The following is a 115428-nucleotide window of genomic DNA, read 5'->3' on the forward strand; positions in this document are numbered from 1 at the left end:
CGAGCCCAATATCGTCAAGCTTAATTGGCTGGTGAAATTATTCTAAGGCTCGAGCTCGATCCAAATCTCGTTTTTTGAGTTGAGTTTGGCTCGACACACAACGATGGACTCTGTTCGAGTTCGGCTCGTCATAACATGCTCGTGTACATATCATATAAAAATGACTATTGTGTTTCTGTGAAAGAAACTAACTAAAAAAACTAATCTGTAATTTTAGTAATTTCTATATTTCATTTTTATTTATTGTTACACACAGTGCATTATTTTAATACATTTTTTTTATTAAAATAAGAAAAGTCTTGAGTTTGGATGACACTATAAATTAGGATGAATAGGAGAATATAATTTGCTAACGTACTCAACACGGTGACGTCAGATGATAATGGCCCCGGAAAATTCTCAGCCGACGGAACTGATTAACGGCAACGGAGATTTCAATGAGTTGGGTTTCAAGGACTTTATCCGAGGCGCTGCTGCATCTATTCCGGTCATTGCCATCATAGGCCCGCAGTCCAGTGGTACTGTATTATTTTTGCCTTAATTACGAGATTATATAACTAACTAAGGGCATCAACACTAGCGTTCTTTTGTACTCTCTCGCACACATTAAAAGCTAGTACTAAGTACTAACTAATTTTGGTGCAGGAAAAAGTACTTTGTTGAATCATCTATTCCGTACAAACTTTAGGGAAATGAATGCAATATATGGAAGGTTAGTTTGCTCGTTTACTTCTTATTCTTAAATTGATAGTAATAAATACAAATATATTTATTTGTTCATAGTAGTAAAAAAGGTTTTTTCGTAGGAGCAAGACAACGAATGGGATATGGATAGCAAAAGCTCCTCATATTGAGCCCTTAACTGTGGTGCTTGATTTGGGGGGTACAGATGGTAAAGAGAAGGGAGAGGTAGTTAATTTATTGTTAATCTTTCTACACTATATATCTTAATTTAATAATCAAGCTATTTATTATGGTTATTTCAGGATGATACAGCATTTGAGAAGCAAAGCGCCTTGTTTGCTATAGCAATTGCTCACACTGTCATCATAAACATGTATTTTAATTTCGACCAGATTAATTAATTTCGCAAATAAACTCATGCTCAATCAACTATATTTAATTTAGTATTGATATATTTATAAATATATATAGGTGGTGCAGTGATGTCGGCCGCGAGCACGCTGCGAATAGGCCTCTTTTGAAGATCGTTTTTGAGGTACACTTGTTCTATAATCTATATAAATATTGGATATGTAGGGTCCTCTTATAGCATCATAATCCAAAACTAATCTAAAACTAAGATTAAATCTACACTTTAACATTTTGAAATCAGTGAAGTAGATTAAAACTCAGAAATTTCAATAAATAGTACACAAAATATCAACAAAATGGTAATATCATCATTATGTTATCATATGATAAATTTTGTAGTTTTTTTTTGTATGAACATAGTATATTACAAATATCAACACAATGACATGAGTGTTTCAACATATGTACACGAAAATATAAGCACAGTCTTATTGATATTTTACATACACTATATTGAGAATTTTTTTGTAGTTGATAAAAAATCTGTTCATCAACATGTATGAAAACTGGAAAAAAAATTATTGAATTTCATCATCTGAACGTCGTTGGAACATATGCAATTGAGATCTCTTTAAAATCCTTATAAAGTTTCCTTTAATTTAATATATATTTTGTGAAAAATAATTTAAATCAAGAGAGTTACATAAATTTAAAGTTTTTAAGATGAATTTAATGAGAGAAAATTGACATCGATACCCTTTAAATTTATTTAGTAGTTATTTAAATTTAAAATATAATTTACTGCACATTATTTTAACCATTAGATCTTTTAATCTAGTGGCTAAAAATTTGTTTTAATTTGAAATTGCTAATAGTTAGTAATTATTTAATCATAACCTTGGATATGATACTTAGTTTCCACTTATTATAATATTAGTAGTAAATAATAATCTTCTTCTAAACTTTGATATAGGCATTGCTATCCTTGCTAGCTCCTCAGAAAACAACTCTTCATTTTGTGGTACGCGACGGCAACAATATAGGGGTATGCTTAATTGGAACTAATTCATAAATGTATGTATTCGTTTTTTTTTAATTATGATTTTTTGCATTTATTATTTATGTAGATACCCTCGGAATTATTGAAGTGTAATTTGAAGGAAGATATCGAGAAGGTAAATTATATTAGGATTTAGATTTATGTAGATTGCATTTTTTTCACTTTAAAATAAATCTTACAAATCTGTCCCATGATGTAATATACTAGTATAGGGGAGTGATCAATTGCTAACTCATCATTTAATTGCTAATTACAACTAATTTAAGGCCATAGGATTTTAGAAAACGTATGGTCTACAATTTGCCACGTGTAATTTTCGTTTTTATTAATTAAATCGAAAAAGATAAAAAAAAAACTCCAAATTAGGGTTTTGGATGAAAATGTCAATATAGTGTTCCGAAAATATCAACACAATGCTTTGAGAATGTCAACACAATGCATTAAGAATGTTAACCCATTGCTTATATTGACATTTTACATGTATTATATTGACATATTTTATATTACATGTTGACATTTTCTGCTATACGAAAAAATTAAAAAATTTTGAAATTTTTTTCAAATTTTGACGTCGGAACATATGCATGTATGATATTGTTGGAATCCTTATGAAATTATCTTTAATTTGATATATGTTATATGAATTTAAAGTTTTGAGATTTCTTTTAAAAGTTAATTATAATTAAACATATAGTTAATTGACATTAATACCCCTAGTGATATTTTTTGGAATTAATACTAAGGTTTTATTGACGTTTTTCGGTAATCGTATTGACATTTAGGAATTAATGATCTAAGCCCTTAATTTGAATATCTAATGGCTATTATTTAGTTGTAGTTAGCAATTAAGTTATGAGTTAGCAATATAACACTCCCTACTAATATATATATATATATATATAAGCGGTTGATCACCCTAATTTAATACTCAAGTTTGACATTAGCTTTAACGTTAGCTTTAACATAAATGAGTTTTGATTGATTAATTTTCTCTTTCTATATAGCGATGTGTATTGGAGTAAATACAAATTTTGCACTTTGAATACATAGATGTGCGTACCCTTTTAGCAAAAACACATTTGTGTTTAGCATAATTGTAATTGAAATTGTTTTCTTTCATTTGTCTAATAGCGTCTCCCTTTTTTTGGTCTTCTTCGCAGATTTGGGAAGCGGTTCCCAAGCCCCCAGGCAACGAGGGCACTCTACTCACTGAGATCTTCAACGTAACAAAAACTAAAGAAAGCACACACCCACACACACATATTTCTAGTGCATAGTAAAAAATAGTTGGATTTAACCCGATAAATTAGAATCATGCATAAATTATAAATATAAATCACACATGAAGAAACACGCAAGTTTCATTAATAAGCGACCGAAAGATTAATTCTCTCTAATAAGATTTGAACCCAGTTGCGTTATTCGTTCATCTCTTATTCACGGAATTATGAGTTTGCTCATGTGCAATTCGTGTTTAATTTATCATATAGGAACTATAGTAGTAGTACTAATTACTTTTCTTTCTTGTTTGTTAATTTAAGGTGGAGGTTACCGTGTTGTCACATTATATCTATATGAGACATGAGTTTGATGAAGAGGTTTTATTACGACTAATTATCTTTATTCCTTCAATTATTCATTTACATACACATTAATTAGGAGTATTAAATGTAGTCGATCGATCCATTGCAGGTGGTCCAACTCCAAAAGCAATTAATCTCCCATAATCTTGATCTCTCTACATCAAAAATTTCTCTCAGCAGTGCCAAGAAAACATGGGATATTATCAAAGAAATTAAAGGCTTCAAAGCTCCACGTAATTACAGGGTTCGTCAAATAATTATTTAGGATTAGCTAATTTGAAGTACTATTAATTAATTGGTACATGTCTTTTTCTAAATGGTATAATGCATAATACAACTGCTTTTTCAGCTCATGGTTGCCACAATGCGATGTGAAGAGATTGCCATGGACAAGTTGAGGCTCTTTCAGTCTGACCAGGTTTTACTTTAATTTGCTTCTTAATTAATTTATGCATCTCTTCTTGCGATTATATAAACTATTTAATTTGGTATACGTTTATATAATCGTAATATATGTAAAGATAAAAAAAAAGTCAATTATGCCTTTTTAATGCATACAATATCAAAATGGATATTTTCATCACTTACTAATCCCTTTATATTTGCGCAGGAATGGTTAGAAATAGAAAAAAGTGCAAAAACTAAACTTGTGATTGACTTCGGTGCGAAAACAAAGTCTATCTTGGCTAAGTATCTCTCCGAGTAAGCTAAATTATAAGAATTAAGCTAAATTATTAAGAATTTTTATTTGAATTCTTCTCAATTCTCATTATATATGTGTTAAAATGACAACATTCTTAAAATGACACTGTGACACCACGCTAGACTGCAATATTTAGTATATGCTAGACTGCAATAGTATAAACGCTAGACAACAATATACAACAATCTATAGATTGCGGTCTAGTGTATTGGATATTGCAGGCCGCGTCACCTTCAGTCTAGAGTATTGGACATTGCAGTCCAGAGTATTGGATGTTGCAGTCTGCGTAAATTTACCCTTGCGAATTTTTTATGATTGCCACATGGCAGCTGATTATTCGTCCACGTGTACAAATAATTGACTAGGAATGATGGTATAGTGTTATTTTAAGAAGGGTAGTCATAGCGTTTATACTATTGCAGTCTAGCATATATAATATTGCAGTCTAGCGTGTTGTCACAGTGTCATTTTAAGAGTGTTGTCATTTTAACGCACCCCTATATATATATAGGGTTGTAATCAAATGCTAACTAATTCCCAATCCAGAACCCAGAACTTCAATATTATGTTGGAAATTTCTCAACATATAAGTATAACTTTCTCAACATAACATGTAAATTTAAATCTCAACACAAAGACATAATTTTATCAACACAAATCTATTGAGAAAGTTTTGTCTTTGTGTTGATAATATTAATACATAATATTGAGATAGTTCTGGGTTCTGGATTAGAAGGTTGGTTTTATTTTAACGTGATATATATATATATATATATGATATATATATATATAGGGATGTATTCAGGTCAGAACGCTAAGTATAAGTAAAACTCAAAACACTTGCAGTCCATTGGATCTTATGATCTAACGGTTAGATTAATGCCACGTGTCATCTAATGATGTAGAACTTTAGACTAATAATGTAGCTCGGATAATAATGTAGCATTTTAGTTTAATAATGTACAGTTTTAGTCTTACAATGTACATTTCTAGTCTAATAATGTACCTCGGCTAATAATGTAGATTTTTAGTATGATAATGTAACTAATCACAACCATCCAATCTAATGATCCAAGGGCTGTGATTAGTGCTGTGTTTTACACTAAGATGCTGTAAGGACCCTAACACACCCCTATATATATATATATATGATATATATATATATATATATATATATATATTTGTTAAAAATAGCAATTCATAGCAATATTAACATTTTCGCTTATGATAGATACGATAAGGAAACTATGAATTTTGAAAGTAGTACTATAGGAGGGTACGATCAACAAGTACACAAAGTCAGAAGCTCTAAACGTCAAGATCTGACAGTAAAGGCACTAAAGGTAAGTACTTATTTAGAAAATTATGCTTAGCGACTTTTGTTTGGTATAAATAGCAGTATGAATTCTAATCATGCATACTAAATTAGATGGTCTATCCTGCTTACATGAATACGTTGGGTCATCTCCGATCTGAGACATTGCAAAGCTTCACGACTCAACTCAAAGCACGCATACAAAATTTTTCTCTGTCTGCATTTGAGTCATATCGGACATGCTATGACTCTTGTGTGCTGCAGTTTGATCTGCAATGTTCAGGTGCACCATAATTAAATGCCACATATATTATTCGTTTTTAATATTTGCACTTTATATATATGTTATTTAATTTTCAGAATATGCTACCATAGAGGAGGCAAATTGGAAGGAGGAAGCTTCAACTGTGCGCGAACAACTTCTCCATGAAATAAGAAACTGTACACTGAATCAGCTACGGGTATAAATTATTAAAAGTAGTGAAACAAATGTTGTGTGCAAATCAGAATTTGTCCAAATCATCTTATCAAATGGAGAGTTCATCCTGCATATACATCATCATAACCATCATCCTCGTCAGATATATCTGTTTTACTATATAGTTCAATCATCTTATCTCTAATTTCTTTATACTATATGAATTTTATATTAAAGTTTGTGACACTCACGACCAATAATATTAGTAATGAATTATCTACCTTTCCATCACATGATCTATCATCGCTTCCTCCACTAAATAAATTGATTAGGGATTAGTAATCATACCCCTAATCGACTCAAAGTATATAGTTTAGATTGAGGTAGGTAAGTGGGGTCTTTCACTATTATACTCTCGGCCAAATTTGGATACCCATTTTTCAACTATTTGAATGTATAATAGTCAAACATATCCGACTTAAATTTTAAGCCATTATTATAAATATGATGAACATTGGTTTATATTATTCTAACTCAACATGGAAACTTGGCCTTATTCTCTACATAAAAATTCTCAGCCGATGGAATTGATTAATGGCGACGGAGATTTCAATGAGTCGGGTTTCGAGGACTTCATCCGAGGCGCTGCCGCCTCAATTCCGGTCATTGCCATCGTCGGCCCGCAGTCCAGTGGTATGATTTCTGGCCTGAGTATGAGATTAGATTGATAGATTAATTAAGTAAGCTAGCATTTGGAGGCTAAGGCCATCTAAACCTGCGTGCTTTCATACCTCCTCGCGTAAATTAAAGAATAGAACTATAGATGCCCGCAGGGAGGTGGGTTTCTGACAGGACAGTGGGTTTGACCCTCTTCTTAGCGGGCCACTGCGTACCCTAGTTGAATACCCCTCATAATAATGTTAGGCCGGGATGTGTGGGGCCTTTGAGATTGGGGTTTCAACCTTTTTTGCAAGAAGAATAGAACTATAGACTATAGTTATTTTGGTGCAGGAAAAAGTACTTTGTTGAATCATCTATTCCGTACAAACTTTAGGGAAATGAATGCACAAACTGGAAGGTTAGTTTGCTCGTCTACTTCTTATTCTTAAAATAATAGTAATAAATGCTAATATATTTATTTATTCATAGTAGTAGTATTTAAAAAAAAGGTTTTTTTGTAGGAGCAAGACAACGAATGGGATATGGATAGCAAAAGCTCCTCATACTGAGCCCTTAACTGTGGTGCTAGATTTGGAGGGTACAGATGGTAAAGAGAAGGGAGAGGTTAGTATTTAAATTTAATTAATCATTAATCTTTCTACACTATATATCTTAATTTACTAAATAAAGCTTTCCATCGATTATGATTATTTCAGGATGATACAGCATTTGAGAAGCAAAGCGCCTTGTTTGCTATAGCAATTGCTCACACTGTCATCATAAACATGTATTTTAATTTCTTCGACCAGATTAATTAATTTCGCAAATAAACTCATACTCAATCAACTATATTTAATTTAGTATTGATATATTTATAAATATATATAGGTGGTGGAGTGATGTCGGCCGCGAGCACGCTGCGAATAGGCCTCTTTTGAAGACCGTTTTTGAGGTACTAAAAATGTTTTTATATTTAGTACACTACTACGTACTATGCGATAGTCGAAATGCAAGATTAATTACTTAGTTTGCTAATAATACTCCATAATAAATGATAGTAATTAATATTCTTGGTATATAGGCTATGCTATCATTATCCTTGTATAGTCTTGAGAAAACAACCCTTCATTTTGTGGTACGCGACGGCAACAACAAGACTGGGGTATGTGATGTCTAATTGCAGGATTAAATTTAATTCATACTATATGTGTTTTTAGTTTTCTTTAATTATGATTTTATGCATTAATTTATTTATTTATGTAGACCCCCTCGGAATTATTAAAGCGTAATTTGAAGGAGGATATCGAGAAGGTAAATATATATATTAGTAGGATTTCGGACTTTGTAGATTCTAGTTTTTTTTGTAGCAATGTAAAAAAATTCTTAGAAATTTTTCACATGGTACAGTTTCAATTTATGCAATTTGTGTTTAACATATAATTGTAATTCAAATTATTTTCTTTCATTTGTCTAATGACCTCTCCTTTTTCTTGGCCGTCTCTGCAGATTTGGGAAGCGGTTCCCAAGCCCCCAGGCAACGAGGGCACTCTACTCACTGACATCTTCAATGTAACAAAGACTAAAGAAAGCATACACACATACTAGTATAGTATAGTGCAGAGTAAAAAATAGTTAGATTTAACACGATAAATTAGAATCATGCATAAATATAAATCACTCATGCATAAACTAGTAGCTTACACTAATAAGAGATGAAAGATTAATTCCCTCTAATAGGATTTCAACCCAGGTGTGCTATTCGTTCATCTCGTATCCTCGGAAATTATGAGTTTGTGCACGTGTAATTCATATTTAATTTGATTCTACTAATTAATTTTTCTTTCTCGTTTGTTTTTCATATTTGGACTTGAAGGTGGATGTTACCGTGTTGTCAAATTATCTCTTTATGAGACAGGATTTTGATGATCAGGTTTTATTACGACTAATTATCTTTATTCCTTCCAGCAATTCACTAATATACACATTAATTAGGAGTATTAAATGTAGTCGATCGATCCATTGCAGGTGGTCCAACTCCAAAAGCAATTAATCTCCCATAACCTTGATCCCTCTACATCAAAACTTTCTTTGAGCAGTGCCAAGAAAACATGGGATACCATCAAAGAATTTAAAGGCTTCAAAGCTCCACCTTACAGGGTTCGTCAAATAATTAATTAGGATTAATTAATTTGAAGTACTATTAATTAATTCGGTACATGTCTTTTTCTAAATGGTAATGCATAATACAACTGCTTTTTCAGCTCATGTTTGCCACAACAAGATGTGATGAGATTGCCGTGGAAAAGTTGAAGCTCTTTCAAGCTAACCAGGTTTTAGTTTAAAATTAACTACTACTAATTAATTTGTACAGTATAAAAATGGATATTTCATTACCTAATTCCCTTAAATTTGTAATTCATTAACTTTTAATACGTGCAGGCTTGGTTAGAATTAGAAGAAAATGCAAAAACTCAACTTGTGAAGGACTTCGGTGCACGAACAAACTCTATCTTGACTACGTATCTCTTCGAGTAAGCTAAAATTATTAAGAATTTTTGTTTAAATTCTTCTCAATTCTCATTATATATAGGAATGTATAGATATTTATTAAAAATAGCAATTCATGATGCAGCAATATTAACATTTTCGCTTTTGATAGATACGATAATGAAACTATAAATTTTGAAAGTGGTACTAAAGGAGGTTACGATCAACAAGTACACGAAGTCAGAAGCAATAAACGTCAAGATCTGACGGTAAAAGCACTAAAGGTAAGTACTTATTTAGAAAATTATGGTTAGTGACTTTTGTTTGGTATAAATAGCAGTATGAATTCTAATCATGCATGCTAAATTAGGTGGTCTATCCTGCTTACATGAATACGTTGGGTCATCTTCGATCCGAGACATTGCGAAGCTTCACGACTCAACTCAAAGCACGCATACAAAATTTTTCTCTGTCTGCATTTGAGTCATATCAGTCATGCTATGACTCTTGTATGCTGCAGTTTGATCAGCAATGTGCAGGTGCACCATAATTAAATTCCACATTATATTTGTTTTTTAAGATCAATCATGCTTAATTGCATAATACTACTACTCCTATTAGTTTTCATATTTACATTATTTAATTTTCAGATTATGCTACCGTAGAGCATGCACAATGGAAGGGTGATGCTTTAAGTGTGCGCAAACAACTACTCCGTGAAATTAGAGAACATGCACTAAATCAGATACGGGTATTAATTATTAATACTGGTGAAACAGATGTTGTGTGCAAATCAGAATATGTCCAAACTTTATAATTTATCTGTATGATAGTAAAACAGGACGATGATGATGATGATGTATATGCAGGATGACCTCTCCATTAGTGTTACTATGGAAGTGTTTAGAGTTGTAAGAGATGTGAGTGTGACGGACAAATGGGAAAGTATTAGAAGATTCATGGAGACAGCTAAATTGGCGGGTGCTGGTATATTTGGAGGGGAGAATGAAGAAATCGTAGCTGATTTGGAGAAACACGTTAGAGACAGAGTGGTGAACATTTTCAAAGATGAATCTCTTAATGTCGAGGAACTCATAAAACACAGGTTAATTAATAGTATGCACAAACTATGGGGGTAAGTAATTTATCTATGTTTTAACCCAGATTTCTTATGATTTTAGGTTCATTCTTGCTTTAACACCAATGGATGACAACACAATGCCAACTAAGGAGGAGGCCTACCGTCAGGTAATTTTGTATATACTTGAGACCATTTACCCTTGTCTCACATCCATTTTGTATTATATCATCATCTCTTTTGTAAGTTTAGATAATTTTCTCCTTTTATAGGATGGGATCTCTCTTAAGTTTTTGTGTTTATTTTTTTTTTTAACTTTTGAGATTTCATATATTTTGTGTATGTATATGTGCAGTGTTTGGATATGTTGTCCACAATGGCTGTAATTCGTTTAGATGATACATACGACGTCGTACAAAGAGTGCTACGTTCTGAGCTGCTGATGAATGCAAATAGCGGCGATGGGATTTCTCTTTCTTCCGTTACATGGGAAAATGTTAGTAATTTTACAAACCCTGACCTCCATCACTAATTTTTACTAGAATTAGTTTGATAGGAGTATAATTCAATACTTTTAATTTGTTGTTTAATATAGGTCCCTCTTCAAATGACTTTGATCACCCCATTGAGATGCAAACAAATATGGACCAACTTTAAACAAAAGACTGAGGATTGTTATTCCATTGCTGAGAAATATGAAGAGGTATTGTATTATATCCAAAATTATATATTGTAGATCAAACATTTTGTGTGTGTGGTTGGATAAACCCATATTCTTATACAATGATAAATTTAGGAACTGAAACCCGTTGGGTTAGATATAATATGTGGAGTAGCACCAATCTATCGAAAAATAGAGGGGAAGAAGATAAACCCTAGTTGAAGTTTTAGGGGTCGATTTCCACCAAAACTGTGAATGAGTATAATTTGTTTGTTACTATGATCTAAAAGATCTCTTTTAATAAGAAATAAGAACCCTAAAAATTCTAAAAATCTAAACAGTGAATGAGAAATAATTATGTTATATTTTGTCAAAAAAGAAAATGACTCACTAATATTTGCGGCTAACTTTTACTATCGTTACTCTCTTTATAATTTGTGGCTAATTTAGGTGGTCCATCCTGATTGTACGAATACGTTGGGTCATATACGCTCGGAGGTATTCCGGAGCTTCATGACTAAACTCAAAGCACGTGGACAAAAATTTTCTCTATCTGCATTTCAGACATGCCGTGACTCTTGTTTGCTGAAGTTTGACAAAAAATGTTCAGGTGCACTATAATTAAAATATCACATGTTTTTAAGAAAAATCTCTTTCATATGACTGGTTGCGATTTTAATTTGTTGTTATGTTCTTTGTTTATAGTTTCTTATGTTTTGTTGTATCGAAGTTTTCTTTTTTACTTTACTAATTGTGATCTCACTTTTACTTTTAAATTGAAGCATTTTGTGCTCATCTAGAAAACATTGTTTAATTTTCAGTTGATGCTACCATAGAGCAGGATGATGCTGCCTCTGTGCGCAAACAACTTCTCCGTCAGATGAATGAACATGCACTATGTCAGCTGCGGGTATTATTTATAATTAGATTATCCATAATTGCCTTGAGTCTTGCATTTGATGAAATCATCTTTCCTACAGAATGACCTTTCCTGTAGTATTATTACAAAAGTGTCGAAAGTTATACTCCGAGATTGCAGTGTGGAGGACATATGGGATTGTATTAGACTTTTCTTAAAGAGTGAGAATGAGAGAGCTAAATCGGCGGCTGTTGGTATATTTGGAACAGAGCATAAGCAAATTGTGTCTGATTTAGAGCAATATGCTAGAATCAGCGTGGTGACCAGTGTCAAACTTTTATTTCGCAATGTCGAGAAGCACTTAAAGGAAAGGTTGATTCAGTTGATGCAATTCCATCTTTGCAGAAGCTCTATACATTATTTCATCTTCGTTTTAACCAGGATGCGTCTAATTTTAGGTTCATTGATGCCATATCGACGAGCAGCAAGACGATGGATAAGAAAGAGGGCCACCGTCAGGTAATTTTACATATTATGGATTCATGCATGTTGAGTACAAATCTATCCCACGTCAAAAATCTGAGGGAAGTTGGAAAGTGTATATAATTCTTGTCCAACTTCCCTTATGCTCCCGACGTGGGATGGATTTGTATATAATATAATTAGATAAAGTGGACAAGTTATTCATATTAGCTTTTTTTAATCAATATTTTTTTTAGAGGGTAAAATGTAAATGAGACTTTTCCTTATGATTTACTAGTGCTATATGTGCAGTGTTTGGCTCTCTTATCCACGATGGCTGTAATACGTTTAGATGACACGTACGACGTCGTACACAGAGTGCTAAATTCTGAATTCTTGGGTTCAAATAGAGGCGCAGGGACTTCATCATATCCTCACTCTTCACATACATGGGAAAATGTATATTTTACAAACCCTAGCTACGTCATCAATTATTAATCCATCCGTCCCGTCCCATCGCAAATGATCAATTTTTTTTTTATCTTTGGCTACCTCACTGCAAGTGACAGATTTACTTTTTTGGCAAAATACAACACTTTCTTTTTCTTACTACTTTTATCTTTTTATCTCTCGTACTTTTTACTCTCTTATACATTATTTTCTCCACTTAACTCAATAAATAATACTCCACTCTGTATTTTTTTAAATCCCGTGTCCGAAAGAAATCAATCACTTGCGATAGAACGGATAGAGTATTAACATCTTTAATTGATTAGTCGTTTTGTGGTACATGTGATGTATATATAGGTCCCTCAAGAAATGACTTTGATCACCCCATTGCAATGCGAAGATATATGGACCAAGTTTACACAAGATATGGAGCATTGTCTGGCTATTGCTGATGCTGTTGTTAACCAACATCAAAAGGTGCTGCTTTGATTTCCTAGTTTGTTAAATAAAATCTTTATAACCTCAAAATATAGTTACTCCTTATATATGTGATTAACTGAGTTGTATTTCATTTTGAGTTGTCGAAGTGACTTAAGTTATTTGTCTTTCAAATATTTAATCTCTTTTCTTTTTCCCTATGTTCTATATTATTTTAGTACTATTATTTAACTCACTAAGCATAATTTTTTCAAACTTTGTGCCAAAAAAATGGTCTCAAATAACATGAAACATGACAAAGGGAGTAATATTTTAAATTGTCATATGAATTCTAGCAAACCAAACCACACTACCCTTATAATTTGTTGTTTTATGTTTTGTGCAGAAGCAAGATGAGAAGCAAGATGAGAAGCGGCCACTTCGTAAATGGGTGGTCTTTGGAATAGCAATTCTCGGATTTTATGAGTTCATGGCTATACTGATTTGGTACTATTTTCTAAAGCAATTAATCGAATTAGTAGTTAATTAGTTACTAATAGAACTCTATGGTGGTGTTCGGTTTGCAAGATAAAATAATACAAGATACAATCTAGGATTGAGTTGTGAGATTATTTTAGTCATAGGAGGGTTAACTATGACTAATTATCCCATGATTATCCATCTAGGATTGAATCTAGGATTAAGTTGAGGGACTAAACTCATTAACCAAACACACTACTAATTTAATTCGGGATACAATCTTGCAAACCGAACACCCCCTACGTTGTTAGTTAGTCTTCCTCTACTTCTACCTATTTAAGCCAATGTATATATCTTGTTATTGCAACAGCAACCCGCCGGCCGCCGTTCTGTTCTTTGTAGAAGTAGCACTGCAGCAAGGGGTACTTAGAAAACTCAAAAATAAATTAATATATTCTGACACCAAGGAGGAATTTGAAAAGGTAGTATTCATTTATTTATTCCCGCAAGCACTATTTAATTTATAATCTTTCAAATTTTGAAAATTCTTTTCTTTCTAATAAGGTGGGATACATTTTCAACTATTAATACTTTAATTATTTTTTCTTTCTATCTCTCTTACTTTATCAATATTGCATTAAAATTAGTGACAAATCCAAAGTGCATATTCTTTTGAGATGAAGAGAGCATTTAATTTAACGCTAACGAGGTGATTGTATGTGAATATAAAAAAATTTTGAACTTTTTGCAGGATGATATCTCTAAACAGTCTAGGTTCATTAAATTTCTATGGAGCTATATGGAGAAAATATATCGGATCTTTCGTGATAAGGTATTAGGAAATACTTTCCGTCAGATTTACATAAACTAAGAAATCGTGAAATTGTGTCTTTCTGATTTCCACAGACTAAAATATTTATTTAGTTTTCATTTTTGTGTACGACATTATTATAAAGTGTGACTGCTTTTGTATATACAATTTTTATGTATGACTAAATATTTATATATCCCACTAAACAGTGGACTCTGCGACGTTTAAGTACTTACCGAATGTTCGAACTTTTCTTAGTGACAAGTTTTCGGACTGCAGACTTACACTTGTAGCAAAACGGATACTTTTAGCTTAAAATAGAAATCAAATATTCAAATAAAACAATAAAATTTCTCTAACTTCGATGATCATGTTCAAGCTGCCGTAATATATCTAATCTTCATAGTATTATTTTAGTTGGCCTTTAATAATTGGGCCTATATTTAGATTTAGTTGATACTTTTAAAAATTGAAATGGTGGCCCTTACATGAATAGCCATTTGCTCAATTTGATTTTAAAGCCCATTCATATATTTCATAGTGGCCCATTTCAATAGATCTAAATCTATATTCCCCGTACAAATTGTTCAAGTAGTAGAATCTGTGTATAGAGATATATAAGTACATCATTGATTAAAAAATTTGAAATCCATATTATAAATAAGGTTAGTTAATTTTTAAATTCTCATATTAGCTTCATTTTAGTTTTTACTTTCATGATTGATTATTTTACCTTTTGGGGATTTAAAAATAGCGGACTAGACCATATCATATCTGTCCTACCCACGATATATTTGCAATTTATTAACTGCACATTATATAAAACTAAATTCGCTGAAAATTTGAAACCATGTGATGTATCTAACCACCCAACAATGAACCAAATCAGTGTGCATCACTTCATTTCACATTATGTCACGAGTGAAATTCGATTGCCAACAACACCTGAATGAATGTTTGTTATATATACTGCAATACATTAAAAAATGGCGTAAAAGAAACCGGGATTTCACTATGCCAATGATTAAGACTAACATAGAGTTCGCTAATGAAAAAATATAGCAAATTAAGCATGCTAAAAGATTTCAAGTTATTTCATATGATGTCACTAGTGCAATTAGATTGACACCACCTCCTAAATGAATGTTTGTTATATATACTGTAGTACATTAAAAAATGGCATAAAAAGAAAACTGAGATTTCACAATACCAATGATTAAGACTAACATAGAGTTTGCTAATGAAAAAATATCAAATTAAGCATGCTAAAAGAATTCAAGTTACACTAAGGAATGTCAAACATTGGATAATTTCTCTAAGTATAGCATAGATACGAATATGGAGTACTAATATGTAATACTATCAATTTATCATGCCTAAAAATTATCAAATATAAAAAATTATAAAAGTTAGCCCAAAAATATGAAAAATATAAACAAAACATGTAAATTAATGGATGTGCACCTAATCTTTGAAATTTGAATTAAAATACACAAAGATTTATTAATTTTTTTCTATTTTTTCTCGTGATTTAAAAATTGTTAAACTCGATCGATCCATTAGTTGGCAAGCGGCAAAGAAGATAAGAGCATCTCCAATGGTCGGCTAGCGACCGGCTAGCCGATTCGTCGCGTTGGCCGATCGGCTAGCCGAACCATTAGAGTCGGCCAGCGGAAAATCGGCCAAAATTTCGGCGTGGGCTAGCCGATTCAGTGGCGCTGGCCGGCATTGTGGCATGCCGATCGGCCAGCGCCGATTTTCGATTTTTTCTTTTTTTTTGAAAAACTATATAAACGCGATTTTCTCTCTCTCTAAATTTCTGTACAAGAGCAACATCTAACGATGGACAACAACAACTAGGCCCAATACAAAATTAAGACATAAAACAGAAACATGTCACGTTCGGCTAGCGGCAAACTATAACATAAATTTTATATATGAAAAATTTATGACAAATTTTCTTATGATTTTAAGTACTATTTTTTACAAAATAATTAGTAAAATCCCATTGGTACATGAGAAATCTGACTATGTATATAATTTTGATTCTCAATTTATTTATTTTACCTTTATAATAGCAAAAAAATGAATCATAAATTACTAAAATATGAACCTACAATATCCTCGGAATGAAACCAAAATTAACATAAAATGAAACAAAACAAGTTTTCTCGGACGATACGTGGATGGTTGTGGGGTGGTGCTGGGGCTATTCGAGGCAAAGAAGGGAAGAGGCCGTAGCGCCGCTTTTCCGGCTGAATCTTGGGTGATAAGATAGTTCGATTCTTGGCTATGGAAAAAAATGTTTATTTTGATGCTTAGATGGGGGAAATCAGTCGGCTCGTATTAGTTTGATTATAACTATTACAGAGTATTTATCTATACATTAAAATACTCTTGTTTTGTAATTTAGTTTAATTGAAATAAGTTAAAAACTAGTTTTGTTAGCATTAGTTGTATTGTTTTACAAAAATAAAAAGAAATCATATGAAAATTTATGACAATTTTTCACATGATTTCGTACTTCATTTAAAATAATTGTAGGATGGGTGGAATATATAGAAAATAGTTCAGGAGGTGTTGATGATGTGGGGAAACTAAGACACTCTTTATTTTTCAAACTTCTCAACATATACAAAATGGTACATTTCTCCCATATTTATAGTATATCTAAATATTCTACGAAAATATCTACATATTCTACTTTTTAATTCTAGAGAATTTTATATAATATCTTGATATTTATCATATCTAGATAATTCTACTACATAAATCAAGTTTAATTACTGTATTTTTTTTATTCCAACAAAGTGATCGGGGTTCAGTGGCATATTCAGAATTTAAGATTTGGGGGTACGAATTGTACAACAAATAATTATGAGATACTATAATATAATAAGAATTTTTATTTGATGTACGAGTTGTATTAAAAATAATATTGTATAAAATAATAAAAATAATAGAGTATAATATAGAAAAACAAAGCTATAAAAAAAAAGTAAGAATATTGTATTTGAATTATGAGTCTTACTGCAAGTAATATTTACATAAATGATCAAATATAGTAATAGGGTATTATATAGAAAACCAAAGCAATTAAAAATAGGCATAATATGAAAAATAATATATAATTAAAACAAACTATTGTAATCTGATATCTAAAAAAGAAAATAGAAATGCACATAATTACATCACTACAAGAACTAATTACATGAAGAAAAAAAGAAAAAAAGAAAACGTAGGTTCAGAGATATAACAAATAGAAGCACATAGTAGTACTCATAACTTAAAAGTACAATTAAAAAACTTTAAAAGGTGAATAAGTATTAAAAACAACCATCAATCTTTATTACTTTATCATCTCTCATAATTTTTCTTTCTACTTTTTTCTCATTCCTCATTTATTCTTTTTTCATGTAATCACTGCATAAAAACTTTTGCTCAAAAAAATGTGTCATATGGGAAGGAGTATTGTATATTGTTGGGTTGGATGAACTCGACCTTATTTTGTTTCGGAATAATGACATCACTTGTGAAGAGCTTTGATAATCTCCTACAATAAGATTATATTGACGGATAGTTTTGAGCTAATTCCGTATTGATTATTCTTAAGCTAATTTAATTTTACCCCCATAGTGCATTGACACATAGGAGGTAAAATAATTACTGTCTAATTAACTCATTGTGATCGAAAGTAATTTTTTGTTTTGTCTAATGAAGAATTAATATGTATAAGATCAAAGTGACAGCTAGAATGTTGTTACTAATGAGAGAAGTTAGTAAAGGGCTTGATCAGCCCGCTTTAAACCAATGATGGTTGGGCTTGGGCTCAAGTAGATATGTGAAGGCCTACTTTTTAGTAGTAGTAGATGTCAACTTTCTCGTGATGATTCATTGTAAACGAAATTATTTTTGAGCCAACGGAGATACATGATGAAAAATAAACCTCCACACTTTATTTTTTTGTGTTTGTAAATTTATAAAGGTTGGTCTAATGTAGTTGAGATAATATTGCAATTATAATTTCATGAAATTATATTTAAAGTTATACATATTCTAGTTTAATTTCAAATGATGTACTATTTGATAAAATTGTACTCCGTAATTGATATGGTTCCGATTCCACATATTTTGTTTGGAACATGTAGAAATCAAAAATGAAAATTGGATGGTGCTCCTGAATTCGGTGGATAGTTAATAAAAAATTTGTTCTTTAATCTGTATTCTAATATTTTAATCTGTTCTAGCTTTGCATCTTGCTAGCTAGGACAGCAGAGTGGGCCAACCCCTCCTTTGACTGGCTCTGACCCTTTGACCGGACCAAGGACGTCTCCTGGGACCCACTTAACCCCTTAACACGGGGATAATTCTTCTTTTGTTCTAGGAAGATAATTGCATTCCATCTTAATAAAGAAGAATAGATTCATTCCTACTCAGGGAGTGATGCATAACCATTATGCGTCTTTCTTAATGGAGTGACGCATAACCATTATGCGTCTTTCTTAATGGAATGACGCATAATGATTATGCGTCTTCAGGGAGTGACGCATAACAGTTATGCGTCTTTGCCTAATGACGCATAATCGTTATGCGTCTTTCAGTTGGTTTAAATCGGGCAGAAGCAGCGCAGAACCCAGAACAGATTTCACTTCCAATTCCTCAGGGTGTATGTGATTTCCGGTGATGTCTGGCGATTTCGGTCGATTTCTAACATTTTCTCTATAAGTTCCGGTAATTGTTCTTCAATTTAGCTGGAAAAAGCTCGAATTCACCGGAAAAAGCTCGATGAAAGCCGCTGGAAGTCGCCGCTGCTGCATCTGCCTCTGCTCTGCGATGAAAGCTCAATTTCTGTTCTGCTTCTGCCCGATTTAAACTCAGGGAGTGACGCATAATGATTATGCGTCATTAGGCAAAGACGCATAATCGTTATGCGTCTTTATCTAATGACGCATAATCATTATGCGTCACTCCCTGAGTAGGAATAAATCTATTCTTCTTCATTAAGATGGAATGCAATTAGCACCCTAGAACAAAAGAAGAATTCTCCCCTTAACACGTCACTGTTGTTCTTAGTTCTTGGACTCTAGCCTGCCTCCCCTACCCAACCAATGCCTGTCACGACCACAACTTCCTATGTGGGAGTGACTGCCTCTATACATACTTTAAATAACAAATCTGAACAAAAGGACAGAGAAATCATAATTTATAAGATGGAACTGGGATAATAGTCTCACGGGCAGAGGTGCAAAGGGTCAACATAACATCAGAGTACTTCCTGGGTTCATAAATTCTTATTACAAAGTTTTACTACAGCGGAAATGTCCAAGACAGAGTAGTATGTATGAGGACACACTACCTTGGGCTACCTAAAGACTTATTTAAAATCTTACTCCCAACACCGTCGTCTGCCCGTCCACGTTCAACCTGCACATTAGAAAAGAAACATGCAGGGCTGAGTATTTGATATACTCAGTGAGCACATTGCCGAAACAAAATTTTCGTAAAGAGTTTTGTCAGCCAGTTGAGTGAACACGGGGTTTTGACTTGAAAGGCCCGAGTCACTAAAATTCTTTTCATTTCATAAAGTTGATTGCGCAATCACATAACATAGATACCATATCTGTAACGTATGTGAACCGGGAATGTGGCCACATTCCACGACGGTCACTGGATCGGCCAACTTAAAAGCTAGCTCACGATCCCCATATGTGTACACTAGTCCGAGTAGGCTTTACTTCCCCACTTGGACCCGAATTCGATTAAACATAATTGGCATAGCCAAGCAGATAGGTAATCCATAAAACATAAAATGGCATGACAAAAACATAAATAGCATCATTTTCATATATTCATGCTAGAAAGCAAGTTCACATTTTGAAAGAAAAGCCCACCTCAAAGCAAAAGCTCCTTCCGAAATTTCCTTAACTTGGCCTTAGATGACGTTCGTAGACGCCCCTTTAGTAAAATAAAGTTAACATAAGAATACTTTATTAGACTTTGAGGTAAAATTAATTAAGCTTAAACGTGGATGCATCCTACGTGCGTGGCTCTTTCATTCTTTTTTTTTTTTTTTTATAATTTCTAGAAAAAGTTCTAGAATTCCTTGAGTATTAATTAAATCAGTGGATTTAATTAAGCTAGAGGAATTATTCACTTAATTAGAGGGTGCTACCTCCCATGCTATTTATTTAAGCATACTAACTAAGCTCGAGGTCTATTCACCGTTAGCGCATCGTACTTTTCTTAAATTTTAATCATTAGAGCACCTATACTATTTTCCGAAAAAATTAGACTTATCCTTGTGGAATTAATCTATGGACTATAAATTTCTAAATCCACAACTTAATAAGGCCCGTGATTTAAATTAGTTCCTACCTTAACTTAATTAGTGGCCCAAACAATTAAAAGAAAGAGGCCCAAACAAAATAAAAGAAAGAGGCCCAAAATCTTGCACCATAACCCATCGACATCTCTCTCTCACTCCCACACTCTCGACCGAAACCCTAAGTGGGAGGAGGGTGGCGGCGTCTCCTCATCGCCAGTCGCTCGGAGCTCCGATCGGCGCCTCCCCGTGCGTCGCCGGTTTGCTCAATCGCTTCCCATCCTCTCTCCCGACCTCAATTTCCCCCAAATCCAAACCCTAATTGGAAAAAGGAAACATTGGCGGCTCCGCCCCTTTCTTCCTCACGCTGCCTCGCCGGAGTTCGCCGGCGTGTACTCCCTCCTCTCAGCCACTCCGATCGTCTCCGGTGAGTCAACGCCCGACGAAGTCTTCGACAGAGAAGGCATCGCCTTCTTCCACCGTCGCTTCTCCGTGAGCAGCCGTCACCCCTGGCCGCATGTACTTTCCCCGGCGGATTCTCGCCCGCCGTCCGCATTCGCCCCTGGTCGCTCGGCTTCCAGTGCTCGCAGCACCGCTGCCGGAGTCCGGCAGTGGCTGTCGAGGCTCCTGCTGTTGTCACTATTCGACGAGACCCAAACACGCCACCGCCGTTCGTGCTATTTTCCCAGCGGCGTCGCCGCCTCCTCACAAAAAGCTAAGTCCCAGTTTCCCCCTTTTCTTGTTCTGTTAAGAAATCAATTTCTCTGGGGCAGTAGCTATGTTGAAGAATTTTCTAGAGTTTAGACCTTGAACTCCTTTCTAAGGCAGTAGCTCGATTGAGAAGTTTCAAAGGTGGAGTCTTGGTGTGTTGCTTACTGAAATTGACCTCTGTTATCTCTACTTTGAAGCTTAAACATTGTTATGATTGAACAACTATTTGTGGGCATATTCTACTTGTCACTTCTCTCTCGGCAGTGGCTATACTAACAGATGTTGGCCCTATTTCTATGTTCTCTATGTTCTTGCTATCATGATGCAAAGGTGTGGTTGTGGTGTTACCTCTTATGTTAGTGAAGAAAATGGGGCTGCCCTTGTTGTTGCTCTCGGTTATGCCACTCTTTACTCCCTATCTTGCTGAGAATTTGATGGTATGCAGGAGGGTGTTGAAAGTCGTGTGTGGGGGGGGGGGGGGATTTTTATAGGCTGATTGGTATACTTGTGAGCCTTAAATGAGGCTGCTGAGGCTGCTGAAACTCTTGTTTCTATCCAGCAGCATATCCCTCTTTTCTTTGATCTTTTGCAGCAACTTTAACTGAAGTTTTGGTGGTATACTAAGGGTATAAGGACTGGGCATTCATGATATTTGTCGCTGTGCAGGGGAGGGGAGCAGGTGGCTGTTTGGTCTTGGGCTGACTTGGTGTAGTTGGAGGGCGGCTATTTGGGCTAGCTGATCAGCAAGGAATCGGTCAAGGCTAAGTTGCCACTCCAAATGAGGCAGTCTCAGATTTCTGGCAGCAATGAGAGGTAACTCCCAAATCCTTTATCTAAGTTGTCCCTTCTTTCACTTATTATTTAGTACACAGGTTCGCAGCCTTATACTCCTAAGTTTTAAGGATTTTTGTTTTTCACATATCAGCTCTCGGTTGGGTACATGGCTGTGTAGTAGTGTATATCCCATTTGGAAACCATTTAGACCCCCCTTTGGTAAAGTATGGATGCCTCCCTTCTTGTTTTGTTTGAAGCTGGAAAAAAAAAGTCTACATATTTATTTGTCTTATTAGCTTTTGCAGATCTAAAGGTAGATAAAAGATAAAGGTTTCAAAAACTTGAAGAGGTGGCCTTGTATCGAGACCAGGCAGTCGGCTGGCTGTACAGCCTTCGGCTGTCCTCTAAGTCCTTGGGCCGAAAGAAGTCTCGAGTTCGAGGGTCGGGGCCCAAATCTTTGTATATTTGTATTCTTAAATTCTTCTCTCTTTTTTTTTCTAAACTCATAACTCACATGTGTTTAATTATGTAAGCTAGAGTGAAATTTTGATAGTAGTTACACTTCTTAGTTAGAAAATGAACCCCCTATATTCTTTCTCGTTAGCTATGGCTCGTGAATAAAAAGGAATAGCTTTGGTGGATTCCAATACTCCTTATATTATTATTATTATTTTTTTTTTCTTGCAACTAAACGGCACTTAAGTAACACAAGGCAACGAGTCCTTATTTATTTCATCACAACAAAAGAGTGACACAATTCCATGTTGGTGAGCCCTTACAACTTAAGTCGAAACGAAAAAAAAACAAACGAGCGGGTATTACATTCTACCCTCCTTAACGAAAATTTCGTCCCGAAATTTTGTTTATTTACTCAAACAGTTCTGGGTACTTTTCTTTCATCTTGTCTTCCAATTCCCACGTAGCTTCCTCGTGACCATGGTGCTTCCATAGAACTTTCACCGTTACAATAGATTTGTTCCTCAATTCCTTGACCTTCATGTCTAAGATTGCTTCTGGCTTCTCTTCATAGCTTAAGTCTGGTTCCAAAACCATTTCTTCTTGGTGGACTATGTGTTTCGGGTCGAACACGTATTTCCTCAATTGTGACACGTGAAAGACATTGTGCACATTCCCGAAACTCGGTGGGAGTGCCAATCTGTACGCCACAGGACCTACTTCTTCTAGAATCTCGTAGGGTCCGATGAAACGTGGTCTTAGCTTGCCCTTGACGCCGAATCTTGTAATCCCTTTAGACGGAGATACCTTTAGAAAAACTTTATCTCCCGCCTTGAACTGCAGGTCGGTTCGACGAGCATCCGCGTATGACTTCTGCCTGTCTTGAGCTTCTTTGATTCTCTCACGGATCTGGCGGACGATCTCTATCATCTCCTCTACAGAATCCGGTCCAAGCGTCTTTCTCTCACCGACCTCATCCCAGTAAAGCGGCGATCTACATTTCTTCCCATACAGTGCCTCATATGAGGCCATGTTTATAGTTGCCTGATAACTGTTATTGTAAGCAAACTCTATAAGTGGTAGTACTGGCTCCCATTTTCCTCCGCGGTCGAGCACCACGGCCCTTAGCATATCTTCCAAGGTCTGAATTGTCCTCTCAGACTGCCCATCAGTCTGTGGATGGAATGCCGTGCTGAAATTCAACCTGGTGCCTAGCTCTTGCTGCAAGCTTATCCAAAACCTAGAAGTAAATTTCGGATCACGGTCTGATGTGATTGTCACCGGTATTCCATGTAATCGTATGATCTCTTGCACATAGATCTGAGCTAACTTGTCCGATCCGTAAGTGATACGAACCGGTACAAAATGGGCGCTTTTGGTGAGGCGATCTATAATCACCCAAATAGCAGTATTCCCTCGTTGTGACTTTGGCAATCCTGTCACGAAATCCATCGCAATGTGCTCCCATTTCCACTCAGGAATTTCCAGGGGTTGCAATTTTCCATAGGGTCGTTGATGTAGAGCCTTCACTTGTTGGCATGCTAAGCACTTTTCTACAAACGACGCTATGCTCCTCTTCATGCCATCCCACCAAAACTGTTTCTTCATATCTTGGTACATTTTCGTACTTCCTGGGTGGGCAGTATAGGGTGTTTCGTGCGCTTCGCTCATGATCTCATTTCTGAGAGTCTCGTCATTGGGCACACATAATCTCCCTTCAAATGTGAGGGCGTTATCCGCTTCTTCGCGGTAACTCACCTCTTTTCCCGTCCTCACTTTAAGTCGAATTTTCTCTAATGCTTCATCACTCCTTTGAGCCTCAACAATCCTGGTTCTTAAGTTTGGTTCAATCACTAAAGTGGCGATTTTTCTTTCCATCATCTCTGGTGCTCTTACTACCTCCAATCGCATCTTAGCGAATTCCCGTATAAGTTCCTCATTTTGTGTGAGGAAGGTGGCCACTTGGGGTACAGTTTTTCTGCTCAAGGCATCTGCCACTACATTCGCCTTGCCTGGGTGGTAATTTATACCACAGTCATAATCCTTGACTAATTCGAGCCACCTGCGTTGTCGCATATTCAAATCCTTCTGCTCGAAAAAGTACTTAAGGCTCTTGTGGTCCGTGAAGATTTCACATCGAACCCCGTAGAGGTGATGTTTCCAAATCTTCAAGGCATGTACCACTGCTGCTAATTCCAGATCATGTGTGGGGTAATTTAGCTCGTGTGGCCTGAGTTGGCGTGACGCGTACGCGATCACCTTGCCATTCTGCATCAATACGCATCCAAGTCCGATCTTCGAAGCATCGGTGTACACACATAGCCTGCTTCTGGTGCTGGCACGGCTAGGACTGGTGCGGTGGTCAACTTTTCTTTTAATAATTGGAAACTTGCTTCATACTCCGGCGTCCAGTTGACCTTAACTCCTTTCTTGAGCTGCTGAGTCAGTGGTCTGGCTATTTTAGAAAATCCTTCAATGAACCTCCGATAATATCCAGCCAAACCTAAGAAACTTCGAATTTCACTAGGTGTTGTCGGTGGCTGCCAACGTTGCACTACTTCCACTTTTGCAGGGTCCACTCGGATCCCTTCTGCCGTCACTATGTGCCCTAGGAAGTTCACCTCGTTGAGCCAGAACTCACATTTGCTAAACTTAGCATAGAGCTTCTCGGCTCTCAACGTCTCTAAGGTGGTCCTCAGATGTTCCTCGTGTTCCTTCTCGCTCTTCGAGTAGATAAGTACGTCATCTATAAAGACTAGGACAAACTTGTCCAAGTACGGGTGGAACACGCGGTTCATTAAGTCCATGAACACTGCCGGGGCATTTGTGAGCCCGAAAGGCATCACAATGAACTCATAATGGCCATATCTGGTGTGGAATGCCGTCTTGGGCACGTCGTCATGTCGGACTTTCAGTTGGTGATACCCTGATCTCAAGTCCATTTTCGAGAATACGCCAGCCCCTCGAAGTTGGTCAAACAGGTCATCAATTCTCGGTAGAGGGTACTTGTTCTTGAGCGTCAGCTTGTTCAACTCCCGGTAGTCGATACACATTCTGAGCGTTCCGTCCTTCTTCTTCACGAAGAGCACTGGTGCGCCCCATGGTGACACACTGGGTCGAATGAAACCCAGGTCTAGTAACTCTTGTAGCTGTATTTTGAGTTCTTCTAGCTCTTTGGGCGCCATTCTGTATGGTGCCTTCGATACTGGAGCCGATCCCGGTTCGAGATCGATTGTGAATTCTAGTTGTCTGTCTGGCGGCAACCCTGGTAGTGCGTCCGGAAAGACGTCTGGAAATTCTCGTACCACCGCTACATCTTCAATCTTACGGTCCTCTTTCTCTTCTCCATTCAGATACACGAGGTATGCAGGGTATCATTTCCTTATCATAGTGGCCGCTTGTAGTGCAGAAATAATGGACTTTCGTCGCCTCATGGAAATTCCGTGAAAAAATTGTGGGTTCCTTCCCTGGGTATTGCAGAGAAATCTGTCTTTCCTTACAACGAATGGTAGCGTAGTTTGCTGCTAACCAATCCATTCCCAAAATGATGTCAACGTTCCACATCAACATCACATGTAAGTTGTGAGCCACTAACTTAAGGTTTCCCATAGTAAATTCTACATTTGAGCAAGTCCGTGAGATGTTTATAAGGCCTCCTACGGGTGAGGACACCCTCATCTTATGTTCTATTTCATCAGTAGGCAGTTCTAAAGTATCCACGCAAGGTGTTGATATGAATGAGTGGGATGCACCAGTATCAAACAAAATGGCAATAGGTATGTTGAGGAGAGTTCCCATACCTGCCAGATTGCCCTGCTCCTGGTTCCCTGGCTCCGTCTTTGGCTGCTTCTGTCTCAGTGCAAAAGCTCTGGCCTGGGTAGGAAGTCTCTGTTGCAGTTGCCGCTTGGGTTGCGGGGCTGAAGGTAGGACTGCTTTTCCTCTTGGCTCAGCTTGAAGTGCCCGTAGTTGCGGACGCTGCCCTTGATAGTTCTGTCTCCCTCTGACTCCAGCATTTCTATCCGGGCATTCTCTGGAGAAGTGTCCTCCCTTTCCACAGTTGAAGCACTTATTAGTCCCAACCTTACACTTCCCGTGATGATTCTTCGAGCACTTAGCACAGGGAGGGGCCCTAGGTCGGTACTCCACCATCTGATTCGGAGCAGTTTGCCTTCCACCGTTCTGCGGTGGCTTCAAAGCAAATTGTGGTCTCTTGTTCTCACTCGGGGCACGATCCCCTTCCCACCTCCTTTTCTCTCGAAAGTTCTGTTGTTGTTGAGGTGGTGCTGCAGCAACAAGTACAGTCGACTTTTCCTTGGGCATGGCCACCTCGATATCTAAGGCTCGACTCAGTGATTCGGGGTATGATAACCCTCCAAGGCTTAGCAATCAATATCATATATTCTAATTACTTAACTACTTTGGGAAATTGAGCTTGCAATCAATATCAATGTCTTTTTGTTGAAATAACATTATATATACGCGTTGTTGTATTTTGACTTTTATATCTCATTTCTTATTTATGGAAATACTTTTCTTAAAAAGACGTGTGACATTGTGATAGGGTAATGTGACGCTTGTGAACGAAATTTCTCGGAAAAAAAGTAGTTTTAGTATTGTTTCGACGAAACATCCTCAAAGGTGCTCTTATATTTTGCCCCGAAATTGCGAGGCTCATCAAAAAATTTTATCTGTTACATTTACAAAAATTAATCCCTTCATTTATTGCCATTATATTTGTACTCCATATCAAATTAATTACTATAGTCGGTTCTTCTGTAATCAATAATCTAATTTGATTTGGGTGTATTAAAATCCAAACACCGAATATCCCATCCGAAAATTTAAAATTCGATTTGAATTCAAACATATAAAATTTTCAGTTATTCTGTTAGGCATGGTTAGGAGAAAAAAGCTGAAAAATGGAACTGTTTTTTTTTTTTTAAATAAAAAAATCAATGTATAATATCATTTATATATTATTAATTTAATAATACTATCAGAATTAGCTCCTTGACACGTGTCAAAACTGTCTGATTTAGCTTCTCGATACAAGTAAAAACTATCATTCAGAAAAAATGAGATGACACCTGGATACGAGCAAAAACTATCTAAGATGACTCTTGGATATGAGCTAAAACTAACTATCTAAGATGGCTTTTGGATACGAGCTAAAACTATCTAAGGTGACTCCCGGACATGAGTAAAAACTATCTAGATTGGCTCCTTGACACGACTTAAAACTGTCAACAAAAAATTGAAGAGTTCCTTGACACGAGTTAAAACTGTCAACAAAAAGTTGAAGAGCTCGTTGGAACGAGTCTAAACTTTCACTGATGATGAATGAAGAGCTCCTTTACAAGGGCCTAAACTTTCAATGAATAAAAATGAAGAAGCTCCTTTAAATGAGAATAACTAACAATGAGGAATTGTAGATGCTCTATGATACGATCATAAGCTATCAATGAAAATTGAATTAAGGACTTCTGAATACGAGTATAAACTATTTTTTCAAAGTAAAGACTGTGCAAGTTAAGTGTCGAAAAAACTCAATACTCAGCTTGAAGGGAAATATTCGAATGGAGAAATCAATTAATTGGAGCACAAGAAAGCAAAAGACGAAATTATGGCAAGAATAATGAAAAAAATCAATTAAAGATTATGGAAAATCAAATTAAGAAAATATTAGTATAATTAGAGAATATTTTCCATACATAGCTAGAACGGGAGCTTATAAAATGGTGTGTAACCATTGAGAGATATCATTCAAGCATATTACAATAGTGCATTTATAATTCTTCCCGTCTGTACTTTGTGCAATAACCGTATATTTTCTGCATTATATTTCCTAACAACCTTAATTTTGATTCATCCACAAAAAAAAAATTGTTTTTAACTTTCTATTGAGGTTTTCAACTAACGTACTTTTAACACTTTTTTCTCTATCTTATCCAATGTGTATCAATTTTACAGCAAAATGTGTGACACCCACTACCAGTGCCGTACCTTTCTATCACGATCTATCGAACGTGTCATATTGGATTTACACGCTTTTATTATATTCGTCACATATCTTATTGCTCGACTCATAATATTGGGTTCAAATTGATGGATTGAGGTGGACTATTCTACGAAGTTACTCAGAAAGTCTTAGTCTTAGTCCACTCCACACGCTTTGGAGTACTATTCAAAAATATCCCCAATTGACAGATTATTACTAGTATGTTTGCCCTAAAATTTACTGTAGCAAAAAAAATAAAAATAAAAATTAAGGGTAGCAATTAGCAAACGAGCCCAATGTCGTCAAGCTAGGCTAGTGAAATTATTCTAAGGCTCGAGAGTTTTTTGAGTTGAGCTTGGCTCGACACACAACTAAAGAGCTCTGTTCGAATTCAGCTTGTCATAACATGCTTGTGTTATGTACATATCATATAAAAATGACTATTGTTTCTGTGAAAGAAACTAACTAAAAAAACTAATCTGTAATTTATTAATTTCTATATTTCATTTTTATTTATTGTTACATAGTAGTAGTAAATTGTTTTAACTGTCACAACATTTTTTTTAATAAGAAAAGTCTTGAGTTTGGGTGACACTATAAATTAGGATGAATAGAAGAATATAATTTGCTAACGTACTCAACAGAGCGACTTCTCCTACGTCATTTCAGATGATAATTGAGCCGGAAAATTCTGAGCCGATGGAATTGATTAATGGCGACGGAGATTTCAATGAGTCGGGTTTCGAGGACTTCATCCGAGGCGCTGCTGCCTCAATTCCGGTCATTGCCATCGTCGGCCCGCAGTCCAGTGGTATGATTTCTGGCCTGAGTATGTGATTAGATTGATAGATTAAATAAGTAAGCTAACATTTGGAGGCTAAGGGCATCAAGCATACATTAAAAGCTACTCCACTTATTTTTGTGCAGGAAAAAGTACTTTGTTGAATCATCTATTCGGTACAAACTTTAGGGAAATGAATGCAGGAACTGGAAGGTTAGTTTGGTCGTCTACATCTTATTCTTAAATTGATACTAATAAATACAAATATATTTATTTATTCATAGTAGTAGTATTTAAAAAAGGGTTTTTTGTGTAGGAGCAAGACAACGAATGGGATATGGATAGCAAAAGCTCCTGATATTGAACCGTTAACTGTGGTGCTAGATTTGGAGGGTACAGATGGTAAAGAGAAGGGAGAGGTTAGTATTTAATTAATCATTAATCTTTCTACAGTACTATCTAATTACTTAAATAAATCAAGCTATTGAACTCATGATTATTTCAGGATGATACAGCATTTGAGAAGCAAAGCGCCTTGTTTGCTATAGCAATTGCTCACACTGTCATCATAAACATGTATTTTCTTCGACCAGATTAATTAATTTCGCAAATAAACTCATACTTAATAAACTATATTTCATTTAGTATTGATATATTTATAAATACATATAGGTGGTTCTGTGAAATCGGCCGCGAGCAAGCTGCGAATAGGCCTCTTCTGAAAACCGTTTTTGAGGTACACTTGTTCTATATAGATATTGGATATGTAGGGTCCTCTTATAATGCTTACAACATCATAATCCAAAACTAAGACTAAATTTACATCTTTAGATTTTGAAATCAGTGAATTAGATTAAAACTCACAAATTTCAATAAATAGTACACAAAATATTTACAAAATGGTAATATCATCATTATATTATCATATGATAATTTTCTTTAGTTTTTTTTTTGTATCACCATAGTGTATAACAAATATCAACACAATGACATGGGTGTTTTAACATATGTACATGAAAATATCAACACAATTTTGTTTATATTTTACATACACTATATTGAGATTTTTTTTTTAGGTATTTGTTGATAAAAAAATCTGTTCATCAACATGTACGAAAATTGGAAATTTTTTTTATCGAATTTCATCATCTGAACGTCGTCGGAACATATGCAATTGAGATCTCGTTAGTATCCTTATAAAATTTCCTATAATTTGATATATTTTTAGTGAAAAATAATTTAAATCGAGAGATTTACGTAAATTTAAAGTTTTGAGATGATTTTAATGAGAGAAGATTGACATTAATACCCTTTAATTTTATTTAGTACTAGTTATTTAAATTTAATTTATAATTTACTGCACATTATTTTAACCATTAAATCTTTTAATCTAGTGGCTAAAAATTGGTTTTAATTTGATCAAATTGCTAATAGTTAGCAATTAATCGTAATGCTGGATATGATACTTAGTTTCCACTTATTAATATAATATTAGTAGTAAATAATTATCTTCTTGTAAACTTTGATATATAGGCAATGCTACCCTTGCTTAGTCCTCAGAAAACAAATCTTCATTTTGTGGTACGCGACGGCAACAATACGGGGGTATGCTTAAATATTGGAACTAATTCATATATGAATGTAGTTATTAGTTTTCTTTAATTATGATTTTTTTTGCATTTATTATTTATGTAGACACCCTCGGAATTATTGAAGTGTAATTTGAAGGATGACATCGAGAAGGTAAATTATATAAGGATTTGGAATTATGTAGATTGCATTTTTTTTTACTTTAGAATTATGTAGATTGCATTTGTCTAATGGCTTCTCCGTTTTTTTAAAGCAATGTAAAAATTATCTTAGAAAATTTTCACATGGTGCAGTTTCAACTTTTGCAATTTGTGTTTAACATATAATTGAAATTGAAATTATTTTCTTTCATTTGTCTAATGGCCTCTCCTTTTTCTTGGCCTGTCTCTGCAGATTTGGGAAGCGGTTCCCAAGCCCCCAGACAACGAGGGCACTCTACTCACTGACATCTTCAATGTAACAAAAACTAAAGAAAGCACACACCCACACACACATATAATATAGTGCATAGTAAGCAATAGTTGTATTTTGACCCGATAAATTAGAATCATGCATAAATTATAAATATAAATAACACATGAAGAAACACGCAAGTTTCATTAATAAGAGACCGAAAGATTAATTCTCTCTAATAGGATTTGAACCCAGTTGCGTTATTCGCTCATCTCTTATTCACGGAAATTATGAGTTTGTGCATGTGTAATTCGTGTTTAATTTGATATAGGAACTAAAACTATAGTAGTAGTACTAATAATTTATCTTTCTTGTTTGTTAATTTAAGGTGGAGGTTACCGTGTTGTCACATTATAACTATATGAGACGCGAGTTTGATGAAGAGGTTTTATTACTACTTTAATTATCTTTATTCCTTCAATTATTCATTAATATACACATTAATAAGGAGTATTAAATGTAGTCGATCGATCCATTGCAGGTGGTCCAACTCCAAAAGCAATTAATCTCCCATAATCTTGATCCCTCTACATCAAAACTTTCTCTGAGCAGTGCCAAGAAATATTGGGATGACATCGAAAAATATAAAGGCTTCAAAGTTCCACCTTATAGGGTTCGCCAAACAACTAATCTTAATTAAGTTCAAGTATTATTTAATTCTGTGTGTTTTTTTTCAAAATGGTCATGATTAATATTACTGCTTTTTCTATGGAGATCAGCTCATGTTTGCCACAACAAGATGTGATGAGATTGCCGTGGAAAAGTTGAATCTCTTTCAAGCTAACCAGGTTTTAGTTTAAAATTAACTACTACTATTATTTTGTACAATATCAAAATGGATATTTCATTACCTAATTCCCTTAAATTTGTAATTCATTAACTTTTAATACGTGCAGGCTTGGTTAGAATTAGAAGAAAATGCAAAAACTCAACTTGTGAAGTACTTCGGTGCACAAACAAACTCTATCTTGACTACGTATCTCTCCGAGTAAGCTAAAATTATTAAGAATTTTTATTTGAATTCTTCTCAATTCTCATTATATATATGTGTATAGATATTTAGTAAAAATAGCAGCAATTCATGATGCAGCAATATTAACATTTTCGCTTTTGATAGCTACGATAAGGAAACTATAAATTTTGAAAGTGGTACTAAAGGAGGTTACGACCAACAAGTACACAAAGTCAGAAGCAATAAACGTCAAGATCTGACGGTAAAAGCACTAAAGGTAAGAATACTTATTTAGAAAATTATGGTTAGTGACTTTTGTTTGGTATAAATAGCAGTATGAATTCTAATCATGCATGCTAAATTAGGTGGTCTATCCTGCTTACATGAATACGTTGGGTCATCTTCGATCTGTGACATTGCGAAGCTTCACGACTCAACTCGAAACGCGCAGAAAAGAATTTTCCCTGCCTGCATTTCAGTCATTTCAGACATGCTATGACTCTTGCGTGATGCAGTTTGATCAGCATTGTTCAGGTGCACCATCATTAATTAAATGCCACATTATATTTGTTTTTAAGAACAATCATGATTAATTGCATTATACTACTATTTAATTTTCAGAATCTGCTACGATAGAGCATGCACAATGGGGGGATGATGCTTCAAGTGTGCGCAAACAACTACTCCGTGAAATTAAAGAACATGCACTAAATCAGCTACGGGTAATAATAGTGAAACGTCGTCAGAATTCGTACAAACTTTATGCAATTTATTATCTTTATAAAAGTAAAGCCGACTTAAAATGGCTATGGTAATGGTGATGATGGTTGACATATATGTATATGCAGGAGGAACTCTCCATTAGTGTTACTACAAAAGTATTGAATGTTGTAAAAGATTGTAGTGTGATGGACATATGGAGTTGTATTAGGAGTTACATGGAGAGTGAGAATGAGACAGCTAAATTGGCGGCTGCTGGCATATCTGCAGCGGAGAATGAACAAATCGTAAAGAGTGAGAATGAGGCAGCTAAATTGGCGGTTGTTAGTAAATTTGCAGCGGAGAATGAACAAAACGTAAGGAGTGAGAATGAGACAGCTAAATTGGCGGTTGTTAGTAAATTTGCAGCGGAGAATGAACAAATCGTAAAGAGTGAGAATTTTGCAACAGAGAATGAACAAATCGTAACAGATTTAGAGAAACACGCTAGAGACAGAGTGGTCTCCTGTTTCAAAGATGAAGCTCCTTATGTCGATAAACTCTTGAGTCAAAGGTTAATTAATTTGCACAAACTATGCACGGAAGTATTTAATAATTAATTCATCTATGTTTTAACCCAGATTACTTATGATTTTAGGTACGTTCATGCTTTAGCACCAAGGGACGACAACACAATGCCAACTAAGGAGGAGGCCTACCGTCAGGTAATTTTGTATATACTTGAGACCATTTACCCTTGTCTCACATCCATTTTGTATTATATCATCATCTCTTTTGTAAGTTTAGATAATTATCTATCCTTTCATTTTACCTTTTGAGATGTTATTACTAGTATATATTTTGTGTATGCATATGTGCAGTGTATAGATATATTGTCGGAAATGGCTGTAATACGTTTAGATGATACATACGACGTCGTACAAAGAGTGCTACGTTCTGAGCTGCCTATTGATGCAAACAGCGGCGATGGGATTTCTCTCTCTTCACGCACATGGGAAAATGTTAACTCTATAACCCTGACCTCCATCACTAATTTTTTAGAGTTAATTTGATAGGAGTATAATTCAATCCTTTTAATTTGTGGTTTAATATAGGTCCCTCCTCAAATGACTGTGATCACCCCATTGAGATGCAAAGAAATATGGACCAAGTTTAAACAAGAGATGGATGATCGTTATTCCATTGCTGAGAAATTTGAAGAGGAGGATCGTTTTTCCATTGCTGAGAAATTTGAAGAGGTATTGCATTATATCCAAAATTATTGTGAATCAAATATGTTGTGTGGGGGGGGGGGGGGTGTTATCCAGTGACATATTTAAGAACTGAAACTTGTGGGGTTGGATATAATATTCGGAATAGTAAAAAAATACGGAATATAACATTGAAATATTAGTAGTATATTTTTAAAATATTACAAATCAGGGAGTCATATCATCTGTTGTACGTTACAGATAATTCTTAAGGATATCTATATCTAGATAGTACTAACTAGAACTTACTTACATTACCAAAAGAGTACACTCAAATTTCTTTAATTTGTAATAGGAGTAGTAATGAACGTTTTACTCTCATTGTGTATGAAGATGGAGTATCTTTCAACCATCCATCGCCCATCATATTTTTGCAGCTCATTTGAGAAATCTTTAGAAAATACTTTTTCAATCGAAATTGTTGCTACTATAAAATTAGAAAAATATAATCTCTCTTCTTGCATCATACAAAAGTTTAAAGTTAGTGAAGTAATTATATGCTCTTTATATTTAAGATTTAAATGGGCAGGTAAGCCCATTTCATCCAACTTAATCAATAAACAATTGAAAGTAGGATCAAGTCAAGACTTGTTCTTTCTCCTCTACCACCCCTGTCTCTCTCCTCTAAGCCAATTGTTATTATTATTTTCCGGCAAAGGCCGTAGAAATTGGTGGGGGAAGTCCGCTGAGTGGAGTCGGAGGCAGAGCTGCTCGGGGGCGATGGTGCTGTTGCGTGGGGTCGGAGGTCGAGGAGTGAAGTGAAGAATCTTATGCAATAAATAAGCATGCAAAAACTAAATACGTTCTCCATTATTTAGTGATTACTATAAATGTAGAGATGAAACAGACGTGTAGCGATGAAGATGCTTGATTTAATTAGAGAGTATGAAAAATATGCCAAAATTGGGTAAGAGTTAGATAAATAACATCCGCTTTGTACAGTCACAGCAGCTAAGTGGGACTGTGACTCGGAAGCGGTCTCTTCCTAAATGGGTGATTTCAGTTCGTAAATGGGCAATTTATGGATTGAGTATCGTTGGAGTTGCTCCGTTCAAAATTCTTCTTTACAGGTACTCCACTTTTAGAAAGCAATTAAATTAATTACTACTTGTAGTTTATTATAAACCATATACATTTCTGTCTTGTTATTGCAACAGGTTCCCTAAACTCGTCTACAAGTTAGCTAAAGCAATTGGGATCGCACGTGGGATGGTTGCCGTGCTTGGAAATGGTAGATATATGTATTCTGCCACAGAGGAGGAACTTAAAGAGGTACTACACTAGTATTATTTTATTTATTACTATTTGATCTGATTGCCTGATCACCCTTTAAGTATACAAGCATAAAAACTTTCAGATACCAACCAATTATTATCTCAATTCTATGTCTTAATATGATTAATCATGTAGAGTATTATACACCATTAATTAGCGTGGTTTAGTTAATTATGTGATGAATTTTTTTTGCAGGATGATATCCCAAGCAGACATCCTAGGTTAATGGAAGCTCTGCAAGAACATTTGAATACAACATATAAGTGCCTGACTACCGGCCAGGGAATATTAAGCTTAACCGCTCCGGTGGCTGCTTAAGTCTACAAATCATGAAGCTGTGGTGTTTACATAATGATACTCTTTTTCCTACCGGAGGGTTTACCCCAATGGAGGTTTTGACGAGGCCCAGCCTTGTGATTCCCATGGGCTTAGGATGTTTCTATCTTTTCTTTTTTGTATTCGATTTTATTAAAAAGATTTTAATGTGATAGAACATTTTGTTTTTTTATCATGGCCCTTTCTCGAGAAATGAAAGGTTGTCGACTCTGCCTAGATACGAGGTTTTATATATACTAATGAATCAAATCATTAAAAGCCCAAATTCGAATTATCTACGCAGTACTACTATAAATTTAGACCATCAAATTCTATGCAGTTAGGATTACAAATTGATTGAATGATATACTCCCCTCTATTCGATTAGTGTTAGCACATTTCTTTTTTCCACACTCATTTAAAAAAAGATAGTAATAAGTAATAAAAATAGAGAGAGTATAATAAGAGAGAAAATAATGTAATGACCGACTATTCTCTACATTATTATCTTTTACTTTACTTTCTCTCCACTTTAACATTTTTTATATAGTAATTTTTTTTAAAACAAGTGCGAAAAAGAAATATGTCAACACTAATGGAACGAAGGGAGTACCAAAAACTGAATATAGAGAATCCAATTCGAAGCCTAGATAGCTCCCCGTCTCCTAGAAGAAGAGGAAGAAGAGGATGTGGAAATTACAAGAAACAGCCACCTAGATAGCTCCCCATCTCCTAGAAGAAGAGGAAGATGGAATTCCAACAACTATTGAAAGGAAGAGAAGCTATTGGAGAAGAAAAAGTTCGTAGATGTAAAACTTGGGAATTTGTGTGAATGCTTTGGCATTTGATGTTGACATGTTGTATTTTTGTGAAATTGTGAATAAAATGATGGTTTAAGTTGTTAAGAAGCCGATCGATTATGTTTTCTTTCATTTTTTAATAATAACTCATAATGCAATATTAAGAGAAACAAACCATCATAATTGAGGAAGGGAGCAAGCAAAAAATGAATTAATGCAAGAGTGCTTATACAACAGACTAAAAACAAAACAAATAGATAAAAGTAGGATGAAGATCATCAAAGATATCTTTGTGCATGTACTACAAATAACAGCCATCAAGTCCTCAACAAAAGACAAGAGGCTGCAGTTTTCCAGCCTTGCAATTTTTGATCATATTCGCAACAGATTCCAATATATATGTACACATATGTTTCCTTTCAGTTTCACACTTTCCCTTTCACCACTTCCAATCAATTCTAAAGAGGAACCAAGTGAGAGGGTGAAGCTTTGAGGAGAAGTTGCTATGATTTTCTTTTAACTACAGAAGAAGCGTCAAGGTAAACCCCTTCACCACAACTTCTTATCAAGCATGTTAGGAAATCAACACTTACTAAAAATAAATTGATAGAACAATAGCACCTTTAATTCTAATACTTTTCTTTCCAAACCATAAGTACTTGAGGAACGGGATTGGAACAGAAGACTTTAATCCCTCTCAAGCTTTAGATTACATAACACCAACATCTCTCAAATGCTAAAATGATGGTGCGTAGAATAACAAAACTCCAAACCTTAGAGAGTTAGAGAGAGGAGTCAGGGACTTAGCAACTGTCCGTGTGCGTAGGCAGAGAGGCGATGTCTCCTCACCTTCCCGACGGCGGTGGTGCGAGGAAGACGCCGACCGGAGAGCGGTGATCGGCGGATGGCGAAGGTTGGGCGCCGCTGTGTCTTCCTCTAATCTAGGGATATTTCCTTTTCAATTTGGGGACAAATTGTGAGTTGGGAATTAGTGAAGAGAAAGAGGTAGATGACCGATGGAATTGGGGTGTAGAGGGAGAAAGAGCAACGATTAAATATGTTTGAAATTGTATTCAATAATAGTCCCGTTTAATATGTTTGAAGTTGTATTTTAATCCCTCCGTCTCCCATTTATTGACACGGTTTGACCCGACACAAATTTTAAAAAATGTAACGGAAAGTGTGTTGAAAAAGTTGGTCTGTGAGTCCTACTTTTAAAGTATTAGTTTTATAATAAATGTAAGTAAGAATGAGTTAGTGAATTATGAGGTCCACTACCAAAAATGGAAAAAGTGAAGTGTGTAAAGTATTCAGGGACTGAGAGTAGTATTCAATAATAGTCCTGTTTAATTGGTCTATTAAATGCTAGGCCTGTTTAACAAATTTTACTCCTCAACCGTGTCATTGGAAAACATTCTCTTTTCATCATTTTAGGATATGGATATTGACATCTATATCATGAAATTTTCAAAAAATTTGATTTTTCCCACGAACTTTAAAATTGGCTAATAATATCACGAACTTTACCACGTGTTTATTTTTTCCCACGAATGAAAAAATTCCCACAAATAATTTTTTTCGTAATTTCTCGACTACAATTTAGAAAGTTTCGAGTTTTTCAATATTTGAAAATAGTTTTTCTTGAAGCACACCCTCAAAAATTGTTCTTCAATCTATTGAAATAACATTAATTTTTTCATTCCTGGGAAAAAACAAACCCAAGATAAAGTTCATGATATTATTTGCCAATTTTAAAATTCATGGGAAAATCTCAATTTTTTTAAAGTTTCGTGATAATAGATGCCAATATCCCTTTAGGATACATCCAAATATAGTCTCATTGCAAAAGATGAAAAGTTTCATTTTCATATTTTATCCACTTTTTCTCTCCTTTCTTACTTTACATACTTTTTCTCTATATCTTTCTTCAATGATTTCATCCAATGATTTAAGCATTTTTATCTCATTATCATAAGAAAAGTTCGAGTAGATATATGAATTGAAGGCCTATTTAGTAGTACATGATAATTCATTGTAAACCAAAGTAATTTTGGGCCAATGAATACAGTTCAAGAACAATAAACCTCCGCACTTTATTCAATTTTGTCTGATTTTAAATTTATAATGATTGGTATAATGTAACTAAAATTATATTGTAATTGCGATTTCATGAAATTAAATTTAAAGTTATGTGTATTGATAAATTTGTACTTATTGATATAGAATTATATTCCAATTCCAAATATTTTTTATGTGTATTGATAAATTTGTACTTATTGATATAGAATTATATTCCAATTCCAAATATTTTTTGGAACATATAGAAATAGAATGATGAAAATTGGATGGTGCTCATGAATTTGGTGGACAGTTACGAGAACTTAATTAATCAAGATGATTAAAATAATAGATTTTTTAACCTATATTTTAATATATACTTGTATCTTTTACTACTACTACTTTATTACTTTGGCAAATCTAGGTTTCAATCAATCTGAATGTCATGATTTGTTGACGTAATGCGTGTTATGTGTTTCTAATTTTTATGTATAAATTATAATAAATGGAAAATTCTAGAAAAAAGAAGAATTAAAGTTAGTTACGTTTACGTGTAGGGATGTCAATGTAGCCCGCAACCCGTGGGCTGGCCTGAATAGCCCGCTAAATTTGTAGGGTTAGGGTCGGAAATTTCTAGCCCGATAAAAATAAAACCCGATAAGCCCGCACCCGATTAACCCGCAACCCGTTAGGGCCAGACCCGAAAACCCGATGGGCTAGCCCGATACCCCGATAAACTTTATATTTTTCAATTTTTCACTCCTAATTCGACCCTTCGTTGACTAATTTTATGACATGGTCTAAAAAAAGATAACTTTCAATTTTATGGTAAATATATAAATTATATATTGAATTTTTATTAATATAATAATTGTTAAATAAATTAATCTCACTAAAAGAATATTAAAATTTTTAACATGCATTAAAATTTCACGAAATATCACAAATATTAGTATTTTATGATTGAATTTAAGCATATATGTCAAATTTATCATAATTAAATATTTTATATTTTATAAATATAACTAATTTTCATCATTATTTATTGAATTGTTCGAGCCTTAACCTTATCGGTAGCAACCCGATTAACCCGTCGGGCTAGCCCGAAACCCGAGCTTTTAGGGTTAGGGCCGAACTTTTACAACCCGAAAGAAATCACAACCCGGCAAGCCCGCACCCGATTGACCCGCAACCCGAGTATGGTTGGCCCGAAACCCGATGGGCCGGCCCGATTGACATCCCTATTTACGTGTGACATTATTACGTGGTATTGTGTACGCTTGGAAAATTAATCTATAATTTAATTTTAATATAAAATGTTGAAAAAAAATTCGATTATGCATTTGTATTTATCACTACCCATTTATAATTTATGAACAAACATTTCTAGGAAAAGAAGAAAGTTCATAGACGCGTAACATTATGTGAAAATTCTTGAAAAATAAGTATTCGCAATATTGTGTTGACTGAACCTCCTCCAACCATTTGCTTTCATATAGAATTTGTACCATTTACAAAAATTAAATCTTCATTTATAGCCATAAGCTTCGTATTGTAACCCATATCAAATTAGTTACTCCATACTAGTCAGTTCGTCCGCAATCAATACTAACGTATTCTATGATACGTCCATAAAAAAAATTGCACTCCGTGAACTTTATTTTCCACTAAGATAGTTCAATCATCTATATACTAGTATTAATTTTATATTAAAATTTGTGACACTCACGACTAGTAATGAATTATCTACCTTTCTATCACATGATCTATCATAGCTTCCTCCACTTAATAAATTGAGTAGGGATTAATAATCATACCCCTAAACGAGTCAAAGTATATAGTTTAGATTGAGGTAGGTAAACAGAGTCTTAACACTATTATATTCCGTGTCAAATTTGGCCCCATTTTTCAACTATTTGAATGTACAAGTCAAACATATCCCCACCACTTGCATCGACCTCGATTTAAAACTTTATAAATTTATGAACAGTGTGTTATATTTTTCTAACTCAACATGGCTACTTGGCCTAATTCTCTACAAAAAAATTCTCATCCGACGGAATTGATTAATGGCGACGGAGATTTCAATGAGTCGGGTTTCGAGGACTTCATCCGAGGCGCTGCCGCCTCAATTCCGGTCATTGCCATCGTCGGCCCGCAGTCCAGTGGTATGATTTCTGGCCTGAGTATGTGATTAGATTGATAGATTAAATAAGTAAGCTAACATTTGGAGGCTAAGGCCATCTACACCAGCGTAGGTGCGCATACATTAAAAGCTACTCCACTTATTTTGGTGCAGGAAAAAGTACTTTGTTGAATCATCTATTCCGTACAAACTTTAGGGAAATGAATGCACAAACTGGAAGGTTAGTTTGGTCGTCTACTTCTTATTCTTAAATTGATAGTAATAAATACAAATATATTTATTTATTCATAGTAGTAGTATTTAAAAAAAGGTTTTTTTGTAGGAGCAAGACAACGAATGGGATATGGATAGCAAAAGCTCCTCATACTGAACCCTTAACTGTGGTGCTAGATTTGGAGGGTACAGATGGTAAAGAGAAGGGAGAGGTTAGTATTTAAATTTAATTAATCATTAATCTTTCTACACTATATATCTTAATTTACTAAATAAAGCTTTCCATCGATTATGATTATTTCAGGATGATACAGCATTTGAGAAGCAAAGCGCCTTGTTTGCTATAGCAATTGCTCACACTGTCATCATAAACATGTATTTTAATTTCTTCGACCAGATTAATTAATTTCGCAAATAAACTCATACTCAATCAACTATATTTAATTTAGTATTGATATATTTATAAATATATATAGGTGGTGGAGTGATGTCGGCCGCGAGCACGCTGCGAATAGGCCTCTTTTGAAGACCGTTTTTGAGGTACTAAAAATGTTTTTATATTTAGTACACTACTACGTACTATGCGATAGTCGAAATGCAAGATTAATTACTTAGTTTGCTAATAATACTCCATAATAAATGATAGTAATTAATATTCTTGGTATATAGGCTATGCTATCATTATCCTTGTATAGTCTTGAGAAAACAACCCTTCATTTTGTGGTACGCGACGGCAACAACAAGACTGGGGTATGTGATGTCTAATTGCAGGATTAAATTTAATTCATACTATATGTGTTTTTAGTTTTCTTTAATTATGATTTTATGCATTAATTTATTTATTTATGTAGACCCCCTCGGAATTATTAAAGCGTAATTTGAAGGAGGATATCGAGAAGGTAAATATATTAGTAGGATTTAGGACTTTGTAGATTCTAGTTTTTTTTGTAGCAATGTAAAAAAATTCTTAGAAATTTTTCACATGGTACAGTTTCAATTTATGCAATTTGTGTTTAACATATAATTGTAATTGAAATGATTTTCTTTCATTTGTCTAATGACCTCTCCTTTTTTTCTTGGCCGTCACTGCAGATTTGGGAAGCGGTTCCCAAGCCCCCAGGCAACGAGGGCACTCTACTCACTGACATCTTCAATGTAACAAAAACTAAAGAAAGCACACATATAATATAGTGCATAGTAAACAATAGTTGGATTTAACCCGATAAATTAGAATCATGCATAAATTATAAATATAAATCACTCATGCATACACACGTAACTTTAAGTAATAAGAGATGAAAGATTAATTCCCTCTAATAGGATTTTAACCCAGTTGCTTTATTCGTTCATCTCTCATTCACAGAAGAAATTATGAATTTGTATACGTGTATAGTTCGTGTTTAATTAGATATAAGAACTATAGTAGTAGTACTAAATTTTTCTTTCTTGTTTGTTAATTTAAGGTGGAGGTTACCGTGTTGTCCAATTATGAGCATATAAGACATGAGTTTGACGAAGAGGTTTTATTACGACTAATTATATTTATTCCTTCAATTATTCACTAATATACACATCAATAATGAGTATTAAATGTATTCGATCGATCCATTGCAGGTGGTCCAACTCCAAAAGCAATTAATCTCCCATAATCTTGATCTCTCTACATCAAAAATTTCTCTCAGCAGTGCCAAGAAAACATGGGATATTATCAAAGAAATTAAAGGCTTCAAAGCTCCACCTTACAGGGTTAGTCAAATAATTATTTAGGATTAGTTAATTTGAAGTACTATTAATTAATTCTGTACATGTCTTTTTCTAAATGGTATAATGCATAATACAACTGCTTTTTCAGCTCATGGTTGCCACAATGCGATGTGAAGAGATTGCCATGGACAAGTTGAGGCTCTTTCAGTCTGACCAGGTTTTACTTTAATTTGCTTCTTAATTAATTTATGCATCTCTTCTTGCGATTATATAAACTATTTAATTTGGTATTATAGGAAAATGATCAATACAAAAATGCATCTCAACACAAAATCCAGACCATGAGATTTTTCAATCTAATGGTCAATAATTAAAGAAAAACACAGTGGGTCATTATAAAGCAGTTTTAGGTCATATTATAAAATTTGGGTTTGAGGTCATGTTAAGATCCTTATATGTCATTCTAATTATAATGACATAAAAATAAGCTTACGATGACCTAAAAATGACCTATGTATGCTTGGTTCTGTATTTTTGTATTAAGAATGAGTTTTACATAGATCAAAACTCTACGTTTATATAATCGTAATATATGTAAAGATAAAAAAAGTCAATTATGCCTTTTTAATGTATACAATATCAAAATGGATATTTTCATCACTTACTAATCCCTTTAAATTTGTGCAGGAATGGTTAGAAATAGAAAAAAGTGCAAAAATTAAACTTGTGATTGACTTCGGTGCGAAAACAAACTCTATCTTGGCTAAGTATCTCTCCGAGTAAGCTAAATTAATTAATTTTTTTTTATTCGAACTCTTTTCATTATATAATGAAAAAAGCAATTCATGATGCAGTAATATTAATATTTTTTGCTTTTGATAGATACGATAAGGAAACTATGAATTTTGAAAGTAGTACTAAAGGAGGGTATGATCAACAAGTACACGAAGCCAGAAGCTCTAAACGCCAAGATCTGAAGTTAAAAGCATTACAGGTATGCTTTTCATCAGATATGGACTATGTTTGGTATGCATAATATGAACTCTAAACACTCACTCTAATATTATTCTCTTTATTTAATCGTGGTAAATAAATTAGGTGGTCTATCCTGCTTACAACTATACGTTAGATCATCTTCGATCCGAGACACTGCTAAGCTTCACGACTCAACTCAAAGCACGCAGACAGAATTTTCCACTGTCTGCATTTGAGTCATATCAGACATGCTATGACTCTTGTGTGCTGCAGTTTGATCTGCAATGTTCAGGTGCACCATAATTAAATGCCACATATATTATTCATTTTTAATGTTTGCACTTTATATATATGTTATTTAATTTTCAGAATATGCTACCATAGAGGAGGCAAATTGGAAGGAGGAAGCTTCAACTGTGCGCGAACAACTTCTCCATGAAATAAGAAACTGTACACTGAATCAGCTATGGGTATAAATTATTAATAGTAGTGAAACAGATGTTGTGTGCAAATCAGAATTTGTCCAAATTTTATGTAATTTATCTGTATAATAGTAAAACATATATATCTGACGAGGATGATGGTGATGATGATGTATATGCAGGATGAACTCTCCACTGGCTTTACTAAAAAAGTGATTGCAGTTTTAAAAGATAAGGGTGGGCCGGAGACGGACAAATGGAATAGTATTAGAAGTTTGGTAAAGAGTGAGAATGAGAAAGTCAAATTGGCGGCTGTTGGTGTATTTGGAACGAAGAATGAACAAATTGTAACTGATTTAGAGACACACGCTAGAGACATAGTGGTGAACATTGTGAAAGATGAATCTGATAAAGTCGAGGAACTCATGAAAGAAAGGTTAATTAATAGTATGCACAAACTATAGGGGTAATTAATTTATCTACGTTTGAACCCAAATTACTTATAATTTCAGGTTCATTACTGCTATAGCACCAAAGGACGATGGCAGGACGCTGACTATGGAGGAGGCCTACGTTGAGGTAATTTATTTATATACTCCGTATTAATATCATCATCTCTTTTATAAATTTGTTTTAAGTTTTTATGTTTACTTTTTTACTTTGAGATTTTATTAGTAGTATATATTTTGTGTACGTATATGTGCATGCAGTGTTTGGATACGTTGTCGACAATGGCTGTGATACGTTTAGATGATACATACGACGTCGTACAGACAGCGCTACGTTCTGAGCTGCCTAAGGATGCAAAAAGCGGCTGTGGGATTTTTTCTTCACTAAAATGGAAAAATGTTAGTAATTTTACAAACCCTGACCTCCATCACTAATTTTTACTAGAATTAATTTGATATTCTATAATTCAATCCTTTTGTGATACTAATATAGGTCCCTCTTCGAATGACTTTGATCACCCCATTGAAATGCAAAGAAATATGGACCAAGTTTAAAAAAATTTTGGAGGGTCGTTTGCGAATGGTTGAGAAACTACAAGAGGTATTGCATTATTTCATAAATTGTTGGGATCGAATATTACTCCCTCCGTCCCAGATTTGTAGTAATATTTTGCCATAGAAGTCCGTCCCACATTTGGAGTAACATTTAGAATTTACCATATTTGCACATAAAATTTTACCCCATTATTCACTAAAATTACACCCAAATGCTATTATCTATATTGAAATAAATCTAAACAAAAATAAAAAACCAAAAAGTCAAAGAGGGACCCACCTTCAAGTAACTCACTTCATTTATTACATACTTCATCATCTCACTTCATTTATTACACACTTCATCATCTCACTCCACCATCTCATTTCATTTATTACACACTCCATCTCTCACTTCATTAATTACACATCTCATTTCGTTTATCAAGGACTTGATTAAATACCACTACACTCCACTATTTAGGGATTACTTATAAATGTAGAGATGAAATAGACGTGTGGCTATGAATATGCCTGATTTAATAGAGATTATAATGAATATGCCAAAATTCGATTAGAATATAACATTCGCTTTCTACAGCCTCGTCAGCAATCATGGAGGTTTTTTACTATGGAGTGGTGCTCTCTTCCTAAGTGGGTTATTGAAATTTGTAAATGGGCAATGATAGCATTGAGTGTTATTGGAGTTTCTCCGCTCAAACTTCTTCTTACCTGGTACTCCACTTTTTTTAAGCAATTAAAATTAATTAGTAATTTAATATAGTTATTAAACCACATAGTATATAGTTAGCCTTCTTGCATGGCATTACTTATGTGTTGTTATTGCAACAGGTTCCCGAGACTCGCCAACAAATTAGCTTTAGCATTCGGGATCTCAAGTGGGAAAGTTAAGATTAAACGAAATGGGAAATATACGTACTTCGACTCAAATAAGGAATTTAAACAGGTACTACACTATTATTTCATTTATTAGTATATTATTTGATGCATCATCTAAACCATATGATTTCCTGATCCTCCTTTGAAATTTTGCTTCTACCTATTTATCTTTTAAGATGCAAAATTAGTGAATTTAAATATACAATTTTAAAGAATTTCAGATGCCAAACCATTCTTATCTCATTTCTATATCTTTATATACACTATGATTAAATACACAATTTATTACTTATGTTAATTATGTCATGATTTTTTTGCAGGGTGATGCCCTGAGCAAATATCCTATGCTGATGACATCTCTGCACGGCGACTTGGATGCTGCTGCACACAAAATGCTTAACTTAGCCGCACCGGGGGCTTAAGTTTACAAATCATGAAACTTGTGTCTTCAATATAGGTTTGAGTCTTTTATTTGGAGTCTACTATTTCACTTTAAGTGTTTAAATAAAGGTACTCTTTTCCCTACCCAATGGAGGTTTTAACGAGGCCCAGCCCATATGTTTTTATTTTCGTGATTTCCATGGGCTTAGGATGTTTTTTTTTTTTTTTATTCGATATTGTTAAAGTGTGTCTACCTTTCTATACAATTTTTATGTCCTATATAATAGAACCCTTTGTTTTTCTCATCAAGGCCCTTTTTCTCAAGAGTTAAAGACTCTGCCTGGATACGGGCGTCGTTTGTTATACTATATAGTATTAAAAAATCATTAAAAAGCCCAAATTTGAATGATCTACGCAATATAAATTAAGAGCATCAATTCTGTCGGAACTAAGATCGCAATTTGAAGAATTATTACAAATTAATTGAATAATATACCTAAAAACTGAATAAAGCTATTATTCAACAAAGTGTTCATCGTATCTTTAAAAAAAAAATCAAGGCCACCCTATATTGTATTCCCTCTATCCTCTATCCTGTTAAATATGAAACATTTGATTTTTGATGCATGATTTTATGTAGTGTTGTTTTGCGAGTTATCGAAGAGATATTAGAATAAGAAAAAGAAAAAAAGTAGAGATGATATATTTTACTTTTAATACAGTATAATAGTTTTAAGAAGAAAATATTTTATTTTTTATGGAACTGATGAATAATTGTTGCAATTGCATTTGTGATTTCCCGTGCTTGGGATCGCCGCCTACCATCAGCGGTACCCCAACAACCACCCTACCGGTAGCAACTCCAACTACCATTGATAGAGTTCTACTAGTAGTAGTGTAGTACTCCTAGTTTTCAGATTTATTTAATTGATGCTAAACAAAATCAAACTTTTCGCTTCAAGCAATATTATATAAACAGCGAATATATACGTACTTGTAATTCTTGTTCACTACTGAGGGATATGATTTGCTCCTCCACAATTCACTCCTTAAATTAAGACTAAGATCACATACAGGTCACCCCAGGTCTTGGTCGAGTTCACACAAAGACATCGAAGAACTTGCAAGCGCAACCGAACCCCAAGCCACAAATTAAAGGCGTAGCCTTTGAACCAGGGCTCTGATAAGTGCACATCTAAAATCCACATTAGTATGATATTATCTAATTTTGGCAAAGCCCTCACGATTTTACTCTTGGATATTCTCCGAAAGGTCTCATACTAATGGAATTGGAATAGCCAATATATATATTGTAGCAACTCTTGTTTACTCTCTGACAAGGGAGGGATGTAGTTTGCTCCCCCCACACTTATGATCCTAGAATAGCCTATTTTTTCGTTTTTGTTTTTTTATTTTTTCTATAGTAAGAGCATTGATGGTAGGGCTCTTCTATAGGGCCCTTCGTTTATTTTTATTATTTTTACATTAGCATTTTACTTATGAGTCTATCTTCCTACAATAAAAGGGCTCTTCCAAAGGGCTTATCCCACTTTTATTTCATTTCCACATCATCATTATCTATTTTATTTTAATTTTTTTATATATTTTTATATTTAATATGTTATCAAATTAAATAAATTTAAATACAAAAATATTAATATGTAAATCTTCGTTGCATTATAATATTAAAAAAAAGATTACAACGAGATACAAATTTAAATAATACTAGAATTTAGCATAAGTGCCTCTACACCTGTGTGCCCAAATTTCTTCGATCATATCATGCTGGAGTCGATTATGGGCTTCTTTTTGGAGCATGTCAACAAATGCCCGAAGATGGCCAACGTAGCCGTGAGGGACACCCTTATAGTGGGACTCGCTAGTGACACCATGGCTTGGTCCAGCAGTGGGGTGTTTATAGTTGATAAAATGGAATTAAAAAAATAAATAAAAAGGATAGGGCCGATCGGTGTTGTGTTTTTTAAGGTGGAATTTTAAGTACACAAAACAAGGTGTCGAACCCACAGGAAGGAGATTAATTGCTAAAACTAGTAAATCTAACTAAAAAGCAGTAAAATAGTTTGATTTTGTATTTTTGATATATAGTCGAGTGAAAGACGAAACGAGAAGGAAAAATACAAGGGAATCACGATAAAGAGGGAAGACTACTCCTAGCTTGTTTCGTGTTGCTTATTCACATGAATCCTAAAGCCTAATTAGTTTCCAATATTTATCGGAATCGTGTTGATTTTACGCTCTCACGCAGCTGATCATTGATCGTGGAATTTTACACCTAAGATAAGTTGATCACGTCTCCTAGGCTCTACCTATAGTCGCATAATAAGCCCGGGATTGGTTTCTACATACGTTCAACACATAAGATCCACACGGACTATCCCCCGATCAGTTTTAGTCTAGTTTCTTATCTATGTTAGCTCCCTACTTCAAGTTTAAGAGACATTGAAGTTAAAGCCATTACCGGATTAAGTTTGTTAGCAAAATCCAACACGGATTAAAGTAAACACATAGACAAGAACCAAAATATGAAAATCAATCAAAACACAATCATGGATTCATATTTACAAGCTTCTCTAACTAACTAGGAGTAATCCCTAAAATTTAGCCACTCATAGTGGGCAACAATATAAGAAAACAAGTAAATGCTACCATATGGGCAAGATTAGTGAAGAATTAGCCTCAAACTTCTTCTTCTTCCTCCCAAAAATGGACTCCAAGCCTCTTTCTCTCTAAAAATCACCTCCAACCGTTAAAAGATGCATTGGAAGTCATGCCCTAGCTATTTAAATAGTTAGGGCTTAAATAGTTATAATTTTTTGCCTATAATCTATTTTTAGCATTGGTTACTACTCCCTCCGTTTCGCCATAGTTGGGTCATTTTACCATTTCGGAAGTTTCTTCATAGTTGAGTAATTTCCATATTTGGTAACTTTTTTCTCTTTCTTACTTTATTCTCTCTTACTTTATTCTCTCTACTTAATTCACTTTATACTTTATTCTCTCTACCTTTTCCTCTTTCTTACTTTTTTTATCTATTTATTTAACACACCCAATATTCATTTCTAAAACTTTGTGCCCAAAAGTTCCGCCTCAACTATAGCGAAACGGAGGGAGTAATATTTTAAATATTTCCCGTAAAGAGGAGTGTTATATTGCTAACTCAATGCTTAATTGCTAACTACAACTCAATAATAGCCATTAGATATTCAAATTAAAGGCCTAGATCATCAACTACGAAATGTCAGTACGATCAACAAAAAACGTCAATAAGGCTATAAGATTAATTCCAATAAAAATAAATAGGGGTATTAATGTCAAGTTAGTTATAACTAACTTTTAAAAGAAATCCCAAAACTTTAAATTCATATAACATATATTAAATTAAAGATAATTTTATAAGGATTCCAATGATATACTACATGCATATGTTTCGACGTTAAAATTTGAAAAAAATTTGAATTTTTTTTTTTGAATTTTCGTATTTTTTACGAACACCTTACATAATATGTCAATATTATGCTTGTAAAATGTCAATATGAAATTGTGTTGACATTATTATATCTTGGTGTTGATGTATTTCATACACTGTATTGACATTGTATTTGTAAACCCTAAATTTGATCATTGCTATTATCTTTTTAATATTAAAAAATAAAAAACGAAATTACACATGACAAATTGTAGACCACAAGATTTTTAAAATCTTATGGTCTTAAATTGGTTGTAGTTAGCAACTAAGAGCATCCTCATCCGTGCTCTTAGATAAGAGCACGGAAGTGGGCCCGGACCCACTTTTACTCCTTGTCCTTAGCTAAGAGCACAACACCCACATCCGTGCTCTTAGCTAAGGACAAGCTCAAAGGTCCCACCATTCCATTATTCAATTTAAATACTCCAATTATTAAAACATTTCTACATTATAAAAATACATTCAAAAATAAAAATTACATAATTAAAATCCTAAAAAATAAAAATTACATAATTAAAATCTTTAAAAATAAAAATACATAATTAAAATCCTAGAAAATAAAAAAATAATTAAAATCGTACAAAGATGAGAATATGAGAAAAAAGATGAGAGAATGCAGATGATAAAAAAAAGATGAGAGAATGTGATTTTTTTTGTGTTGAAGTGGAAGTATTTATAGATGAAAATGTGAATTTTGGGGAAAAAAATTGAAAAATAAATTAAAAGTGGGTAGAAAACGAATATAATTTTTTGGGAAGTGGAAAAATAATTTTTTTTATTTAAAAACATTTTTTTAAATGAATTTCGAATTTTAAAAAAATAAATATAAAAAATCGAATTAGCCGTTGGCCAATCAGACGTTGCCACGTATGGGTGCTCAGCGGCACAGACGTGCTCTTAGCTAAGAGCATGTCCGTGCCGCTGGCACGAACGGACGAGCTACAGCAGCGGACGGACGACGGGTGCTCAGCGGCACGGACGGACGGACAGTACTAAGAGCACCGCTGCGGATGCTCTAAGGGATGAGTTAACAATTGATCACTCCCCTTCCCGTAAATGTCTAGAAAGCATGTCCGTGCCGCTGGCACGAACGGACGAGCTACAGCAGTGGACGGACGACGGGTGCTCAGCGGCACGGACGGACGGACAGTACTAAGAGCACCGCTGCGGATGCTCTAAGGGATGAGTTAACAATTGATCACTCCCCTTCCCGTAAATGTCTAGAAAATACTATATTTTTATGTTATTTTAACATGAAAGTCTTGCCTAACATTATGGCATTTACCATATCCGAGTACCAATTTAAATAATTACGGAAATGATGGGATTGGTGTAATTGACTTGGAGGGAGAGAAATCCACGGGAAAAATTGTGGGTACCCGTAACGGGTAACTGCGGGTACCCAAACCCGATTTTGCAGGTACCCATACCCAAAAACTGCAATATTATACTACTCAATCCCGACCCGTATAGTTAAACGGGTAACCCATACCGTATCGGGTATCCCAAACCCACAGTTGCGGGTACCCAAACCCGTAGGCATAATTTGAATTGTGTATTATGTATTATGGAGTATTATTCAGTGGTATTATGCTTTTTAATTTTTCCTTATCGTTAATCCTAGTCATCTAATACAATAACTTTATGTACATGTTTGAAATTCTAGAATGAATTTTGGGATTGTTGCTAGTTGCTACACTATGATTTTAGATTTGTTTTTTTTTTACTTTGTTGTATTTGCATAATTTTTAGCTATGCACAAATATGGTAATTTCTCATCTCTTAAATATAATATGATTACGTATGAAATATAATGCAAATCCAAATTTCAAATAAGCAAATATGATAGAAACATAAGCATGTCCAAAATTAAATCACCACTCATAAGTTTAATATAAAATAAAAAATAATTCACTTTCATAAAATGTCCAATATAAATAACTTCAACTAAAAGTGTAAATATTTTAAATCTCTAATCTTAAGACACTAAATTAATAAAAATTTTACTTTCACCAAATAATTGGAAATAAAGTGTATCATTGGGGAGTGTATATAAACTTGAAACTAATTAACTAAAATAAAATATTTGAAAACCTTAATCCTAAAAATAACAGGTATTATCGGGTCTAGCAGGTATACCCGCGTGGGTAGCGGGTATACCCATACCCGCAATAATTTAAAACAAACTACCCGATCCCGCCCCGTTTCCCATTATCGTCGGGTAGTGGATACCCGCTACCCAGCAGGTAGCGGGTCTGGTTGAGGGTTTCCTGATACCCGCTACCCGTTTGACACCCCTATGTAGGAGTATGTCGTAGGAAAGGAGGAATGATTCTTTTTGAAATACTGGTCTATATACGCGAGTTAAAAAAAATGGAGACTTATGGAAATTGATGCAAACAAATCGGCCACACAATCATATGCATTAAATGCACAAAATGATAACCATGTTGAGGTTGATTAAAAAATTTTTAGCTGTAAATTATCGTTATAATATTAAACTGCCTTATTGAATTTTAATATTGTATTTGTAATTATTAAATGAAAATAATATACAATGACATTCATGTAAATATAAAATGTTATTATCTTTGCTTACCTTATTTTTTTATAATATATATGTAATTATTAGTTGCATTAGCACATCAATACACTTTGTATAGTAAAATTTAAATTCTATAAATTTTTACTATTCGTAAAACAAACATAAGTATATTAATTTAGACTAACATAATATTAATAGCAATACGTATATATATATATATATATACATATATATATATATATATTATTTTTTTTCCTAAATTCACCGATTAATATATTGGTGAACATTTTTTTATTTTGAAAATTGTTTGATTTTATATTTTTTATACTTTTTTCGTCTCAAAAAAATAGGCTAATAAATTTTTTATTTTATATATTTATAATTTTAGATTTCATACTATCATATTTTTTTTATCATTTCATAAAATTATTTCATAGTATAAAATAAATATGAAGAAAATAAAATTGATCGGCATCACCTACGATAATCCTTGGAAAGACACTTCGTAATAGTATTGTATTGGACGGTAGACAGTATCAAATTTGGACCCACACGCTACAATCTACATCATATGTTACTGATTGGAGTATGAAATATTCTAACATATCAGTTTCAAACAATTAAAACATTGACTTTGGCGTCCACCCCAAGTTGACCGTTTAATGTACGTTTACCCCCAAAACTACTTTATTAAATTAATTACTACTCCATAAAATTAAAAGTAGCTAACGAGTCCAATATTGTCAAGCTTGGCTAGTAAAATTATTCGAGGGCTCAAGCTCAATCTATATCTTAGTTTTTGTAGGTGAACTGGGTTCGACACACAACTAACGAGCTCAGTTCAAAGCTCGGTTCGTCACTCAACTCATAATATGTTCGGTTACTTATCATACATATAATGTTTGAATGAGTATAGTTATTTCCATGAGAAATTTATTAAAAATAAAAGAAATATTAGTAGTTGAAAAAATGAGTAATTTACATCAATTTCATCCTTACTTACATTATCATAAAAATGTCACGTAGCTTTGTTTTAGCTAAATAAAAATAAAAAATCATTGAGGGTTTAAGCCCCTCCTTCAATGCACTTTTGGGTGTGCCCATGGGAAAAAGTTTAGGGGAAAGACCTAAATTTTTTTTTTAAAAAAAGTAAGAGTGAAAAAATATGTTAATTTTTATTATAAAAGAAAATGACTTCACTACTATAGAAAGCCAGAAAGCCCGAAATGAAAAAAAATGTCTCTATTACATTTTTAGTTAGTTTCATTTGTTAACATAGTACTCGGTGAACTTTATTTTCCATTAAGATATATAGTTCAACCATCTTATCTCTAATTTTTTTTTATACTATATGAATTTTATATTAAAGTTTGTGACACTCACGACCACTAACATTAGTAATGAATTATCTACCTTTCCATCACATGATCTATCATCGGTTCCTCCACTTAATAAACTGATTAGGGATTAATAATCATACCCCTAAGATAGGGTGTAACTCCCCAATCGATGTAGAGCACACGAAAAAGTAACACTATGAATGAAATTATGGAGGCACAAATCCTAGCAGGAAACTAGGATTCTGGACGAGAGATTTTGAGAGAAAATATCTTTTTATTAATCAATTCTCAATGTCTCGATCTATTGGGAATTTTATGATTTATAGAATTCCCCCTACTTATTCAACTTACGGTTCAGAAAAGAATCAAGAAGAAAACCAGTAAAGATTGACTAAAAAAAATAATAAAATAAGGAAACAAAATATATGGAAAAGATCTCCCAATGAGATATGAAATCTTTATACTTTGTTGGCTTCTTCGAGACTCGTTTTTGGAGTACCAATTGGGCTGGACTTTCTGCATGATTCTTCCCTCTGTCACTTTGTCTCTTTCCCTTCTTTGTTGTGGCCTCAGTTTCTCTTCCATCTTGTTCTTTGTCCTTGATGTCCGAAGACTTGCGTTGTATCCCTATCATAAATCTAATCGACTCAAACTATATACTCCCTCCGTTCTATAGTAGTGAAGTCATTTTGCTATTTTAGTACGTTCCACAGTAGTATAGTGATTTCTCATTTTAGTATAAGTCAACATATTTCTTTTCACTTACTTTATAATTTTTTACTTTATTCTCTTTTCATCTCTCTATCTTTTTCATTTCCTATTTTATTCTTCTTTTACTTTAATCTCTATGGAATAGAGGGAGTACTCCTTTAGATTGAGATAGGGAGACGGAGTCTTACACTATTATATTCCAGCTCAAAAGTGGCATCATTTTTCTATTATTTGAATGTAAAATAGTCAAACATATTTCCACCACTTTCACCGATCTCAAATTAAAACCATTATAAATAAAATACAGTGGTTTTATATTTTTCTAACTCAAAATGGCGACTGGGCCTAATTCTCTACAAAAAAATTCTCATTCGACGGAACTGATTAACGGCAACGGAGATTTCAATGAGTCGGGTTTCGAGGACTTCATCCGAGGCGCTGCCGCCTCAATTCCGGTCATTGCCATCGTCGGCCCGCAGTCCAGTGGTATGATTTCTGGCCTGAGTATAAGGGCATCAACACCAGCGTACGTGCTTTTGTACCCTCTCGCATACATTAAAAGCTACTCTACTTATTTTGGTGCAGGAAAAAGTACTTTGTTGAATCATCTATTCGGTACAAACTTTAGGGAAATGAATGCAGGAACTGGAAGGTTAAGTTTGGTCGTCTACATCTTATTCTTAAATTGATACTAATAAATACAAATATATTTATTTATTCATAGTAGTAGTATTTAAAAAAAGGTTTTTTTTGTAGGAGCAAGACAACGAATGGGATATGGATAGCAAAAGCTCCTCATATTGAGCCCTTCACTGTGGTGCTTGATTTGGAGGGTACAGATGGTAGAGAGAAGGGAGAGGTTAGTATTTAAATTTAATTAATCATTAATCTTTCTACACAATATATCTTAATTTACTAAATAAAGCTTTCCATCGATTATGATTATTTCAGGATGATACATCATTTGAGAAGCAAAGCGCCTTGTTTGCTATAGCAATTGCTCACACTGTCATCATAAACATGTATTTTAATTTCTTCGACCAGATTAATTAATTTCGCAAATAAACTCATGCTCAATCAACTATATTTAATTTAGTATTGATATATTTATAAATATATATAGGTGGTGCAGTGATGTCGGCCGCGAGCACGCTGCGAATAGGCCTCTTTTGAAGACTGTTTTTGAGGTACTAAAAATGTTTTTATATTTAGTACACTACTACTATGCGATAGTCAAAATGCAAGATTAATTACTTAGTTTGCTAATAATACTCCATAATGAATGATAGTAATATTCTTGGTATATAGGCTATGCTATCACTATCCTTGTTTAGTCCTGAGAAAACAACTCTTCATTTTGTGGTACGCGACGGCAACGACAAGACTGGGGTATGCGATGTCTAATTGCAGGATTAAAATTAATTCATATATGTGTTTTTAGTTTTCTTTAATTATGATTTTATGCATTATTTTATTTATTTATGTAGACCCCCTCGGAAATATTGGAGCGTAATTTGAAGGAGGATATCGAGAAGGTAAATATATTAGTAGGATTAGGATTTTGTAGGTTCTAGTTTTTATGTAGCAATGTAAAAAAAATCTTAGAAAATTTTCACATGCGCAGTTTCAATTTTTGCAATTTGTGTTTAGCATATAATTGTAATTGAAATGATCTTTCATTTTTCTAATGGCCTCTCCTTTTTCTTGGCCGTCTCTGCAGATTTGGGATGCGGTTCCCAAGGCCCCGGACAACGAGGGCACTCTACTCACTGAGATCTTCATTGTAACAAAAACTAAAGAAAGCACACACCCACACACACATATAATATATTGCAAAGTAAAAAATTGTTGGATTTAACTGGATAAATAAGAATCGTGCATAAATTATAAATATAAATCACTCATGCATAACACGTAACTTTAAGTAATAAGAGATGAGAGAGTAATTCCCTCTAATAGGATTTCAACACAGTTGCGTTATTCGTCCATCTCTCATTCACAGAAATTATGAATTTGTATACGTACGTGTAGTTCGTGTTTAATTTGATATTGGAGCTATAGTAGTAGTACTAATTAATTTTTCTTTCTTGTTTTAATTTAAGGTGGAGGTTACCGTGTTGTCAAATTATATCTATATGAGATCTGAGTTTGATGAAGAGGTTTTATTACGACTAATTATATTTATTCCTTCAATTATTCACTAATATACACATCAATAAGGAGTATTAAATGTATTCGATCGATCCATTGCAGGTGGTCCAACTCCAAAAGCAATTAATCTCCCATAATCTTAATCTCTCTACATCAAAAATTTCTCTGAGCAGTGCCAAGAAAACGTGGGATATTATCAAAGAAATTAAAGGCTTCAAAGCTCCACCTTACAGGGTACGTCAAATAATTATTTAGGATTAGTTAATTTGAAGTACTATTAATTAATTCTGTACATGTCTTTTTCTAAATGGTATAATGCATAATACAACTGCTTTTTCAGCTCATGGTTGCCACAATGCGATGTGAAGAGATTGCCATGGACAAGTTGAGGCTCTTTCAGTCTGACCAGGTTTTACTTTAATTTGCTTCTTAATTAATTTATGCATCTCTTCTTGCGATTATATAAACTAGTATACGTGGCTTAAAGTTCTCTAATAGTAGAATCAGTAATTCATAGTTAAGAAGTAAGCCTTTTGATTATGGCCAAATTAAATAAGTACTATCACCACGAAAAAGCTTAGTTGTTATTAATAGTGGAGAAATAAGGTCAAGTCAGAGACGACTAAGCTTTCTGATTATATGAATCATTACAATAATAAAAAAATCTTCTTTATCTTAATGGCTTTATTTATGTATACAATATCAAAATGGAAATTTCATTACAATTCCCTTTTAATTTGCAGGCTTGGTTAGAAATAGAAGAAAAAGCAAAAACTCAACTTGTGGAGGACTTCGGTGCGAAAACAAAATCTATTTTGGACAAGTATATCGACAAGTAAGCTATAATTAAATTTGAATTTTGTATTTGAACTCTTCTCGTTATATATAGATATCCATCAAGAGTAGTGATATAGGACCACCACTATTTAAATGCATAACTAGAGGACACAAATTCAGTCCAATATTAGATCGATTTAGTTAACTATAAAAGCGTTTTAGTTTACTACACGAATGTGAAAACATGGAGTGAACCAAAACGCCAATATAGTGAACTAAATATTTAATGGATTAAATACTTATTATAAATTATAGTGAACCAAATCGCTCTAATAGTAAACTAAAATCGCTGTTACAGTGAACTACATACGTGTTCTCTGTTTATGCATTTAAGATTAGTTATACTTAGGACCATCTCTTTAGTTATTAATTATAACAATTCGTGCAGTAATTAACATTTTCGACCTTAATTTAATAGATATGATTCGGAATCTAAGAATTTTGAAAGTCGTACGACTAATAGAAGGTTCGATGAAGTACAAAATGTCAGAACCTCTAAACGCCAAGATATGACGTTAAAAGCACTAAAGGTATGTTTTTCAGAGATGGTACATGTTTGGTATATAAGCATAGTATGAATTCTAATCATGCGTACTATTATTTAGGGATGTCAATTCAACCCGAAACCCGTGGGTCGGCCCGAATAGCCCGGTAAAATGGGCGGGTTAGGGCTGTAATTTTATAACCCGAATACAAAACGGGCTAAACGGGTTGGCCCGAATGGATTGGCGGGTTAAACGGGTTGGCCCGAACGGGTTGTGGGTTGGCCCGACGGGTTGCGGCTTTTAATTAAAAAATACCGAGTTTTATGGATTTTTTGTATTTTTTTAATTTTATGTGACACACTCATTAGTCTTTTTCAATCTACATTCTACACGTTTATACTCAATCCCATATTATCAATTTTCAAGTTCCACCTCAACTCATTATTCCATCATCCCATCACTTCCCATTATTGTTTTACTACTACAACGCCAAAATTAAGAATTAACCTATCAAAATCTTAATATATTTTATCATTTTAATAATTATTCATGTAAGATATGATTTTTAATTTTAAAATAATTAATGATGACCAATGCTAAAATAATGACACAAATACAAGTTTTAATTGAAATTAATCGATTTAACATTAATTTATCTTTGTTTAGATTATAGTTGATTGAGATGAAAGACTTCTCTCCCAACTATTGAGGAAAACTATGAAAAATTTAAAGATTTTATATGATTCTATCACTAAGAAGAAAAAAATAATTAAAAATTAAAATCATTTTATTGAGAAAATTTTGATTACAAGAGATTATGTTTTAAAGTTCTTAGGCCCGAATAGCCCGATGGGTTAGCCCGAAACCCGACGGGTTAGGGTCAGGGTTGAAAATTTTATGACCCGAAAATTTCATAACCCGAATAGCCCGGACCCAAATAGCCCGACAACCCGAGTGGGTTGGCCCGAACCCGAACGGGTTGGCCCGATTGACATCCCTACTATTATTATTCTCCTTATATAATTTTGGTTAATAAATTAGATGGTCTATCCTGCTTATATGAATACGTTGGATCATATTCGATCCGAGACATTGCGAAGCTTCAAGACTCAATTCAATGAACAAAAACCTTCGATGTCTGAATTTGAGACATATGAGATATGCCGTGGCTCTTCTATTGTGGAGCAGTTTGATCAGCAATGTTCAGGTGCACCATAAAATGCCACATATATTTGTTTTTAAGATCAATCATGTTTGCATATTTTTTTATATATACATTATTTTATTTTCAGCTTATGCTACCATAGAGCATGCAAAATGGGAGGATGAAGCTTCAACTGTGCGCGAACAACTTCTCCGTGAAATAAAAGAACATGGGCTAAATCATCTACGGGTATTAATTTTTAATAATAGCGAAACAGATGTTGTGTCCAAATCAGAATTTGTCCAAACTTCGTGTATTTTATCTTTTTTTTTTTTTTTATAGTAAAGGCTTAGAATGATGTTTGATTGCAGAATGAACTCTCCAAAAGTCTTACTACAAAAGTGTTGGAAGTTATAAGATCTAGCAGTGTGAGGGACATATGGAAAAGTATTAAAAGATTCATGGAGACTGAGAATAAGGCAGCTGAATTGGCGGCTGTTGGTATCTTTGGAATGGAGAATAAACAAATCATAACTGATTTAAAGCAACATGTTAGAGAAACAGTGGTCTCTAGTTTCACAGGTCAATCTCGTAATGTCGAGGATCTCATACGTAAAAGGTTATAAATTAATTAACATTATGCATAAACAATGGGAGCATTTATTAATTAATTTATCTATGTTTTAACCCAAATTACTTATAATTTTAGGTACTTTTCTGCTTTATGGCCGAGGGATGACAACACGATGTCGACTGAGGAGGCCTACCGTCAGGTAATTTTGTACTATTTCTTAGTAGATGGTAGTAGTACGTATTACCTTGTCTCAATAATTTCATCATCTCTTTTGTAACTTGTAAGTTTAGATAATTCTCTCCTTTTATAAGATGAGAGATCTCTCTTTAAGTTTTTATGTTTACTCATTGTACTCTTGAGATTTCATAAGTATATTATTTTGTGTATGTATATGTGCAGTGTTTGGATTGGTTATCGGCAATGGCTGTAATACGTTTAGATGATACATACGGCGTCGTACAGAGAAAGCTACGTAAGAAGCTGATGGATGCAACTAGCAGCGATGGGATTTCTCTTTATTCAGATACATGGGAAAATGTTAGTGATTTTACAAACCCTGACCTCGATCACTAAATTTTCAGAATTAATTTGATAGGAGTATAACTCAATCCTTTTAAATTTTGGTGTATGAATAGGTCCCTCCTCAAATGACTTTGATCACCCCATTCAGATGCAATGAAATATGGACCAAGTTTAAAAAAGATACGAAGGATGTTTGGGTCATTGCTGACGAACATCTTGAGGTATTGCATTATTTCGTAAATTGTTGGGGATCGAACATTGTGTGTGTGTGTATGGTGTGTGTGTGGGTGGTGGTGGATAAACTCATATTCTTATGCAAAACTAATCTAGGAACTGAAACTTATGTGATATAATATGTAATAAAATATACTTCCTCCGTTCCATAGTAATAGAGTCATTTTACCATTTTGATACGTTTCATAGTAATAGAGTCATTTCACTTTTTTTAGTAAAAGTCAACACATTCTTCCACACCTACTTTGCTCTCTCTTACTTTTTTCTCTCTTCATCTGTCTACCTTTTTCATTTTCCACTCTATTTTCCTTTTATTTAACTCATCTAACACAATTTTTTTTAATCTTTGTGCCGAAAAGAAACGTCTCAATTACTATGGAACGGAGGGAATACTACTACTCCCTCCGTCCCAGAAAAGTTGGCATACTTTGAAAATGGCACGAGATTTTAGGAAGGTTTGTTTTGTGTGTTAAATGGAAAGAGAAAATATAATTTTTATATTCATGTGAGAGAGAACTTTTTCCAAAAAGGGAAATGTGACATCTTTTGTGGGACAAACTAAAAAGGAAAGTGTGTCATCTTCTGTGGGATGGAGGGAGTACTATTTAAACCAAACTAAAAACAAAGTATAACACGCTTGAATTTCTTACTAAAGTATTTGACGATTACTTACAAAAGTCACATTGCTCAAAACTAATTCGCTTGATTAAATGCGTACTCCACTATTTAGTGATTACTACTCAATAAATGTAGAGATGAAATAGAAGATGCTTGATTTAATTATAGATTATAAAAAGAATAACATCCGCTTTGTACAGATTCAGCAGAAAAGTAAGACTTGGAGGGAGATTATGGGTAATCTTCCTAAATGGGCAATTCCAAGTCGTAAATGGGCAATTGCGGGATTGTGCGTTCTCGGAGTTGCTGCGTTCAGTGTTCTTCTTATGTGGTAATCCCTCTATCTCTCTCTCTCTCCACTTTAACTAGTACTACGACATCGTTTTAAAAAAAAGTGAACTACAAAAATAGTCCCTGGACTATGCGTTTATCTCGCCAATGAACCCTGGACTTTAAAAATATCCCCAGACAACCCTGGACTAAGCGTTTATCTCGAAAATGGTCCTTTTTCACTGTTTCGTGACGAAAATACCCTTTTAGGGGGTTTTGGAGGGTTTGGGCAATTTGGTCTTTTTACATTTTAAATCTGATATTATTTCAGTTATGTACTAAATCTGATATTATTTCAAAATTATCATTGTTCTTCCCTTTTGCCATCCTTCACTTTGTTTCTTTATTTCAATACTAGATTTAATTTTATAAAATTAAATTTTAAATTTCAATTTTTAAATATCAATAATTTTTTTTAATTATTAAAATTATTGTTAAATAACAAATTAATAGTTTTAATCAATATTTGGTAGTGTCTAATATTTAATCAATAAGGTACGAAGACACCTTAGATTTAATCAATATTTAATAGTTTTAATTATAAATAGATCATATAACACGATTTATTCCGAAATAAATATGCATCTAATGTATAGGAGAATTTGACTAAATATATTATGAAGTTGACTAAATCGTGTTATATGATCTATTTATTATTAAAACTATTAAATATTGATTAAAACTAAGGCGTCGTCGTACCTTATTGATTATATATTAGACACTATCAAATCGAAATTTGTTATTTAATAGTAATTTTAATAATTAAAAAATTTATTGATATTTAAAAATCAAAATTTAAAATTTAATTTTATAAAATTAAATCTAATATTGAAATAAAGAAACAAAGTGAAGGATGCCAAAAGGGAAGAAGAATGATAATTTTGAAATAATATCAGATTTAGTACATAACTGAAATAATATAATATTTAAAATGTAAAAAGACCAAATTGCCCAAACCCTCCAAAACCCCCAAAAAGGGTATTTTTGTCACGAAACAGTGAAAAATGACCATTTTCGAGATAAACGCTTAGTCCAGGGTTGTCTGGGGATATTTTTAAAGTCCAGGGTTCATTGGCGAGATAAACGCATAGTCCAAGGACTATTTTTGTAGTTCACTCTTTTTAAAAACAAGTGCCAAAAATAAAATGCATTTACTGTATAAGGACGAGGAGAGTACTTTTTTAAAGCAATTAGTTACTCTCTCCGTCCCAGAGTATGAACTATTTTCTTTTTTCGTCCGTCCCTAAAGGGTATGAACTTTCCAATTTTGAAAAATTCAAACAACATACTATCCATACACATCATTTTATTTACAACTTATACTATTACCATTAACACTTACCATTATAATAATATGGACCTCACTCTCCACTAACATTATTTCCACTACCCTTTCTCTCTCTCTCTTGCCTTTCCCCTTATTTATTAAAACTTGTGCTAAACCCAAAGTTCATACTCTTTGGGGATGGAGGGAGTATTAAATATGAGATGTAATCAAATGCAAACTCTATATATTGTACAAACTCTAAACTATGTCAACAGATAACAAAATAATATCAACGGAAATATTGTCAACAGTTTATGTGGTGTTAACATTTTTGTTGATTTTATTTTATCATTTGTTGATATTTTTTAATCTTCTAAATAATAGTTTAGAGTTTGTACAATATATAGAGTCTGCATTTTATCAGTATCCTTAAAGCATAAACCATGAGTATATAGTTCGTCTTCTTGCATTTCATTTTTTTTTATGTCTTGTTATTGCAACAGGAACCCGATAATCGCCTCCCAGTTAGCTATTATAGTAGCGATCGCAAGCGGGATAGTTACGGTGCTTCGAAATGGGGAGTTTATGTATTCTGCCACAAAGAAGAAGATTAACATGGTACTGCAACATTATTATTTATTTATTTATGATTCCTGCTCATCCTTTCAATTTTTGCTTACTACTACTGTATATATCTTGTGAGATGCAAAATTAGTGAATTCAAGTCATATGTGGAATATTATATGCAATTAATTACTGGTTATGTTAATAATGTAATAAATTTTTAATTTTATTATAATCTATTTTTTTTTTTTTTTTGCAGAGTGATATCCCAAGCAAACATCCTTTGTTATTGAAATCTCTGAAAGAAGATTTGAATGCAACTTTCGATTGCCTGACGACCGGACGGAAAAAATTAAGCTTTGCCACTCCGGTGGTTGCTTAAGTTTAGAAATCATGAAACTGTGTTCAAATAAGGGCACTCTTTTTCCTACCAAGGTTTTTTAACGAGGCCCACCTAGGCCTTTGGTTGTCATTTTTATGATTACCATGGGCTTAGGATGTTTGTTTTCTTTTCATTTTGTTGTATTCGATTTTATTAAAGACTTGTGTATTTTTGTATACTTATTTGTACTTTTATATTTTATCTTGTCCCAAATTATTTATATTATTTTATAAAAATTAGAGTATTTAACTAATATATTAATTTGAACTTATACCAAATTTTGATTAATATTCCTCTCATCCCACAAGAATATGCACTCTTTCCTTTTTAGTTCGTCCCATAAAAATATGCACGTTTTAGTTTTGGAAACTATTTTTTCTCTAACGAGGTGAGACTCATTATCCACTAATATTACTTTAATTACTTTTTTTCTCTCTACCTCTCTCTTACTTTACCAATTTGGAATTAAAATCCGTGTTAAACCCGAAGTGCATATGATTTACTTCCTCCGTTCTATAGTAATGGAGGCAAAACTTTTTCCCACGGAGATTAAGAAAAATTGTGTTAGGTGAGTTAAGTAAAGGGAGAGTAAAGTGAAAAATGAAAAAAAAAAGTAGAGAGATGAAGAGAGAAAAAAGTAAGAGAGAGTAAAGTAGATGTTGAAAAATGTGTTGACTTTTACTAAAAAAGGAAATGACTCTATTACTATGGAACGTACCAAAATGGCTAAATGACTCTATTACTATGGAATAGAGAGAGTGCAAAATTTAGTTTTATTAGCATTAGTTATATTAATTTACAAAAATAAAAAGAAATGATATGAAATATTTATGATAAATTTTCATATGATTTCAAGTTTGATTCAAAATAATTATGGTACTATAGTATCTGGAGAGAGAAAAGTTTAAATCGCTAGCAATTATTGCTTGGTGTTAAGGTGCCTCGTTTTTCAGGAATCGACCCCACTGGATGGATCTATGGTATTCAGAGGTAATTTGATTGCTCCTTAATTGAAGAATCGGACCGCATATACATGGTGTCTTTGTTAATAGATTCTCCGGTGCTCGTATGGTTTGGTTACTTTTAGACAACCCGGATGAATCTTGGCAAGAGTTTGTGGTAGCCTTTCGTCACCATTTTTCTCCATAATTCACTACAGAGATGTTACAAGTAGATGAGGTTAAGCAACCGGAGGCAGCTAGCTACCCAAGACGTGTGATATGATAACGGGTTTAGGGCTCTTCTCGTATTTATGTTCGATATATATAAATCAAGTCTTGAACATGTATCTGCATATGAATCTTATAAGCATTTTGATCAACAGATTTCAGATCAACATCAACTTGATTAGAAGTAGCAACAACAGTACCAAACGGGTTAAGATATTGGCCTTGTAGTAAAATTGTCGTTGGTAAAGAGGCAACATAGCTATGCATCTTTATTTGACACAACTATTCTGACTTAATTTATAGTAGTATTAACTTACTCTATTCCAATGAAATATTTTTTCATCATTTTTGAAAGGGAGCAAACCATATCCCACGTCGGAGAATGAACAAGACTTGCAAGTGTATAAATGGGCTACCCCTACTCCATTAGTATGAGGCCTTTTGGGGAGTACCCCAAGAGCAAAACCGTGAGAACTTTGCCCAAAGCGGACAATATCATACTAATGTGGAGTTCGGGTGTGCGCCACCGGGACCCAACAGTGGTATCAGAGCCCTGGTTCAGGGCTGGGCCTGTGTGGCTCGGGGTTCAGTGGTTGCGCTTGCAAGTTCTCCGATGTGACGGTCTCGACCAAGACCTGTGGTGACCGGTGGACCTGTAACATGAGGCACACAGGTGGTCTTGGTCTGGTGGTCTTGGTTTGAGGGGAGGATTGAAAGGGAGCAAACCGAATGGGCTACCCCTACTCCATTAGTATGAGGCCTTTTGGGGAATCCCCAAGAGCAAAACCGTGAGGGCAAAGCGGACAGTATCATACTAATGTGGAGTTTAGGTGTGCGCCACCGGGACCCAACAATTTTAGTTGTTACTCTTTTTCCTAGTTGAGCCCAGGAGTTTTGACGAGGCCCAGCCCGTGAGTTTTCATTTTTTTCTATTTCCACGGGCTTAGTATGTTTGTTTTCATTTTATTTTTATTTATATTAGATTTATTAAAGAGTGTTTACTTTTGTATAGGAGTACAATTTTAATGTATGATCAAATACTCTGTTTTTCAGCATCAAGACCCTTTTTTCGAGGATTTAAGGTTGTCGACCCTGCCTAGAGTCGGGATTTCTTATCTATACTTATGAATCAAATCATCAAAAATACCAAATTTACATTATATACGCAATGCATTCACCATTCGAAGTTTGTGTGTTGGATTGTATCAATTGCATAGAGATAGGGGAACATTCAACTCCAAACAATGTCGCTCCTCCTCCTCCTCCTCCTCCTCCTCCTCCTCCTCCTCCTTCTTCTTCTTCTTCTTCTTCTTCTTCTTCTTCTTCTTCTTCTTCTTCTTCTTCTTCTTCTTCTTCTTCTTCACCCTAAGATGTCTGACAAGCCACGCCAATTAAAATTGGCTGAAAAATTAATTTTATGGGAAATCGACACATTATTAGGCATTAGGCAAATTAAAGAGGACAAGAGTAACTAGCAGTATATGATAGGTTTTAGATCAGCTATCGGGACTCAAATCAAAGCAGTAAACGAAAGCACAACTTTAGTCGAGGTACTAGGGTTTCATTAATTAGGAATGACAAAAAGAGTTTATTCTTTATTGAATCAAGAAGAAAACCTAATGAAAACTAAAACAAGTAATTACCAAAATTATGCATGAAAAAAAGAAAACAAAAGATTAGGATGACTTGATCCGGCGGCGTGTCCCCGGATGCTTGCACCACCGGTTCGATACGGACTTCAACCAACGGGCGAAGCACTCAGCATGAAACAAATGACTACACGCCGTTGTCCACGTGGCGGCCCCACCAATCTCCGCCAAACAGATGGTGCAACACTTCGTATCCGGCACCACCACCAACCTCGGGGTAGTATGGCGGTCTTCGCTAACGACATACATGTAAGTATATACTATCCGTATATGCAAATCGATCTTTAATTCGATGTGCTTGGCTAAGGCCTTTGGCACCTTTTTCCATACAAGCTCGATCGCGGGTTTGGAGACAAACTCGTTGCCTCCTTTTATATAATTGTAATTTCTTGGATGCCTCTGGATATGATCGCGGATGGGTTTTCCGACTGCTTCTTGTATGTCATCATAGGACAAGCTTTCTCGGGCGATAACATGGACGGCTGTAGGGGTGGTGCTGGTCCTGTCCGAGGCAAAGGAGGGGAGAGGCCTTAGCGCAACCGTTTCGGAATCTTGCCTTAGAAGATGGTTCGACTCTTGACTACGGAAAAAAATGTTTATTTTGATGCTGGCATGAGGAAAATCAATCGGCTCGTATCGATATTTTCTAGCCTTTAATCCTAAGCATTGGTTGTGTAACCAATACATGGTGATCTGGATTATTGCCAAGGCCAATGGCTAGTCTTATTTTGCGAGTGAATTGGAGTATTATTTTGTGCGAAGGTTTAGGCGAATATATATAAGCATGCTCGAAAATCGAATTCCAATTAGGAAAAGTTTGTTTGTAATCAAATAAATTAACTTATATTGAATATATTGTTTTCGACCTTTATTTAACTTTTTAAAGGCGTATCTATCTTTTGTGCATAGCAAATTGATTATAACTATCCATACATGACTCTTGTTTTGTAATTTAATTCAATTAAATTAAGTTACAAATTAGTTTTGTTAGCATTATACTTATTATTTTACAAAAAAGAAAAATAAAATAAAACGAAATTTTATATATGAAAAATTTATGACAAATTTTCTTATGATTTTAAGTACTATTTTTTTACAAAATAATTAGTAAAATCCCACTGGTACATGAGAAATCTGATTATGTATATAATTTTGATTCTCAGTTTATTTATTTTACCTTTATAATAGCAAAACGGATAAGTTTAACTTAAAATAAAAATCAAATATTCAAATAAAACATTAAAATTTCTCTAGCTCGATCATCAAATCTTGAAATTAAATCATATAATAAAATATTAAATTTTTAAATCAAATAAAACATTAAAAATTTCATTAAAAATTAAAAAAACCTCGATGACCATGGTATTAAACATTTAAAATCCTCAAACTCAAATAATTGCAACTTCGATGATGATGAATTTAGTGAACTTTAAGTCGTTTGTGTTATCTATTTGTAGGGACTCCAACCCCGTGTATGCTCCAGTCCAGCAACGAGCCCGACTCAGCACAGCACTACTCACGAGCCATGCACGGACCAAGCCTTTTGCCCGCCTAAGTAGCATTATCACATTATAGAGATTTCCATATCTTTGCATATTTTATTTCCCACCTTTATTAATTATTCACACATCTTTTTGTACTTTTATTTAATTATCTTGCTTGATTAGCAAGATACATTTGGGTATAGAATTCTATAAATAATACCCGACTCTCTCCCATTAGAAATGAAACGTTATATTTTTGGTCTATCCCATTAAAAATGAAACGTTTCTAAAAATGGAAACAATACTCTCTCTACTTTTTCTTCTCTCTTACTTTACTCTCTTTTCATTAACTCAAAAACAACACTACATAAAATTTTGTGCCGAAAAGGAAATGTTGCATATTTTATGGGACAGATGGAGTAGTATTCTATAACATTTTCATTCATTAAGACATAAAATATAAATTAATTCTCTCGGTTCTGGCGGAAATTGCCCCTAACACCTCAACTAAGGTTTATCATGTTCTTCGTATCACTACAATATTGGTTCTCTAGTACGATAGATCAGGGGTCTATCATCTATATATGGAGAGGACAAGCTATTAATTTGCCAAAAATGAACCGGAATTATAAACTAATTGACGTGAACTTAGAATAATACATCATCTAATTATAGAACTATAATCAGACCAATTAATTGACACAAGGAGTTATATCCAGAGCTAGAGTAATTGTGGATAGCACAGACTGTAGTAAGTAATCGGACCAATTAATTGACACCAGGAGTTATGTCCAAAGCTAGAGTAACTGTGGATACCACATACTGTAATAAAGAATGAACCAATTTGCCAAAAAATGAACCAAAAATTACCAAAATATATCATCTACTTATAGAACTATAATCGGACCAATTAATTGACACCGGGATTTATGTCCAGAGATTTGGAAAAGGAAATTAGGTTTATATTTTTACTCATATTTTGGAATTCAATGATTTATTTTCTTGATACAAGGGTCTTATTTGAAAGTATATAGACACGGCCGCCGCTTTCATTTAATTTGATAAATTGTTAATTCATTCAGTACATGAATTAAATTCTCGTATGTATACATAGGCTTTTTGTGTGATTATGGACACCACATACTGTAGTAAAGAATGAACCAATTTGCCTGAAAAATGAATCAAAAATTACCAAAATATGAACTAACATTATCCTCGGAATGAAACCAAAATTAACATAAAGTGAAACAAAACAAGTTTTCTCGGACGATGACGTGGATGGTTGTGGGGTGGTGTTGGGGCTATTCGAGGCAAAGAAGGGAAGAGGCCGTAGCGCCGCTTTTCCGGCTGAATCTTGGGTGATAAGATAGTTCGATTTTTGGCTATGGAAAAAAATGTTTATTTTGATGCTTAGATGAGGGAAATCAGTCGGCTCGTATTAGTTTGATTATAACTACTACGGAGCATTTATCTATACATTAAAATACTCTTGTTTTGTAATTTAGTTTAACTGAAATAAGTTAAAAACTAGTTTTGTTAGCATTAGTTGTATTGTTTTACAAAAATAAAAAGAAATCATATGAAGATTTTATGACAATTTTTCACATGATTTCGAACTTGATTCAAAATAATTATAGGATCGGTGGAATATATAGAAAATGGTTTAGGAGATGTTGGTGATGTGGGGAAACTAAGACACTCTTTATTTTTCAAACTTTTCAACATATACAAAATGGTACATTTCTCATATATTTATAGTATATCTAAATATTTCTACAACAATATCTACATATTCTACTCTTTAGTTCTAGAAAATTTTATATAATATCTTGATATTTATCATATCTAGATCATTCTACTACATAAATCAAGTTTAATTATTTTTTTATTCCAACAGAGTGATCGGGGTTTGCCGTCGCGGAATTTGGTCCGTCGATCAAGCTAGGGTTTCAGTGTGTTTCTTGCGGCAAAAAGAATTTAAAAGTAGCTTTGTTATTTCATAGCCCAAAATAATAACATTAGACCCTAGGAGATCCATCCATACTAAAGTGGATTAATATGTGGTGTGTCCAACCAATAAATATTTGGCAAATGGAGAAGCACATCTAACTAGACATTAAATTTAATGCAGTTATTTTTAGGAGATATTCATTAAACTAATTTTATGGAAATTGCATGATCATTAAATAGATATTACCATTTTATTTTTTTCCTCTTATATAATAATAAATGTCCATACTAGGCATAATACGGTGCTTATTTTTAGGAACGGAACTAGAAATTAAAATGAGTTGGTGCTGAAATTTAACTATTAATAGTCTGCAAATTGAGCTGTTAAAATATTAATTTAATATAAATACTCAAACATTATTTTCTTTCTTATTCAACATTTCTCCACTTTAACTATTTATTATTTTCATTTTTATAAAACGAGTGCAGAAAAGTCAACGAAGCTCCTAATGGCGGATGGAGGAGTATGATATTCCATCCATCAACAATTACTTACCTTACTTTGACTCATTTCGAATATTAACTAAAACAAAATAAAACAACCATCTATCTTTTTATTACTTTATCATCTCTTCGTAATTTATGTGGGGCGCATTCCTTTTTGAGCACTCTCATAATCTCATTATGAGTAAGACATTTCCTTTGCAAAAAAACAACCATCTATCTTTATCATCTCTCATAATTTTTCTTTCTACTTTTTTCTCATTCCTCATTTATTCTTTATCATCTCTCATAATTTTTCTTTCTACTTTTTTCTCATTTCTCATTTATTCTTTCTTCATGTAATCACTACATAAAAACTTTTGCTCGAAAGAAATGTATCATATGGGAAGGAGTATTGTATATTGTTGGGTTGGATGAACTCGAACTTATTGTGTCGGAATAATGACGTCACTTATAGTGAATATTTGTTTCATTGAGCTTGGATAATCTCCTACAATAAGATTATTTATGGATAGTTTTGAGCTAATTCCGTATTGATTTTTCTTAAGCTAATTTAATTTTACCCCCATAGTGCATTGACACATAATAAAAAATTAGTTCTTTAATCTGTATCCTAATATTTCTTACTTTATTTATGACCTTGGGAAATTGAGGTTGCTATAATCTCAATGTCATTATTTGTTGACATAACATTATGTGTGTTTTGTAGAACTCCTCAAACAAGAAAGAAGAAGTTCTTGGTTAGGTGTAAACATAATATTGAGTAATTAATGTGATTATATCTACGAAAGTTCTTGGAAAATAAATTTTCGTCGTATTGTGTTGAGTTGACGAAACCTCCATATATGTCACATTGGACGCACATGCTGCGTCATTTCTTCACGCTACATAATTTTTAAAATTTATTCTTAATATTGAACAGGTAAAATTTGGACCCACACGTTGTATAATTTATTAAATTAAGGAGTATGAAATATTCAAACATATCCCCACCTAATGTTTCCATTTTCCAACACCTCAACTTGAAACAATTAAGACATTGCCTTTAGGCTTTCACCCTCCAAATTGACCGTTTTTTATGGCTCTGGATCTCCTGTTGTGGCTGATAGCACAGCAGGGTGCTGTTACATCCATTCCATTATTTTAATTTAAAATTATAATATTAAAATATTTATATATTTTATTATAAAATAATATGTTGTGTGTGTATAAATTGGCAAAGCCCCTGCTGTACACAGCCTCTGCTGTGCACAGCAGGGGATCCTTGCCCGATTTTTAGTATGTTTACCCCAAAATTTACTGTAGTTAAATAACATCAAAATAAAGGGTACCAAACGAGCCCAATATTGTAAAGCTTGGCTATCAAAATTATTCGCCAGCACAAGCTCGATCTGAATCTTAGTTTATCGAGTTGAGCTTGGCTCGAACACAACTATCGAGTTCAGTTTGAATTCGATTCATCATAATATGCCCGTATACATATCATACAATGTCAGAATGAATGAATGATTGTTACTATATGAGAGATTTTTAAAAGAGATATTGGTGTCTAAAACCATGAACTTTGTCCGAAATTTTGTATTTCCCATGAACTACAAAATTGGTCTAGAATATCACAGCCTTTGAACTTTGTTTGGTATTTCCTACGGCATGTCTATCATGCCATATTTGACTAATTTACGAGGTTTTTTTTATCATACTTGACACAATTAAGTCAATTGTATGACTTTTTATCCTACTTTTTTTGAATTTAAAAAGTGGTTTAAAATATTATAAAACGTATCACAGTTGCTCATGTAAAATAAGATTTTGATGAAAATATCTTAATTGAGTCAGTTTGGGAAATACCAAACAAAGTTCAAAGTCTGTGATATTCTAGAACTATACCAAATTTTGGGCAAAGTTTATAGTTCTAGAAAGCAATATATCTTTTTAAAAATAAAAGATGATTATTCTATTAGTATTGGAAAAAAACGAGTAATTTAATCAATCTCTCGATTTCATCCTTATTTACTGTTACACGCATAATTTAAAAAATGTCATTATTTCGGGAAAATAAAAAATTCATAAGAGTTTGACATGGTAACCACTCGTCTCTCCTCATAGGACTGGTTATTCCAAAACATTATAAATAAGGATGAATGCTAATTCAACATGCATGGAGACTTCTCCTACGTCACTACAGTTTAAAATGGCGCCGGAAAACTCTCAGCCGACGGAATTGGTTAACGGCAACGGAGATTTCAATGAGTCGGGTTTCGAGGACTTCATCCGAGGCACTGCTGACTCTATTACGGTCATTGCCATCGTCGGCCCGCAGTTTAGTGGTATGATTTTTTCCCTAATTAGATTTTCGCAGGTGGAGATTAGACTAATAATTAAATTATATACGAAGTACTTAATTAGAGCATGTTTAGCAGGATAGACAACTCATCTAGGTATGGAATTCTATAAACAAAAAAGACATTTTTTTTCTTAGAATTTCATCCATAGATGAATTATCTATCCTACCAGAGGCTAAGGGCATCAATATCAGCGTGCTTTTGTACCCTCTCGAGCACACACTCGAGTACATAACAAACTAGAACTATACTTATTTTTTAAGTATTTATCCTATCATCCAATTTAAACACGAGATTCCTCATGCTCTTATTTTGATAATTTGGTGCAGGAAAAAGTACTTTGATGAATCTTCTTTTCTATACAGACTTTAAAGTAATGAATGCACAAAGAAGGTTCGTATGCTCCTCTACTTCTTGTTCTTAAATTAATTACTTACTGCATAATCCCCTTTAGACGATTTAAAAATCAATTTCACCATTTTAGGATGCCTAAATCCAATTACTTTTTTTTCATTTTTGGTATTAGGATTTCGTATAGTCACATTCCATTAACTTTTTTACTAATGCTAATTTTAAATGGCGGAAGGAGGGAGCATATATTTATTTATTTTATTTAAAAACGTTTTTTGTAGGCGCAAGACAACGAATGGGATATGGATAGCAAAAGCTCCTGATATTGAACCGTTAACTGTGGTGCTAGATTTGGAGGGTACAGATGGTAAAGAGAGGGGAGCGGTTAGTATTTAATTAATCATTAATCTTTCTACAGTACTATCTTAAATAAATCGAGCTATTGAACTCATGATTATTTCAGGATGATACAGCATTTGAGAAGCAAAGCGCCTTGTTTGCTATAGCAATTTCTCACACAGTCATCATAAACATGTACGACCGGATTATCTATTTTCGCAAATAAACTCATGCTCAATAAACTGTGGCGTGGTATTTAAATGGACAATTATACCCCTTAAGGGCTAAAGAGTAGAATAGTAAAAATCGGGACTGAATTTATGAAACTTTCAGACTGAAAATATAATTTTATAAATATTGGATACTAAAATTGTGCAAACCCTATTTTTCGGGTATTAATTTTGTAGTTCACTCTAAATATAAATATATATATAGGTCATTGAATGATGTTGGCCGCGAGCATGGTGCGAATAGGCCTCTTCTGAAGACCGTTTTTGAGGTGCATAAAATGTTTTTATATTTAGTACAATGTGATAATCGAAATGAAAAATAAATACGTGATTTGCCACTATTAATATGATAAATGATAATCTTGTTGTAAACTTTGATATATAGGCTATGCTATCACTATCCTTGTTTGGTCCTCAGAAAACAACTCTTCATTTTGTGGTACGCGACGGAAACATAGAGACAGGGGTATGCTTAATTAATCGGAGGAATTAAAATTAATTTCATATATATATGTAGTTAATTATTAGTTTTCTTTAAATCTGAGTTTCTGCTTTTATTATTTATGCAGACCCCCTCAGAATCATTGGAGCTTGATTTGAAGGAGGATATCGAGAAGGTAAATAAATACTCCTAGGATTTATAAATTTAACAAGACAATGTTGTAAATTTTGCAATTTAAATAAATAGATGTACATACCCCTTTTTTCAGGCAAAAAAAAAACATAATCTGTGTTTACTTATGTAATTGTGATTGAAATTGTTTCCTTTCATATGTCTAATGGCTTCTCCCTTTTTTTGGTCGTCTCCGCAGATTTGGGAAGCGGTTCCCAAGCCTCCGGGCAATGAGGGCACTCTACTCACTGAGATCTTCAATGTAACAAATGACTGAAGAAAACACACACACACATAAAATATAGTGCTGAGTCAGATATATTTGGATTTAACATGATAAATCAGAATATAATTATGCATAAATAATAATCACGCATGCATAAACACGTAGGTTCCATTAATAAGAGATGAAAGATTAGTTGACTCTAATTCACGGAGTTTGTGCACGTATAATTCGTGTTTGATTAATTTTAGTATATAGGAAATATAGTAAATTAGTAGATCTAATTAATTTTTCTTTCTTGTTTGTTTTTCATGTTTGGACTTGAAGGTGGAGGTTACCGTGTTGTCCCATTATTTTAATATGAGAGATAAGTTTAATGAAGAGGTTTTATTATGACTAATTAATTTTATTCCTTCAATTATTCACTAATATACACATTAATTAGGAGTAATTAAATCGATCCCATTGCATTGCAGGTGGCCCAACTCCAAAAGCAATTAATTTCACATACCGAACATTCTACATCAAAAATTTCTTTGAGCAGTGCCAAGAAACTATGGGATGACATCAAAAAATATAAAGACTTCCAAGTTCCACCTTTTAGGGTTCGTCAAATGATTAAGCTTAGTTAATTTCTAGTAATTTTGTGTGTTTTCGAAATGATCATGCATGATACAACTGCCTTTTCAGCTATTGTATGCCACAATGCGATGTGATGAGATTGCCAAGGACAAGTTGAGGCTCTTTCAGTCTAACCAGGTTTTATTTTAATTTGCTTCTTAATTAATTTATACATCATGCTTATGATTAAATAACTATAGGTGTACGTGTATTAATACTATATATGCTGAGTCTGGCGGACACACATAATGATGGGGGAGGGCTTAAGCCCTTCCCAATTTTTTTTTTTTTTTTTTTTTAAAATTTTTTTAGTTATAAAATCTTATAATTTTGTTAATAATTTGTGTGAATTAATGTGTAAAAGCCCCTACCAAAATAGAAAAGTATAAGAAAATTATTATCCCATACAAAATTTGAATATATAGCCCCCACCCTAACAAATTTCTGCGTCCGCCAGCTGAGATACAGAGACGCTAAGCTTTATGATTATGAAGTACTAGTCTTATTTTATCTTAATGGCTTTTTCTGATGTAGTAGTACTTTATAATATCAAAATGGATATTCTATTAATTAATTCCCTTTAAATTTGCGCAGGCTTGGTTAGAATTAGAACAAAATGCTGTAACTCGACTTGTGCAGAACTTTGGTGCACAAACAACCTCTATCTTGACTACGTATCTCTCCGAGTAAGCTAAAATTAAAAAGAATTTTTTTATTTGAACTCTTCTCATTATATATAGATTATTTAGGTGTGTGATCAAATACTAACTACTTTATAGTAATAACTAATAACTAATATCAATCTTGTATGTTAAAAATATCAACACAAAGACATAAATTTATCAATATTCTTGCAATGATAAACTTATGTCTTTGTGTATTAAAAATTTACATGTTGTATTGATATAATTATGTCTTTGTGTTGATAATTTTAATACACAACATTGAAAGTTATTAGTTATTACTGTAAATTAGTTAGCACACTAACGCAACCCCTTTATTAATAATAACAATTCATGGAGTAACATTTTCGACCTTTGATGATAGATATGATGAGGAAACTAAGAATTTTGAAAGTAGAACTAATGGAATGAACGACCAACAAGTACACGAAGTCAGAAGCTCTAAACGCCAAGATTTGATGTCAAAAGCACTGAACGTAAGTGTTTAGACATCTAAATCGGGGAAGTTATGTTTAAAGACTATTGTTGTTGGTACAATTAATTAATACTGTTGTGCGTGCATGTTTGGTATGCGTAGTATGAATTATAATCAAGCATACTAATATTATTCTTTATTTAATTGTGGTTAATAAATTAGGTGGTCTATCCTGCTTATATGAATACATTGGGTCATCTTCGATCCGAGACATCCCTGAGCTTCTCGAATCAACTCCAAAGGCGCATACAAAATAGTTCTTTGCCAGCATTTGACTCATTTCAGACATGGTGCGACTCTTGTGTGCTGGAATTTGATAAGCAATGTTCAGGTGCACCATAATTTGTTTTTAAGATCAATCATATTTAGTTGCATAATACTATTAGTTTTTCATATATAAATTATTCAATTTTCAGATTATGCTACCGTAGAGCAGGCAAACTGGGAGGACGATGCTTCAAGAGTGCGCGAACAACTTCTACGTGAAATAAAAGAAAATGCACTAAATCAGCTACGGGTATTAATAATAGTGCAATAGATGTCGCGTGCAAATCAGAAATTTCCAAACTTTATGTATTGTATATTTATAATAGTAAAACATATGTATCTGACGGTGATGATGATTTATATGCAGGAAGAACTCTCCGTTAGCGTTACTAAAAACGTGTCTAACGTTGTAAGAGATATGAGAGTGACGGACATATGGGGTTGTATTAGAAGTTTCACGGAGACTAAGATTACGACAGCTAAAATGGCGGTTGTTGGTATATTTGGAGCGGAGAATGAACAAATTGAGGGAGTCGTAACTGGTTTAGAGAAACATGCTAGAGACAGAGTGGAGGCCTGTTTTAGAGATGAACCATTTAACGTCGACAGTCTCTTAAAAGACAGGTTAATTAATTCATTTGCACAAACTATATTCATTGCAGTATTTATTAATTAATTCATCTATGTCTAATTAACCCAAATTACTTATTATTTTAGGTTCATTTTTGCTTCAGCGACGGACGGTAACACGGAGGAGGAGACCTACCGTCAGGTAATTGAGGCATTCTATATACTCCCTCCGTCCACGAATAAGAGTTCCGTTTTTCCATTTTGGTCCGTCCACGAATAAGAGTCCCGGTTCATAATTACCATAAATGGTAAAGAGACCCCACATTCCACTAACTCATTCCACTCACATATCATTTAAAACTAATATATACAAGTGGGACCCCTATTCCACTAACTTTCTTCCACCAACTTTTCTTAACATTTCTTAAAACTCGTGCCATTTAGAAATGAGACTCTTAATCGTGGACGGAGGGAGTACTTATTACCTTAAGATCCTTTGTCCTTGTCTCATATCGATTTGGTAATAATATCATCACCTCTTTTATATACTCCCTCCGTCCCGGATAATTCGTCTCAGTGGACCTCATATTACACTAACTCATTCCTACTCATATTTTATTATAAAACTAATATATAAAGGTAGGATCCACATTCCACTAACTTTTTCAACCCACTTTTCATTACAATTGTTAAAACCCGTGCCCAGTCAAAATGACCCGAATTATCGGGGACGGAGGGAGTATAAGTTTTAGAAATTAGATCCTCGACATGGAATAGTTACTTATTTGAACTTTTGAGATTTTATTATATAAGTGCAGTGTTTGGATATGTTGTCGGCAATGGCTGTAATACGGTTAGATGATACATATGACTCCGTGCAAAGAGTCCTACTTTCTGAGCTCATGGATGCAAATAGCGGCGATGGGATTTCAACAGATTTTCTTTCTTCACCTACATGGGAAAATGTTAGTAGTAATTTTACTAACCCTGACCTAGATCACTAATTTTTCCGAATTCAGTCCTTTTAATTTTTGGTACTTATAATATAGGTCCCTCCTCGAAGGACTTTGATCACCCCACTGGGATGCAAAGAAATATGGACCAATTTTAAACAAGATATGGAGAATCATTTTTCCACTGTTGAGAACCTTCAAGAGGTATTGTGTGATTTCTAAAATTGAATGTGGATACGCAATAAGCCAATTTGATTACTCATGCTGCAAGTCACAATGCTCAAAACTAAAAGGCAGTTTATTGTATACATGAATCCAACTCCTTCCATTCCTTCATAGTTGATACACTTCTTTTTTGACACAAAGATTAAGAAATAAATATTTGGTGTGTTAAGTGGATAGGTAATAAAGTAGATAAAGTAAGAGACAGAAATGTTGAGGGAGTAAAGTAGAGAGAATGAAGTAGGAAAGAAAAAGTGAAAAATTCGACTCAACTATAAAGGAACTTCTAGAAATAGAAAAATGACTCAACGAAGGGGGAGTACTATTTATTGATTACTAAGGTGGCGTTCAGTTTTTTAGATAAAATAATACCATGATATAATCTAGGATGAGTTGTGAGATTATTTTAGTTATAAAAAATGTGCCAAAAATTCGATTAGAATAAAGATAAATGTATAATAAAAAAATAACATCCACTTTGTACAGCAACAGCAGGGCACTGAAACTGGAACTGGGACTGGGACTTGGATGAGGTCTCTTCCAAGATGGGCAATTTTGGGATTGTGTGTTCTCGGAGTTTCTGCCTTCCTTATTCTTCTTCAATGGTGGAGTATTTTTTTTAAGCAATTAAATTAATAATGTTACTATTCTTGCATTATTTTTTTTTATATATATGTATTTTGGATTGCAACAGCAACCCGATACTTGCCGCCCGGTTAGCTATAGCAGTAGCGAGCGCAGATGGGTTAATTACGGTGCTCCAAAATGGGATAGTTCGGGTTTCTGCCACTTAGGAGGAGATTCACATGGTACTCTTACTATAGTATTTTTATTTATTTATTGCCGCCTCCTTAAAATCTACTAGTACTAGTAGGGGGTGTTCGGTTGGCAAGATTAAATCTCATGATTCAATATGTATCATGTTTGGTTCACAAGATTGACCCCCTCAACTTAATCCTAGATGGATAGTCTCATGATAATTAGTCATAGCCTCCCCCTCCAACTAAAATAATCTCACAGCTTAATCCTAGATGGATAGTCTCATGATTATTAGTTATGACAACCGAACGCCATCGTAGTATATATCATTAATCTTCTACCACAAATTAAATAAGTTACTACCAACGGATTGTTACACAGTTGATAGTTTGACACTCTGGTAACTTTAAGGTCAGAGGTTCAATCAAATCCCACCACCCGTTTAGAGATTATCTCACTAAAATGTTATCACTTTTATCTCATTAGCATTGAATGTGCAAAGTGATGCCTTCATAATAAAAATTAGTTCCATTGACAAGAATAAAAATTTTCCCCATTAATATTCGTTGCATGATTGCATCCATTATTAATGTCAACTAATCCTAAATTTTTTTTGGCAGGATAATATCCTAAGCAGATTTCCTAACTTAATGGCAATTGTGCACCAAAGTTTGAATGAAGCATATAGGTGCCTTATTATTGGCCGGAGGATAATAAACAGCGTCACTCCGGTTGTTGCTTAAATTTACATGTGTCTTCATTATAGGTTTGAGTCTTTTTATTTGGAGTCTACTATTTCACTTAGGTGTTTAATTAAAACTTTAAATAATGGTACTCTTTTTCCTACCTGAGGATTATTCCCAATGGAGGTTTTAATGAGGCCCCTTGTGAGTTTTTATTGTGACTCTCACAAGCTTTGAATATCTTTCGGATGTTTTTTTTTTTTTTTTTTTTTTTTACTTATTTGCGTACGAATTTATTACAATGAGTGCCTACTGTTGTATACGATCGACCTTAATGTATGGTGAGTACTTTATTTTTCTTCATCAAAGAATTTTCTTTTAAGAAATACAATTCATAAATGATTTAAGGATTGTGAAGTGAAGCCTGTTAGTTGGTAGTACAATGGAGACTTATTGGCATTAAAATTTATCGATCTAGCTTGAAATATCTTATGCATATATAGTTATTGATATATACAGATCGCAATTACGAAAAATAATACTACTCCTTATGATAAAATTTATCATAAGATAGGGTTAGGATAAAATCACACCTTTAACTGCGGGCATAACTAAGCTCAAATATGATTTGTTATTAAATTAAAAATAGATGATGCCGATTTTAATTTGTTGATTATTTCGAGTACATTATTATTTCCACAAACATAGCATGATATAAGTAAAAAATGTTTAACTAACAATTGCATTGTACTATATACATTTACAATTCTAAACACATACACATTTTTCAACATTATATATGTATACACACACCAAATTTTGGTCATTATATAAATTGAACTTGCATCGCTGCAACGAATTCATTATATGCAAATTGTTTAAATAAGAGAAATAAAAAGTGAAATACTTTTATTAAAAATATAAATGATTCATTGTCATAAAATTCTTCAAATGGAAAAGTTAATAATCAATTAACAAAGAACCTTTTAGAAGGAAAATCCAGTCGTGAAAGCAAATTCGGCAGCTTCAACTTTGGGGAATCACAAATCTACATAAATTAAAACTAAAACTAAATGTTTTTTTTTTCAAATAGTTGCCTGTAAATAAGAGACAAAGGGAGTATCAATTTATTATGCCTAAAAAATTGCACTCTTTCCGTCCCTAAAAAGTACGAACTCTTTTCTTTTTAAACATCCCTTAAAAGTATGAACATTCTAATTTTAAAACTTTTCTCTCTCTTAAAAGTATAAAGATTTAATTATTTTTCTGATGATTAAAAAATTGTCAAACTCGATCGATCCATCCATTCATTGGCATTCGGCAAAGAGGATAAGAGTAACTAGTAGTATATGATAGGTTCTAGATCACCTGTGGGGAATTTGATAGCACATTCAAATCAAAGCAATAAACGAAAGCACAACCGCAGTCAGAAGTTTATTCTTTATTTCTCAATGCCTTTTTAACCCCTAATGGAACTTAGGGTCAGACCTTGCTTGATTCGACTCTATAATTCTATCGAGAAAGAATGAAGAAGAAAACTTGATGATAAAATAATACGTAATAATAAACTAGTACTAGTAATTACTTGTGTGGCTGACTTAATCCGGCGCGTGTCTCCGGTTGTTTGCACCACCGGTTCGATACAGACTTCAACCAACGCGAAGCACTTGGCATGAAACAAATGACTGCACGCCATTGGACAATGGCGGCCCACCAATCTCCGCCAAACAGATGGTGCAACAGTTGGTATCCGACACCAACCTCGGGTAGCCATGGCGGTACGGCGGTCTTCGCTAATGACATACATGTAAGTATATACTATCCGTATATGCAAAAATCGGTCTTTAATTCGATGTGCTTGGTAAGACCTTTGGCACCTTTCTCCATACAAGCTCGATCGCGGGTTTGGACACAAACTCGTTGCCTCCTTTGATATAATTGTAGTTTCTTGGATGCCTCTGGATATGATCACGCATGGGTTTTCCAACCGCTTCTTGTATGTCATTATTAGGACAAGCTTGCTTTCTCGGGTGATGATATGGACAACTGTGGGGGTGGTGCTGGTGCTGTCCGAGACAAAGACGTCGTTTTGGGAAATTAATCAGTGTATTTTCTTGGTCTGGATTAATGTCAAGGTCAATAGCATGGTGTTATTTTGTAAAACGGAGTATTATTTTTTCCAACGGTTTAGGCGAATATATATAAGCATGCCGGAAAATCCAATTCCAATTAGGAAAAGTTTTTTATTTAATTTTGTACTCCTGTAATCAAATTAATTAATTTTAGTATTTATTGAATGTTTTCGACTTTTTATTTGAATTTTTCTAAGGCATATCTTTCTTTAGTAGAAGTATACTACTATTAAACGTCGCAAATTTATTATAACTAAATGCTCTTGTTTTGTAATTTAATTCAATTGAATTAAGTTCCAAATTAGTTTTGTTAGCATTAGTTATATTATTTTACAAAAATAAAAAGAAATTATATATATGAAAAATTTATGACAAATTATCATATTATTTCGAATTTAGTTTAAAATATTAATATTTTTTCAATTTTTAACAGAATAATTAGTAAAATCCCATTGGTACATGAGAAATCTGATTATGTATATAATTTTGATTATGCAATCTCTATATCAAACCTGATTTCTTTGTCTTGTGGAATCTCAATTTATTTATTTTACCTTTATAATAGCAAAACGGATATTTTTAACTTAAAATAGAAATCAAATATTCAAATAAAACATTAAAATTTCTCAAACTCGATCATCAAATCTTAAAATAATATAGAAATATTAAATTTTTAAATCAAATAAAACATTAAAAATTGAAATAAACCTCGATAACCATGGTATAAAACATTTAAATTCTCAAACTTGAATAATTTCGATTATCATGAATTTAGTGAATTTTTCCGGCCGCCACAATTTGTCTAATCTTCAGAGTTTTATTTTAGTTGGCCCTTTAAGAATGTTTATACTTGTAAAATGGAAATGTTTAGCTGATAAATCAAGCTCAGGTCCTTACATGAATGGCCCATTTGCTATATTTGATTTTGAAAGCCCATTCATATATTTCATGATGGCCTATTTCAATAGATCTAAATTCAATCTCTATTCACTAAAATTCATAAATAACATATGAATTGAATTTGAATGAGAATATTGACCGATTTTAAATCAATCACTCATAATAAAAAAAAAAACATTTTATTACTCCTGCTTTATGCTAATGAGCTGCCGCAAATTAGATAAGTGGAGTATATTTTATTAGCATGGCTCGTTTTAACCACATTTGTATCGGTTTCATCTTAATCGCATTTGTTTCATTTTAATTTTATTAAGGAGACGACTATAACTAATTATCACATGATTATCCATATAAATTAAATTGTTTGAATCAAGATCTCATGAACCAACACTATAAATATTTAATCCTCACGTACAATATTACAAATCGAACTGAATAAGATTTTACTATATTTGTTTCCGTGAATAAAATTAAATGATATGGAAGACTGAACTAAATATGTAACAAAAAATTGCAGAGGTATAACAATGGCCGCCGCCCTAAAAGACAAATTTAAACAAGTTAATATGCTATTATTATAATCATTTTGTGATGTTTAATGTAATATTATATTTTCATATCTTCGATCCAAATATTACCAGTGTTTTTAGTAAAATATTGGACCATTGAACTCACATTAAACAAGATATATACTTCAAGAAGATTTACCCCCACCAAAAAAAGTCAAGAAAATAAAAAATAAACGCAACCTGATACATAAAATCAATTGATTTGATGACAGATTAAAAAATAAAATAAAAGTCCTTTTCCTAATTGGAATTGAATTTGGCGGTATGGTCCTATGTAAGTACAAATAATCCACACTATGTTTTGACATACAAGGAACGAGTAAGATTCAAGGTGGACAAATACCCTTTCGAGCCGATTGATTTTCTTCATTTTAGCTTCAAAATAAACTTTTTTTACATAGCCAAGAGTCGAACTATCTTATAAGCCCAGATTCGAAAAGCCGCCTTTTCCCTTGTTTTCCTCGGACAGCACAAGTATCTCCCCACAACCGTCCACATCATCGCCAGACAAAGCTTGTGTTTATATGATGACATAGAAGAAGCTTGTCGTGTAGTCATTTGTTTCACGCCGCGTGCCTCGTAAACCCTATCAAGACTATGTTCTTCGTTAGAATGTTCTATTTTGTTATTTATTCTATTTTATTTTATTTTGATTAATGTACCTGGATCAAAAAAGTCGAACCGTTCTTAATTTATAAATAGTGACATTGTAATTATTTTGGAGTTATGAAATAACAAAGCTATTTTTAAATTGCATTTCGTCTTTTATTTTTGTCCCAAGAAACACACACAAACCCTAGCTTGATCGACGGACCATGTTCCGCAACGGCAAACCCCGATCACTCCGATACCTTATCAGTTTTAATGTTTTATCAGATTTGATCTTTGAGATTTTTTAATTTTTTTTGAAGAAAAGGACATTGTTTAGAGTTGAATGTTCATCCTATCTCTATGCAATTGATACAACCTAAACTCAAACTTGTGTTGTTCGCTAAAACAATTTCGCTTTCTTATACAAAATCGATGTTGTTTCCTTTTAGAGACAACGCCATTTGAGTTGGTCAAACGATGTCTCCACATGGTTTCTTCTTTCGGATCATATCTAGATATATTTTACAATTAATTATATAAAAATTCTCTAGAATATAGGTATTATCTAAAACAATATCTAGATTTTTATAGAAAAAATGTAAGATATTTAGAAAAAATAAAAGAATTGAGTAGAGAATTCTAAAATAGGAAGCGGATGCCTATAAACATCAGAGATGTAATATTTGGTATAACTTAAACTAAAATTTGAGAAATAAAGTGTTCCTTAGTTTTCTCACAGCACCATCTCCTAAATCATTTCCTATATATTCCACATATTCCCTGGGGAGGTGGCTTGAGTTCCGCCATGTAAATGAAAGAAAGGTTATGAAACACAATTCACGTCGGAGTAAGGGAGTGGCATTGGGAAGGACGTGACGTCAAGAATCAGGTGTGAGGTGGGGAATCACGGGAGGTGGATTGGGTTCCGCCATTTAAATGGAAGAAAAGGTCATGGTTACACATGAGAATAATGTATAATTAAGTAAAATCTCATTTTGTGTTTTATGTTTAAAAAAAGTTAGAATACTAGAAATTACATAGGTGATATTCACGCTGCAATAACGAACTAACCGCCTTCGCCACTGGATAAATTGAGTTATTTACTTGAAATATCTTAGATACAAAAATGGCGGGTTGATTCCACTCCGCCTCTTCCTCCTGCTTCCTCACCGGAAATCTGTGACATCTTCAAGGATGTGGACAACTTCTTCCCTCCGTCGGTTCGCTTCGAAGGAGACGACGACGACCATACACACTTCATGATGTGGAAGAAGATCCTGCCCATGGAGTTCAAGATTTCCCTCAGTTCTGCACTAAGCCGTGATCAAGAATATGATGGGATTAGTTTCCAAGTGCAGTTCCTAGTCTATGAGAGAAACATGATGCTGTGAATGTTTATTGTAGGTGCGGATATTAAGAGTGTCGTTTCCTGTTAGAGCTCTACAAAAAGCTTGTTTCGCCTATTGCTGGGAAAAAGTCGCCTCTGTGATGGTTGGAAAGTGTTTCTAAATTCACAAACTGGAGCTACATCTATGTTCCAAATTTAGTGCAATGTTTGTTGAGTAATTGAATAGCTTTTTTATATTGTTTTTATGTAAACAAGAGGGACTGCACTTTCATGTGATTCAGTCGTTTCCCGTGTTGTGATTCAGTCGCAGATATTTTTGATTGACTTACATATACTCCCTGTTCATGGACCGGATGTAATACTCGGATTGGCTTGGCTGAAATCGTTGAGGCGGGTGACGAGTGATTTTGTAGACGGAACTTTGGAGTTTATACGCGATGGGATTCCGATACGCTTGAAGATAGCTGCTCCGGTTGTCCAGCCGGCCTCTCTCAAGGTGGTTGCGCGGTTGCTGACTTTGAAGGGAGCGGCGGAGTTATTTGAGATGGTCACGGTGGCCGGAGTGGATGACCTCAACCCCACGGTTGATCCACCCCAATTTTCTGATGATCTGGATCCCATGATTTTAGCAGTGTTGCGTTCGCATGAAGCAGTTTTTCGAACCCCAACGGGTGTGCCGCCGCCTCGTCCCTTTGATCACCGCATTCATTTGCTGCCAAACTCCAAACCGGTCAATGTGCGTCCTTATAGATATCCCTACTTCCAGAAGAATGAAATTGAGAAGCATGTTAAGGAGATGTTAGCCTCGGGGGTTATCCGGCCGAGTCATAGTTCATTCTCCTCGCCAGTGTTACTCATCCGAAAAAAGGATGGATCCTTTCGGTTCTGCATTGACTACAGGGCCTTGAATACTACCACGGTGCCGGATCACTTCCCTATCCCGACTTCGGATGAACTGTTTGATGAGTTGGGAGCAGCCCGTTTTTTCACCAAGCTGGACCTACGCTCCGGGTACCATCAGATTCGGATGCATGCGGATGACGTTTTCAAAACAGCCTTTCGAACTCACGATGGCCATTTCGAGTTCTTGGTCATGCCGTTTGGCTTAACTAACGCCCCTTCGACGTTCCAATCTGCCATGAACACTATCTTTCGGCCGTTGCTGCGTCTCTTTGTTATCGTCTTTTTTGACGATATTCTGGTCTACAGCCCCACCTTGGAGTCCCATGTTCGCCATTTACACGAGGTACTCATGATTTTGAAGGCTAACTTCTTTTTTGTTAAATTGTCCAAGTGTACTTTTTGCAGCACGAAGGTAGAGTACTTGGGACATCTGATATCCGCGGGCCAGCTGAAAGCCGACCCAGAGAAAATCGCGGCTATGGTTGCGTGGCCCGCCCCGTCGTCCGTCAAACAATTACGCGGATTTTTGGGCCTCACTGGATATTATAGGCGTTTTGTGGCAAACTATGCTACAATTGCAGGGCCACTGACCGAGCTCCTTAAGAAAGACGCTTTTACTTGGTCTGCCACTGCAGAAGACAGTTTTCAGGCGCTTAAGACCGCGATGACGTCAGCACCGGTGCTCAGATTGCCGGATTTTTCTAAAGTATTTTGTATAGAGACGGATGCTTCAGATTTTGGTGTAGGTGCGGTGCTCCTTCAAGAGGGTCACCCTTTGGCCTATTTCAGCAGAAAATTGGGTCCCCGCCGGCGAGTGTCGTCGACGTACCATAAGGAGCTGTATGCGATAGTGGAGGCGGTGCAGAAATGGCGCCAGTACTTGCTGGGGCGAGAATTCGTGATTCGAAGTGATCAGCGGAGTTTAAAAGAATTATTGCAGCAGATTATCCAAACCCCGGATCAACAATTCTATGCTAGAAAGCTGATGGGTTATAAGTTTCGTATCGAGTATAAGACCGGGGCATCCAATAGAGTTGCGGATGCGTTGTCACGACGAGATATGGTGCCGGGCGATGGCGAGGCTGACCGCGAACTCACGGAGGCAGCGCTGCGAGCGCTAGTGGCACATCCAGTGCCAGACCTTTTGGAGAGGTTGCGCGCGGAGACGAACACGCTGGACGAGCTGCTCGCCGTGCGGGCACTGATCGCAGAGGGTAAGGCAGAGGCGGGTTGGTCTTTTGTCGGGGGTTTGCTCTATCGGGGTCGCCGAATCTACGTGGCTGAGTTGTCTGCGGTTAAATTACCACTGCTCCATGAACACCATTCGACACCTCAAGCTGGGCATCCGGGCGTGGAGAGGACGTTTAGGCGGCTGGCCGCTCAATTTTATTGGAAGAATATGCGTCGAGATGTGAAGAAGTATGTGCAGGCGTGCGTGGAGTGTCAGACGACTAAGTATTCGACGCAGAAGCCAGCGGGGTTACTGCAGCCGCTACCCGTTCCTTCGCAGGTTTGGGAAGACGTATCAATGGATTTTGTGACGAACCTCCCTCAGTCCCGGGGTTTCACTACAATCATGGTGGTGGTTGATAGATTGTCCAAATATGCGCACTTTGCGCTGTTGCCGCCGCATTTCAACGTCTTGAGGGTGGCGAACCTTTTCATCGAAACGGTGGTCAAGCACCATGGATTTCCCAAGACATTGGTCTCGGATAGGGACTCGGTTTTCTTGAACGATGTATGGGAAGAAATGCTACGTTTAAGTGGGACTAAATTGCACTTTACTACCGCGTATCACCCGCAATCCGACGGGCAGACAGAGGTCCGGAATCGGGGGTTGGAGCAGTACTTGAGGGCGTTTGTCGCAGATAAACCGAATAAGTGGGTCAATTTCTTGCCGTGGGCAGAGTTGTCACTAAATTGCTTCTTCCATGAGGGTCTAGGGACATCTCCATTCAAAGCACTGTATGGGCGCGATCCCCCTCCGTTGGTGGCCTCGGAGCCGTCACGGTCCACCCCCTCAGATGTGGCGTCTCTAATTCGTCAGCGGGGTGAGTTAATTGTTGCGTTGCGCGATAATTTGGAGAGGGCGCAGCAACGGATGCGGGCCGCGGCGAATAAGCATCGTAGGCATGTGGAGTTTGTAGTAGGGGACAAAGTGTTGCTGAAGTTACAGCAGTATAGGCAGTATTCAGTCGCCAAGCCGCTGTCTTCGAAGTTAGCACGCAGGTTTTTTGGGCCGTTTGAAGTGCTCGAGCGCATTGGACAAGTGGCGTATCGCCTTCATTTACCAGATGGCAGCCGGGTGCATAATGTTTTTCATGTGAGCTTGCTTCGCCCCTTTGTGCAGGGTGTGTCGCCGGACGCAGTAGCTTTGCCGCCTCTGTTTGCGAGGGGCAGACCGGTTGCGAGGCCCCTAAAGTGGGTGTCCATTCGCACGGTGTGGCAGAATGGGGCGCCGTTGGAGGAGGCATTGATTCAGTGGGATGATGATGGGGGGGCGACACCGACGTGGGAACCGCTTGCAATGGTACGCCGACGTTTTCCGGACATGATCCTTGAGGACAAGGATGTGGCTAACCCGGGGGGAGTTGATACAGGTGCGACGTCGGTACAGCACGAGGTTCAACTTACGGGGCAGGAGGAAGAGGGGTCGGAGGAGCCGAACTGTGAAACGGTGGAGCGAGGGAGGCCCTCACCAAGAGAGACGAAGAAGCAGGGGAAGCCGAGGAGGAGGACAAGACCACCCGTTCGATTTGGCGACTACGTCTCCAAATAGAGCGTGGGAATTTATAGAATCGTTTTATTATTATTACTAGACTTATGTTTTGTTTTATTATGGGCTCTGTTATTTTTTTATTATTATTTCATGAACAATTGGGTCGAGCAATTTATAAGCTCCGTTCCGGGTTTTCTTTGTTGGTTCTTTCCCGGGCCGTAAAGTCGAACCAACCCTAGGGTCCTTAGAATATAAATAGGCACTGAATTCATCAATAAAGCAGACAAGAATTACGCCTACTTCCTTCTCTCTATTTCTCTCTGTTTTTCAACCCTAAGCGGTCGTCGGGATTCCGCCTCCCGGGACTTCTCTCTTCTCAGTCTACGTTGAGAGGAAGACTCTTAACAGCTTGTAAAATTATTCGCAGGCTCAAGCTCAATCTAAATCTTAGTTTTTGATAGGTGAGCTGGGCTCAACACACATCTAACGAGCTCAGTTCAAAGCTCGGTTAGTCACTCAACTCATAATATGTTCGATTGCAGATCATACATATAATGTTTGAATGACCGTAGTTATTTCCATGAGAAACTTATTAAAAATAAAAGAAGATTATTCTATTAGTAGTCGAAAAAATGTGTAATTTTGATACTAGCCTTCATTTAGTTTAGATATATTAGAGTTTTTTCATATATTTGTTTTTTTTGTTTTTTTTTATACTAGAATACCTACTTAATGAACAAGAAAAAAAGATGCGCAAAACTCTAATATATCTAAACTAAATGAAGGATCGTATCAAATTTACATCAATTTCATCCTTACTTACGTTATCATAAAAATGTCACATAACTTTATTTTAGCAAAAAAAAAAAATCATTATAGTTTGGTCCACAGCAAAATGAAATAAAGGACATGGGACCACTCCTCATAGGGGTGGATATTCCAAAACAATATAAATAAACGTTGAAGTAAAGTTTGCTACCTCAACATTGCTACTTCTCCTACGTCACTAATGGCACCGGAAAATTCTCATCCGATGGAATTGATTAATGGCGACGGAGATTTCAACGAGTCGGGTTTCGAGGAATTTATCCAAGGCACTGCTGCCTCTATTCCGGTCATTGCCATCGTCGGCCCACAGTCCAGTGGTATATTTTTGCCCTAATTACGATATTAGATTGATCGATATTTATAGTATAATTAAACTGCCAACACGAAAGCACGCACTCTCGTGCATTAAAAAGTAGAACTATACTTATTTTGGTGCAGGAAAGAGTACCTTGTTGAATCATCTATTCTGTACGGATTTTAGGGCAATGAATGCACAAACTGGAAGGTTAGTTTGCTCGTCTACTTTTTGTTATTATATTAATTACTATAAATATTTATTTATTCATAGTATATAAAAATATTTTTTGTAGGAGCAAGACAACGAATGGGATATGGATGGCAAAGACTCCTCATATAGAACCGTTGACTGTGGTGCTAGATTTGGAGGGTACAGATGGTAAAGAGAAGGGAGAGGTTGGTATAATTATTTATTCATTAATCTTTCTACACTATCTTACTTTAATAGATTAAGCTATTGAATTTATTATTTATGATTATTTCAGGACGATACAACATTTGAGAAGCAAAGCGCCTTGTTTGCAATAGCAATTGCTAACACTGTCATCATAAACATGTACGACCGGTTTAATTAATTTCAATTTAATTTTGATAGGGTTGTATTACAATAATAACTACCATACAACCTTTGGCTAGATGTGGCAAATTAAAATGCCCCTCCTCACCCTCAAATTATTCACTAAATGCTCCTTAATAAATTCTTAAAATTATCCTAGCTAGTGGGGTACTATATATTTTTGCCCCTTCCTATATGATTTCTTAGCTACGTCTTTGGTAGGACTGATAACTTATCGAAGGATGAAATTCTATGAACAAAAATGACATTTTCGTTCATACAATTCCATCCTTAGATGAGTTATCAACCCTACCAAAATATGCTAACTACAGCCAACTCTAATCTCTATATATAGGTGGTGGAGTGATGTTGGCCGCGAGCATGCTGCGAATAGGCCTCTTTTAAAGACCATTTTCGAGGTACATAAAATGTTTTTAATTTTAGTAGTACTATGTGATTCAGTATGTGATAATCGAAATGCAAGATTAATTACTTAGTTTGCCACTTACTAATATATAATGAATATTAATCTTGTTGTAAACTTGGATATATAGGCTATGCTATCCTTGTTTAATCCTCAGAAAACAACTATTCATTTTGTGGTACGCGACGGCAACAGCAAGACAGGGGTATGCTTAATTAATCGGAGGAATTAAAATTAATTTCATATATGTATGTAGTTATTAGTTTTCTTTAAATCTGATTTTTTGCTTTCATTATTTATGTAGACCCCCTCAGAAATATTGGAGCGTAATTTGAAGGAGGATATCGAGAAGGTAAATAAATACTCCTATATTACTAGGAATTAGGATTTATGAATTTAAAAAGACAATGTTTTTGCACTTTAAATACATAGATGTACAGACCCCTTTTTTTGAAGAAAAAAAAAACATAATCTGTTTTTAACGTAATTGTAATTGTGATTGAAATTGTTTTATTTCATTTATCTAATGGCTTCTCCCTTTTTCTGGTCGTCTCCGCAGATTTGGGAAGCGGTTCCCAAGCCTCCGGGCAACGAGGGCACTCTACTCACTGAGATCTTCAATGTAACAATTACTGAAGAAAACACACACACACACACACATCTCTTATTCACGGAGTTTGTGCACGTTTAATTCATGTTTAATTAATTTTATATATGAAATATAGTAAATTAATACTAATTAATTTTCTTTCTTGTCTGTTTATCATTCATGTTTGGACTTGAAGGTGGAGGTTACCGTGTTGTCCCATTATGAGTACATGAGAGATAAGTTTGATGAAGAGGTTTTATTATGACTAGTTAACTTTATTCCTTCAATTATTCACTAATATACACATTAATTAGGAGTAATTAAATCGATCCCATTGCAGGTGGCCCAACTCAAAAAGAAATTAATTGCACATGCCGAACATGATAATCTTGATCTCTCTACATCAAAAATTTCTTTGAGCAGTGCCAAAAAAATATGGGATGACATCAAAAAACATAAAGACTTCAAAGTTCCACCTTTTAGGGTTCGTCATATAATTAAGCTTAATTAATTTATAGTAATTCTGTGTGTTTTTGAAATGGTCATGCATAATACAACTATCTTTTCAGCTAATGTTTGCCACAACGCGATGTGATGAGATTGCCATGGACAAGTTGAGGCTCTTTCAGTCTAACCAGGTTATATTTCAATTTGCTTCTTAATAAATAGTAAGAACAAAAGTACCATTTATGTATTTCATTTCTAGTTCTTAAAAAAAAAGAGCCATAAAATCAAAATTTGCTTTTTTTTTAAGAACTAGAAATGAAATACATAAAGGGTACTTTTGTTCTTACAATTTTATAGCAAATTTTGATTTTATGGCTTTTTTTTTAAGAACTAGAAATGAAATACATAAAGGGTACTTTTGTCCTTACAATTTTAAATCTAGAAAACTAATTTGTGTATCAAACAACATCACAACACCACGTCCAGCTAAGTATCAACGGGGTTAGGGCTGTGGTAGTCAAACCTCCACGGTGTTTATGGGGAAACTATTTGATGAAGGGATGAACACTGATGCCACAGCAGAATTAGAGACAAAAGGTGATGATTCTCCACCAATTAGTGTCAGAATTCGAGAATTGGCAAGCTATATGGAGGATGTATCCAAATCAACTCCACAGGGCCGCATTGAGATAGCCCCCCAGAGCCCAGGGCAATGGAGCCCAGCAGCAGTGCACAGGGCCGCAGTGAGATAGCCCAAGAGTCTTCGGCAATGGAGCCCAACAGTGCAGAGGGACTACGGGCTAGACTAAATACACGATGAAAAATATATTTATGCTAGTTTTCATTTTTGTTTATCTTACTGATCATTATATTTTTGTGATGTAGAATTATATTGTACACGAATACATTCACTTTTTGAATCATGGCAGCAAGTAAGTTATCACTATTTTGTATATGTCCATTATCATGCACTCCTATTTGCGATAATAAGTGATTCTTTTTTTTATTGTTTCTTATTTGCATGGAAGAATTAATGAAGTTGAAGATATTTTAAATTTCGTACGTTTCAAACTAATGAGCACATTACCAAACACTAGATTGTTCTAATCTAATACATTTGTTAATACAGGGTATTGGAGAAAAAATAGCTGCAGATATTGTGGAAATGCGTGAAGAATCATCTGCACCACTACAGCTCGATGATTTGGAAGATAGCGGCTATACAAAAACCCAGGTTGATAGAATTTTCATCATGTTTCTTTCCATTATTGTGAAAATTATAGTTATCTCATTTTCTTTATTTGAATATGCAGATACGAGGCATGATGAAACGACTTGTTGAAGGTCTCTTCTAGCAAAGTCTGTTCTGATTCATTCGTTGAGTTTTGAACCTTCTCGTCATATCTTGGCACACCCTCATTTTTCTGCTTCTTGGGTTATACAAAAGGTGAATCGAGTCAGCATCCTCAGAAGTATATACATTGTCTTGATCAGAGCGAGGATCGACGTGTTGCTGCCATTTGGGCCTCTAGCTATATGTTTACATTATTTTACAAAAATGCATGTAAGTAAACAGTCATCATACCCATAGGGATAGTGCTGAAAATTCATTGATAGAGTGTATTTTGTGGTTTTGATGTATATCTGTTAAGTATTGTAGGGATTGGTCTTCTTCTTCAGCTTAACTGGCATTATACCTTTGGCAGAGCGCCTTGGTTATGCTACCGAGTGAGTATTTGTCTCCAAAATTCGTCGTTAGTTGTAATTTTTGGTTTCTGAATGAAAAACTGATGTGCTCTACTTTTTGTGCTAGGCACTTGCGTGTTATACAGGTCCAACTGGTACGATCCCTTTTTTGCAAATTTTCAAAGGGTTCCTCAGTTGCTTATGAAAGGATCATATGAATGTATTTTTCATATCTGAATAACTACCAGTAGCTCCATTTAGGAATGGTTCCCCGTTCCCCATTCGTGGATGCCAGTTATCTTGGGAAATTGATGAACGGGCTTCATGGATACTCAGAGTGATATCTGATTAGAGGTGGTATAGTAGTGTTTGTGAATGCGTCCTCAATATTTGACGAAAGTTTGAATGTAAGATAGTGCTCGATATCATAGTTTCCTTGAAAATGAACGAAGCCCAAAATCTTTTACTTTCTTCTGTTCGTCAATTTCCAGACTTCAATATGCCTCTCAATCACCTTTATCAGTGTGCTGATTCTGCTGACATATGTAGACTATCCGATCCAAATTTTTAATGCTTTGCATTGTTTAATCTACAGTTGGTGGCCTTCTAAATGCTACGTTTGGCAATGCTACTGAGATGATAATTTCAATTTATGCATTACAAAACGGAATGATAAGGGTTGTTCAGCAATCTTTACTGGGTTCCATCTTGTCGAATATGCTCTTGGTACTCGGTTGCGCCTTCTTCTGCAGTGGGCTCGTTCATCACCACAAAGTCCAGGTTTTCAATAAGGTGGTGATCAAATTGGATGGAGTTTTGTTTTGGTTTTAAGTTAAAAAGGGGCATTCTAGCCCGAATAAAAACTAACGCGTGTTGGGATTTTCAGGCCACTGCGCTTGTGAATTCAGGGTTACTGTTAATGGCGGTTATGTGCATATTGTTCCCGGCTGTTCTACAATTCACTCATACAGAAGCGCACAAGGGAAAGTCTGAGATGACTCTTTCACGAGTCACCAGCTGTGTTATGTTGATTGCTTATGCCGTTATGCGAGCTACCTTTTCTTTCAGCTCAAGAGTCAGAGTAATTTGTATAGTTCTCTTGATGAGGTTCGTATTTAGCTTCTAACTTGAGTAACGTGTGGGCGTTCATTCACACACACATCCTGCACGGAGCACATTCAACGAATCTACGTGTATCTGCATTTTAAGCACTATTTGATTGCTATTTTGCTTGGTGTTTATGTAGGTTAGGGATAATGACAAAGCTGATGATGATGAAGTCCCTGAGATTAATCCGTGGGAAGCAATCGGGTGGCTTGCTATGTTGACTCTTTGGATATCCCTTCTATCTGGATATCTTGTTGACGCAATACAGGTATCAAGATACACAACACTTTCTAATTTGAGAAAATAAAAAATATGATGGCAGCTTTGACATTTCTTCAGGGAGCATCCGATTCAATGAACATGCCTGTCGCCTTTATTAGTGTTATTTTGCTGCCGATCGTTGGGAACGCTGCAGAACACGCTAGTGCTATCATGTTCGCGATGAAGGACAAGCTTGTGAGTGTTGGAATATCGTGGCATCTTTTTTTTTTTTTTTTTCCTAACATTTTGTACCTTTCATTCTTTTGACTGTTCTGTTTCCAGGACATAACTATCGGAGTAGCAATTGGGTCGTCTACTCAGATTTCAATGTTTGTAGTAAGCCTTTATAAAACTTATGATTCTACATTGAGGTTAAATCTGTTAAGCAAACTTATGATATTTGAATTTATCGTATTTCCAGATTCCGTTTTGTGTAATTGTCGGTTGGATTATGGGACAGCCTATGGATTTGAACTTTCAACTCTTCGAGACTGCTACACCATTCATCACAGTATTAGTGGTGGCGTTTATGCTTCAGGTTTGTCTCTCTACAACGCCCCAGCATGTAACAGTCAATTGAATTCATTCGGAGAAAGATATATGTGAAAATCTTTATTCTTGCTGCTTCTGTCGATGCAGGAAGGCCAATCAAACTATTTCAAAGGTTTGATGCTTATTTTGTGCTATATCATCGTTGCTGCCAGTTTCTCTGTGCACATTGATCCAACAAAGGGTTAATAGTCCTGATTAACTTTTTTATGAGTTTCGCCTATGTTTTTTATTGTTCATGTATTCTTAGATTTATAAGTCACTTTCATGAATAAATGTAGTCTGTGAAGCGGTTAGCATATCTCATGATACTTGATTATGATGTACTATTAGAGGGCCTTTACCTAGAGTGACAGGATCGATTGGGATTGTGTATCTGAAGGATGAGATGGTTAAACGAGCTCAAAAATTAATTAGATCCATTAAAATCTATAAGTAAACAATGAATTACTAGCTTGGATTATTTTTACCTGTCCCTTCTATCACTCAAACAAAAAGATAGGTAGTTATAAAGACAGATAATAGCTCTTGGAGTAGATTTTAGAAGGAAAATGCATATTTAGGTTCCCTCGATTTCAAACTTTTTAGAATTACTTTTTGGAGTTGAGTACACTTTTGTTGTTAATAACTGAGTTCATGTACTATCTCATTGACAAACTCATATTTTAGCCTTGTTTTATGGGTGATTAAAGAGTGCTTTTGATGATTTAAGATGTTAAATACAAGTTTTTCACCTTATATACACTAATTAGGTGAGTTGATGGGTTTGTCGTAGTTTTGTGATGAAAACAGGTTGAAACGAGCCGAAGCTGAAATTCGAGGAGTTCTCCAGAAGGAAAACCCGACCGGGTGTTTTCCATCTCTCGGAACACCCGGTCGGGTGTTTTGAAGAAGCATTGTGGACTCCAGGAGGAAAACCCGACCGGGTGTTTTCCATCTCTCGGAAAACCCGGTCGGGTGTTTTGCAAAACAACGGGCTTCGGGAAGAAAACCCGGTCGGGTGTTTTGTTACCTACAAATCACCCGATCGGGTGTTTTGCTAATTGCCCTGATTTTCACTCCAAGTATAAAAGGGGTTCGAACTCAATTTAGAACCCTAACTCTCCCCACGCCCAGAAACAGTTTTTCCACCTTTGAGAGCAGATTGAAGAGACAAAGAGTCCGATTCATTAACAAGTTTGAAGACGAAGACAATTTGCCATTCAATTCACCCTTGGGAGTACTTTTATTAGTTTACTATGTTCAATTCTCTTTCCATGGATTCTTCTTGTGGATTTGTATTGAATATGAGTAGCTAAATCTTTCGTAGAGTTTTGGTGAAGACTACAATGAACGCTTTCGATTAATTCAAGGACTTTTGATTACCTTTGCTCTTGTGATTTCTTTGTTTCGTTCTTGTACCTTTTCAACTCAATTGCTTAGCTACCAATTGAGTTTGTTGACCTAGTTTGAGTAATCGAGAGATACCTAATTAGGATTGATAAAAGAATGAACAACACCTAGATAATTTGCATTCGAGAGAAGGAATTCTAGAGAGAGGGCTTTAGCCTTTTGTTTTAAGGAGTTAATTGTTGAGTATTAGAAGGAGACTTCAATATTAATGATTAATCAACTGATTAAGTGCACTCGAGAGAGGGCTTAGTCTAGACTAGCGGCTTTCCTAGTAATCCTAGAGACTTTAATTGGGTAATCGAAGTTGTTGATTTGTTCGCATCGTGTTCGTTGTAGTTGGATCCAAGGCTCTACCGTGTTCTCTTATTTGGAACTTTTCTTGGTTGTGCGCTCTTAGCTTGTTTATGTTTATTTGTTTCTCAAAATCAAAACCAACTCTCCGGATTTTCTAGTTCGTGTTCTAAATTGCTTCGTAGTACTCAAACCGGCACTTAGTCTCTGTGGATACGATACTCTTGACTTGTCTATACTACGATAGCCCCGTACACTTGCGGGTATTTCTCGTGTTAAAATAAGTTGAGTCACTCATCTATGGAAAAATTAGGCCATTTTGTAAAAATTTGAGTTCTTGTAATTTCAATTGTTTTGGTTAAAGTTAGGCTCTTTATGCTACAAAAGAGTACTATAGTTAAGTTATTTCAAACCAAATATTAAGTGCTTGGATTGAAACAAAGCCAGCGAAAGGTGAGCTGACATTGAAAAGAGTCTTGAAAGAATGATACGTAAATATGCTCTGCTCCATGTCCGTATGAACTATTTCTATTAGCATGAACGACACTGTAGTCTTTTGAGCATAAACGCGGCGAGCTAACTTCCCAAAACTCATTGTTTTTATTGTGTGCGGTGATGCAGAGGATGATTGAGTTGAGGGAGTGGTGAAGCTTGTGATTCTTGAGAAGATTCCGAGTCCTTGTAAGAATACACACAGCAGCGGTAACCTTTTGTTCGTTGGTGAGACTAATTTTTCGCTTGTGAAGGAGCAGTCGAGCAGCAGGTAAAACCTATACATCCACTGGCTCTGCACTCATATGTTGTACTTTGATACTTTTGTCACGTTTGCTCGTGCGAAAATCGTGGCCCTTTCGACTAAATTTTTGGCCCTTTGTAGCTATACAGGTTGTAATCTTAGTGATTTAGTATCTTTACATTTTTCTTTTTCTCTTTCTTTATCGTATTTTATTTTTTTAATTTTTAAAGAATCTTTTATCATAAGAACATAAATTCCTATCTTGGTATTACTAACTTATCAACACACCCTAAATGTTCTCCATGTAGTTGCTTTCATGGGTTTAATCATTTTAATAAATTCCTTTACTTTCAGAAAGAATTCAAAATAAATAAAATTGTTTAATTTCATAATCTTTATAATATTGTTTCGATTTAATAAAAAAAATTCTTTTATTTTTGGTCTGATTTCTAAAATAAAACTCTTTATTTGAGGAAACAAACCACAATTCTCAACTAATTCTTACTTAACGCATCTCCCCCTCGAACAGAGTTAAATCACACATCATCAATATACCAATATTAAAAAAAATTGTTGTTATCTACTATTAGAGTATTTCAATAATGAATTACAAATCACTTTAAAAATAGATTTCAAATATACAAACTTAAGATTTTCTCTTAAGTTACTATAAATTAAAATTACAATTAATATAAGAGCAATGATAAACAACCAAATTTTGTACAACCAAAAAAAGATTATATTAGTAATTTTGATGTATTAATTAAATGTTAAAATAATAGATATGTTAGTTAACAAATTAAAACCAATTTATTAGTCTTTGGCCTCATTTTCAATTTTTTATTTTTATATTTGAATTATTTTTCTATTATTTTTTAAATTTGTATTAAAGTATGTATTAATTATATTTTATGGTTCAAAAATTTTTTAAAAATTATACACAAATACCATAATATTATGCACATTCTCTATACTATATATATGTCTATACTTTTTAATTAAATGCATAAATAAATTACTTTTGTACTTAAATAAATCAATTTTTGGTTGTACAAAATTTGGTTGCATAGACTTATTGTTAATGAGCATGCTTTGCAAGAGTTAAAAGTCAAAACAGTCGTCATCTTCCAAAAAATTACAGCAATGTACAGAGACTCTTAAACAAAGATTAAACACAATATTCCACTTATTAGCCCAATAAAAGGCCATATCCTAATTTTAAAAAGCAAAGCTTTTAAATTAGGATTTGTAGAAAAAAACTCTTTTATCCATCAGACCATCAGTCAAAAGCTTTGTTAGAAAGAGAAGCTCTCCTATCCTTGCCCTCTCTCTAGAATAACCGACGCCGATTCACCTTGCCATCTCAACCGGTCTCAACCGGTCGCCGACATCTTTCTGATCATTTTTCTTCTTTTCAAATATTTCTAAACTTCTCTGATTTCACCAGATCTCTCTCTGAGTCAAATATTAAAGGAACAAACGCCGCTGTGTATATTTTGGCAGTGCAACTGCTGCAATCCAAAGTACAATCTCCGCAATAAGATACTCGTATTAAACAGAAGAAATGTTCAATAGTCTAATAGATACTGAGCCAAAAGAAAAGGCCACACAATAAGAAGCAAAAGTAATACAAAAAAATAATCCAACTAAAAATATAAAACAACAAAAAAGGAAATGACAAAGAAAAGAAAAGAATGACAAAGAAAAGAACAATAGATGAACAACAAACAATAAATGGTTTAAAGATAAGAAAGTTGAGCAAACCTTTTAAGACAATAAATTCAGCAGCAATATATACCAAAAAAAGAGATCAGTAGATCACAATAAACAAAAAGATGGTTTAGAGAGAAGAGAGCTGACCTCTTATGGCAATAAATTGACCTGTAATATCTGCAAAAATAAAAATATACAGCATAAAAACACCGAAAGATTTAGAGAGAAGGAAATAGGCGCCAGAAAAAAGATGATATAGAGAGAAGAAAAGAATGCTGGTGAATGAAACTATGTAGTATTTGCAAGTGCTTTATATAGACCACTTGGGGATTATTTTCAGTAGTCAAAAATCATTTTAGCTTTTTTTCCCTGCAAAAATTGATTTTGGCTCTCAAAAAAACCTTGCATTAGGATGTCAATCCGAGAATTCCCACAAAGCTCAAGAGAGAGTTTCTTTGGCTAATCAACTTTGCTTTTGAGAGTTCATGCCATTAGCTGCTGGATTAACAATTCTTGGAGGTTATTGTATTAACCATTGATTTGAAGTATGTAGTTTTCAAATTAAAAAAATAAAATAAAAAAACCTCTTCAGCCAATCTGGCGGAAACTCTTGTGGTTTTCCCCACAAAAAAACTTTGCTTTTAAGGTAGTATAGACATCGCTTTTGTTTACCCCAAATTTGTAACTTGCTCAATCACACACACTTTTTCTCCAGTCTCCGTGTCTGTGCTTGTACACCTGTTTTCATTAATAGTTCAATTCTAAATGTGATCTGGTCTAAACAAATTATTGCATGGCGTTAAGAGTGATATTACTCATGTACGAGAATGGTCCATTGCATGAATTTCAGTTTTGTCTTGGTTCAAGCCAAATTATCGAAAAAATTAATATCTCAAAAATAGTTTCATTGAGGTAGTGGAAGAGAAAGAAAAATGTTGACAAAATAGGAGAAAGAAAGATAAAAAATGAGTAATGAATGGAAATAACTTTCCAATTTTAATATGAGACTAGTTTCGGTAGATGGATGAAAAATAGGAAAGTGAGACTATAAATTGTGGGTGGATGGAGCATGAAATTTGATTAATTTTTATAATTCATATTTTGATTTTTTGTTTTTTTTCCACATAATTTTGATTTCAGTTCAACCTAAGGAACCAAGCATTTAAACTAAAGCGTTATTTTGGCATAGCAAAATCAAACCTGTCCCCTCCGCCAAAAAAAATTGAGGAAGAAGAAAACCTGCGATGAAGTGAGAATCTTTCAAGATGAGAAGGTGATTTGAATAGATGACGCCTGCGGAAATGGAGATTGATCATTGGGGTCCATTCAGTGAATTGGGGAAGAAGATGACCATATTAGGCAGATTTAGGGAAAGATAGAATGGGTTTATAGAAAACAATTACTCCCCCGTCCATAGTAATAGAGTCATTTTGTCATTTTAGTACGTTTCATAGTAATAGAGTCATGTCCCTTTTTTTTAGTAAAAGTCAACACATTTTTCCATATATACTTTACTCTCTTTTACTTTTCTCTCTTTTCATCCCTCTATCTTTTTTATTTTCCACTTTATTCTCTTTCTACTTAACTCACCTAACACAATTTTTCTTAATCTCCATGCTGAAAAGAAACGCTTTCATTACTATGGAACAGAAGGAGTATATTTCTACATTTTAAGGAGGGGGCGAATATGCAATTTTCAGCTCGATTCAAGGGAATGTTTAGGCTCTGTGAACGGAGAGCCTAAACTTAAGAAACCTAAATTAAGGGGTTGACTATCGTACTCTTTTTTAGTCAAACAAGTTACAACTATTAACTATTATTTCGACGAATATAGTGGATAATTATTTGGGCTATATATAGAAAATGTAGTTAACGTGAAACATATTGGTTAAGAAAGAGTCAAATGGTGATTCGTTAAGTTAGGTAGATTAGTTTTGGTTCAGAATATATATAAAGAATGGATGAGGTAAAAGGGTGGTGGATGTAATGAAATGGTGTTCGAAAAAGGCGGTGTAACATTGGTTGATTTCTCACTCTATTATTCTTGATCGAAACAAATCATGGTCACCCACTAGCCTTCCATTCCATGTCTTGTTCCTTGCCCGAATCTCAAGCTCCCCACCCCGAAATGAACACAACCTAAGAAACAACAGTAGAGAATAACGACGGAGAGATAATCCAATTTCGAGAATGCCCAACTGTTACCCATGGAATAAGGTTTCCAAAGCCTCCTGTAGTGATCAATTATCACGAGTAACGAGAAAGTTATGACCTTTTTAATATTCTAAATAAATTCAAAGGCAGCTGCCTTTATCCGTTTCTCAGAAAAACGACGGGGAGATAATCCAATTTTGAGAATGCCCAACTGTTACCTATGGAATAAGGTTTCCAAAGCCTCCTACAGTGGTCAATTATCACGAATAACGAAAAAATTATAATTTTTTTAATATTATAAATAAATCCAAAGGCAGCACCACTACATGAGCTGTGCCAAAAAAAAGGGTGGGGAGGGACACCGTGTGTTTCAAATTTTATATCTAAATTGTAAATAATGGAAAATTCTAGAAAAAGAAGAAAGCTTAAAGTTACGTTTACGTGTGACATTATTACATGGTATTGTGTACGCTTGTGTACGAAATTTCTTGGAAAGTTAAATCTATAAATTAATTTTTAATATAAAATGTTGTTCGATTATGCATATAATGTATAAATATCATTTATATTTATCACTACGGCACTACCCAATATATAATTTATGGACAAACCTCTCTACAAAAAGAAGAAAGTTCATAGACGCGTAGCGTTATTACAGGGTAAATGTGACCCTTGACTATGAAAATTCTTGGAAAATAAGTATTCGCATAATTGTGTTGACCAAACCTTCTTCAAACATTTGCTTTCATATGGAATTTGTACCTTATGTCGTATTTTGTCGTCCATTTACAAAAATTAAATCTTCATTATAGCCATTAGCTTCGTATTAATATACCTCATATCAAATTAATTACTCCATAATAGTGAGTTCGTCCGCAATCAATAATAACGTATTCTATGATACGTTCATAAAAAAAATTGTTCTTCCATTTTTAGTAAGTTTCATTTTTTAACATAGTACTCCGTGAACTTTATTTTCCATTAAGATAGTTCAATCATCTTAATATCTTATCTCTACCTTTTTTATACTATATTAATTTTATATTAAAATTTGTGATACTCACGACCAATAATATTAGTAATGGATTATCTACCTTAATTTCTATCACATGATCTATCATCGCTTCCTCCACTTAATAAATTGATTAGGGATTAATAATCATACCCCTAATCAACTCAAAGTATTCCGGGATTAATAAATTGAGGTAGGTAAACAGAGTCTTAACACTATTATATTCCGGGTCAAATTTTGCCCCATTTTCAACTACTATTTGAATGTAAATAGTCAGTCATATCCCCACCACTTGCACCGACCTAAATTTAAAACTTTATAAATTTGATGAATAGTGTTTTATATTTTTCTAACTCAACATGGCGACCTGGCCTAATTCTCTACAAAAAATTTCTCAGCCGACGGTTTTTCCATTGCTAATGCTCTAAACAATTTTACTTTTTAATAGTATAATTTTTACATCAATATATTCATAGCTTAAGGAACAAGAAACACAATATATGAGAAAAATATAATAAATTAATATTAAAATAAATAATAAGATATGAGAGATATGCTTGTAGATATATTTGTATCACAATGCGTGTTGTGTACGTGTTTCTAATTTTTATATATAAATTATAAATAATGGAAAAATCAAGAGAAAGAAGAAAGGTCATAGTTTGCTTTGTGTACGAAATTTCTTGGAAAATAAGTATTGTGTACGAAATTTCTTGGAAAATTATTATATGGCATTGTGTACGAAATTTCTTGGAAAATAAGTATTCGCATTATTGTGCTTCTGTCGAATTTGCTTTCATATAGAATTTGACAAAACCTCCTCCAACCATTTGCTTTATATAGAATTTTATCTCTAATTTTTTATACTATATTAATTTTATATTAAAATTTGTGATACTTCACGAACAATAATATTAGTAATGAATTATCGACCTTTCTATCACATGATCTATCATCGCTTCATCCACTTAATAAATTGATTAGGGATTAGACCCTAACCGGAGTCTTACACTATTATATTCCGGGTCAAATCAGGACACCCATTTTTCAACTATTTGAAATTTTGACATCTCCCCTCCACTTGCCTGACGTCAATTTAAAACAATTTTATTGATCACTCCAATATATATATATATATATATATATATATATATATATATGATGAACAGTATTTTTTAAAATATTTTTCTAACTCAACATGGCGACCTGGCCTAATTCTCTACAAAAAATTTCTCAGCCGACGGAATTGATTAATGGCGACGGAGATTTCAATGAGTCGGGTTTTGAGGACTTCATCCGAGGCGCTGCCGCCTCAATTCCGGTCATTGCCATCATCGGCCCGCAGTCCAGTGGTATGATTTCTGGCCTGATTATGATATTAGCTAGATTGATAGATTAAATAGCTGAGCTAGTATTTGGAGGCCAAGGGCATCAACCCCAGCGTAGGTGCGCATACATTAAAAGCTACTCCACTTATTTTGGTGCAGGAAAAAGTACTTTGTTGAATCATCTATTCCGTACAAACTTTACGGAAATGAATGCAGGAACTGGAAGGTTAGTTTGGTCGTCTACATCTTATTCTTAAATTGATACTAATAAATACAAATATTTATTTATTCATAGTAGTAGTATTTAAAAAAAGGTTTTTTTTGTAGGAGCAAGACAACGAATGGGATATGGATAGCAAAAGCTCCTGATATTGAGCCCTTAACTGTGGTGCTAGATTTGGAGGGTACAGATGGTAGAGAGAAGGGAGAGGTAACTACTCCTATTTAATTAATCATTAATCTTTCTAAACTCTATATCTTGATTAATTCACTAAATCAAGCTCTCCATTGATTATGATTATGATTATTTCAGGATGATACAGCATTTGAGAAGCAAAGCGCCTTGTTTGCTATAACAATTGCTCACACTGTCATCATAAACATGTATTTTCCTCGACCAGATTAATTAATTTAGCAAACAAATTCATACTCAATCAACTGTGGCGCGATAATATTGATATCTATAAATATATATAGCTGGTGCAATGAAGTCGGCCGCGAGCACGCTGCGAATAGGCCTCTTTTGAAGACCGTTTTTGAGGTACTAAAAATGTTTTTATATTTAGTACACTACTACTATGCGATAGTCGAAATGCAAGATTAATTACTTAGTTTGCTAATAATACTCCATAATGAATGATAGTAATTAATATTCTTGGTATATAGGCTATGCTATCATTATCCTTGTATAGTCTTGAGAAAACAACCATTCATTTTGTGGTACGCGACGGCAACAACAAGACTGGGGTATGTGATGTCTAATTGCAGGATTAAATTTAATTCATACTATATGTGTTTTTAGTTTTCTTTAATTATTATTTTATGCATTAATTTATTTATTTATGTAGACCCCCTCGGAATTATTAAAGCGTAATTTGAAGGAGGATATCGAGAAGGTAAATATATTAGTAGGATTTAGGACTTTGTAGATTCTAGTTTTTTTTTGTAGCAATGTAAAAAAATTCTTAGAAATTTTTCACATGGTACAGTTTCAATTTATGCAATTTGTGTTTAACATATAATTGTAATTGAAATGAATTTCTTTCATTTGTCTAATGACCTCTCCTTTTTTTCTTGGCCGTCACTGCAGATTTGGGAAGCGGTTCCCAAGCCCCAAGGCAAAGAGGGCACTCTACTCACTGAGATCTTCAATGTAACAAAAACTAAGAACCCACATATAATATAGTGCATAGTAAAAAGATAGTTGGATTTAACGCGCATAAATTATAAATATAAATCACTCATGCATACACACGTAACTTTAAGTAATAAGAGATGAAAGATTAAGTCCCTCTAATAGGATTTTAACCCAGTTGCGTTATTCGTTCATCTCTCATTCACAGAAGAAATTATGAATTTGTATACGTGTAGTTCGTGTTAGTTAGATATAAGAACTGTAGTAGTAGTACTAAATTTTTCTTTCTTGTTTGTTAATTTAAGGTGGAGGTTACCGTGTTGTCCAATTATGAGCATATGAGACATGAGTTTGACGAAGAGGTTTTATTACGACTAATTATATTTATTCCTTCAATTATTCACTAATATACACATCAATAATGAGTATTAAATGTATTCGATCGATCCATTGCAGGTGGTCCAACTCCAAAAGCAATTAATCTCCCATAATCTTGATCTCTCTACATCAAAAATTTCTCTCAGCAGTGCCAAGAAAACATGGGATATTATCAAACAAATTAAAGGCTTCAAAGCTCCACCTTACAGGGTTCGTCAAATAATTATTTAGGATTAGTTAATTTGAAGTACTATTAATTAATTCTGTACATGTCTTTTTCTAAATGGTATAATGCATAATACAACTGCTTTTTCAGCTCATGGTTGCCACAATGCGATGTGAAGAGATTGCCATGGACAAGTTGAGCCTCTTTCAGTCTGACCAGGTTTTACTTTAATTTGCTTCTTAATTAATTTATGCATCTCTTCTTGCGATTATATAAACTATTTAATTTGGTATACGTTTATATAATCGTAATATATGTAAAGATAGAAAAAAGTCAATTATGCCTTTTTAATGTATACAATATCAAAATGGATATTTTCATCACTTACTAATACCTTTAAATTTGTGCAGGAATGGTTAGAAATAGAAAAAAGTGCAAAAAGTAAACTTGTGATTGACTTCGGTGCGAAAACAAACTCTATCTTGGCTAAGTATCTCTCCGAGTAAGCTAAATTAATTAAATTTTTTTTATTCGAACTCTTTTCATTATATAATAAAAATAGCAATTCATGATGCAGTAATATTAATATTTTTCGCTTTTGATAGATACGATAAGGAAACTATGAATTTTGAAAGTAGTACTAAAGGAGGGTATGATCAACAAGTACACGAAGCCAGAAGCTCTAAACGCCAAGATCTGAAGTTAAAAGCATTACAGGTATGCTTTTCATCAGATAAGGACTATGTTTGGTACGCATAATATGAATTCTAAACACTCACTCTAATATTATTCTCTTTATTTAATCGTGGTAAATAAATTAGGTGGTCTATCCTGCTTACAACTATACATTAGATCATCTTCGATCCGAGACACTGCTAAGCTTCACGACTCAACTCAAAGCACGCATAGAAAATTGTTCTCTGTCTGCATTTGAGTCATATCAGACATGCTATGACTCTTGTGTGCTGCAGTTTAATCAGCAATGTTTAGGTGCACCTTTATTAAATTCCACATTATATTATTCTTTTTTAATATCAGTCATGCTTGCATTTAATATATACATTATTTAATTTTCAGAATATGCTACCATAGAGGAGGCAAATTGGAAGGAGGAAGCTTCAACTGTGCGCGAAAAACTTCTCAATGAAATAAGAGACCACACAGTGAATCAGCTATGGGTATTGATTGTTTAGTAGTGAAACAGATGTTGTGTGCAAATCAAAATATGTCCAAATTTAATGTAATTTATCTGTATAATAGTTAAACAGATATATCCGACGACGATAATGGTGATGATGATGTTTTGCAGGATGAAATCTCCATTGGTATTGATACAAAAGTGGTGAATGTTTTAAGAGATAAAGGTGTGACGGACAAATGGAAAAGTATTAATAGTTTCGTAAAGAGTGAGAATGAGAAAATCAAATTGGCGGCTGTTGGTATATTTGGAACGAAGAATGAACAAGTTGTAACTGATTTAAAGACACGCACTAGAGACAGAGTGGTGAAAATTTTCGAAGATGAAACTCTTAAAGTCGACGAACTCTTAATAGACAGGTTAATTAATATTTAATAGTATGCACAAACTATAGGGGTAATTAATATATCTATGTTTTAACCCAAATTACTTATAATTTCAGGTATGTTAGTGCTACAGCACCAAAGGATGACGGCACGATGCCGACTATGGAGGAGGCCTACAATGAGGTAATTTTATTTATAGCACGTACTCCTTCCGTCCACAAACAATAGATCTATTGTTGTTCGGTAAGAGAGAGGAGGAGAAAAAGTAGGTAAAGTAAGAGAGAGGAGGAGAAAAAGTGAGTAAAGTACGAGAGGGAAGAAAAAGTGGGAAAAGTATGAGAGATAAACTTTCCATTTTTAGAAAGTAATCTATTTTTTGTGGACGTCCTAAAATGGCAAAAGTGATCTACTTTTTGTGGACGGAGGAGATAGTATTACCAAATTTGGTAATAATATCATCATCTCTTTTGTAAATTCTCTTTAAGTTAATTTTTTGTGTTTGCTTTTTTTACTTTTGAGATTTTATTAGTATATATTTTGTGTATGTGCAGTGTATGGATACGTTGTCGACAATGGCTGTGATACGTTTAGATGATACATACGACGTCGTACATACAACGCTACGTTCTGAGCTGCCTATGGATGCAAATAGCGGCTGTGGGATTTCTCTTTCTTCACTAAAATGGAAAAATGTTAGTAATTTTACAAACCCTGACCTCCATCACTAATTTTTACTAGAATTAATTTGATATTCTATAATTCAATCCTTTTGTGATACTAATATAGGTCCCTCTTCGAATGACTTTGATCACCCCATCGAAATGCCAAGAAATATGGACCAAGTTTAAAAAATTTTTGGAGGGTCGTTTGCGAATGGTTGAGAAACTACAAGAGGTATTGCATTATTTCATAAATTGTTGGGATCGAATATTATTTCATATTCTTATGCAATGACGAATTATCAGGAGCTGAAATTCACAGGATCAAATATAATATGCAGTAGTAACTAGTAATGTTTTTTAATGAAGTAATAAATCTATTGGAATAAATTATCCTTTTTAAAATGAATAAAGTAAAAACTCATTTCAATGAATTCAAATGAAGCATGTATTGAATCATTTCAAAACCTACTGGAAGTAAATAAAAACATAATATAGTTTCAAAGTATTACGTACCGGAATATAGTAATAAACCTGCTAGAATGAAGTAAAATGAGTTTATAATGAAATAGTTTACACATCAACGAATCTCATAAAAAAAACTAGATCTAATTGCCTTAATTTGGACTCTAGTTCGGTCTTTAAAATTGGTTAGACAATGATCACAACTCTATATTGTATTATAGTGTATAAATTAATAATTACTTGATGATTTATTAATAACATGTTAAATTCTCTCAATTCTGTCCCAAATCGACTTGGTGATGATCCAATCTAATCTATATAAGTGTGGATAACCCTCCTCCTTATGAGGCCTTTGAAGGGGTGAGTGACTCATTTCTAATATAACACGCTTGAATTTATTATTTGCGTCGCATTTGGTTACTTGCTCAAAACTAATTCGTTTATTAAGGACTTGATTAAATACCACTACACTCGACGTGTGGCTATGAATATGCCTGATTTAATAGAGATTATAATGAATATGCCAAAATTCGATTAGAATATAACATTCGCTTTCTACAGCCTCGTCAGCAATCATGGAGGTTTTTTACTATGGAGTGGTGCTCTCTTCCTAAGTGGGTTATTGAAATTCGTAAATGGGCAATGATGGCATTGAGTGTTATTGGAGTTTCTCCGCTCAAACTTATTCTTACCTGGTACTCCACTTTTTTAAAGCAATTAAAATTAATTAGTAATTTAATATAGTTATTAAACCATATAGTATAGTTAGCCTTCTTGCATGGCATTACTTATGTGTTGTTATTGCAACAGGTTCCCGAGACTCGCCAACAACTTAGCTTTAGCATTCGGGATCTCAAGTGGGAAAGTTAAGATTAAACGAAATGGGAAATATACGTACTTCGACACAAATAAGGAATTTAAACAGGTACTACAGTATTTTTTCATTTATTAGTATATTATTTGATGCATCATCTAAACCATATGATTTCCTGATCCTCCTTTAAAATTTTGCTTCTACCTATTTATCTTTTAAGATGCAAAATCAGTGAATTTAAATGTACAATTTTAAAGAATTTCGGATGCCAAAGCATTCTTATCTCATTTCTATATCTTAATATGATTAACCATGTGGAGTATTATACACAATTTAATACTTATGTTAATTATGTCATCATTTTTTTGCAGGGTGATATCCTCACCAAATTTCCTATGCTGATGACATCTCTGCACCGCGATTTGGATGCTGCACACAAAATGCTTAACTTAGCCGCACCGGGGGCTTAAGTTTACAAATCATGAAACTTGTGTCTTCAATATAGGTTTGAGTCTTTTATTTGGAGTCTACTATTTCACTTAAGTGCTTAAATAAAGGTACTCTTTTCCCTACCCAATGGAGGTTTTAACGAGGCCCAGCCCATATGTTTTTATTTTCGCAATTTCCATGGGCTTAGGATGTTTCTATTCCTTTCAGGCTTTTTTTTTTATTTTGTTTTTTTGTTTTGTTTTTTATTCGATATTGTTAAAGTGTGTCTACCATTCTATACAATTTTTATATCCTATATGATAGAACACTTTGTTTTTCTCATCAAGGCCCTTTTTCTCAAGAGTTAAAGACTCTGCCTGGATACGGGCGTCGTTTGTTATACTATATAGTATTAAAAAATCATTAAAAAGCCCAAATTTGAATGATCTACGCAATATAAATTAAGAGCATCAATTCTGTCGGAACTAAGATCGCAAATTGAAGAATTATTACAAATTAATTGAATAATATACCTAAAAACTGAATAAAGCTATTATTCAACAAAGTATTCATCGTATCTTTAAAAAAAAAAAAATCAAGGCCACCCTATATTGTATTCTCTCCATCCTATTAAATATGAAACATTTGATTTTCGATGCATGATTTTAAGTTGTTTTGCGAGTTATCAAAGAGATATTAAAGTAAAAAAGAGAAAAAAGTAGAGATGATATATTTTATTTTTAATATAATAGTTTTAAAAATAAAATATTTTGTTTTTTATGGAACTGATGAATAATTGTTGCAATTGCATTTGTGATTTCCCGTGCTTGAGATCGCCGCCTACCATCAGCGGTACCCCAACAACCACCCCACCGGTACTACTAGTAGTACTAGTTTTCATGTTGATGCTAAACAAAATCAAACTTTTCGTTTCAAGCAATAAAATCTCCAATAAAATTGTCGGCATAATATGCAATTTGTGACTGCATATGATGTGAGATAAAAACAGCGTTCTCCGAATATATACATACTTGTAATTCTCGTTCACTACTGAGGGACATGATATTAGAAATGAGTCACTCACCCTTTAAAAGGCCTCATAAGGGAAGGATTATCCACACTTATATAGATTAGATTGGATCATCACCAAGTCGATGTGGGACAGAATTGAGAGAATTTAACATGCCTCCTCATGTGTGGGCCGGAAAGGAAATCGGTCTTCCATCACGTGGGTAGGCAATGCAAGAGATAAGAGAGAACCATCATCGATGTGGGCCGGAAAGGACATCGGTCTTCTACTCGTGAGGTAGATAAGAGATAAAGAGAAATCCATCATCGACTTGGGCCCGCTCTGGTACCATAGTAAAAAAAATATTAGAAATGAGCCACTCACTCCTTAAAAGGCCTCATAGGGGGAGGGTTATCCACACTTATATAGATTAGATTGAATCATCACCAAGTCGATGTGGGACAGAATTGAGAGAATTTAACACGCCCCCTCACGTGTGGGCCGGAAAGGAAATCGGTCTTCCATCACGTGGGTAGGCAATGCAAGAGATAAGAGAGAACCATCATCGATGTGGGCCGGAAAGGACATTGGTCTTCCACTCGTGAGGTAGATAAGAGATAAAGAGAAATCCATCATCGACTTGGGCCCTCTCTGGTACCATATTAGAAATATATTAGAAATGAGCCACTCACCCCTTAAAAGGCCTCATAAGGGGGAGGGTTATCCACACTTATATAGATTAGATTGGATCATCACCAAGTCGATGTGGGACAGAATTGAGAGAATTTAACACATGATTTGCTCCTCCACCATTCTCTCCTTAAATTAAGACTAAGGTCACACAGGTCACAGGTCACCCCAAGTCATGGTCGAGTTCACACAGAGACATTGGAGAACTTACAAGCGCAACCGAACTGTGAGCCACACAGAGGCCTAGCCTTTGGACCAAGGCTCAGATAAGTGCACATCTGAAATCCAAATTAGTATGATATTGTCTAATTTTGGCAAAGCCATCACGGTTTTACTCTTGGGTACTACCTATGTTTTTTTTTTTTTGGTAAGAGCATTATCAATGGTAGGTGACTCAACTTTATTTTACCTAAATAATACCCGCAAGTGTACGAGGTTATCGTAGCAAATAGCAAACAAGAGTATATCGTATCCCACAGAGACAATTAAATGTAAATCTAAGTACCACGAACAAATTTCAACTGCTATCCAGATGATCAAGAGTTTTGGGGTTTTTTTTTTCTAACACTACTAAAAGCATATAAAATCAAAGATTAAAAGAAAGCACATAAACAAGAGAGCAAAGAAGCAGGTTGTAGAAAGAGATGGAGAAATATGCAGAATTCAAGGATCAGATGCACAACTAGCCTAACCCAATTGAAATTAAATTACCATTTAAAGTTTCTAGAATTGTTTAATCAATCATAGATATGATTTAACCATTTCCCAAGGTGAGAAATCCGCAGATTAAGTGTAACAATTGAAGTCGCCTTATAATTTTTAGACCTAACTCCCAACAGAGCGATTAGATTAGCGATCTCACTCAGAATCTCAACTCTCCCGAGTTTTATTGAATAAATGTGTGAATTATTCATCTTTCAAGATTAATTATTTCACCTCCCGATTACTCTAAGAAACCCTAACACTACCGATTGGTGATCAAGCAATCGACAAGAAAAAACACAGGAATAAATCAAACAATCACAAGAGCTAGATTAAAACGAAGTCAATTGGATTAAAACTATGAATCAATGCATCTTCACCAAGAATTCTACATAAAAGGTGTTTAGCTACTCATGTTCATGGAAGAAAACAAGTCTAAACTAAGGAAAACAATGGAAATCATGATACAGAGTACAATTGACGGAGGAATTGAAGCTTGAATCTTCAATCTTCTTCCAAGAGTGCTTCAGAGAGAGAAAGTGTGTGTTTTGCGGCTGTAGAGAGTGTCTCTCGATAACCTAGATCTGTTCTCTTATCCTCTTCTTCCAAAAATCGCATTTTCCCCAAAAGAAAGTCGCCAGCGAGACGTACCCGGCCGGGTACAATTATTGTACATGAAATTCAACCGGCCGGATCTTCACTATTCGGTACTCCCTGGAGTCTTGCAAGCTTAAGTATTCCACCCGGCCGCGTACAATTATTGTACTAGAAATTCACCCGGCCGGGTATACTTCTTTGAACCTCTCTGACCTCTGGACGGCTTTCGAATGCCACCCGGACGGGGTGGCATTATTGCACAAAATATCACCAAGTCGGGTAGAGCCCTTTTTTGCCTATTTTTGCCTAGAACACTCAACAGAGACATGAACTCCAAAACATATAGTAATTGGCTAGAAATAACCACTTTGAGCACAAAAACTCAATAATTAAGCATGTCAACACACCAATCACGATACTGAAATACGAGTTTGTCAACTCCCCCAAACTTAGACTCTTGTTTGTCCTCAAACAAGAATACAAAATCATGAAGCACAAACTCATGCATAGGGGTGGGATTGATGTATTACTTCAGAAAATTTTTCAAAATAAGTTCGAAGGTAGGAAACATACAAAAATCAACCAAACATTAATTGAAGGTACTGTCTCGTATATCATCTGGTGTCAATGCTCTCACAAGGTTTAGGGAATGTGATTTTTCCCCCTTTTTCATTTTCCCGCTCACTCAAGTGTATAAGAGGTAATATAAACACTCAAATCAAGTAACCTGTAATGCTTACCATAGGCTTGCTCAACGTCAAACGTCTCTTCTGCTTGGATGTAAAAGTGAACCTAAGATCAGAAACGTCTTTATTCGGGTTGTAATGCAGGCTCTTTGGACGGTAAGGAACATTTAGGCTATAGTGACTGAAAAATATAATTAAAGCACACATGTTCACAACAACCATTCACCAAAATAACTCTCAAATAAACTCGACTTCATCAAGCTTCCTCCTAACTTCCAAGACCCACTTATTCAAAAACCCATCACACTTTTTATTTATTTACAATACTTTTCTTCTTTTTTTTTTCTTCTAGACTTCGTCTAGCTTATACCTCATTTTCTTTTTCTCTCTCTTTTTTTTAGATAACTACGCACCCCTTCCTTAACACTTACGACGAAATGTGCTTCTCATTTTTAAAGGCTTTCACTTTAGAGAGTGACTTACGATATTAATTTCCAACATCAAACACATTTTTGGTTGTGAGGGCTAACTAGGGATTTATGAGTGTACGAGGATAAGCAAAGATTGCCTAACTTCATCCTTTAAGTTCACAACCACTATAGACTCGACAGGACGAAGAGCAAGTTCTAGAAACAAAAGTAAGTACCCAATCAAATCACACATGAACAAAAATGGCTCAAATCTCACCTGGATTAGCATTGACCAAGCAATCAAGCACTTCACTCGCAATTAAATCATGAATTGATCACACAAGTCCCTAACCATTCTAGCCACAATTTTTAAGACAAAAACAATTATCATCATCAGCCATCAACCCAGTGCTTAGCATAAATTATCTTACAGTCATCCATATTCGAATTTGAGCCCCACAGGCGGGACTTACACCAAATGACACCAAATAAGCAAAATAAAAGAGAAGTGGATGGTTGAGATACCTCTATTCCGAAGGCGGCGGGAACCTCGTGTAGTATGCCTGGTAGAAAGCTTGACATTCTGCATCACTAACGTCGAGCCGAGTGTGCAGATGCTGAATTTGTTCTCCTAGTGATCCAACTAGTTCCAAAAGTTGTCTAACCAGGTGTCACACTGGGCTCTCTACGCCGTGGCATCCACGTTCTATTGTTGCACCTGGATCCAACGAGCCTTCTGTTGTTCTTGGCTCACCTGAAGTGCTTGTACTCCTGCAGCTATCTCCGCCAGGAGATTTGAGTGGTTATTAAGGCACAGCCAAGAGAAGGTGCACGTAGATTTGGCCCGGGAGTTTTTCTCGACGTTCCGACTAAAGAACACTTCTGACCTCGACGCGGACTCCATCACATTCAGGCTTTTTAACGAAGAACACGAGATGGGCATCAGGGAATGGTCCCTGCGGATGGGGTTGTTTACTCAGGCGGAGGATGACGAGGGCATATGGAACGAGAGGAACATGGGAACAAGTTACCCACTCCAAGGCAGGGACGTTTAAGTCAAGCTTCTCCAAGGCTTCT

At 34.4% G+C, this 115428-nt stretch overlaps 7 protein-coding genes, 3 long non-coding RNA genes and 1 pseudogene across 20 annotated transcripts; 9 read left to right on the plus strand and 2 right to left on the minus strand.

The window, feature by feature from the left end:
• Positions 1 to 340: 340 nt before the first annotated feature.
• Positions 341 to 14710, plus strand: LOC125205559 (uncharacterized). Of its 2 annotated transcripts, none has more exons than XM_089061221.1 (43): positions 341 to 518; positions 646 to 712; positions 795 to 909; positions 987 to 1057; positions 1156 to 1219; positions 2009 to 2080; positions 2163 to 2210; positions 3256 to 3318; positions 3637 to 3693; positions 3788 to 3922; positions 4028 to 4096; positions 4289 to 4380; positions 5613 to 5724; positions 5811 to 5979; positions 6057 to 6157; positions 6693 to 6807; positions 7126 to 7192; positions 7296 to 7398; positions 7491 to 7561; positions 7663 to 7726; positions 7856 to 7936; positions 8038 to 8085; positions 8281 to 8343; positions 8648 to 8704; positions 8800 to 8931; positions 9036 to 9104; positions 9214 to 9305; positions 9434 to 9545; positions 9632 to 9800; positions 9912 to 10012; positions 10131 to 10366; positions 10443 to 10509; positions 10695 to 10835; positions 10935 to 11042; positions 11451 to 11610; positions 11822 to 11910; positions 11981 to 12231; positions 12318 to 12378; positions 12634 to 12780; positions 13129 to 13248; positions 13595 to 13695; positions 14039 to 14150; positions 14420 to 14710. In XM_089061221.1, exons 1-43 carry the CDS (start codon positions 377 to 379, stop codon positions 14537 to 14539), a joined length of 4434 nt encoding a protein of 1477 aa, XP_088917347.1. In that variant the 5' UTR covers positions 341 to 376; the 3' UTR covers positions 14540 to 14710. The 2 variants fall into 2 exon arrangements, with proteins under 2 accessions (XP_088917347.1, XP_088917348.1); XM_089061222.1 differs by having other exon boundaries at positions 807 to 909.
• A 4955-nt stretch (positions 14711 to 19665) lies between these two features.
• Positions 19666 to 27182, minus strand: LOC125205562 (uncharacterized). 2 transcript variants are annotated; one of them, XM_048104592.2, is made up of 3 exons: positions 26543 to 27181; positions 20371 to 20434; positions 19666 to 19903 (listed from the first exon to the last, which is right to left on the minus strand). In XM_048104592.2, the coding sequence occupies exons 1-2, from the start codon at positions 27060 to 27062 to the stop codon at positions 20412 to 20414; spliced, it is 543 nt and encodes a 180-aa protein (XP_047960549.1). In that variant the 5' UTR covers positions 27063 to 27181; the 3' UTR covers positions 19666 to 19903; positions 20371 to 20411. The 2 variants fall into 2 exon arrangements, with proteins under 2 accessions (XP_047960549.1, XP_047960550.1); XM_048104593.2 differs by lacking the exon at positions 20371 to 20434 and having other exon boundaries at positions 26543 to 27182.
• Positions 27183 to 29346: 2164 nt separating this feature from the next.
• On the plus strand, positions 29347 to 36272 carry LOC125205558 (protein ROOT HAIR DEFECTIVE 3-like). 2 transcript variants are annotated; one of them, XM_089059952.1, is made up of 22 exons: positions 29359 to 29551; positions 29668 to 29734; positions 29838 to 29940; positions 30027 to 30097; positions 30194 to 30257; positions 31055 to 31126; positions 31217 to 31264; positions 31505 to 31567; positions 31893 to 31949; positions 32046 to 32177; positions 32284 to 32352; positions 32461 to 32552; positions 32682 to 32793; positions 32882 to 33050; positions 33138 to 33238; positions 33365 to 33789; positions 33874 to 33940; positions 34097 to 34237; positions 34331 to 34474; positions 35429 to 35556; positions 35644 to 35758; positions 35957 to 36272. In XM_089059952.1, the coding sequence occupies exons 1-22, from the start codon at positions 29410 to 29412 to the stop codon at positions 36077 to 36079; spliced, it is 2505 nt and encodes an 834-aa protein (XP_088916078.1). In that variant the 5' UTR covers positions 29359 to 29409; the 3' UTR covers positions 36080 to 36272. The 2 variants fall into 2 exon arrangements, with proteins under 2 accessions (XP_088916079.1, XP_088916078.1); XM_089059953.1 differs by lacking the exons at positions 35429 to 35556; positions 35644 to 35758; positions 35957 to 36272 and adding an exon at positions 35145 to 35389 and having other exon boundaries at positions 29347 to 29551.
• A 1021-nt stretch (positions 36273 to 37293) lies between these two features.
• Positions 37294 to 46963, plus strand: LOC125205560 (protein ROOT HAIR DEFECTIVE 3 homolog 2-like). 6 transcript variants are annotated; one of them, XM_048104590.2, is made up of 23 exons: positions 37294 to 37415; positions 40925 to 41102; positions 41234 to 41300; positions 41403 to 41505; positions 41598 to 41668; positions 41770 to 41833; positions 41963 to 42043; positions 42145 to 42192; positions 42386 to 42448; positions 42757 to 42813; positions 42908 to 43039; positions 43146 to 43214; positions 43685 to 43776; positions 43880 to 43991; positions 44096 to 44264; positions 44342 to 44442; positions 44577 to 44830; positions 44907 to 44973; positions 45105 to 45242; positions 45337 to 45444; positions 45979 to 46112; positions 46230 to 46344; positions 46598 to 46963. In XM_048104590.2, exons 2-23 carry the CDS (start codon positions 40949 to 40951, stop codon positions 46697 to 46699), a joined length of 2301 nt encoding a protein of 766 aa, XP_047960547.2. In that variant the 5' UTR covers positions 37294 to 37415; positions 40925 to 40948; the 3' UTR covers positions 46700 to 46963. The 6 variants fall into 6 exon arrangements, with proteins under 6 accessions (XP_047960547.2, XP_088917196.1, XP_088917198.1 ...); XM_089061070.1 differs by having other exon boundaries at positions 37299 to 37415; positions 37703 to 41102; XM_089061072.1 differs by having other exon boundaries at positions 37316 to 37415; positions 41016 to 41102.
• Positions 46964 to 55014: 8051 nt separating this feature from the next.
• Positions 55015 to 64102, plus strand: LOC125205561 (protein ROOT HAIR DEFECTIVE 3 homolog 2-like). The gene is made up of 22 exons (XM_089060131.1): positions 55015 to 55227; positions 55327 to 55393; positions 55498 to 55600; positions 55693 to 55763; positions 55865 to 55928; positions 56050 to 56130; positions 56229 to 56276; positions 56462 to 56524; positions 56844 to 56900; positions 56995 to 57126; positions 57233 to 57301; positions 57636 to 57727; positions 58148 to 58259; positions 59256 to 59421; positions 59507 to 59607; positions 59730 to 59977; positions 60068 to 60131; positions 60332 to 60469; positions 60568 to 60675; positions 61507 to 61637; positions 63407 to 63521; positions 63727 to 64102. The coding sequence occupies exons 1-22, from the start codon at positions 55074 to 55076 to the stop codon at positions 63847 to 63849; spliced, it is 2307 nt and encodes a 768-aa protein (XP_088916257.1). The 5' UTR covers positions 55015 to 55073; the 3' UTR covers positions 63850 to 64102.
• Positions 64103 to 72783: 8681 nt separating this feature from the next.
• LOC125206894 (protein ROOT HAIR DEFECTIVE 3 homolog 2-like) lies at positions 72784 to 80213 on the plus strand. 2 transcript variants are annotated; one of them, XM_089062068.1, is made up of 22 exons: positions 72784 to 72932; positions 73277 to 73340; positions 73580 to 73682; positions 73762 to 73832; positions 74073 to 74136; positions 74253 to 74333; positions 74437 to 74484; positions 74680 to 74742; positions 75031 to 75087; positions 75180 to 75308; positions 75394 to 75462; positions 75919 to 76010; positions 76372 to 76483; positions 76645 to 76813; positions 76899 to 76999; positions 77117 to 77373; positions 77467 to 77521; positions 78138 to 78284; positions 78369 to 78476; positions 78981 to 79099; positions 79189 to 79303; positions 79874 to 80213. In XM_089062068.1, the coding sequence occupies exons 1-21, from the start codon at positions 72797 to 72799 to the stop codon at positions 79286 to 79288; spliced, it is 2145 nt and encodes a 714-aa protein (XP_088918194.1). In that variant the 5' UTR covers positions 72784 to 72796; the 3' UTR covers positions 79289 to 79303; positions 79874 to 80213. The 2 variants fall into 2 exon arrangements, with proteins under 2 accessions (XP_088918194.1, XP_088918195.1); XM_089062069.1 differs by having other exon boundaries at positions 78987 to 79099.
• Positions 80214 to 90363: 10150 nt separating this feature from the next.
• On the plus strand, positions 90364 to 90802 carry LOC148923860 (uncharacterized). Its single transcript, XR_016132432.1, has 3 exons — positions 90364 to 90431; positions 90517 to 90619; positions 90709 to 90802. It is a non-coding gene; the product is annotated as an uncharacterized LOC148923860 (long non-coding RNA).
• Positions 90803 to 91506: 704 nt separating this feature from the next.
• LOC148923861 (uncharacterized) lies at positions 91507 to 92043 on the plus strand. Its single transcript, XR_016132431.1, has 3 exons — positions 91507 to 91555; positions 91763 to 91825; positions 91989 to 92043. It is a non-coding gene; the product is annotated as an uncharacterized LOC148923861 (long non-coding RNA).
• A 732-nt stretch (positions 92044 to 92775) lies between these two features.
• On the plus strand, positions 92776 to 98451 carry LOC125206895 (vacuolar cation/proton exchanger 3-like; annotated as a pseudogene). Its single transcript, XR_016132894.1, has 14 exons — positions 92776 to 92982; positions 93369 to 93473; positions 93569 to 93598; positions 93687 to 93803; positions 93900 to 93971; positions 94053 to 94080; positions 94521 to 94717; positions 94812 to 95032; positions 95172 to 95300; positions 95372 to 95488; positions 95576 to 95629; positions 95715 to 95831; positions 95933 to 96026; positions 98147 to 98451. The product of XR_016132894.1 is annotated as a vacuolar cation/proton exchanger 3-like (transcript).
• Positions 98452 to 99362: 911 nt separating this feature from the next.
• LOC148923862 (uncharacterized) lies at positions 99363 to 100369 on the minus strand. Its single transcript, XR_016132629.1, has 2 exons — positions 100122 to 100369; positions 99363 to 99772 (listed from the first exon to the last, which is right to left on the minus strand). It is a non-coding gene; the product is annotated as an uncharacterized LOC148923862 (long non-coding RNA).
• Positions 100370 to 104301: 3932 nt separating this feature from the next.
• On the plus strand, positions 104302 to 110599 carry LOC148923863 (protein ROOT HAIR DEFECTIVE 3 homolog 2-like). The gene is made up of 22 exons (XM_089060249.1): positions 104302 to 104492; positions 104628 to 104694; positions 104796 to 104898; positions 105001 to 105071; positions 105165 to 105228; positions 105354 to 105434; positions 105536 to 105583; positions 105778 to 105840; positions 106128 to 106184; positions 106279 to 106410; positions 106517 to 106585; positions 106777 to 106868; positions 106972 to 107083; positions 107188 to 107356; positions 107444 to 107544; positions 107676 to 107923; positions 108007 to 108073; positions 108442 to 108582; positions 108677 to 108784; positions 109576 to 109709; positions 109825 to 109939; positions 110200 to 110599. Exons 1-22 carry the CDS (start codon positions 104339 to 104341, stop codon positions 110296 to 110298), a joined length of 2295 nt encoding a protein of 764 aa, XP_088916375.1. The 5' UTR covers positions 104302 to 104338; the 3' UTR covers positions 110299 to 110599.
• The last annotated feature ends 4829 nt before the right edge of the window (positions 110600 to 115428 follow it).

The sequence above is a fragment of the Salvia hispanica genome, chromosome 6 (assembly GCF_029641045.1).
Source record: "Salvia hispanica isolate PSC_SH4W2 chromosome 6, Shi_PSC_v1, whole genome shotgun sequence".
Taxonomy (NCBI): domain Eukaryota; kingdom Viridiplantae; phylum Streptophyta; class Magnoliopsida; order Lamiales; family Lamiaceae; genus Salvia; species Salvia hispanica.

Bases quoted from the DNA above. Each gene is read 5' to 3' on its own strand.
- LOC148923863 (XM_089060249.1), top strand. From the start codon at position 104,339: ATGGCGACCTGGCCTAATTCTCTACAAAAAATTTCTCAGCCGACGGAA. The intron at 105,435-105,535 runs GTATGTGATGTC...TTATTTATGTAG, and splicing joins ACGGCAACAACAAGACTGGG to ACCCCCTCGGAATTATTAAA. The intron at 109,710-109,824 runs GTACTCCACTTT...TTATTGCAACAG, and splicing joins CTCAAACTTATTCTTACCTG to GTTCCCGAGACTCGCCAACA.
- LOC125205562 (XM_048104592.2), bottom strand. From the start codon at position 27,062: ATGCCCAAGGAAAAGTCGACTGTACTTGTTGCTGCAGCACCACCTCAA. The intron at 20,435-26,542 runs GTATGGGAACTC...ATTTTACTAAAG, and splicing joins GGAGCAGGGCAATCTGGCAG to GGGCGTCTACGAACGTCATC.
- LOC125205558 (XM_089059952.1), top strand. From the start codon at position 29,410: ATGATAATTGAGCCGGAAAATTCTGAGCCGATGGAATTGATTAATGGC. The intron at 33,239-33,364 runs GTAATAATAGTG...ATGTATATGCAG, and splicing joins ATGCACTAAATCAGCTACGG to GAGGAACTCTCCATTAGTGT. The intron at 35,759-35,956 runs GTACTACACTAG...TTTTTTTTGCAG, and splicing joins CAGAGGAGGAACTTAAAGAG to GATGATATCCCAAGCAGACA.
- LOC125205561 (XM_089060131.1), top strand. From the start codon at position 55,074: ATGGCGACTGGGCCTAATTCTCTACAAAAAAATTCTCATTCGACGGAA. The intron at 55,228-55,326 runs GTATGATTTCTG...ATTTTGGTGCAG, and splicing joins CGTCGGCCCGCAGTCCAGTG to GAAAAAGTACTTTGTTGAAT. The intron at 55,929-56,049 runs GTACTAAAAATG...CTTGGTATATAG, and splicing joins TTTTGAAGACTGTTTTTGAG to GCTATGCTATCACTATCCTT.
- LOC125205559 (XM_089061221.1), top strand. From the start codon at position 377: ATGATAATGGCCCCGGAAAATTCTCAGCCGACGGAACTGATTAACGGC. The intron at 6,808-7,125 runs GTATGATTTCTG...ATTTTGGTGCAG, and splicing joins CGTCGGCCCGCAGTCCAGTG to GAAAAAGTACTTTGTTGAAT. The intron at 8,086-8,280 runs GTAAATATATAT...CCGTCTCTGCAG, and splicing joins TGAAGGAGGATATCGAGAAG to ATTTGGGAAGCGGTTCCCAA.
- LOC125206894 (XM_089062068.1), top strand. From the start codon at position 72,797: ATGGCGCCGGAAAACTCTCAGCCGACGGAATTGGTTAACGGCAACGGA. The intron at 74,137-74,252 runs GTGCATAAAATG...TTTGATATATAG, and splicing joins TTCTGAAGACCGTTTTTGAG to GCTATGCTATCACTATCCTT. The intron at 75,309-75,393 runs GTTCGTCAAATG...CTGCCTTTTCAG, and splicing joins TCCAAGTTCCACCTTTTAGG to CTATTGTATGCCACAATGCG.
- LOC125205560 (XM_048104590.2), top strand. From the start codon at position 40,949: ATGGCTACTTGGCCTAATTCTCTACAAAAAAATTCTCATCCGACGGAA. The intron at 44,831-44,906 runs GTTAATTAATAG...TTATAATTTCAG, and splicing joins GAGGAACTCATGAAAGAAAG to GTTCATTACTGCTATAGCAC. The intron at 46,345-46,597 runs GTACTACACTAT...ATTTTTTTGCAG, and splicing joins CAAATAAGGAATTTAAACAG to GGTGATGCCCTGAGCAAATA.